This window comes from Palaemon carinicauda, chromosome 2 (assembly GCF_036898095.1).
Source record: "Palaemon carinicauda isolate YSFRI2023 chromosome 2, ASM3689809v2, whole genome shotgun sequence".
Classification (NCBI taxonomy): domain Eukaryota; kingdom Metazoa; phylum Arthropoda; class Malacostraca; order Decapoda; family Palaemonidae; genus Palaemon; species Palaemon carinicauda.
This window is the reverse complement of record NC_090726.1, coordinates 151,632,180-151,776,358: the sequence shown is the minus strand read 5'-3', so window position 1 is coordinate 151,776,358 and position 144,179 is coordinate 151,632,180. Positions and strand designations below refer to the sequence as shown.

The 144,179-nt window shown below is 47.0% G+C and overlaps 1 protein-coding gene across 4 annotated transcripts; it reads right to left on the bottom strand.

Moving 5' to 3' along the window:
- Positions 1 to 34,140: 34,140 nt before the first annotated feature.
- Positions 34,141 to 134,732, bottom strand: LOC137627926 (PXMP2/4 family protein 4-like). 4 transcript variants are annotated; one of them, XM_068359386.1, is made up of 5 exons: positions 134,595 to 134,643; positions 134,080 to 134,223; positions 69,764 to 70,059; positions 62,912 to 63,043; positions 34,141 to 34,376 (listed from the first exon to the last, which is right to left on the bottom strand). In XM_068359386.1, the coding sequence occupies exons 3-5, from the start codon at positions 70,022 to 70,024 to the stop codon at positions 34,143 to 34,145; spliced, it is 627 nt and encodes a 208-aa protein (XP_068215487.1). In that variant the 5' UTR covers positions 70,025 to 70,059; positions 134,080 to 134,223; positions 134,595 to 134,643; the 3' UTR covers positions 34,141 to 34,142. The 4 variants fall into 4 exon arrangements, with proteins under 4 accessions (XP_068215487.1, XP_068215485.1, XP_068215488.1 ...); XM_068359384.1 differs by lacking the exon at positions 134,080 to 134,223 and having other exon boundaries at positions 134,595 to 134,732; XM_068359387.1 differs by lacking the exon at positions 134,080 to 134,223 and having other exon boundaries at positions 134,509 to 134,625.
- Positions 134,733 to 144,179: the final 9,447 nt, after the last annotated feature.

Here is a 144,179-nt window from a genome sequence, read left to right as displayed (position 1 = left end):
TCTGCCGACTGTCCCATGAAATCGGGCGCGTCCACATGAGAGATCTGAAAACTTGCAGTACATTCCATGGGGCTTGAACTCCCTAGAAGTCTAAGCGTAAGTCCTAGTTGAAAACTTGGATCGAGAGCCGAGCGATATCCTTCACAGCGAAGATACGGGAGCTTCCCCAAAGAAGGAAGATAGAAACCAGTTGATATGGATACCATAAAGCACGTGGCTTCTTGGGACCAATCAGGATCACGGTGAACCTCGATGCTGTAACCGACTGTTGAGTAATCGTCGAAACAGCAAAATTGGAGGAAAGGTGTCAGCATCTAAAATGTTCAAAGACATCCTCGAAAGTTGCCGACAGTCTGAGACTGGAAAGAAGAATACTGTAACTTTATTTTTCAATTGAACAGCAAGTAGTAACAATTGTGAAACCTGAAGCGAAAGAAACCTTTATGTCACACTATAATATAAAGCTCACAAATGACCCCTACACCATGTCCCTGTTGACTAAGCGTGTCTGCTCAAATAGTCCTCCTGCTTTGAGGAACTTTGCAAACAGCTTACCATGTTGTTGACTGCTCAAGATTGCTCTTATATATTAAGGGTCTGTGAAACAAGCCCCTTTGTTAACATACGTTACAAGGAGAAGCGTTTTGTTGTTCATAAACACTACTGAATGCTTTACCAAACCTCTTTGGAAAGTTTACAAAATAGCAATACTGCATTTACCGGTAGGCTGAAAAGCATGTGCATTTCTCATGTGAATCAATATGCCCGAGATTGATTGAATACTTAGGATGGTGCCCTCATAAATGTCTTTGGACAGCAGATTCCCAAGAGGTAAGCCATTCTCATGATGAAGTTTGTCCTACAGTTGTCAGGGTTGATCATCCCACATTCCTGTTTCAACAAAAACAGATGGTAAGGGGAATGCTGGATGCTGACTAGTAGTGCTTCAGAAATTACTGGAGTGATCGTTGGGGGCCGCCTGTGCAGAGCTAGTCTCTCCGTTGACAAAAGAAGTCTCGGAATACAATACAGTACATTATCAATGTCGATCTGGAAGATTGTATATGAACAGATCCACTGTCTCTGTTTCTATGATTGCCCGAAGGGAAGACTTTCGCTGACCTCATAACATCGGTATTCCCAGATGTTCCATCCTCTTCTTGGGAGTCTGATGAAACTTTCCCCAATATACCATTATCCGTAGGTCGTAAAAAAAGAAAGGAAGACTACTTGATCCTTTGGCAATTTTTCTAGAGGAGAACCCTCCTTTGCTTGGAAGTCCAAAACAACTTTCTCTAATATACCATGATTCATAGATCATGATTAAAAGAAGCAAGCCTGACCTGAAGTTGAAGTAATTCTCCTGTAGGAGGGTAGAATGAGGCAATTATCGAGATCCATCAGTAGATGAATAATTTTTGACAGTGCTCAAGAAGTGATAACAAGACCGAAGGATAAGGCTTTGAACTCGTATACTACTTCTCTCAAAGATGTAGCAGAGAAAACCTTCTGTAAGACAGAGAGATTGGACCCAAAGGTACAAATCCTTCAAGTCAACAACACATGTGCTTGTAACTACAATAACATTATTAGGAAAAACTTGAGCCGAGATTATAAACAAATGGTGTGCACTGCCATATGAAACATGATACAACCCATCAGTTATAGGAACCATACAAAATTTCATGCCATTAAAATAAGAATAAGTGCTCATTAATGCCCTTCAGCTACATTACAAAGATTATGGAAATTGAGATGTGCTTATTAGCATTTACTTCATCTCTATTAATATAATTAGGGAAAATTACAGATGTGATAGCTGCCTACCTTATAAGCAAACTGATGCACACTGCCATCCGACACACGATACAAGCCATGAGAAATAAGACCCACACGAAATGTCATGACCCTAAAATAAGAATGAATGCTACTTACATCCTTCAGCTACGTTAATGTATTTAGTGAAAACTCGAGATATGCCAGTGGCCGAGCCTATGAGCAAATGATGTGCACTGCCATTCGAGACACAATGCTACTCTGGACCATTAAATACAAGAAATAAGGGGATGCTTAATAGCACTTACTTCAATGAGTGGAAGGATATAGGTTCCAGACTATCAGCTCAGATTTCTACTTTAGTTGGTTTCTGAATTGCGAGGGGTGTGCAATAGAAGATACAAGTTTGAGTCTTCAAGAGAGGAACATAATTCTTTAGCACTAGAAATCATCTGAAACCAAACATACTGGTGCTCTAATACCACTAGTAAAATTTTAGGCTAGGTTTTGATACGGAGCAGGTTAGGTTATAATCTCAGTTAAGGTCCAGCCATACACTTAGTAATTTAATATTGATATTTCAATATCGAATATACAGTATCAGATATACTGTACAATATACGAAACATATCAAGGACTTCTTAAATTGAAAAAAAGGATAAAGTAGTCAAAAAATTAAGAAGTTCATTACTATCAAAACCCTGTAAGCTTATTAAAGGCTGTGGGGTTGATAACCAAGGGTACAAATTAATGGCTAGCGTGGAAATTCCAACCACTGTGTATGATCAACTAGTCTAAATCTTCTTGGATTTTCATGTCTTCTAATTTTATTTATGTACATAGCCAGAACTAATAAAAAATTCTAATTTACAGTAATCCTAACTAGTATATTACACATGAGAATCTGATCAATTCTATATAGATAACAAAATAGGTAAATTCAATAGCCTAGTACGTATATAAATAACTAACCCTGACTAATACCTTACGAGTGATAAGAGATTTGGAACATAGGACCTGGTATTGTACTGGGATTGGTGAAACCAGATTGTCAGAATATTATCTGGATAAAATGCCACTAATCTAATTATCAAATAACTCTGGATATTTAATAAAAAGTGAATTCCATTTTGTACATTTGAAAAAATATACAATAACATGAAATTACTGAACAGAATTCTTTGATGTAACTATATCAATATCTAGGTTAGGTTGATGCAGCTTTGGATGTTTCTCAGAATAATTTGTAATCATCTTGTTAAATTATTCATATCTAAACAAATCCAAATTAAGATCAAGACTATTTATTACTAATATATACTCTGAAAATGAGATAATTGCCGGTGAATTCCTCTTTATTCTTCTAGATCAAAGATTTTCTTTTGTTTGCATTTGCCAAAGTTAAAGAAGTTTACCTAGTCATGAACAAGGTTAGACTATTGATTGTTCTATGGATTGTTTTTAAAGGTAAAAGGTCACCACACTGAATGGAAATTAAATGAGAAACATTTCTTACATTCAAGAAAGACATTTATTGATTTGCCCTATAAAACCATGGGAACTGTGAAAATAAATCTTTCTAGTGAATATCTATAGGTGACTTTGAACGAACATAAGTATCAAAACTTATAGCAAGTAACATGAAGTATATGGATATCAAACCAAAATAACTTTCAATATGTTTTATGCCTCTTAAGGTAAGGAACTCATTTGGAAGAAAATATACTAGCTTTTTGTTAACACATCAAGTGGCCGAGAAAAATACTCACGATAGAAATGACAAATTTGAAAGTAATTTGTATTTTTTATAACAAAGCAAAAAAGAAGCTATTTGCAGGGATATTATTGCCAAAGCTGAAAGACGAGCCTTGAGAATTTCAACGCGGGATAACTATCCCAACCGCTAGTTAGCGGGAGGGGTAGGGGGTAGCCGGCTACTGCACTCGCTCACTTACATGGGATAAGCACCCACTTTGCTTTTGGGCAGGACTGTTTTGGGGGACAGGGTTGGCAGGCCAATTCGTATAATTAGCTCCGGGCTTGTAAAGTTAGGAAAAATACAAATTACTTTCAAATTTACCAATTGTTCCATCACTAAATATAAACCCTATGCTATTTATAGGGATGACTCACCTCTCACAAGGGAGGAAGTCCTCGCCAACTGGCTTTAGCATCTGACCCGGGGTTCTCTCCCTTACAATATAGATCGTAGGTAGTAGGAACCTGCCCTTGCTAAAATAGTCATGCTCTGCTTGATTAGCGGCCTGCGGAAGCTGTGTTTGTGATGTTATGCTCGAGTCATAGGAATCAGAGTACTGAGACTTTGCCCAATAGCCCCCTCACAAGGGGTATTGGGAACCCAACCAGTATTATTATTTCTATACTTAGAATACACAAACAAAATGAATCTTTCCAGCAGAGAGGTGAGGTCAGCTGTGCTGAGTACCGTGGTGCTAATTCCCCAGCGGGGGAGAAGGTGAAAGAAAGAAGGAAGCCAGTCTTTCTGCTCATTCACCCCCTGACTAACCCAGGTGACCTTAGCCCTCAACACTCTGCTACTTGTCCATCAAGGAGCTCGAGGTGTTCTAGTCCACTTATTGTGCAGCCACCACAGGACAAATGGAAAACGTATCCATATCCCTGTGGGTTATGTCTTGCAGGTAGTGGGTGGAGAAGGTTGTCTCGACGCTTCCACATGCCCACTTGTAGTACTTGCGCCACAGAGTAGTAGTTCTTGAATGCCAGGGATGTTACAATGCCCCTGACATCATCAGATCTGGGTTGCTATGGTAGAGGAGGGTCAGGATTAAGTGCAAAGTCAATTATCTTGCGAATCCAAGAAGAGACCATATTTCTTATGACCCTCCTCTTGACAATACGCGTTATCAAACATTGCTGACACACGCGGTCGAGCTGCTGCTGTTCTTTTAAATTAAACTCACAGACTCCTTACAGGACAAAGTACCCATTGGTCTGAATTTTCATTTACACTAAAGAGACTCTCTATTCTGAAGGGGCCAAATCTAGGATCCGGCACTCCCGGATTTCAAGTCTAAGCAATAAACTCGGGGATGAAAAGCGAGTGGGAACACCGTCTTCAGGGTAAGGTGGCGATCTGTTGCCTGATGTAATGGTTCGTAAGGGGGACCCTTCAAAAACTGAAGGATCCAAAATACTTTCGAAAGAGTTCGTATGAGTAGGGAAAGTTCCAACGAGAAGTAAATATCTACTCCTTTCAGTTTAAAGGCGAGACTCAAGACTGAGCAGTAGCCTTTGACTACCAATACAGAGAAAAGCACTTCCTCCCAAAGGTGTACAAGAAACTCTGCTATTGTTGGAATAGAGGCATCGACGGAGTGATACCCTTTCCATGACACCGGCCACAAAAGACAGCCCACTTTTGGTAAACTGACGCTGAAGTGTGTCTGAGGTGTCTAGACATTCTTTCCGCAACTCGTTGCAATAATCCTCTCTGAGAGAGGAGGTGCTGGACAGTCTCCGGGTGTGGAATCGAAGTGAAGCTATGACTTTGTGAAAGATGTTGGCATGTGGCTGTTTGAGTACCTCGTGTTGCGGAGGAAGTTCCTTCGGAAGCTCCGTCGGGAGCTGCAGAAGGTCCAGGAACCACTCTGTTTGATGTCATAGCGGAGCTATTAGAGTCATTGATAAATTCCTGCTTAATCTGACCTAGTTGAGGACTTTTCTCATCAGAAAGAATGGGAGGAATGCGTACACGTCTATTTTCTCCCACCGTTGGTGGAATGCATCTTGTCAAAGAGCTTGGGGGGACCAGGACTGGGGAACAGTAGAGCGGGAGTCTGAAGTTCAGGGCTGTTGCAAACAGGTCCACAGTCAGGGAACCCCAAAAAGTCAGAACTTTGTTGGCTACTAGATGATGCAAAGACCACTCAGAGCCCACTATCTGAGTTGCTCTGCTTAGACTGTCTCCACGCACATTCCTCTTGCCTGAAATGAAGCGAGCAGATAGGAACACCGAGTTGTCTCCTGCCCATCTGAGTATCTCTACTGCTAGATAGCATAGGGGCTGCAAAATGGTACCATCTTCCTTTTTTAGGTAGGCTTCTACCACGGTGCTGTTGCTCATCAATACCACGGAGTGCCCTGCCAGGAACTGGTGGAACTGTTGGAGGATAAGGAAGGCTGCCCTCATCTCTAGGAGATTTATATGTTGATACCTTTCTGATTCAGACCACAGGCCAGAGATGGTGTGATGCAGCATTTGGGTTCCCCACCCTTCTTTTGATGCATCTGAAAAGAGCATCGAGAAAATTGACCCCTTTGCAGAGGTTCTTATCTGCCAACCATCATCTGAGGTATGTCTGTAGCTCTGGTCCTAGGTGACTAGGGAGTCTGGGGAATTGATGGCATGCTTCCATAAGGACTTGAGACGCCACTGGATGGATCTCATCCTGAGGCGTCCGTTGGGTACTAGACGGGACAGAGATGATAGATGGCCAAGTAGAAGTAGCCAGCTTTGAGCTGGGAGTTCTTCTCACCTGAGGAAGAGCTGTGCTACCTTCCTCAGCCTCTGAATTCTTTCATCTGATGGAAAGGTTTTGTGCCATTTGGTGTTTATTATCATGCCAAGGTATACCAGTCTTTGAGAGGGCAGCACTTGAAACTTCTCAAGGTTTCCCATGATTCCCAAATCTTAGCAAAGCCTCAGAAGCTTGTCTCAGTGTTGAAGAAGGGTCAACACCACGTCTGCTAGAATCAGCCAGTCGTCTAGATATCTTAGGAGAAGGATGCCGATTCAGTGAGCCCAAAATGACACTAGGGCAAACACCCTCGTGAAGAACTGAGATGCCGGGGAAAGACCAAACCACAGTACCTTGAACTGGTATTGTTTCTGTTTAAGCATGATTCTTAGATATTTCCTGGAAGACGGATGGACTGGGATCTGGAAGTATGAGTCCTTGAGATCCAGTGTGTACCTGAAGTCCTGCAGTCTTACTGCTTGTCTGACCGTGTCGGCTGTCTCCATCTTGAACAAAGTCTGACTAACAAACCTGTTCAAGGCTGAAAGGTTGATAACTAGTCTCCAGCCTCCAAATGCCTTTTTCACAAGAAAGAGTTGACTGAAGAAGCCTGGACACCTGTCGAAGACTTCTTGGAGAGCACCCTTCTCCAACATGGTCTGGACTTCTATCTAGAGGGCTAGCTCCTTTGAGGATCCCTTTACATAGGAGCATACTAGGACTGGATCCAGAGTCAGTGGAGGAAGAGATTGAATGAACGGGATGTGATACCCTGAAGAAATCCCCTTGACCGTTCAGGGTTCGACCCCGAGCTGCAGCCACCTTAGCCAGCAGCTCTGCAGGCATTCCCCCCACAGGTGGACATGTGGGAGGATTGCCTATCCTAGTGGGATTGGCCTTTGCCAGATCCCGTATTCCTCCTCCCTCCACGGGAGGGCTTTGAACCTCTACGGTTGCCTCAAATGGACTTGTTAGACACGTTATGGCCCTGTTTTCTTGGGCCCATATCCCTATTTGTCTGCGGTCTAGAAGTAGCCTGTTTCTTCTGTGGCGGAGGTTGGTAAAGTCTTGATGTCAAGTCCTTTTGGAGAAAGGAATCATGGTTGGAATTCCTCCACCTCTCCGCCACCCGCTGGACATCTTCCGGGTCAAAATGAGAACTCTCTTCGAAAGAGAAGTTTCTCAACCTAGAAACCTTGGCCTGTGGGAGTTACCGATGGAACTTCTCAATGATCGAATCCCTTCTTTTGAGGATGGTATTCGCCTACAGGTTAACAGCCTGGTGGTAGAGGAACTCGATCATCCTGGTGCTGGACAAGAGGAAGGTTTCCATCGACCTCCTTGTGAACTCACAAGACCAGTCCTGAGAGCTGACCAGGTGTCCCACAGATCCCAACCAGAGGTCCAGCCCCGAAGTTGCCTGCATGGCATACTTCACAACCTTTTCTTAGTTGTTCATCTCTGAAGTCGAGTAAGAGAATGGGAGTCCCGTTGGTTTCTCAAAGGGAATGCCCCTCGAGAGTGCCTCTATTGAGTTGTCAAGGGAAGACCGGAAGAGGCTCATTAAGGATCTCGTAATATTTCTTCTGCTCCACGAACGGCGGCGGGAAGAATTTAGAGGAGGAGCTAATGTTAGGGAGGAAGAGGAGCCTGTGGCTTGAGCCACTGCCTTCTGTCTGGCACTCTTCACTCCTCTGACCAAGGTAAAGCTACACTGCCCCTAAAGGGTTTCTGAGTACCTTGATACTTTTGGAGGTGTAGACCCAAATGGTATTTTTTCTTTGTTTTTATAAAGACTGCAGATTTCTTAGCTCCAAAGTTATCTGCTATTTTACGCAAGTTAGCAAGAAGAGGATCTTTTGGCACTTGTTTGAGAATTGGTAATGTTACTTCACTATGTAAATGTGTTTGTGGTAGCTCAAGTACAACTGATTACTGCCCAATTTCCATAACTCTCATCTTATATAAAGTTTTTGAACACTGTTTGGCGAAACTTCCTAATAGGTTTGCTGTGGGTAATCATCTGCTCCCTAGTTTGCAATTTGGTTTTTGCAAAGGCCTTGGAGCTTGTGATGCCCTTCTTACAATCCCCAATGCTGTACAGAAATCCCTTGATTGTGGTCAGGAAGTTCGTATGATTGGCATTGATTTTAGTGCTGCCTTTGACCGTGTTAATCAGGAGGCAACTGTTTTCAAACTCAAACAATTGGGTTGTTTCTTAGCATTATTATCAAATTTTTAAGTAATAGATCGCAAGAGTTGTTGATGAGCACCATAGTGAGTATAGGAATGTGATATCTGGTGTTCCTTAGGGTCGTGTTCTTGGCCAATTACTTTTCATACTATATACACATGATATGTGGTTTGGCCTAGAAAACAAGCTTGTTGCATATGCAGATGCTACTCTCTTTGCATCAATTCCATTTCCTGAATGTAGATCCGGGGTTGTTGAATCCCTTCATGGAGATCTAGCTAAAACTAATGCATGGTCAAATTATGGGGTATAAAGTTGAATCCTAACAAAACTCAAAGTATGATTGTCAGTAGGTCAAGGACAGTGGCTACTCAACATCTGGATCTCAGCATTGATAGTGTCTTTAACTTTGTATGATTCTTTTAAAATCTTAGGTGAGTCTCTCGACAGCAAATTTACTTTCGAGAAACACATTAGGTCCATCTTCAATTGCACAAAAAATTGGCTTCTTGAGAGTCTTTTAAAACTTGCGGTGATTAATCTATTCTGAAATGTTTAATTCTTTCATTCTATCTTGTTTTGAGTATTATCTCCTGTCTGGTCTTCAGCAGCTGATTCTCCTCTTAATTTGTTGGACAAGAACTTACGGTTTATTAAATTTCTGATCTAGATATTAATCTCTGGCACCGTTGTTCAATTAGTTCATTGTGCATGTTGCATAATTCTGACTATCCTTTACATTCAGATCTTCCTGGACAGTTCCATCCTATTTGTAATACTATGTATGCAGTTAATTCTAATAGTCAGGCCTTCTCCGTTACAGGGCTCAATACTACACAGTTTTCTAGAAGTTTTATCCCAGTTGTGGAATGATCTTCCTAATCGGGTAGTTGAATCAATAGAACTTCAAAAGTTCAAACTTGCAGCAAGTGTTTTAAGTTGAACAGGCTGACATAAGTCTTTTTATAGTTTATATATGAAGTATCTGTTTTAATGTTGTTAATGTTTTTAGAATATTTTATTTTCATTTTTTCATTACTTCTGATATTTATTTATTTCTTTATTTCCTTTCCTCACTGGGCTATTTTTCCCTGTTGGAGCCCTTGGGCTTATAGCATCTTGCTTTTCCAACTAGGGTTGTAGCTTAACTAATAATAATAATAATAATAATAATAATAATAATAATAATAATAACTGTAATAAAACTATAGACCTGGTCCAAGAACGTGTCTTTACCATCCTGAGGGCTCCCGATGGATTGGCAGTCCATTGATGGTTCTGATGCAGGCTAAAACCGGCCAAAAGGCATGCTCCAACTCCATCTGTTCTAGCCGTGAGAGCTTAGGGCTAGCAGCTGTTGGCAAAAGGTTGTCCCTGAGACTGAAATGCTCATACACCTCCGAGCTCACATCCATAGGAGCCCGATGTGGGTTGAAGTCATCAAGGTAAGCTGTTGACAGGGCAACTGTAGTTGACGAATTAGACGAGACTTCCCTCTGCCTCTCTTACTGAGGCGCATAACTTCTTTCCGAGGACTTCGGGATAGTGAAAAGGTCCTTCAGTTCCTTGCACTGAGGCAGGAGTTCCTTCATAACAGAAGGCCTTAAGGTCTTTTCTTTCCTGAGATGACGTTGATCCTCGCAGGAAGGAGGAATTGCGTCAAGGTGTAATGGTGGGCAAGACTTCCTAAGAACTACCTCTATAGGAGTCTATCATGTAGATTGTCCTGTCCTCCCTTGTGGGAGACGGCCTAATCCCTTTCCTTTTCCCTTTGGTTTAGCCGGAGGAACCGGGAACTGCAGAGGACTCTCTTAAATCTCTGAGGTACTTTCCTCCCTATTCTTCTGCCGAGGGGAGAGGGGTTCTCACCTTACGGAAAGGTCCCACCAGAGCAGACTCTTTGGAACTCCTCCTAGGATATGCCAGAGGAGAGGATCTGGGATGGAAAGCAGCCAACAGAGGGATTCTAGGCATATCGCCCAAGGATTAAGAACAGGGAATGGCCCCCCATCACAGCCTCCCGCACTACATTGAATAGTTCACTTAGCCATGGGGGATCTCTACCTCCCGATGAACTGGGAAGGGGAGCCTTTGGACGGACCGGACCCCCCCTGGGTCTAGCAACCTGGTAAGGTTTCTTTGACTCCTTATCTACAGGCAGGATTGGCCTACACGCTGGGGGGGGGGGTTGCCGAGCATTGACACCTCGAAGAAGCAAACTGCTCAGGAACTTCCCTCAGTCCTTCACCCTGAACCTGATCTAAAGGGTACCAATCCCTAGTAGGGATCAGGGCAGTTGGCTGCAGAGACCGCAGCGAGGGCAAATGATGAGGAGGAGAGAGGCAAGGTGGTGAAAGCTCTCTCGTGTCATGTAGATGCTCAAGTGACTCGCGAGACTGATGAACGTCTCGTCTAGAGAGTGGGTTTCCCTGGGCCGGAATACTCTCTCTCATGACCCGAATAGGCAACAGTACCTTGTACATAGACAAGGGGGCGAGAAATAGTTGGGGCCAGCATGACTGGCGAGAAGCAACCAGAAGGGTAGTATTGGGGTAGGTCACATGAAGCTGGTAATTCGCATGACGCTGCTCCATCAGGCGACGCTGCTCCATCAAGCGATGCTGCTCCGTCAAGCGACACTGCTTCATCAAGCGACGATGCTACGTCACGCGACGATGCTACGTCACGCGACGATGCTCCGTCCTGCGACGATGCTCCGTCCTGCGACGCTGTTCCATCCCACGACACTGCTCCGTCACGTTACGCTACTCCATAACGCGAAGCTGCTCCATCACACGATGCTGCTCTATTACGCAACACTGCTCTGTCTCGTGACATTGTTCTGTCACATGATACAGCTGGAAACAAAGTATAACTCTGATGACGAGAGCCCAAGGGATCTTCACAACGAGAGCCCAAAGGCTCTAGGTCGCGTGAGCCCTGAGGTTCAGCGCAACAAGAACTCTAAGGTTCAAAGTTACGAAATCCAGGAGGAAAATCGTAATGTGAGCCCAGAAGCCTTGGATCGTGCCTAAAGGTTCTGTGTCACGAGAACCAGATGGTCCTGGGGCAAGAAAGCCTGAAGGTCCTAGGTCATGAGAGCCTGTAGGTTCAGCATAATGAGAACTCAAAGGTTCAGCGTAATAAGGGTGATGAGAGCCCGAAGGCTCAGCATAACGAGTCACATGAGCCCGAACGCTCAACTTTACGAGGGCCACGAGAGCCCAAAGGGCTCAACGTAACAAGAGTCACAAGAGCCCAAAGGGCTCAACGTAACAAGAGTCACAAAAGCCCAAAGGGCTCAACGTAACAAGAGTCACAAGAGCCCAGAGGGCTCAACGTAACAAGAGTCACAAGAGCCCAGAGGGCTCAATGTAACAAGAGTCACAAGAGCCCAGAGGGCTCAAGGTAACGAGGGTCATGAGAGCCCAATGACTCAATGCAACGCAGCTACTAAAACCCGAAGGCTCAACAAAACGAAGGTCAAGAGAGCTCGAAGGCTCCACACAATGCGAGTCACAAAAGCCCAAAGGCTCTACACGACGAGAACCTTTGAACCAGAAGGTTCTGGGTCACGAGAGCCGGAAGGCTTAGCATGATGAGAACGCGAAGGTCTTGGGTTACGAGAGCCCAAAAACTCAGCGAGACCGTCACGAGAACCTGAAGGAAACTACGTGACTTGAACCCAAAGGTTCAAACAGACGTCTCCTTACCACTGGGGAAGAAGCACACCTGGGGTGACGAAGGGTTAGAGACTCCTCCACTCAACGAACCCCCAAAAGGGGAATGTCTAGCAGGATCCCCCGAGGAGGGAGACTGCTGAGGCCAAAGAAGTACAAAAGCATTCTCTCGCGAATGAGAGGAATGTTCTTCCAAAGAAGAACGTCGCCTAGGGCTATGTTTTTCCCCTACCCTGGGGGAGATGAGTAGGTGTAAATCCCATGCTGGTCACTCAAAAATCTCTCTTGGGAATGAGATAGAGGATCTCCTGAACATGCCTAGGGCTTTGCTCTCCTACCACCCTAGGAGGAGAAGCATTGTCTTCAGTGTTAGCCACAGGAGACCAAAAGTCAGACCTGCGCCCACAGGGGAAGGCTCCACTCCTGAGGAAGTAGGAGTAAGCTTCCACTCATCATCCAACTGAAGGAGCTTGAAGAGAACGTCCTTCGAAGGGGGACTATCAACGCCCAGCGATGGCCAAAAATCAAACAAATCAGACATAGAGCAGGCGCTCCCTGGGGGAAGGGGCGGAACTGAATCGCTAGGGGAAATGGTACCATCCCTCGACCCACAAGGTTGACATGGAGTTACCAGGGCTGCGCTGCTATTCGACCGTTCCCCGGAGAGGACTGCTGGAGGAGCAGCTTCCGGAAGAGATCGGGGGTTAAAGAATAAGTCTGTGATTTCTTCGACTTCAAGGAGGACCCCAAAGGAGAAAAATCTTGCTTGGCCTTCTTCTTTTTCCTACGCCCATACTTCTCCCACTTGGAGGCAAACCACTCCAGACACTCATTACAGGTGATGTCCCGATCACACCGATGGACCTGGCAAGCTAGACACAGGAGGTGGGGTCTGTTTCAAGGGCAGACATGAAGGTACCGCAAGAGTGGCCTTCAAGACCAGGACAGGTACACATGGGACCAGAAGAAATCCACATACACTATGAAAAGAAAAAGAAAAATACTATTAATTCACGTGGCAAGTCTTGGCGGGAGAGCGGGGCAGTAACCCTTCGAGCCAGAAAGCAAAGTGGATGCTCAGCCAAGGTGTGTCAGTGAGCGGGGTAGCTGTCTACCTCCCACCCCTCCCACTAACTAGCGGTTAGGGTATTCAACCCTCATTAAAATTCTCATGGCTCGTCTTTCAGTTTCGCTGAAAATAATACTGTATCCCTATAAATAGTGTGGGGCTTGTATTTCAGTGACGGAACAATTATAAATTGGGCTGAGTTTGCCACCATTCAAAATATGAAACTTAAACTTCCCTAAGTTATAATGAATATACAGTACAGTAATCTTTTACCAATCACACCATAGGTGGACACAATAACCTACTGCTGTACCTTGAAACTATGTGGTCCGAAAGGCAAAAAGGTTGCGGAATTAGTGATGGTAAAACAAGAAGAAAAACCAAACTGCTAGGCAGAATTTAAGCAGTTAGCTTAGTATTCCCAGTCTTCTCTGGATTTACCTGAACTAAATGCAAACAATGCAAAGTATTAACTAAATGTTAATTACTTTGATCAAAATCAAAGCGGTCAACTAACAACTGACATAACTTCAAAATAAGAGGGAATGTGAGTAAACAACATTCCTCCATACACATAAGCCCAACACTACGGCCACATATGTTTATGATATAAACAGCCCTGAAAAATTTGAATCACAAGTGTTTTATTGACTAAAAACTGAACTATTGAAATAAAGGGGTCATTTTTAGAATCCAGTCGACAAGAGATTTGAAGAATAGGAGGGTAATACGTCATATCACACACTAGATAGTGGCCATCAACCACTTGATGGCATGGTGGTTTTCAAAGGGGAAGACATTTTGCAAAGAGAGGCAACAGGAAAATGTCTATTCTGGGGTATGAAAGCATACTAATCCAATATAAATACCATTACACTTGGTATGTCCCACTTGAACGCATAAAGATGCAAACCATATGCAAGTCATAGAAAAGGGATTTTGACGAAGGAAAAATCTATTTCTGGGCTCCGACCTGTGCCGCCCAGTGAAATACTCCTAGAGCACTATTTCTAAGGAATATAACTGCTATATATTACCAGAGAAAAAAAGCATAGGAATGCCAGGTTGAACCCAGCTCGCTCACCTATATAAGGTGTCCGTATAAAATACTGGGGCGTGATAATTCACAACCAGAGGTCTCGCACCATTTAGATATCTCCTCTTCAAAATCCCCGCCACAGCGAGGTGCCGATCAACACTACTACCACTAACCCAACCCACGCCAGTGACGTCACTCCTCATAGCACCCAAGGTTTGGGGCCCATGTTGGGAGGGAAGTCAAGGGAGGGTTCACTGGGCGGCACAGGTCTCTCGCCCAGAAATAGATTTTTCCTTCGTCAAAATCCCTTTTCTGGGCTCCGACCTGTGCCGCCCAGTGAAATAGTACCAGAGAAATGGTCCCAAATCTTGGAACAATACCTGAGGAAGTAAAATAAAATCCAAAATAACAGGTAAGAGGATAGCAAGACATAGTTGATTAAGGTTCACTATGTTCAGGAGGAATCACATTCCCTGCTGCCACTGTAGCAAATATAAGGCTTCCAGAGGTTTTAAGCAGTGGCGTTTAAATACTGTTGGAGACTTCCGGCCTGTATATTTAGTAAGTCCAGTGAAGTTCATAGTAATTAACTGAGGTAGCTACAGCTCATATCATGGACGTGAGGGAGTGATGTGGGAATGATTCTAGGTAGCCCGTTAATGAAATGCAGAATCTTCTGTCTGAGTCCTTTCAGGATGATGGTTCCTCACCTTCTCTAATGGGTAAGGGCCCCGAGGACTGAACGGGAGATATGTTTAAGTAGGCTTCCAGAGTGTTTACTGGACATAAAGATGGGTCCTGCGGAAGTGGGACAATCTTCCAGGGGAACCGTCTGTCCTGGGGGTCCTCATTTTCGCTAAAAATCTTTTGTCAGGGGAAAGGAGTACTTCCCCTGACGAGAGAAATTCAATATGACCTGGATCTCTAGACAAGGCTGAAAGTTCTGATATTCTGGCGCCAGAAGTCAGGTTCATTAAGAACAAGGATTTCCTAACCAATGGAATATAATGGCAAGTCTCGTTAAGAGTGTCTGAAGCCAACTTAAGTACGTCATTCAGAAACCAGGAAACTGAGCTAGGGTGAGTTGATGGTTTCAATCTGGCGCAGGTTCTCGGGATGGATGAGAAGTATGAATCTGTAAGGGCAATATTAAAGCCAATTGTAAAACCTTCAAGGCTGACTTAATTTGTGGTAATAGTACAAGTCGCTAAGTCTGATTCAAATAAAATTCTGAAGAAGGTTACTGTCAGATTCATAGTCATCGTCTCAACCTTTGAGTCCCTTAAAAACTGGCAAGTTTCATAACAGCCGAATCATACTGTCGAAGGGTGGATCCCCTCTTATCTGATTCTAAAAATAACGTATTTGAGGATCAACATCTGCACCTCTTGAGCTGCAAATTTCATAAAGTCCAGAAAGGTAGGGCATTCTGAATTTGAGGAAGCTAACACACAGCGAGTTGTACTGCTTGTGTTAGTATTGGATTGGGGATCTGTCGAGGTGGAGACCCAGTTCCACCAGAAGGGGAAACCCGTTGTGCTTGGGCCAGATGGGGACTACTAGAGCAACTTGGCCTTTGAAAGTCCTGAGCTTGCCTAACACTTTCATCGACAGATTTATTGGTGGGAATAGGTAAATTCTCTCCCAAGTGTTTCAGACTAATGATATTGCGTCTGTGGCGTAAGCCCGAGGATCCGGGCTGGGAGCTACGTAGCACTCTAGTTTGTAGTTGGACTTTGTTGCAAACAGATCTATCTGGAGATCTGGAACCTGAGAAAGAATCCAACTGAAGGACATTGGGTCTAGTGACCACTCCGACTCCAGCGGAGTTGTCCTCGAAAGTGCGTCCGCCACTATCTATCTAGAAGAAACCTGATATGTTGGTTTTTGGCTGGAGCCGGTTGCTTAAGGTCAAAAATACCGCCATGGCCTCTAAAACATTGATATGAAGTTGGCGGAATATTGTCGACCATAGTCCCAGGACTTTCTTGTACTGAGAGTATTCCCCCCCCCCCCCCGCCTGTTAGGGAGGCGTCTGTGTAAATGACGAGCTTGGGGGTGGATATTGTAAGGAAACGGATTTGCCAGATTTTGACCTTTGTCCATGGTTGAAGTCTTTTCTTCAGAATTGGTTGGAGTCGAGCCCTTTGTCTCGATATTACTCGTTTTCCTGGAGCACCATACTCGGCTTATATCTTTCAGTCTGGCCTTCAGTAGTATATCTGTTACTGAGGCAAACTGGAGGGCACCCAGGATTCTCTCTTGATTTCTTCTGGAAGACAATTTGTCTTTGAGAAAACGTATTGTGTTTTGCTATATCGTTCCTCTTGGCTGTTGGGAGACAGAGTGTGGGAGCATAGAACCCATTGAATCCTAACCATTGTGCCTAGTTGAAGCCTAGAAACGGACGAAAATGCCTTGCTTTCGGAACACGATAGCAAACGTCTGCAAGATCCATAGAGGAGGTGACGGCCCCACAGAGAAGCAAGGTCCGCACCTGAGAGATGGTCAGCATGTGAAACTTGTCGCATTAAATGTAAGAATTCAGAAGCGACAGGTCTAGGATTACTCTTCGCTATTCTGAGTCTTTCTTTGGCCCGCTGAACAAGTGATCCTGAAATTACAAACGATTTACTTTCTTTATTGCTTCCTTTTGCAATAAATCGTTTTCATATAAGACTAGTCTTTGGAAATTATACTGAAAGCCCAAATGTTGAACGTTCAACGGTTCCGGAAGATGTAAAGTCCTACCCCTACCTGAGAACTCCCAATGATTTGCTGCGGATTTACCTCCTCGGCCTCGAGAGTAGCTGTTGCGAAAAGTTCCTCTCGAGCTAGCGCCTCTGGGGCGCTGGTAACCCTGGAAAGCACCCTGAGTTTCAAAGGTGGGCCTAAGGGCTGGGGAAGTAGCATAGGAGGTAGTTGCTACTTGGGACTGAGGAACCAGCACGTATTGCTGTTGGGGTTGACCCTTCGAAGTGAAAGGTTGTCGACTTCCTTGTGCCACCGGGATGGTTTGAACCACCTGTTGGGACCGCCGGTTTGGAAGGAATGGAAAGATCTCAGACTCTTTCTACCTCGAGATTGGTTGCTGGCTGGTTCGAACTTGTGCTTGGGGACTAAGCCCATCGAACCTTGAGGCTCTGATTGACCCTAGCAGCTCCAGACTGGGGCTTTAATGAGCTTGTTAGGCTCATGTCTGATAGTGGCCTCAGACAAGACATGCCTACAGCAATGACGTCTGGCCGCAAAGAAGTCGTAGGAATCAGACAGTAAGGTTTGAAGTAATGACTTCGTCAAGACCTTAAAAGGTGGTTCTTCTTCATACATTAAAGAGGTCTTTTCTGCCATTGTAGCCGAGTTGATAGGTCTACTCAGGCGCATACAGGCTTCGAGCTCGAGGCATATCAGGGATTCCAGAAGCCTGGGTAGCCACTTACTGAACTGAATGGGAGCACAGTCAGTGCTTAATTTACCCGATGTGAAGGTCGCCGGGGCGTTAGTCCAGCAATCGTGATCCCCCAGGGACAGGAGGGAGGTCGGATGCGTTTCCTTCAGCTGCGGTAACGGCTTGTCCTCGTTTATTGCCTGCTGAGCAAGGTCCGATATCTTAGTGACACACGGAGTAGGGGTTTACTCCTCCACTAGAAACATCGTGTACGGGCTCTTGTGAGGTGTTAACGTAGTGTTAACACACTCCCACTCGTTTAAGGGCCGGACCCAGGTGGACTGATCCTGCCCCTTTGGGTACATTTTGGTTTCTTTGGGGACTTTGTCAAACCTTACGAGTGTCTCCTCGGTAAGGCATGCGAAACCAGAAAGAGGGAACTGTAGACCCGGCGGGTAGAATTCAAAATCTTCTACAGTCCGGGTGCCAAACCCTTCGATGGTTAACATACCATCTTTGAAGGGAGAGCGCAAGGCCCCCTTCCACGGATTGCTTTCGACGAATTCCGGGAGCTTAGAGGCATCCGGGATGATATATTGTGCTGTTGAGGTAGCCCATAACAAATGAGACCCTGTATGAGGCTATCTGGTTTAGCACTCTCTCTTCCCCCTAATGGGCAATAATTCCATTCAATTGTCAAGTTCACAGAGGCACCAGGAATCTTCCATCCTATAATTCGTGGTGACTCGGTATGTGACACGAGGTTTGAGCCAGTGAGCTACAGAGGTCCGTAAATTATATATATATGTATATATATGGATAAATATCAGCACAACATCGTGTTCAAATAGAAATAAATTTCTACCTCATCCCTGGGATCGGTCGCTGGCCTCTTCAAATGAAAGGTCAGGTTGAAACTAACCATGCCACGAGAGGCCATGCATCAATCTTGAAAGGGCTGCCGGATCGAAGGGAGCCTCCGGGGTCGTAGGTTTCAGGTCGGGCTTCGCTCACGACCCAAGAGAAGTCTTAACTGGTTTGGTGATTTGGAAGACCTGTGAGTCTTTGGTAGGGCTGGCAGGTAGCTTTAACTTTAGGGACAACGGGACGTGGCCCGACATCAGCCACGTGCTTCCTTGAAAACCCTAAAAGGAAGAGACACAGGGTCTCTTTGCCCTGACACTCCAGGCAAACCCGCCAACCCAGATCTAAAGAGTCGCCAAGGTATAAGTCATGGAAGACTGCGAGCTCCGAAAGAGGGTATATCGTTACTAATGAACAAGGTAACTCCGTTGGGAATGTAAAATAAATAGATCGAGAATAAATGTTTAAATCGATCAATCACAAAGGAAATAAAATGAAAATCCCAAAATAATATATCCGAAGTTATAATTATAGATAGTAACGACAGGGGCACCTACAGTGTCCCATAGTAGGGTAGTAACCCAAAAAGATCCGGGTGTTCCGAATTCTTAAAATAGACCGGTATGAAACCGGGACAAAAGGCTATGAACAAAATTTCGGACCGGTATAATAACCGGGGAGAAAACTTTTCATAAATTAACTGACATTGTCAAAATAATTCCATAAAAGGTGAAGATTATCAATGAAATAATATTGTCATAGCGCGAAATATACTATCCCGTCGGTACTGGGGAAGTATAGAATAACATAAAGATACATAAGTATCCCATAGCAGGTCAGTAACCTAAAGAGATCCGGATGCTCCGAATTCTTGAATTAGACCAATATGAAATCGGGACAAAAGACTATGAACAAAATTTCAGATCGGTACAGTAACCGGGGAAAAACTTATCATAAATTAACTGACTTTGTTAAAACAATTCCATAATAAGTTAAGATTATCAATGAAAAAATATTGTCATAGCGAGAAATATACTATCCCGTTGCTACTTGGGAAGTATAGAATAAAATAAAGATACGTGAGTGTCCCATAATAGGTTAGTAACCTAAAAGGATCCGGGTGTTCCGGGTTCTTAAAGTAGACCGATATGAAACCGGGACAAAAGGCTATGAACAACTCTAGGACCGGTTTAGTAACCGGGGAAAAACTTATAAATAAACTGACATTGTTAAAACAATCCCGTAATAAGTTAAGGTTATCAATGAAATAATATTGTCATAGCTTGAAATACCCTATCCCGTCGCTACTTGGGAAGTATAGAATAAAATACAGATACGTGAGTATCCCATAATAGGTTAATAACCTAAAAAGATCCGGGTGTTCCGGATTCTTAAAATAGACCGATATGAAATCGGGACAAAAGGCTATGAACAAAATTTCGAACCGGTATAGTAACCGGGGAAAAAATTATAAAAATTAACAGATATTGTAGAAACAATTCCGTAATAAGTTAAGATTATCAATGAAATAATATTGTCATAGCGAGGAATATACCATCCCGTCATTACCATGGAGGTATAAAATAAAAAGGGATGAAAAAGGATGCAAAAAACAGTGATGAATAAATATAATCAAAACTAGTTCCGGGGCCCCCGGGGCCGGGGAACAGGGTTGGTAAAGTAAACTTAAAGTAACTTAAAGTAAACTTAAAGTAAACTTAAAGTAACTTAAAGTAAACTTAAAGTAACTTAAAGTAAACTCAAAGTAACCTAAGATACATCCTTAAAATACATAAATAGAAAACTCCAGTTATGATCTAAAACTAATGTCTGTAATTGAATAGGGCTCCCGGAGGGAGGATATTAATCAAAACTGTGTCAGTGTCAACAGATCTTGTATTTAAGAGCCCGGAGGCTCCGATGTCTGATGACGGGAGGGTACCACGGGAGAGCGCGGGGGGGAGCCAATGGAACCCCCACTACCCAACCGGAGGTACCGGGACGAAGGTAATGATTCATGTAGAATATAATATAATGATATGGGATATTAATAAGTCCTATGCGGACGATAATAGCAGGAGGTACCGTAGGTGGGGACACTCCTAATATAAGTGCTCATTCTTACAACCATAGCTAAAAGCAAAAGTTACACCAAGGTGCAGTCATACCGACTAATCACGTGTGATAGTCCCCGGTGGTCCCGGCCCTCCCCCTCCCCCGACCGATGGCCAATCGGGGCGACGGAAGGGGAGGAGACGAAACCGCCCGGTATGAATGAATGAGACTAAGTCACATCCCGTGGGTACACCCAGTCCTCAATATGTCGGAACGTTGAGGGAAGACTGAGGAACAAGCATACTTGACCCGTATGTCATAACCAACAACCATCGAGTGAGAGGAAGGGTGTACACTGGAGGAGGGGGGATGGAATAGCCTCCCCAACCTGTGGGGGGGGGGGTATGGTACGGGGGAATCACCAGTGCGTAGTGGTAGACAGGGCTACCAACTGGAGATCCCCTCAACATGACATGAAAATCCCAAAAATATGATCATAACGAAGTAAAGCAATAAATATATCAATGCACAAATACATAAAAATAATTAATGAATTAAAAGCGAAATCACGTAAGTAAGGTTAGGCATGCAGAAATAATATGGCGAGAGAGGGACTCGGGCGAGTGGTAAGGGAGGAGCATGACGCCATCAGCAGATGGAAAGCAGGGGTACCAACCTAGTTACTGAAGCGGTAGATCGAACAGTAAAAACAACAAAAAACGCGAGAGTCCCACTCGAACCAAATGTAAAACTAGGTGGAGCGTAATAAAACTAAAAGGTTTAATAATAATAAGTGAGATGGTCGTCTTCCTAGAACTAGCGAAACAATCTCAAAGGTGACGCAATCCACCAACATGCACGAATCCAGGCATACCAACATAACCTACTCCTTGATGAAACGCTAAAACTGATATCATAGGATAACAAAATTAATGCTAGATGAAAGCATAAAGACGGTGTACTATATAAATGTAAGGAAAAAACTCCTAAAAGTTCGAAATATATGATGTTTTAAGAGAAAATTAATAAAAAAAACATATGAATTAAAATAGTGAAACAGTATATAACTACATGAACAAAACTATATAATTTACTCACTGACTAGAAATCCACATTGAATTACTGGCAATTCTAAGAAATATACAAAACTAAGAGTCATTGATAGCCATAGATGGTAAATTTATACAAAGACACATTTCTAAACAAACTTCATTGCAGTTTCCCTCAGTATGCTTGAAAAATCATGCGCACATGAACTAAACTACAGTACTGGATATTTGAGAAATTATTTTTTCTTCTTCTAGATTCAAGTGTCTCGGAATTATTAGAGTTGTATAAAAATGGTAAAGAAAAAGAAACGAGTTCACTACAAAATAAATTCAGCAAAATCATATTTCCAAAAAGCAGAAATTCTTGATAATTATCCCTTACTTCAATAACAACCACTGAGAAAATGTATCACATCTTTACTTGTATTTTCCCTTAAAGCCCTGGATCTTAGGTGTATGATATCTAGGAACTTTATCGGAGTTTAGAAATCCAAGAAACAACACTCAAAAAGCTTTGAACTTACAGTACATGTAAGCTTTAAAAAGTTATGCCTTATATAGAAAAAAACTGGATAAGCAGCACAAATGCTGACATTTTTTTCCAATTTAGATACTTTCTTATTTAAATTTATATGTATAAGCCTATGATATGAGTTAGAATGCTGCCTTTTGGATTCATTCACTTTATTCACTAGTTTTATGCACTTTCTTCAACAGAAGTTCACAGAACTGCCATTGTTTGTTTTTTTTCTGTTAAGAAAGGACACAATTGTAACTGCTGCTATAGTGTACATGGTTATTTTACGATAATATTGAAACCATAAATTAAGAGAGATAAAAAGCTTGGTTATAAAGAAAGAACAATGCAAATCAATAATACAAATAGGGGAAAATATGAATTGCACAACCTTGAAGCTTAAAAGTTTTTTTTCATAAAGTATTAATCAAATGCCTGAAGGAATGTGAAATGAAAGAGCAAGCACATTAAGTAACAAAAATAACTGTCCCTGGTAAAACCCATCAACAGGACATGAAATGTAAAAAGATTAACCCTTAACCCCTGGGCATTTTTTTTTTTCAAGCACATTTTGCAATATATAGTTCTTAAATTGCTCTAACAGCCTTAATTTTTGTTCTAGAGAGGTCTGTTTGGTATCATTCTTTTGGAAAATGCCTGAAGTTTCTCATAAATTTATCAAAAATATGCAAAAAAAAAATTGAATAGCAGTACGTCCATGGAGGTAAAGGGATGAGTTTTGTAGGACGTACCAGTACGTCCATTGGGGGTAAAAGGGATAAGCACTAACTTGCTAAAAACTTTCAATGTCAATACTGGTCCTTTTTAATTTATTTTTATTGGCTCTTAAATCAGTAGCATAGAGAATCACCTGAGCACTTACCAGTTAATATTCTTTTTTTAACAAGTTCCTTGGCTATAGTAGCCCGAGGAATTATTGTATTAATGAATAACATTGACATTTTTTTGTAAAGTGGGCTTAAACCACAATGAAACAATAAATCTTGTAATTCAAGTTAGGAATTATAAGTTCAATTATATTGATGTTGAAGGATTTGTTAATATAAAAAGAGAGACTTGGAAGGATTTGTTAATATATAGTGAAACTGATATGAACTTCAGTGAATGAAGTTATTGCAAGTTAGGATTAGGAAGATTTGAATAATTCAAGATGGCTTCATATCTAAAAATACTTCACAAAATGTACAGAAAGTAATACCACTTTAGTATCCTAAACTGTAGTAAGCAGAATCTATTTTACACTCGCTTCTCACACGGAAATACACATTTATAAAATATTTTACATTTGCAGTTTACCACTTCAGTCCATATTTATCAGAGCAACTAACTCTTAATTTAATATCTATAAAATCTATCAATAATTATTAATTAAAAGTGAATGCCTTAAATGTCTTGAGCCTACATGAACCGGGGTCACTGTCAACCGTAAAAGGATTGAATAGACAAAAAATAAAACTCTATTCAGATAACTCTTCTTTTTTACCGAAATCATACAAATTCACGTTGTTATATATACAACAATGGGCTGATCATGAACGCCTATTCCTGTAGTACCATCCTCTACTAGATTAGAACAAAGATTCAAAGTTCCCATCCAGCAACGGAAATAAGAAAATCACAGATAAATAAAAAAATCTTTTACACAGACTACTCTGGCTATAAAAAAAACAAATGTTGACTTGATTTAAGTATGAAGCTTAAAGCAGTCAGATATTAGCTGAACAAAATAGAAAAGAGGAAATTTAAATAAACAAATTTTCTATAAATATAAATAAAACCTTCCCAAAGACGAGTGCACTACTCTCATTAACATAAAAAGTAATTCCCGAAGACGATGACCCAATTAATAGCTAAATTAAAACCAAAAAGGAAACAATCAGTTTATTGCAGAGGTGATTCCAATAACCAATATTAAGGTTAATAAATGGTTGATAATGAGTGCTTTTATAAACACCTTATGTTCTACTTCAGTTCTCCATTACTTTAACTCAAAAATTGGCATTCAATGAAGAATATGTTACTGTACTTTAAGTTTGAACACTCATAAAGAAAATTTATTGTTTCCAAAACTTTTGAAAACGTCTGGAGCAGCTAACAGGGGAGTAAACATCGCCATTTCAAGCAATGACAGACTAATATGATAGGTAAGGCCATGTCTTACCTCAAGTTGTCACTAGTCATTAGAAAAGATAAGAAATAATAAAAAAAAAATATGAAACAAGTGTATCTATCTGTCTGTCTGTCTCTAAATCTCAAAATGACTTATTTTCTATTCTCTTTCTACCATAGTCTTTGCATTACTAATTATCCAATCTTTTTCTGGAAAGGTGCAAAGATAACGGAGTTTTAATTTGTACCGACTATATTCTATGACATGTAATACTTGAGAAAGGATGAATTTTGTGTGCTATATCATTTTTTAAAGTTATCAAAATGCATTAATATGTAAATGTATGTGAGTCTACTGTATAAAATTGAAGTATATTATTTCTCTACTAAATAGGCATTTGGGGATTCATAATTATCCATGTTTTTTAATCATCTGGAGGAACTAAGAATGAATGAATATGATTAATAGTGAATTTACTGTATACAACAACTAAAGTTGATAGTCCTGAAGGAAGAGCAAAGAGGTGCAGCATTACAATCAAAATAAAATCCAAAATAAAGAGCAGAGGAAATGGTAACAATAACATCTTTTAACCAATTGCATTTTGAAATAACTGAAACAATCGTTTAGATTTAGTAAATGGAGGGAAAGGTGATTAAAGCAAAGGAAAAACTAGTGCTAGAAAAAGATCAACCTAAATCAACATTGCTTCTAAACCATAGAGTTGATACTAAACCCCATGAATCTGATGAAAATTATTCCATCATGACTGGTTTTATCACTTGCTGGCACATGGAAATCTCACATAATAAAAGGCAGCGAGGTAGCTAATATAGATATAAGGGCAGTCAATAGGCCGAACAAGCGATAAAGAAAGAGGCCGAGTTTCAAGGTGTAAAGGATATACCAACTCTCCTTGAAAGAAATGCTTTAGGGTATATCGCAGGTTGATCAAACTCATGAGCCTACAAGAACATAGCCAGATGCTAACTCCAGGCTTTGGTTACACTCAAGCTACTTGTGGACTGGTCCTTTCGTCATTTTATTGCAGATATGGAAAATCAATACCTAGAAAATTAGACTCTAAATATTAAACTATTTTCAAATACAAACCAATGTTTCATTATGCCTAATCAAGTAGTCAGCTTTTCCATCATACAAAAGAAGGAAAAATCCACACTTAGCCTGGTATTTACTTGGGATGTTACTTCTAATGAACAATGATACATAAGGGATTACCTGTGTCGTCCAGCCTTACGACAAGAATTGAACGTCTTTTTATAATGTATAAGCCGATGGGGAAATACAAAAAATGTACTTTTTATTTAAAAAATAAACTGTTTAACCCAACCAAATTACTTTACATAAGCCTGAGTACCTATTAAACAGAAGGATACTCCAAAATCAATCAACTGTTCCCTAGTCTTTGGTAGTGTCATAGCTTCTGTACCATGGTCTTCCCCTGTCTTGATTTAGAGTTATCATGGTTGAGGGTACAATCAGGCACACTATTCTATCTATTTTCTCTTACTCTTGTTTTATTTAAATGGTCTGTTCGGAAGGCTTACTAGAAGGGCCATGGATACTGAGTGGTTTATCAAGAGGTTGATTTTTCCTTATCTAGTGACTTTCCTCTATCTGTTCCTCTATGCCATTCATTTTCAAAATCATCGTTAGTGTCTTTCCTTCAGTTGAATTGGCTATCCTGGAGGGTACTAAGCCTTGTATGGTGTGTTAGTTCTGCCATGTCAATCAATTCTATGATATTTTGTCTTTAGTCTATGAATTACATTTTCATTTTCTCTGTACAGTATATAGTGATGCTATATTGTTTTTGTCATCATTATTAAGTTTACTTTCAAGTATGAAGCGAGTTCTTTATTGTTTTTAATTTGTATTGTCTGGAGATGAGCAAAATCCAGGACTAGTGCATCCTAGACTTAACCAGTGTCATCTTATGTATTGCAATATTCGTGGATTGCATGGCAATATTAAGAGACCTTACAGTTGCCTCCAGATAGTATGATATTCTATTATGCTCAAAGCTTTGGTTTCTAAAAAGAGGCCTTAGTCTGAGCTGCTTATTCTAGGTTTTAAGAAACCAATAATATTTAAATGGGATACAATTTCTAGGACATGGGGAATGAGAGCATATGCAAGGACATAGTAATCTGCTTTGAATGAGTATGTCATAAGATTCAGGTCATCAAATTTAGTGGCAGGCACAACCCCATTTACAGTATTTGTGTTCCATCTATCTGAACCCCAACTCAGATGATTCTATATTCGATTTTGTCTTATTATCACTATGGCTAAGAAACAAGATAATAATAAACGGCCTCTTTTATGCTCATTAATGATTTTAATATTTACCATAGGGAGTGATTAAATTCTGTATCGCCTACTCCTACTGATCACCAAGGCTTACGAACTTTGGATTTTGCTTCCGAATCAAGCTGTGAGCAAATCATAAGTGAGACTACTCACCAATCCGGTAAGTGCTTGGACCTACTATACAGCGACTCCTCTGGTGTTATACCAAACAAGCTTGGTCCTCCAACTGGGATGTCTCATTATGCCTCACTTTCATTAGTACAGTAATATCTCAGTATTCAAACGTCTCATGCTCGAAAAAATCGGTACTTGACCAAAAAGTTAAAAATGTTATTTTTATTAGTAAAATAAATTTTTGAATATACTTACCCGATAATCATGTAGCTGTCAACTCCGTTGCCCGACAGAATTCTATGGAGGGATACGCCAGCTATCACAATACTAGAAGGGGGTGTACTTACCAGCGCCACCTGTGGCCAGGTACTCAAGTACTTCTTGTTGACACCTCCTCAATTATTCCTCGGTCCACTGGTTCTCTATGGGGAGGAAGGGAGGGTCGATTAAATCATGATTATCGGGTAAGTATATTCAAAAATTTATTTTACTAATAAAAATAACATTTTTCAATATTAAACTTACCCGATAATCATGTAGCTGATTCACACCCAGGGGGTGGGTGAAAACCAGTGTACAAGATTAAAGGATAGCTAAGTATCCCGTATTTCATATAATCAGTTATCCACAATAACAATGAAATAATAAGTACCTGGTAAGGAAGTCGACTTGAACCGTTACTCTGCCTTTAATAAGATCGTCTTCCTTACTGAGCGTTCCTCTTGGGAGGCTGAATCAACTCAAAGGTGCTAAAGTATACAGGGCTGCAACCCATACTAAAGGACCTCATCACAACCTTTAACCTCGGCGCTTCTCAAGAAAGAATTGACCACCCGCCAAATCAACAAGGATGTGGAAGGCTTCTTAGCCGACCGTACAGCCCATAAAAAGTATTCAAGAGAAAGGTTAAAAGGTTATGGGATTATGGGAATGTAGTGGCTGAGCCCTCGCCTACTACTGCATTCGTTGCTACGAATGGTCCCAGGGTGTAGCAGTACTCGTAAAGAGACTGGACATCTTTGAGATAGAATGATGCGAACACTGACTTGCTTCTCCAATAGGTTGCATCCATAACACTCTGCAGAGAATGGCTCTGTTTGAAGGCCACTGAAGTAGCCACAGCTCCCACTTCATGTGTCCTTGCCTCCAGCAAAGCAAGGTCTTCTTCCTTCAGATGAGAATGTGTTTCTCTAATCAGAAGCCTGAATAGTAAGAAACTGAGTTCTTAGAACTTGGAAAAGAAGGTTTCTTGATAGCACACTATAAGGCTTCTGATTGTCCTTGTAAAGGTTAAGACCTTTTTAGATAGTACCTAAGAGCTCTAACTGGGCAAAGTACTCTCTTCAGATCATTCCCCACCAAGTTGGACAGGCTTGGGATCTCGAACGACTTAGGCCAAGGACGTGAAGGAAGCTCGTTTAGCAAAAACCGAGCTGCAAGGAACATGTAGCCGTTTCAGATGTGAAAACAATGATCCTGCTGAAGGCGTGGATCCCACTTACTCTTTTAGCTGTTGTCAAGCACACGAGGAAAAGAGTTTTTAATGTGAGGTCCTAAAAAGAGGCTGATTGGAGAGGTTCAAATCTTGATGACATAAGGAACCTTAGGACCACGTCTAGATTCCAGCCTGGAGTGGACAACCGACGTTCCTTTGAGGTCTCAAAAGACCTAGGGAGGTCCTGTAGATCTTTGTTGGTGGAAAGATCCAAGCCTCTGTGGCGGAAAACCGCTGCCAACATACTTCTGTAACCCTTGATCGTTGGAGCTGAAAGGGATCTTACTTTCCTTAGATATAACAGGAAGTCAGCAATCTGGGTTACAGTGGTACTGGTTGAGGAAACTGCATTGGTCTTGTACCAGCTACGGAAGACTTCCCCTATAGACTGATAGATAATGAGAGTGGATGTTCTCCTTGCTTTGGCAATCGCTCTGGCTGCTTCCTTCGAAAAGCCCCTAGCTCTTGAGAGTCTTTCGAAAGTCTGAAGGCAGTCAGACGAAGAGCGTGGAGGATTGGTGTACCTTCTTTACGTGAGGTAGACTTAGAAGGTTCACTCCTAGAGGAAGAGTCCTGGGAATGTCGACCAGCCATTGCAGTACCTCTAAGAACCATTCTCTCGCGGGCCAGAGCGGAGCCAACCAACGTCAGCCGTGTCCCTTTGTGAGAGGAGAACTTCTGAAGTACCCTGTTGACAATCTTGAACGGCGGGAATGCATACAGGTCGAGATGGAACCAATCCAGCAGAAAAGCATCCACGTGAACTGCTGCTGGGTCTGGAATCGGAGAACAATACAACAGGAGTCTCTAGGTTATCGAGGTAGTGAACAGATCTATGGTTGGCTGACCCCACAGGGCCCAAAGTCTGCTGCAAACATTCTTGAGAAGGGTCCACTCTGTGGGGATGACCTGACCCTTCCGTCTGAGGTGATCTGCCATGACATTCATACCGCCCTGAATGAACCTCGTTACCAGTTAGCTTTCGATCTTTAGACCAGATGAGTAGGTCCCTTGCGATCTAGAACAACTTCCACGAAAGAGTCCCTCCCTGCTTGAAGATGTAAGCCAGGGCTGTGGTGTTGTCAGAGTCCACCTCCACCACTTTGTTAAGCTGGAGGGACTTGAAGTTTATCAAGGCCAGAATAACCGCCAACAACTCCTTGCAATTGATGTGAAGTGTCCTTTGCTCCTGATTCCAAGTTCCCGAGCATTCTTGTCCGCCAAAGTCGCACCCCAGCCCGTGTCTGATGCGTCCGAGAGGAGACGGCGGTCGTGTTTCTGAACAGCCCAAGGTAGACTTCCTTGAGAAGAAAGCTGTTCTTACACCACGCGAGAGAAGACCTCCTCTCTTCGGAAACAGGAACTGAGACCGTCTCTAGCGTCATGTCCTTTATCCAGTGAGCAGCTAGATGATACTGAAGGGGGGGGAGGTGGAGTCTCCCTAACACGATGAACAGGGCCAGCGATGAAAGTGTCCCTGTTAGACTCATCCACTACCTGACTGAGCATCGGTTCCTTCTCAGCATGCTCTGGATGCATTCTAGGGCTTGGAAGATCCTTGGGGCCGACGGAAAAGTCCGAAAAGCTCGACTCTGAAGATCCATACCCAAGGAGACAATGGTCTGGGATGGGACGAGCTGAGACTCCTCAAAATTGACCAGGAGGCCCAGTTCCTTGGTCAGATCCATAGTCCATTTGAAAATCTCCAGACAGCGACGACTTGTGGGAGCTCTTAAAAGCCAGTCGTCTGACGGAGCCGGACACAAGATCATGGTACTGCTGCACAGTCTGTGAACTGTCAATCATGGGCAAGCGAGGAAGTACAGTGACAACCCGAATCTGTATAGACTGTCTGGGTCGTACAGACAAACTCCTTATCGGGTTGCTGAGGTTGCCGCACTGCGTCACAACAAGTCACTTCTGTTGGTTGTTGAACGTCTTCCCCGTGACACATTGACTCCGTAAACAAAAAATCCTCTAACAAGGACTAAGCTTGGACTGCATGTCTTGTAACACAGCTCAAGGTCTATGGGAGCAGGTGTGGTAACAGACGGGATTAGCGACTGAAGTGGAACCATTACCTTCCCTGGAAGCATGTTATGCTTAAATAAAAGTCCATAGGAGGCTATGCAGCTAAAGGCTCCCTCCAAATGACAGAGTCCTCAAGGGAATATCAGAAGGAGGGAGAAAAGAACTTTCTCATCTACAGGGACCATATCCTAGAAAAGCTAAGTTCTCTCAGTGAGGGTTCACTGGTGCAAAAGCAGCAGACTAGAAGGCAACGTTATGAAACTGCTTGACAGTCTAGTGAGTTGGCAACAACCAAAGATGTGTGACTGAGAAGCATGTGGTAAGGTATGCAGAGCATGTTGTATGCAGAGTATGCTGTATGCAGAGCATGCTGTATGTAGAGCATGTTGTATGCAGAGCATGCTGAATGCAGAGCATGCTGTATGCAGAGCATGTTGTATGCAGAGCATGCTGAATGCAGAGCATGCTGTGTGCAGAGCATGTTGTATGCAGAGCATGCTGTATGCAGAGCATGCTGTATGTAGAGCATGTTGTATGCAGAGCATGCTGAATGCAGAGCATGCTGTATGCAGAGCATGTAGTATGCAGAGCATGCTGTGAGCAGAGCATGTAAGGTAAGCAGAGCGTGTGCATGGCGTTTAACATTTCTCAGAAATTCCATGACCAGTGCTAGAGTGCTTTATGCATGCTTGCATGGGGTTTTAATATCAACATAATATATACCTTACATTCATAACTCATGATTCATATTTTTGCCATATTTTGCGATATTGTTAAAAATATATTGCCAGGAATACAAATATATTTTTATAAGTAATACAAATAACCTCCATTATCATAAGGTTTGAAAATGGAGGTAAGGTATGCTGAACAGCAGAGTCAGAACGAGCTGGAACAACAATAGTTGTGGTTTCCTCTTCAAGACTCTGTTGAGGGAACACCTGAGGCTCAGTCTGCAAAGGCTGATCAGCAGAAGGTAGGCTCATGGGTGGAGGAGGCTGACTCCTGGCATGAGTGGCTGAACTCAAGGGTTGCGCTTGCTGAGTGGTTGGCGGATGCGCAGTAGCAAGTTCCTGAGGAACGAGTTGAGGTTCCTGCGGTGTGAGCTGAGAGCGAAAAGGTAGTGGCTGCGCAGAACGCAGTAAAAATCTCGCAAGTTGAGGCTCCTGAGGCGCAAGGCTAAGGTGTTGAGGTGCTTGCCTTGAGGAGGGTTGAGCTCGCTGCAGCGAGAGCTGAGGAGACTGACTCATGGACGGGAGAGGTTGTTGTACCTCAACCGAGTGTTGCATCACTGGTGGAGCAGCAAGTGGAGGCGGAGGAAGAGAGGTATAATCCTCCTGATCCCATTGTAAAAGTTGCCTTAAGGAAGGCGGAGGCTGAACACCACTGGGAACAGCAAACTCAGAACGTGGCTCAACATCGTACGCCTGGCAGGTGGAACTGCGATCAGGCGGAGCGAGCGCAGGCGGAGGGAGTGTAGGCGGAGGCGGAGGCGCAACACTCTCAGCCCGACACTCACGCATCAAGTCCGAAAGCTGTGCTTGCATGGACTGTAGTAGAGTCCACTTGGGGTCGGCAGAAACTACAGTAGGCTGAGGTAAAGCCTTAACAGTCGAGCTCTGTTGTGGCAGAACCTTACTCCTCTTAGGCGGAGTGCATTCAACTGATGACTGAGGAGAGTCAGAGCTAACCCAATGACTGCATCCGGGTTGTTGAACTCTAACTTCGTACGTCTGGCATAGGTCTGGACTTTACGTTTAAGAGGTCTTGAGACCTGAGACCAGCGTTTTCTCCCCTAAATTTCTTCTGCAGACGAGCAAAATAAGGGCTCAATCGTCTGCGGGTGGGAGTGACGGTCTCGGTAAGACACGCCCACAACCACCGAGGATACTTCTGTGCGCCGATCAAGGCCTGCTGAACCCTTCTGCCCTTCGACATTGCTTCTCCCCTGGGCTTGGGAGCTTGCAAGAGGTCCCGGACTGGGAGGACGACTGGCGCGCACAGAAGTACCCTCACGCACAACACTGAACTTTGCGCTAATCACTTATCACTTTGATTTTCTGTTTGCACTTATTTCACTGAACTCGAAACTTTAAGTGGTTTGTACCTGAAACACGCAATTCTATCCTTTCTCAAAAGTTAGTAATTGCGAAAACAGAATTACAATGTAACAGAAAAATCTAATGAAAGATAAATAATTCAGTGGCTGGAAAGAGACTAAACACTAGATCACTCTAGAAACGTTTACTTTCTTCCCCTAAAGAGACTAGGGAGAAGAGCCAAAAACGATAACAACGTTACTCGTACGCCTGGCAGGCTTGAATGAAACGTTTATCCTCTTTCTCCCTCCGTCTCTATCTCTCTCTCTCTCTCTCTCTCTCTCTTGACTTAGAACCTGAGAGAAGAGCCCAATCATATATATCGTTAAAACATATTATTGTTAAAGGAAAAAACTGAAATATTTCCCAAAATGAAAAGTTCCTTTATTAGGATTAAAACCATTAAGTTAAGAAAGAATGAACAAAACGCTAGACACGGTTACTCTTACTGCAATGTGAAACCGTGAAAATTCTTTCTCTATCGTAACGATAGAGTGCAAGTTGAACGTTCTGAACGTCAACAACTGCAGAGACAAAACAAAACGTTAGTTCAACTTTGAAAACAGTACTAGACTATCAAAGAAATTCTTTCAAAGACATTAAAATAGCATAATATGTTAACAGGTAAAACCGAAATGACGGGCTCAATGTTAATTAACTTCGGTACCAAGAAAAGACCGCCTACTATTAGGAAGGTCGAATATAAACAAATATAAAAATTAATTTTAATAAGTTTATAAAAAAAGGAAGTTAATCGCTTTTGTAAAGCAAAATTAAGAAAGAGAGTCTATACTCTCTTAGACACCAACACTTCCGTCTAAGGGAAGGGTCGGCCATTAAAGGTGAAAGAGAGTTCATACTCTCTTCGTCACCATAATTAATCAAATTAATTCCAAAAGCTAACTAAGCTAATATAGAAGTTTCCAGTAAAGCGACAGCCGAAATCAAAGAGAAATACTTCACCAAAGTCGTGAAAATACTCCAAGAACATAAGCGTATCCCAGAACGTCTAGCAGGAAGCACGACAGAGGAATAATTGAGGAGGTGTCAACAAGAAGTACTTGAGTACCTGGCCACAGGTGGCGCTGGTAAGTACACCCCCTTCTAGTATTGTGATAGCTGGCGTATCCCTCCATAGAATTCTGTCGGGCAACGGAGTTGACAGCTACATGATTATCGGGTAAGTTTAATATTGAAAAAAGAAAATTACCATTCAAGAAACAATTTTCAGTTCTCAACCTGTGCGAGTAAAAGCCCACCAAGTCAAATGGCATCAATATCAAGACAGTTGTTGTTTCAGATGCACGTTAACTTATATTGTGCTATATTTTTTGCTTGGCATCCTTTTCTTTATTTATTAGCCCTTAAATATGGGGCCTAAGAAGAATAAAAATTAAAGTAGTCAAGTGAAAAGGAAAACAGTGAGAACAACAATCAAACTGACAAGGAAATTGTTGCTAAACACGAAAATGGAGTGAGTATTTTGGATAAAGAAGTACATTGCTTTGTTAACTCAAAATTGTGGCTAAAAGTTACCACAAAATCCAATGAAAACCCTTACTTCCAGACTTAAGACTGAAATAAGAGTTAGTTGCTCTGGTATACATAAGCTTATACAGTATCTTATAAACATTCATGCACATACATACTTATAAATACATATCTATTTACATATCAAAGATGAACAAACCATTTCTACAAAAAAATGGGTCTTCAAGTCATGATACCAGAAGTCAAACCTTGAAAATGCCACTGCACCTTGATTATCTAACAATGATTAACATGAACAAAATATCCTGAACTTACTTTCAAAATTTATCTTTACTATCAACTACACTGTCTTCTATCTCCTTTTGTCTTACAGAATTCTCCTCCTTCTTTTTACGAAGAAAAGCAGGTAATGTCTCTTGATCAAGATGATGCATGTATGACAAGAATATTGTCCACATAAAAGATGCAACTGAAACCACCACAACTCTGTTCCTCTCAGCTACATAAGCAAAATTCAAAGTTTGGATGACTGGCCAAACACACATACCAACCTGAAAAAATTTGTCATTACTAAGGTAAAAGAATACATAATAAGCAACAATTATGTTCATAAAACATTTATGTAATAAATTACCCAGACTACAAAGCTTCACAACTCACTCAGTAAGTTTAAAAAAACATGACAAATTCGAAGATGATTTGTATTTTTCCTAACCATACAAACCTTAGCTATTTACATTGGGTTTACCTTTTAGCGCAGCTGAAATGACGAGCCAATAGTTTTAACGAGGGTTAATTACCCCCGCGCTAGTTAGCGGGGCGTAGGGAAAGGGTAGCTTGCTACCCCTCCCCCCCCACACACCGGTGACTGGCTTCACTTCACTTAGAGGTAGGACTTGACTTGGGGGTCAGGGATGGCGGGCACATATGTGTAAATAGCTAAGGTTTGTATGGTTAGGAAAAATACAAATTATCTTCGAATTTGTCATTTGTTCCGTAACCAAAATACAAACCACGCTATTTACATTGGGTGACTTACCCCTTAGGAAGGATGGAAAGTCCCCAGCCTTACTGACTTCGGCTTGCCCGGGGGCTCAATCTCTCAGTGAGCAGCACTAGAGAAAAGGAGCCCCTGCACCTCAAAAGTTCCTAGCATCGCTAGGAACGAGTGGCCTACATAAGCAGTGTGTGGAGGAAAGAGTGACTCGTCCTATGAAGTTGACCTTGAGACCTTTAGATAGGAATCTAGGATAGGACGTTCCCAATACCACCTCGTCAGGGTATGGGGGACGCAACAGTATTAAGCTTAATACTAGGAGCACAAAGAAGCATGGGTTACCTGCAGAGGTCGAGGTCAGCTATGCGAGGACCAGGATGCTGCTGCCCCAAGAGAGGGGACAATGAAGAAAGAAGTGGGGGTCAGACATACTCTTTCATTCACGCAGACTAAGACCGGGTAACAACGCCCTCAACCTACTGCTACTTGTCCAAAAAGGAGCCTGAGGTTAGACCAGCTGTTGTGCAGGCACCACAGGGCCGATAGAAAATGTATCGAGGCTCCTGTGGGTCACGTCTTGCAGGTAGTGGGCTGTGAAGGTCGTCTGACGCTTCCAGACCCCAGCTTGAAGTACCTGCGTCACAGAGAAGTTTCTCTTGAAGGCCAGGGATGTAGCAACACCCCTGACATCGTGTGCCCTAGGGCGACGTGACGAAGGAGGGTCTGGATTCAAGGCATGGTAAATAACCCTTTGAATCCAAGCTGAGATGGTGTTCCTGGTGACCCTCCTCTTAGTCCTGCCTGTGCTCACAAACAAAGCTCGCACTTGAGGACGGGCTGCAGCCGTTCTCTTCAAGTAATGCCTCAGACACCTCACTGGACATAGTAGCAGCTGGTCTGGGTCGCTTGTTACAGAACGGAGACTTGAAATCCTGAAAGAGTCGAAGCGAGGATCCGGCACTCCAGGATTCTGAGTCTTGGCAACAAACTCAGGGACGAACCTGAACGTTACCTCCCCCCATCCCCTTGAATGGGCGATGTCATACGAGAGACCATGAAGTTCACTAACCCGCTTGGCCGAAGCCAAAGCGAATAGGAAAGCCGTCTTCCAAGACAGGTGGCGATCAGAGGCCTGGCGTAATGGTTCGAAGGGAGGTCTCTTAAGAGCCCTGAGGACTCGAACCACGTTCCAAGGAGGAGGTCTCACTTCCGACTGGGGGCAAGTAAGCTCATAGCTACGTATGAGTAAAGAGAGTTCTAGCGAAGAAGAAATATCCACACCCTTTAGCCTGAAGGCCAAGCTTAAGGCTGAGCGATAGCCTTTCACTGCCGAGACAGAAAGGCGCATTTCTTCCCGCAGATAAACGAGAAGTCCGCTATTGCTGGAATAGTGGCATCGAGTGGAGAGATACCCCTCCCACGACACCAACCACAAAAGACTCTCCACTTTGCTTGGTAGACTCCCTCAGAGGACCTTCGCAGGTGCCGAGACATTCTCTCCGCAACCTGTTGCAAAAAGCCTCTCTCCGTGAGGAGACGCTGGATAGTCTCCAGGCGTGAAGCCGAGGCGAGGCCACGGCCCTGTGAGGGACGCCGGAGTGGGGTTGTCTGAGAAGCTCGTGTCGTGGAGGAAGTTCCCTCGGGAGCTCCGTCAGGAGTTGCAGAAGGTCCGGGAACCATTCCGCGTGATGCCATAGCGGAGCTACCAGAGTCATCGAACAGTTGACCGATAGTCTGGTCCTGTTGAGCACCCTTCTCATCAGACAGAACGGTGGGAAGGCGTACACGTCGATGTTGTCCCACCGTTGCTGGAAAGCATCTTGCCAGAGTGCCTTGGGGTCCGGGACTGGGGAGCAGTACAGGGGCAGCTTGAAGTTCAACGCTGTCGCCAACAAGTCCACAGTCGGAGAACCCCACAAAGTCAGGACTTTGTTGGCTATCTGAGGATCCAAAGACCACTCGGTACTCACTATCTGCGAGGCCCTGCTCAGACTGTCGGCGAGCACATTCCTCTTGCCAGGAATGAAGCGAGCTGATAGTGTTATCGAGTGGGTTTCGGTCCACCTCAGAATCTCTACTGCAAGATGGGATAGCTGCTGCGAAAAAGTGCCTCCCTGCTTGTTGATATAAGCCACTACCGTGGTGTTGTCGCTCATCACCACCACGGAGTGACCCGCCAGGGACCGTTGGAACTGCTGAAGAGCCAGAAAGACGGCCTTCAATTCTAGCAGGTTGATGTGTAGGCACTTTTTTGATTCTGACCAAAGACCTGAGGCCCTCTGGTTCAGAACGTGCGCCCCCCACCCTTCTTTTGACGCGTCCGAAAACAGAGTCAATTCCGGGGGGAGGACGAGAAGACTCCCTCCCTTCCGCAGGTTCTCGTCGATCAGCCACCACCGCAAGTCCGTCTGTTCCAAAGACCCCATCGGAATCAGAATGTCCGGAGAATCGGATCCTTGATTCCACCGGGACTTGAGCCGCCACTGCAGGGATCTCATCCTGAGGCGGCTGTTTGGAACCAGACGGGACAGGGAGGATAGGTGACCTAAGAGACGCAACCACGACTGGGCGGGGAGCTCTTCTCGCCTGAGGAAGGGTTTCGCCACAACTCCTCAGCCTTGCTATCCGGTCGTCTGATGGAAAGGCTTTGTGGAGATTGGTGTCTATTAGCATGCCTAGATAAACCAGTCGTTGGGACGGCTGCAGAGAGGACTTCTCAAGGTTTACCACGATCCCCAGATCCTGGCAAAGATCCAGAAGCCTGTCTCGGTGCCGAAGAAGGGTCGACTCCGAGTCTGCTAGGACCAGCCAATCGTCCAGATAACGAAGAAGATGAATGCCGTTCCTGTGCGCCCAAGATGAAATCAGGGTGAATACCCTGGTGAACACCTGAGGAGCTGTGGAGAGACCGAAACACAGCACCTTGAACTGGTAGATCTTGTTGTCTAGGCAGAATCTTAGGTACTTCCTGGAAGACGGATGGATTGGGATCTGGAAGTACGCGTCCTTTAGATCCAGTGTGCACATGAAGTCTTGTGGTCTCACCGCAAGTCTGACCGTGCCTGCTGTCTCCATGCTGAACCGGGTTTGCTTGACAAACCCGTTCAGAGCTGAGAGATCGATGACAGGTCTCCAGCCTCCAGACGCCTTCTTTACAAGAAAGAGTCGACTGAAGAAGCCTGGGGAGCCGTCGACGACCTCCTGGAGAGCACCCTTCTCGAGCATGGTCTCGACTTCGGCCCGAAGGGCCAGCCCCTTTGACGACCCCGTGGCATAGGAGCTCAACGACACTGGATTCGCTGTCAAGGGAGGTCGAGATGTTGTGAACGGGACGCGATAGCCTTGGCCGATCACTGAGACCGTCCAAGCATCGGCCCCGTGTTGCTGCCACCTGCGGACGCAACGCTGAAGGCATCCCCCCACAGGTGGACACGCAGGGGGACTGCCACCCCTAGGGCTTGTGGCCGCGGCCGCTACCCCTAGGAGTCTTGCCTCCCCTGGAGGACTTACCGCCCCTCTTGACCTTGGCTGGAAAGGGCTGGGGCTTAGACACCACCTTCTTAACTGCCGGTGCCTGCTTCGGAGCCTTACGAGGCTGCTGCTGCTGTTGCGGCGGAGCTGGAGGCTTATAGGGCCGAGCTGTAAGGGCCCTATGGAGGAGGGAGTCCGTGCTGGATTTCCTCCACCTCTCAGCCGTTCGCTCCATGTCCTGAGGCTCAAACAAGTTCTCCCCAAGAAGGGAAGCATGTCTGAGCCTACACACATCCACGGCGGGGACCTTCGGATGGAATCTCTCGGTCACAGCATCGCGCCGCTTCAACATCGAGTTGGCCCACAGGGTGGTGACCTGGTGCGCCAAAAACTCGATGGAGCGGGTGCCCGAGAGCAAGAAGGTCTCCAGGGCCTTCCTATTGGTCTCCTTAGACAAATCCTCGGAGCGTAATAGGATGCCCAGAGTTCCTAGCCAAAAGTCCAGCCACGAAGTGGCCTGCATGGCACACTTCGCGACCTTTTCATGGCTAAGGATCTCTGCCGCCGAGAACGACACCTGTCGGGTAGAGAGCTTCTCAAGGGGAACTCCCTTCGCCAGCTCCTCCACGGAGTGATGGAGAGGAAGAGCGAGGCTGGACTCACCCAAGATCTCAAAATACCTCCTCTGCTGAAGACGCGGAGGAGGGATGAGCTTGTTCCCGGCAGAGGAACGACTGGAGGAGGCAAGAATCGCGAGTTGAGCGTTGGCCCTAGCTCTGGCACTCTTCAGACCCCGAGACCAGGGCAGAGCCGCACTGGACTTAGGGGCCTTCCGAACGTCAAACACTTCGTCCAAGATAGTGTCCTTGCCTTCACGGGGGGCGATCACGGGGTCCATAAGCCCGTTAAGTTGCCTTATCAGGCTCAGGACCTGCCAGAAGGTATGTTCGGATTCCTGCTGATCTCCTCCCTGCGGGCTGGCAGCTAAGTCTCCTGTCCCCGGAATCTCTTCCTGGGGTGAAGCGTGGACGTTCCCCCGGGGAGCCGTGGGTTCCTGGCGAATCCTCGAAGATGATTTCGGGACGGTCTTGGAGTCCTTGGATTCCCTCCTGGGAGGGATACAGGATTCCAACAAAGAGGTTCGAAGAGCCCCTTCTGCACGAGACGATTCTCCTCCATGAAGCGAAGTCTCCCCCCTTGGTGCCGAGGGGAAGACTAGCGCTTCACTGGACTCACCCGAGGACGGAAAAGCCTCGTCCACGGGAGAAGGAGAAAACACTCGAGCAGGAGAAGGGGGCTTCGCGACAGACCTCTTGGGAACCAACTTCGCCCTGGGGGAACTCACCACGAAGTCCACTCCTCTCTTTCTCTTCAGCGAAGGAGAGGCAGCCATTGGTTTGTCACCCTGATCGGCGAGTGCTGGTTTCATTACCCTCACTAACGCCTGCATCAGAGGACCAAACCAAGTCTGTTGCTCCACGGACACAGAGTCCGAAATCCTTGCTGGAGGGAAAGGGATCGGGCGATCCTTTGGAGTGGACACCACAGTACCTGCCTGAAAAGAAGGGGGGGAAGAAGGATGCACTAACCTCTCCGCAGTTTCTTCCCTGTCCTGCACAACAGTCCTGCGTTTGGATGGAGGCGATCCCGAGCGCTGTCTGGGAACACGCGTTCCTACTGCTACCACTGGCTGCGAAATTCGCCGCGAACGATGGTCGCGCGAAGGTGAACGGTAGCGCGGGTGAGCAGGCGAGCGGTCGCGCGGGCGCACAGGCGAGGGATCGCGCGGGCGCGCAGGCGAGCGGGCGAGTGGGCGCGAGGGTGCACAGGCGAACGAGAGCGTGGCCGAGTCGGCGAACGAACGCGTTGGCGTGATGGTGAGGGAACGCGTTGCCGCGTGGGCGAGGAAGGTTGCTGGCGACGTAGGTCAGGAGACCTGTAGCGCGAGGGAGAGCGATTGCAAGCAGGCGATCGGTGGTGAGCTGGCGAACGCTGACGCGCAGGTAAGCGATGGCGCGTTGTCCCATGGTGACACGTTGGCGAGCGATAGCGCGCAGGACGCGCAGGTGAATGATCGCGCGATGGCGAGCTAGCAGATGGAGAATCATGTTCTTCCAGAATCTCAGGTCGACGACGCGTTGGAGAACGCGTGCGCGCAGGCTGTAAGTCACGCGGGCGGTCCGGAGATCGCAGATGATCAGGTGATCGTTGACGCATAGGAGAACGCTGACGAACAGGCGATACTAGGATTGTCTGTGAACGCTGGCGAGCAGGTGATCGCTGGCGAGCAAGGGGGCGACGCGTGAGATCCTGTGAAGGAGCAGTTGGCGCGGCGGGTTCACGAACAGGAACAGGAAGAGCGTAGGCGCGTGGGCGAACATGTGCTTTAGAAACACGCGCTGGAGAACGCGGACGATGTTGAGTAGACACAAGATGAGGATCGCGAGAGAGCTCAGGAGACTGATGGCGCGCAGGGCGCCCAACAGGGACTGCAGGATGATCAGAGACCACAGGGGAGCACTGGCGAGCAAGAGGGCGATGATCCTCAAAAGAGCGCTGACGAACGGAAGAGCGCTGACGAGCAGGAGAGCGCCTGTGCGCTAACACTGCAGAAGGGCAAGCAGGAGAATGCTGGCGCGATAAGCGCTCTTCAGGAACCACAGGATGGAGGATGTCCTCAGGAGAGCGCTGACGAGGAGGGCAAACATCAGGAGAGCGCCGGCGAACAGGTGAGCGCTGACGAGCAGGAGAGCATTGACGAGCAGGAGAGCGCTGACGAGCAGGAGAGCGCCTGTGCGCTAACACTGCACGTGCAAGGGAAGAATCCCTTTGCCCCGAAGGGACCGTTGCCCGTCGGGTGACGAGGTCCCCAGAAGGTGAAGTTCTAGCAGGAGTAGGAGAACGATCCGCAGAGAAGTCCAAAGGAGCAGGCGCTGTAGGCTGAGTACGACGAGGAGAGTCCCCTTCGGAGGAAGAAGATCCAAAAAGGCGCCTCTTAACCCCCTTATAAGGGGAAGGGAGGCCCTTGCGACGCAGCGGACGGTGAGCCTTATGGCGAAGGCGGCCACAGGGAAGATCATCAGGACCATCAGTCCTCCGAAGGGGAGTCTCAGTCAAGGCACTCCCCTTAGAGGGAAGCTGAACAGCAGAAGAGCCCGTAGGACTCACTTCCCCCTTCGAAGGATGTACGGAAGGGGGAGGAGAGCCGTCAGCACCAACATCCTCAACTGCACCTGCAGAGGATTGCCAAGCCCCGTCGGAGGCCTCTGCCACCACGATGTCGACGATAGACAGAGGGTCTACCTCTGCTACCGCCGGCGACTGCTTAACGGCGGCCCCCAACGAGACAAGGTCAATCAAGGCGACCCTGGAGGGCAAGCCCTTAAGCCCCAGGGAAGCCCACATCTGTAAAAGATCATCATTAGACAACGAATTATCAATAACCTCCCCTGGAGGAGGAGGGGGAACCGCCCCGCTATGGGAGGCGACGCCCACTCCCCCCACCCAAGGTCGGGAAACAGAACTAGGGCCTGCGCTACCACTCGGCCAACTCTCCTTAGGAGCCGGACGAGGGGGAGCTTCGGAGGAGGTTTGGGCGGCGAAAGAAGAGTCCCGAGAACCCTCCTCCTTCAAGGCAACCCCCGAAGGAGAACGGTCTCTCTTGGACTTCTTCTTACGCCGGCGGCCAAACCTTTCCCACTGGGAGGCAGACAACTCCCTACACTCACTACACGTTTTCCTGGTCACACTGTCGGCCCCGACACTGAGGGCAAAGGGTGTGAGGATCCATATCCCAGGCCGACATAAAGGTCCCACAAGGGCGGCCGGCAACACCAGGGCACGTACACATAGCAAAGATAATATAATAGGTAGTCAACTTCAAACACACACACAAGCTGTAGAGAAAAAGCAGAAAAAAGATTAAAGGCTGTCAACGAGGATGACGGACAGACACGTCTGTTCATCGCCGAGCCAAAAGTGAAGTGAAGCAAGTCACCGGTGTGTGTGTGTGTGTATGGGGGGGGGGGGTAGCAAGCTACCCTTCCCCTACCCCCCGCTAACTAGCGCGGGGGTAATTAACCCTCGTTAAAACTATTGGCTCGTCATTTCAGCTGCGCTAAAAGGTAAACCCAATGTAAATAGCGTGGTTTGTATTTCGGTTACGGAACAAATACAATTTCTAATAAGTTTATTATTTTGGTATTTAACTGAAAAATTCAGTACAATACTTATGTTGTATTGGAAGATTGGCTTCTTAACCTAATTAAAACTGTACAGATCTTCCTTAAATCTTCCATTATCTTAAATACTTTACATTACTGTATATACTAACTTGAGAGCCCTAGAAGTTGGCCAGCACCTGACTTCAGTTAGCAAGCTTTGCTAACATACAGTGGTTGGTAACCATGGTAGGACACTATTGGGGGGAGAGGCTGGGAAGGATTTCAGTTAAATTCTGAAATAATTAATTTAATCATCAAAACTATTTTGATTTGGTGACGTCTTACCCAACATTTACCAAGCTGCACCCCACACTAATTTGGCTGGTGGGCTATTGGGAGTATAAATAATAAAACCTACTTTTCATGAGTAATCCATACTGAATGTGCAATGAGTCTGTATCTGAATTAGCCCACTCTTAACCCTGGAGAGGTAAACGTCTAAATCGATAACGTAACAGGTAACCGTGTAGTTCCGGTAACGCATTTTATTTTATGAATTTTTTATACATATAATTCTAGCTATCTACGACTAGCATATACTCAATAAAAAACATGGAAGTGACTTAATGATTTTTTATTAACCGAGACCTGAAAACTTTTGTTGATTTTGAGAAACTACCACTCTCGGGGCCCTGGGAGCCTTTGTCCTTGCTACTTGATAAAAACAGCCTAATGGTAGTTTCTAGGAATCCCTGAGGCATATTCAGTTGAAAAATGAACCTCCTAGGCTGAAAACAGAAAAATCTGGAAAGAAAAGAAAAAGGGGGAAATTTTTAGTAACGAAAAAAAAAGTTACATGTGACAAAAATATTTTTTTCTAATATAAATTATAAATTGAGACTGCTGAAATTTGTATATATAAAATTTGAATAATAGATAAATAAGATGATATATGAAAATCCTGAAATAAAAAAAGTTAACTATTTTTTAAAAAATTTAAAAAAAAAATAACTAGTACTGATAATAAATTTTCCCCTTTCATATCTAAACTATTCCAGTCTATGTGACCTAAATTATCCAAAAATTATTGCTAGAATTGAAGAAAATATTAAGATAAAACAGAAAATAATGAATACTAACCATTCTGCGCTACATTCAGTGCATTTTCAGTTGAAAGATGAACCTCCTAGGCTAAAAACTGAAGAGAAAAAAACACATTACTAATATTGGCTAAATTAAACTATAGATGGTAATCCTACATACAATATACCATTAGCATCATGTTCTCAAATCATCTATCAACGTTCACTATAAGTATCAAAACACTATTCGCAGAAATAAATATATTGTAATCAATATTGTAAAACTTGTGAAAATCAATCACAGTCACTTACCAGGTAAACGTGTAGCGTATACGCTACCAGGAAAAACAAAAATGGCGATTTCCGAAAACCGGCGAGAGAGAGGACAATGGCAGTTGTTCCTTCGGCTGTGTCTCTGGTCTAACTAACAGGTGCTGGGTAAATTTCCACTCAGAAGCCGAACCCAAGTGGCGCGGAAGTGAAAAAGTGGTTTTGCGCATATAGGCGGTAGCGTATACGCTACAAGTTTACCTGTCCAGGGTTAAAGGTTGTAAATAGGCCTTGGTATAATTCAAGTAAGTCTGATAGCCCAAAGCATGAGAAGGAGTCACAAAATCTGTCTGATAGAACCTTCGCTTCTCATTTGATAGATCCTAGCTCCTTATCAGATCCTAGCTCCTTATCAGAGTTGTAAAGTTTTTTATTTCATATTTCATAACACTTTACGCAGCCCAAAATTAAGGGATTTTGACGAAGGAAAAATCTATTTCTGGGGAGAGACCTGTGACGCCCGGCGAAAAGGGTCCTTCTTACACTTTTCTAATATAAATCTTCCAAATATACTAGAGAAAGATAAAACATGGAATGCAGAGGTTACAACCCTCGCGCGAACACCTTGTTGGTGTCGTGTATTTATCAAGGGCGTGTGGAAACCACTATTCACAGGCTGTCTTCCATTTAGATAATCCCTTCATCAAAGGGGAGGGCCGTGACAGGCCCTAGAGAATACAGTTGGGCTACGCCACCGACACCTACTACTCGCGCTCTCCAGGTCATCCTTCTGCAAGAACATATGGCTTGGCAAGGAAAGGGTGGGTCCGTACAAAAATAACTGGGAAGGGTTTCACCGGGCGTCACAGGTCTCTCCCCAGAAATAGATTTTTCCTTCGTCAAAATACCTTTTCTGGGTCGATCTGTGACAGCCGGTGAAAATGTACCAGAGAATGCCTTCCAAGCCCAACAAAGTAATAACATAATGCGGAGCATACAATCACCATGTACGACAATAATATATAATAATGTAAGAAACGTCCAATTACCAACTAGCCAAATGACATAGGGAGCGTAAAGCTAAATAACTAAGACGACAAGGAATCAACTGAGTGTCAAATCGCAAAAGGCATCAAACCTTACATGTCTAAGCATATCTAAACCTTAAAGAAACAGTAACTACAATAACAGTTAAACCATAGGAATTAAACATGGCAAATATCATAGGGCTAACGAACTACCCAGGAGAGTGACGACGTGGTGTGAGTGGCGGGTAGGAGGGAGAAGAGGAGAGATGGAAGAAAGGAAGAAGCCGAGATTAATGGAGAGGGAATAGGCTCCTCGCTGCCATCGTCGGGTATTTAAGGGCCTGTAAAATCTTTAGATAGTGGCGTAAGACAACCATAGGGGATTTCCAACCCGTATATTTTTTGTTTAAAAATCATCAAAGTCCCTGTTCTGGAAGTAATTGATGTAGGTATCTACTGTCCGTATATCATGAGCCTGGGGAAATGATTCCGGATTAGTATGTTTAAAGAAGTAGAGGATTTGTTGCCTGATGCCGTGAATGGACATAGTACCTCCTTGTTCCCCGATAGCCAAGGGGCCAGACGAGCGGGTGGCAGTTCTAGCTAAAAAAGGCCTTGAGAGTAGTGACTGAACACACAGGAAAGATCCTGGGGAAGAAGAATAATCTTCCGAGGGGAGCAACTATTTTGCGGATCCTCATTTCTTAGCTAGGAAATCATTGTCTGGAGAAAGGAGTTCTTCGGCTGTAGGGAGGAAATCTATGTTTTCCGGGTTCGTGAGAGCTGCTAGTTCTGATATTCCATCACCTGAGGCCAAAGCCGTTAGAAATAAAGTCTTCCTAAGAAGAGTGATAAGAGCAGGATTCATTGTCCGTGTCCGGCGCAAGTTTTGAGGACAACGTTCATAGACCAGAGTCCTTTTGTGGCCAAACCGAAGGTCAAAGCCTAGCACATGTTTTTGGAATAGATGAGAAATAGGAATCAGCTAGGTTAATGTTAAACCCAACAAGGAAGATCTTCTTCAAAGCTTTCTTGATGGTGGTTAAAGTGCTAACTGTTAGGCATTTGTCAAATAAGAACCTCAAGAAAGAGATGTCTATATTCGGAGACATATGAGTATGGTCTGAACTCTTAGTGAATCTGCTAGTTGTTAACGGCCGAATCATATTGGCAAATTGTCGCGTCCCTTTTGTCTGATTCGATGTAGAGATCGATTTCCGGTTCAATGTTCGCGTCTCTACAAGCTGCAATCTTCCTGTAGTCCACAAAGTCAGAGTTTCGGCTACCTTTGAGCAATCTGACACAGTGAGTTTGGATTACTTGAGTCAGTTTGGGGAACGGAATCCGGAAAGGACGGAGTTTCAACTCGAGGAGGAGAGGAAACCAACTGTTCTTGGCCAGTGAGGTGGTACCAAAACCACTGCCCCCCGGAAGCAGCGTAGTTTGTGTAAAAGCCACATTAGAAGATTCACTGGGGGAAATAAGTAAACCTTCTTCTAATGGTTCCTGAGTATCCACCGGAATGAAATTATGTCTAGAAACCATTCTGACTCCAGTGGTTCCGTCCTGGCTAATGAGTCTGCTCTCACATTCTGGACTCCCGCAAGGTGAGTTACTGACAGGATCCAGTTCTTTTCTGTTGGCCAGGTGAAGATAGTGACCAGGATCCGATTCAGGTTGGGTGACTTGGATCTTCCCCTGTTGACGCAGTGTACCACGTCTGTTCTGTCTGACACTACTCTGATGTGGCTCGACCTCGGAGGAGAGAGTCTCTTCAGGGTCAAGAACACTGCCATGTCTTCGAGAACATTGATATGGGTCTGTTTCATGGCGGGTGACCAAGACCCCTGAAACATCTGATGTTCGGAGTAATCCCCCCATCCACTTAGAGGCGCGGCTGTATGGAATGTCTCTTGTGGAGGTGGGAATTGTAGAGGAACCGATTTGGAGAGGTTCTTCAGTTCGGACCATGGGCGTAGTCTCATTTTCAAGACAGAGGGGATCTTTGAGACCTTGTCTCTTAAAGGTACTGTAGCTCTCTTTCTCCAAACTCGATTGATGTCTTTGAATTTTTGTTATTGAAGTGAATTGGAGAAGGCTGATGATACTTTCTAAGGTTCTTCTGAACCTCTGTTTGTGTTTGAGAAAATTCTTGTTCTTGGAAGCTATTCCTCTTACCTTTTTGGAAGGGAGAGACAACGTGTGCTTCGAAAGGTGCCACTGAATGTCTAACCATTCTAAGTGGCCTGATGGTTGCAGGCGAGACTTTTGGAGATTGACCCGAAATCACAGGTTGTCGAGAAATCGAAGTACTTCCTTCGTAGCTCTGTTGCCTTCTATGGCCGACCGGGCCCAAATGAGCCAACCGTCCAGACAAGCCATGATCTGTACCTCTTGGTTCCTGAGTTGATCTAACACTGTCTCTCCCAGTTTCGTGAATATCCTGGGATCAATGTTGAGGCTGAAGAGCCTGTCTTGAACGCAAAGGCTTTCCTGCCTAGGCGGAAACCCAGATAAGAAGAGAAGTTTCGAGCAATAGGCACATGATAATAGTCGTCGGTAAGATCGACAGAGGTGGTGACGGCCCCACGGGGAAGTAAGGTCCGTACCTGAGAGATAGTCATCATCCGGAACTTGCCGCAGAGAATGTAAGAGTTTAGCTTTGACAAGTCCCGGTCCACTCTCAATGCCGACAAGCCTTTCTTCGGAATTTTGAACAGGCGGCCTTGGAACTTCGGTGATCGGTCCCGTTTGATTGCTTTCTTCTTGAGTAACTCTGTGGTGTACTCTTTCAGGATGCGAGTGGATTTCTGGGAGAGGGTCACTGGTGGAGGAGGAGGACCTTGTGGCCATTTCCACTTCAAACCTTTAGAGATTATGCTAAGCCGTGGAGCTCACTCTCACACTTGGCTGAGGCCAGAGCTAATAAGAACACTATCTTGAGGGTGAGGTCTTTATCTAGGATATCCTTGAGGGGTTCGAAGGGAGGCCTTGTCAAAACCTTGAGAACCTTGGCTACGTCTCATTGCGGGACCCGAGAGGCGAGGGGGGAACAAGATTGCTCGAAACTTCTGATGAGCATGGAAATCTGGCGAGAGGCCCCCAGGTCGATGTCTCAGAGTTGAAACACCTGCCCCAGGGCTGCTCGGACCCCCTTGATGGCTGGAATGGAGACCCCCAAGTCGTCCCTCAGATGGACCAGGAAGTCTGCAATCTTGTGGACTGATACAGCCAGAGGTCTCAGATTCTTTGTGGCATACCACTTCACAAACGTGGCCCATTTGGCCTGGTACACCAAGCTCGAGGACTTCCGAAGATACCCTGACATCCTCGAAGCTGTCTTCTCCGAGTATCCCTCTTTCCTTAACAGACGCTCGATAACCTCCACGCGTGTAGCTGAAGGCAATGAGGGTTTTCGTGAAACCTTCGGAAGTGGGGCTGGTGCAGGAGATCTTCCCTTATTGGCAGGGGCCATGGAGGAAGGGTGGCCAGGTCCTGTAGATCCGCGAACCACTCTCTCTCCGGCCACCAGGGCGCTACCAAAGTCATCCTTGTAGCCTTCGATAGTCTGAGCCTGTTGAGCACCTGCCTGAGAATTCCGAAGGGGGGAAAGGCATAAGCGTCGAGTCCGTCCCACGAGTGCTGGAAGGCGTCCTCGAACGCTGCTGCCGGGTCTGACACATGAGAACAGAATATGGGGAGCTGCGTGTTGAGCCTCGTGGCAAACAGGTCTATCACTGGTGAGCCCCACAACTGGAGGACCTTCTGGGCCACTTGTGGGTGTAGGGACCACTCCAACCCCACTACTTGCCCTGCTCTGCTGAGGCCATCGGCTAAAATGTTTCTCTTTCCCGGAATGAACCTGGCTGTGAGAATGATGTGTTTCCTCTCGGCCCATTCCAAGATCCGAGACGTGAGATCGCACAGCTCCCTTGACCTCAATCCTCCTTGTTTCTTGGTGTAGGCCATCCCGGTGGCGTTGTCGCACATGAGGGCTATTGTGTTTCCCTGAAGGCGATGGGCGAATATTGCGAGGGCCTTTTGAACTGCCAGGAGCTCGAGCAGGTTTATGTGGAGGAGCTTCTCCTCCGGAAACCACTTTCCCTCTGCTGTCTCTTCGAGCAGATGGGCTCCCCAACACTCCTTTGACGCGTCCGTGAAGAGCAACATCTCCGGAGGAGAGGACGCGAAAGGAACCCCCCGTAGGGTGTTCGCCCTGTCGGACCACCAGAGGAGCATGTTTCTGGTGGCTTGAGTCATCCTGACTAAGCCTGAGGCGGGTCTCCCGGTGACCAGAGGTCCTTTAGATTCCACTGGACCGGCCTCAGCTTGAGCCTCCCCTGAGGAACTAGCTTCTCCAGCGAGACCAGGTGGCCCACGAGTCTCTGCCAATCTTTGGCTCTCACTGGTGCATTTGTTAGGAATGGTTGCATAACATGATTCAGATTGACCAGTCTCTCTTGAGAGGGGAATGCTCCTGCTAACTGGGAGTCCAGGACCATCCCTAGGTACGTCATCCTGGTGGTGGGGTCCAACTGGGACTTCTCTAAATTGATGGTAAACCCCCGTTCTTTGCAGAACTGTCACAGCTTTGCCCCCTGCTCCTTTAAGGCTGCCTCTGAGGCTGAAAACAGCAACCAGTCGTCGAGATACCTGATCAACATGATGCCCTGCTTGTGTGCCCATGCTGATACTACGGTGAACACCTTCGTGAACACCTGAGGGGCCGTTGACAGGCCGAAGCAGAGGGTCCTGAACTGTAGGGACTGGGATCCCCACTTCGCCCTGAGGAACTTCCTGCTGGATGGGTGTAAGGGGATCTGAAAGTAGGCGTCCTTGAGGTCCAGGGACATCATGAAATCCCCTTTTCTCAAGGCTGCCAGTACCGACTTCGGCGTGTCCATCTTGAAGGACGTCTTCTTGATGAACTTGTTCAGGGCCGAGAGGTCGATGACTGGTCTCCAACCTCCCGTAGCTTTCTCCAGCAGGATGAGCCTGCTGTAGAACCCCGGGGACGATTCCTGGACGGGTTGCAGAGCTCCTTTGTTCAACATGGCTGACACCTCCTCCTGCAAGGCTGCTCTCTTCTTGTGATCCTTGGGGGCCAGCCACACCGCCCGATGTTCGGGAATCAGGAAGGGAATCCTGTATCCCTCTCTGAGGACTGCCACGGACCACGGGTCCGCACCGTTGTCCCGCCATGCTTGCCAATAGTGTTTGAGGCATTCCCACACCTGTGGCATGGGAAGGTGTAGGGGGCCTCCCTTCCTATCTCCTTCTGGGGAGACGGTTTGAGCGGCCTCGTCTCGAGCCCGCGTACTTCTGTCTAAAGGAGGCCTGGGTTGGGGTACCACTTCTGCGGGAGGGCCGCGGGGACTGATGCCAGGAAGGGGCGGGGCCTCCTGCCTAGCTGGTGACGTAGGCGGGTAGGCCCCATCCACAGATGGTCTTCTATGGGGAGGACGTCTTGCCGTTGACTGTCTGGGCTCCGCCCGAGTCTTTAAGTTTCCCCACTCTCTCCATAGTTTCTGCTACCGTCTAAAGGGGGAACAGGGTCTCACCCCACACCGTAGCATTTCTCAGGAATCTTGCCTCACGTTAGGGGAGTCTACGGGGGAGCCTGTTCAGTACCGTATCTCTCCTCCTTAATACCCAGTTTGCTGTCTGGGTCAGGGACTGGAATGTAAGGAACTTAATAGCTTTGCCCCCGGAACGTATGAGATCATGTAGTAGAGCTTGGTTTTCTGGCACCGAGAGATCGTGGGAGAGCTGGAAACCTGCTAGGGTGCATGCCCACCAGTCCGGCCAGGAGGCCACATTTATGATGTCCTGCGATGTGTCCTCCATCATAGCGACCTCCGCCTGAGAGAAGACCACTGGGGCAGTAAGGCTCCTGTCATCAGTACTGCCCTGACTCAAGAGTCGTGACGGCTTCTTCCAAAGTCCGAGGCCCTGCAGGCCGTCTGTCTGGCACATAAAATTTCTTCTGGGTCCTCAGTCCAGGCAGGAGCTTGAAGGACCCTTGGGCTCTAAGGGAGTTCTTGTGCCCCGAGACATACCGGTCAATGTGGTCCATGCCCAGGGCCACGTCCGGAGACAGAGGTAGGGTCAAGGATGGCTTCTGCTGTACCGGGTTACCCACCATCCTTCCCAAACACAAAAGCCAGGCCTGCTCCGAGGACGGTTTGGGCTCGTCTAGCCTGTGCTGGTGCCGAATCAGTGATAACACCTTCCTCTAGGAGGACACTTCATCGGGAGAACATTCGCCAGTATCCAATAATCCCTCTACCACTTGATCCTCCGTGTCAGCTGTATCCTCGATCACGGATGGATGCGTGAGGGCGGCCGTAGCCCTGACATCCAGCCGGCTCGATGGAGCGGCTGCCTCCATCACGGATGGACCCGCTGAGATGGAGGTAGCTGTCATGGGTCTACCCCCTCCCGGGGGAATCCGTGGAGAGTGACTGCCCTGTTGTGCCCGCGGCTGCATCTGATGCCTGGATGGAGCCGGTGAGACTTTAGGTGTGGGAACAAAGCTGCCGGGCTGTGCCAGCGGCTTCCTCCGCTGCACGGATGGAGCCGGTGACTTGCCGGGCAAGGGCAAGGAAAAGTTAGTGTGTGCCAACGGCTGCATCCGAAGCGTGGACAGAGCCGAAGAGACACTGGGCAAGGGCACGGAATCGGCTCCAGCGGCTGCCAAGGCAGGCACTGGAGCGACAAGAGCCCTGTTTGACCTGCAAGGGGGAAAAGCCACTTTAGCCCTCTTCTTTCTGGGACACTTCTTCTTCTTGTTCTTCTTCCTCGTAAACTTGGCCCTCTTCCTCGTCGGGCCTGAATTAGAGCTCGACTTCTTCCTCTTAGACTTCTTTCTCTTTTTCTTCCTCTCCTGGTCTCTGGAGTCTTCCGACGATGACGAGCTGGAGGACGAGGAAACGTCCGAGGAAGATGAAGAGGAAGAGGAGCTATCCGAGTCTTCTCCCACCAACCTGGGGGCCTGCAATTGTGCTACTGGGGTGACGGGTGACATGACGTCATGCGGTAGCGTAACCGAAGGCGCTGGGGGCGTGCGTAGTGCCCCACGTGAGGCAAACCAGCCAGAGAACTCTTCGTCCTGCCTCATGGGTGACCTGAAGGGCGTCCTTGGCGCCATCCACATAATGGAATCGGGGTCCGACGAGCCCGTGGCTTTCCTTTCTCTGTCTCGATCGCCCACGGACACCACTGTTCCTGAAAAGCACTGCCATGATGGGGGGGAAGGAGCTGGGGTTCCTGACCTCCCCCACACCGGGTCTTCACTCGAGGCGGGTCCTGCGGGCACCAGAGCCTCGTCTACGGAAAGCACTTCCGTCACAACACCAGACTCCCCACTCGTCTGCGCAGGCACAATGCAAATAGAATCAATGACATCAGACTCATGGGGAACAGCAATGGGCTGTTTCCCCGCAACGGACTTACCTCGTCCCCTACTCTGGGTAGGGGAAGGGGAAGGAGAACCTCTCTCCGAAGGAGCTGATGGAGAAGTCAACGGCGAACAGATACCAGGCTTCCTAGGCAACAGTTTCGACGCCTTCTTCTTCTTTGTTCCGAACAAGGTCCACTGCAGCTCCGGCCAGGACGCACATTCCGGACACGTGGAGGCAGGCGAGCACACACTGCCTCTACACGAGGAGCACAACGTATGCAGATCAACGCTCGCCTTGGAGAGCCATGCCCCGCAAGACTTACCGGCCTTGGGACCGGGACAACGACGTTGGGATTTCATATGGGAATACACAAGCAACACAAGTAACACAAGGAAATGATATGAACGGGAAAGCAAGGGAACACATGTAACACAATGGTGGGTCGGAGGGGATGTGAGAGAGAGCGGCGAGATGTTATCTACGCCGTGACCAGATGCTTACTGGAGACACAGACCTAGTAGCGCACTCTCGCGCGCTGACCCCGGGTCACCTCAGGGCACGTATCCATCCCCCACGGAGGGAACCGACAAGGGAAAACAGAGATAGGGGGAACTGCGCAAAATTCTTGGTCGTTTATGGAAGAGATCCCAGAAACTCCTAAGAAAGTAGTTCGAGGTAAGTACTCCATGTTGGAACAAACATCTATATCATTCCAGATAAGTTCCTAACGCTATGCTACAAATATGACAAATTCGTAGGTAATTTGTATTTTTCCTAACTATACAAACCTTAGCTATTTAATATGGGTAATTACTTTCGGCGTAGCTGAAATGACGAGCCAGTAGAATTTTAACGAGGGTTTACTACCTCACCGCTAGTTAGCGGGGAGGTAGGGAGGTTAGCTTGCAACCCCCCCCCCCCCCCCTCACACACAACCCTGTGCTTGAGCTCGCTTTGCTTAGAGGTAGGACTTCACGGGGGATAGGGCTGGCAGGCAAGTTTGATTAAATAGCTAAGGTTTGTATAGCTAGGAAAAATACAAATTACCTATGAATTTTTCATTTGTTCCATAACCGACATACAAACCACGCTATTTAATATGGAAGGCTCACCCCTTAGGAAGGGTGGCAAGTCCCAGCCAGTACTGGCTTTTGGCTTTTGCCCGGGGACTCATTATCTGAGTGTGTCAGCACTCAACAATAAGAAGTCCCTGCACCTCGCTAGAACCTTGCTGTGTAAGGACTGTGGTCTATGTAAGCTGTGTGTGAAGGAATGAAGTGTGACTCGTCCTAGGAATTTGACCTGTAGTCCTTTAGATGGAAACTTTAGGCTAGGAATCTCCAAATACCACCTCGTTAGGGTAAGGGGACGTGACAGTATTATCTTAATACTAGAAACACAAGGAAACATGGTTTACCTGCAGTGGTTTGAGGTCAGCTGTGCAGAAAACCCAGGATGCTGCTTTCCCCAAGCGAGGGGATGATGAAGAAAAGAATAAGGGCCAGACAAACCTTTTCATTCATGCAGACTAAGACTGGGTAACAATGCCCTCAACCTTCTGCTACTTGTCCATTAAGGAGCCTGAGGTTTTAAACCAGCTGTTGTGCAGCCATCACAGGGCCGATAGAGAACGTATCGAGCCTCCTGTGGGTCACGTCTTGCAGGTAGTGGGCTGTGAAGGTCGTCTGACGCTTCCACACCCCAGCTTGAAGAACCTGCGTTACTGAGAAATTTTTCTTGAAGGCCAGGGACGTAGCTACGCCCCTGACATCATGTGCTCTAGGCTGACGTGACGGAGGAGGGTCTGGATTCAAGGACAGATGGATCACCCTACGAATCCATGCCGAGATGGTGTTCTTGGTGACCCTCCTCTTAGTCCTCCCAGTGCTAACAAACAATGCTTGCACCTGGGGACGGACTGCAGCCGTTCTTTTGAGATATAGCCTCAGACTCCTTACTGGGTACAGTAGGAGATGGTCTGCGTCATCTGTTACAGAACGAAGACTCGAAATCTGGAAGGAGTCGAACCGAGGGTCCGGCACCCCCGGATTTTGAGTCTTAGCAATAAATTCAGGGACGAAATTGAACGTTACCTCCCCCCATCCCCTTGAATGGGCGATGTCATATGAGAGACCATGAAGTTCACTGACTCGCTTGGCCGAAGCCAATGCTAGTAGGAACACCGTCTTCCAAGTTAGGTGGCGATCTGAAGCCTGGCGTAATGGTTCATAGGGAGGTCTCTTAAGAAACCTGAGAACTCGATCCACGTTCCATGGAGGAGGTCTCACTTCTGACTGAGGGCTGGAAAGTTCCAGCGAGGAAGAAATGTCCATTCCTTTGAGCCTGAAGGCTAGACTTAAGGCTAAGCGATAGCCTTTCACCCCCGAGACTGAAAGGCACATTTCTTCCCGCAAATACACGAGGAACTCCGCTATTGCTGGAATAGTGGCATCGAGTGGAGAGATACCCCTTCCACGACACCAACCACAGAAGACTTTCCACTTTGCCTGGTAGACAGATGCGGATGATTTTTGCAGATGTCCAGACATCCTAATCGCAACTTGTTGCGCAAATCCTCTCTCAGCGAGGAGATGCTGGATAGTCTCCAGGCGTGAAGTCGTAGCGAAGCTACGGCTTTGTGGAAGATGTTGGCATGTGGTTATCTGAGTAGATCGTGTCGTGGAGAGAGTCCTCTCGGAAGTTCCGTTAGGAGCTGCAGAAGGTCCGGAAACCATTCCGCGTGATGCCATAGCGGAGCTATGAGGGTCATTGAAAGATTGACCAATATTCTGGTCTTGTTGAGCACCCTCCTCATCAGACAGAACGGGGGAAAGGCGTACACGTCGATGTTGTCCCACTGTTGTTGGAAGGCATCTTGGCAGAGCGCCTTGGGATCCGGGACTGGGGAGCAGTACAGTGGAAGCTTGAAGTTCAGCGCTGTTGCGAACAGATCCACAGTCGGGGAACCCCACAAAGTCAGGAGTTTGTTGGCTACTAGATGATCCAAAGACCACTCGGTACTCACTATCTGAGACGCTCTGCTCAAATTGTCGGCGAGCACATTCCTCTTGCCTGGGATGAAATGTGCTGATAGTGGAATCCAGTGGACTTCGGTCCATCTCAGTATCTTTACTGCAAGATGGGATACCTGCTTCGAAAAGGTACCTCCTTGCTTGTTGATGTAAGCCACTACTGTGGTGTTGTCGCTCATCACCACCACAGAGTGACCCGCCAGGTATTGTTGGAACTGCTGAAGGGCCAAGAAAACGGCCTTCATCTCTAGAATATTTATAAGGAGGCACTTTTCTGATTCTGACCAGAGGCCTGAGGCCGTGTGGTGCAGAACGTGACCCCCCCCCCCTTTCTTTGAGGTGTTCGAAAACAGCATCAAATCCGGGGGAAGGACGAGAAGATCCACTCCTCTTCGTAGGTTCTTGTCTGTCACCCACCACTGGAGGTCCGTCCATTCCGCAGGTCCCATAGGGATCATGACGTCTGGGGAATCGTAACCTTGATTCAACCAGGACTTGAGTCACCACTGGAGGGATCTCATCCTGAGGCGACCGTTGGGAACTAGACGAGCCAAGGATGAGAGGTGACCGAGGAGACGTAACCACGATTGGGCTGGAAGCTCTTCTCGTCTGAGGAACGGGCTTGCGACCCTCATCAGCCTTGTTATCCTGTCATCTGATGGGAAGGCTTTGTGGAGATTGGTGTCTATAATCATGCCTAGGTAAACCAGTCTTTGAGTGGGAAGCAGAGAGGACTTCTCGAGATTTACCATGATCCCCAGACCCTGGCAAAGTCCCAGAAGATTGTCTCGGTGTCGAAGAAGGGATGACTTCGAGTCTGCTAGGATCAGCCAGTCGTCCAGATAACGGAGGAGACGGATGCCGATCCTGTGTGCCCACGACGATATTAGGGTGAACACTCAGGTGAAAACCTGTGGTGCTGTGGAGAGACCGAAACACAGCACCTTGAACTGGTACACCTTGTTGTCTAGGCTGAATCTTAAGTACTTCCTTGAAGACGGATGGACTGGGATCTGGAAGTACGCGTCCTTCAGATCCAGTGTATATATGAAGTCTTGCGGTCTCACTGCAAGTCTGACCGTGTCTGCGGTCTCCATGCTGAACGGAGTTTGCTTGACAAACTTGTTCAGAGCCGAGAGGTCGATGACTGGTCTACAGCCTCCAGACACCTTCTTTACAGGAAAGAGTCGACTGAAGAAGCCTGGAGACCCGTCAAGTACCTCTTGGAGAGCGCCGTTCTTCAACATGGTCTGGACTTCTGCCCGAAGGGCCTGCCCACTTGCTGATCCCATGGCAAGGGAGCTCAATGACACTGGATTCGTCGTCAGGGGAGGTAGAGATGTTGTGAACGGGACGTGATATCCCTGACTGATTACGGAAATCATCCAGGAATCGGCCCCGAGTTGCTGCCACCTGTCTGCGCAACTTTGTAGGCATCCCGCCACTGGTGGACATGCAGGCGGACTGCCAATCATAGCGTTTGCGGCCTCGGCTGCTCCCTCTAGGATTCTTCCCTCCCCTGGAGGACTTCTTGCCAGACAGGAAAGGGCTTAGACACCACTGTCTTTGCTGCCGTTGTCGGTTTCGTGGTCTTGGTAGGACGTGGCTGTTGGGGTGTTGGAGGTTTATAGGGCTTGGATGTCAAAGCCCTATGTAGGAGGGAGTCTTGGTGGGACTTCCTCCACCTCTCAGCAGCATGCTCCACGTCCTTAGGCTCAAACCGGCTCGTTCCCATAACGGAAGAATGTCTGAGCCTGCTGATCTCAGTGCTAGGGACCTTCTGGTGGAACCTTTCAGACACCGCATCCCGACGTTTCAGGATGGTGTTTGCCCACAAGTTCGAGACTTGGTGTGCCTGAAAGTAAAAAGGTCTCCATAGCTTTCCTGGTATGTTCTTTGGATAAATCCTCCAAACATAACAGGATACCTAAGGTCCCTAGCCAGATATCCAGCCACGAAGTGGCCTGCATAGCACACTTCGCAACCTTCTTCTGACTAAGGATCTCAGTCGCCGAGAACGAGACCTGCCGGTTGGAGAGTCTCTCAAGAAGGACTCCCCTGGTAAGCTAAACAAGGCTCCTCTACGATCTCGAAGTACCTCCTCAGCTGTACACGAGGAGGTGGGAGAAGCTTGTTGCCGGCACTGGATCGGCTGGAGGAGGCAAGCTCGGAGAGCTGGACTGCGATCTTGTCCCTGGCACTCTTAACCCCTTGAGACCAGGGTAAAGCTGCACTGGCCTTGGAGGGTTTTTGAGTCCCAAAAACTCGGTCTAAGACCGTGTCTTTGCCCTCCCGAGGAGGAATCTCTGGGTCCGCAAACCCATTGAGAGTCCTCAAGAGTCAGAACCTGCCAAAATGCATATTCTGACTCCTGCAGCTCCCCTCCGGAAGGACTAGCAGCGAAGTCTCCTGTCCCCAAAGGCTCTTCTTGGGGAGACTCGCGGACGTTCTCCGAGTGACTGGCTGGCTCTGGTCCAAGTCTTGATGAGGACTTCGGTACAGTCGTGGAGTCCTTCGACTCCCTCCTGGGAGAGATGCAGGACTCCAACAACGACGGAGGTAGGCTCTTCTCCATCCCTACTCGAGAAGACTTTTCAGTGCGAGGTGGGGTTTCCCTCAATGGTGCGATGGGGGAACGTCTCACCTCGGGTGACTCCCCTGAGGACGGGAAGTCCTCGTCCGAAGGGGAGGGAGAAAAGTCTGGGGAGGGAGGGGGCCTGCCTCGAAGACTTAGGAGGAGACAGCTTCGTCCTCGGAGAAGTCACCGCGTCCGAAACTCCTCTTTTTCTCTTCAGGGGAGTCGATGCAGCCAAGGATTTGTGGCCCAACTCAGAGAAAACAGGCTTGAAACCCTGTGCTACCGCTCTGATTAGAGGCCCAAACCAGGGCTGCTGGCTGACGGCTGCGCTGTCAGACGGATCCCTGGGAGGAGTTTCCATAGGGGGGTTTGCCTGTAAAGAAAAAGAAGATAAAGAAGAAATGTCCCTGGACCTTTCTGGAGCCTTCCCCCCTACCGGTGAGCGCGCTGTTCTGCGCTTGGGGGGGGGGGAAATGCGGCGATGGTGACTTTACCGCGTGTTGTCCTGCAGCCTCGCGCGTGGGAGGGCATTGGTGATCCCTCGCGCGCGGGAGACTGATGGCACGCGCACGGGCGAGTGATGGCGCTTAGGGACGCACGCACGGGCGAGTGATGGCGCTTAGGGGCGCGCGCACGGGCGAGTGATGGCGCTTAGGGGTGCGCGCACGGGCGAGTGATGGCGCTTAGGGGGGCGCGCACGGGCGAGTGATGGCGCTTAGGGGCGCGCGCACGGGCGAGTGATGGCGCTTAGGGGCGCGCGCACGGGCGAGTGATGGCGCTTAGGGGCGCGCGCAGGAGACTTCTTAGAGTGCGCAGGAATCAGATTGCGCGCGCGCAAGATCAAGGTGAAGAGTCCGTGCGGGCGAGAGACCGTGTGCTCTAGATGTTGATGGGGGCGCGCTCGCGCAGGAGAGATATCTCTTGTGCGCGGGCGCGTAGCTTGAACCTGCGTGCGTTGGCGCGCCTCTTCTGGGCGCACATCAGGAGAAGGGCGTGGGCGCGCAACCTCGTGGGCACTTGTAGGTGGCGAGGGAGGGCGCGCAGGTGAAGGTAGACGGTACGTTGGCGAGCGCTGGCGCGTTGGAGAGCTCTGGCGCGTTGGAGCGCGCTGGCGAGTAGGGGAATTTCTAAACTTCCCTACTGTGCCCAGATCTGAAGATCGTGGGCGCGCAGGCGAGCGCTGGCACGTTGGTGAATGCTGGCGCGCAGGAGAACGATGGCGCGCAGAAGGTTGAGGGCGCGCAGTAGCGCGCTGGCGCACAGGTGAGCGCTGGCGCACAGGTGAGCGCTGGCGCACAGGTGAGCGCTGGCGCACAGGTGAGCGCTGCCGCACAGGTGAGCACTGGCGCGCTTTATCAGGAACCTCGGCAGCAGGTGCGCACAGGTGAGCTCTGGCGTGCAGGTGAGCGCTGGCACGCTATATCGGCAACAGTAGGAGAGCGCCTGTGCGCTAACTCCGAAACCTCAGAGGGGTCAGCTGAACGTTGGCGCGCATGTTTTGCATGGCGCGTAAGGGACGTATGAGGTAATTTGCGCGTACGCCCTTGTTGCCCCTAAGGGACCGGTGCCTGTTTTATAAAAACACGTTTAGTTGGCGCCCACAGCGCATCAGCAGCCAGGAACGGCGACGGCAGGTCAGCAGGTCTGACAGGTGGAAGGTCGGCGTGTCCTTTGTAAGGACGACCTTCCACCGAAGGGGATCGCGAACAATACGCAGAGAGGTCCAGAGTTGTAGCAGGAACAGTCGGAGATCGATGACGAGTCTCCTCTGCGGCGGACTGCGGCGATGACGACGAACCGAAGAGGCGCCTCCTCACACCCTTGTGAGGTGAAGGAAGGCCTCTCCGGCGAAGAGGAAGGCAAGCCTTCCGGCGTATGCGCCCTCTGGGGGCCGTTGGGTCAGCAAGCTGACCATCAGCAGTCCTCCGAAGAGGAGTCTGTGAGTGAACTCCCCCAAGGGGGAGAATCACCGGCAGGAGAGACTGTTGGACTTAGTTCCTCCCTCGAAGGTTGAGCAGAGGGAGAAACTAAGCCTTCAGCAGATTCCGCATCGGATAGCTCTGCCACCACAACGTCGACGATAGACAGAGGATCAACCTCTGCCAACGTCGGCGATTGGTTGACAGTGGCACCCAACCGGATGATGTCAAACAAGGCTTCCTTGGAGGGCGAACCTTCGAGCCCCAAGGAAGACCAAAGCTGAAATAACTCAGTTACATTAACATTTAAATTTAAATCCTCCCCCGGGGGAAGAGGTGGAGCTGCCTCACTAGGGGAGGCAATGCCATCTCTCGAACCTCGAGGTAGGGAAACAGAACCATGGTCTACGCTACCACTCGACAATTTCTCGGAAGAAACCGATTGAGTGGGAGCTTCGGAGGAGGTTTGGGCCACGGAAGAAGAGTCCTTGGGTTTTTCTCCATTCAAAGAAATCTTCGAAGGAGAAATATCCCGCCTGGACTTCTTCTTCCGTCGCCGAGAAAACCTCTCCCACTGGGAGGTAGACCACTCCCTACACTCACCACACTTATTAGTTCTATCACACCATTGGCCCCTACAGTAAGGACAAAGGGTGTGAGGGTCCGTCTCGACTGCCGACATAAATGTACCACAAGGGCGGTCGGGTAATCCAGGACATTTGCGCATGATCGCAGAGGCCAACTTCACAAACAAACCTGTAGGAGAAAAAGCAAAAAGACATTAATGGCTGTCAGAGAGGAGAGGGTGAGAGCGGACACGTCCGACTACCACCCGAGCCGAGAGTAAAGTGACCTCAAGCACAGGTGTGTGAGGGGGGGGGGGTTTAGCAGGTTACCCTCCCTGACCCCCCCCCCCGCTAACTAGCGGTGGGGTAGTAAACCCTCGTTAAAATTCTAATGGCTCGTCATTTCAACTACGCCGAAAGTAATATCCCCTATTAAATAGCGTGGTTTGTATATCAGTTACGGAACAAATAAAATATTTTTCTCATACACACAAACCATCAAGCTTTCTTTGACACAAACCATTATTTATTTCAATGTGGGACGAAGGCTGTACAGAAATGGGCAATGCCCTATTGTTAACCTTTTTACCCCCAGGCTATTTGGAACTTTCCAACCCTTAACCCCCAGGGGTTATTTTTTTCCAAGCACATTTTGCAGTATATTTTTTTTTTTTATTGCTCTAACAGCCCTAATTTTTGTCATAGAGAGGTCAGGTTGGTCACATTCTCTTGGAAAATGCCTAAAGTTTCTCAAAAAATTATCAAAAATATGCAAAAAAAAATGTAAATAGCAGTTTTTTGTAAGGACGTACCGGTACGTCCATGGGGGTAAAGGGATGAGTTTTGTGAAACGTACCAGTACGTCCTTTGGGGGTAAAAGGGTTAATATACCGTAGTAAAGCCTCAGGAGGTAAAATGGTTACCTTGTTATTTGACATTTTATCAGATGATATACTTCTTTTTCTAGAGCTGTTGGCAGTACTAGGTTGATTTTAATGCATTAGCAGGGACCTCATCCTTATAAGGGAAAGGTCGTGGTCAGTGTGCTGATCAGGAGCTGCCACAGGCGCAGGAAAACAGGACTGTGGCGGGGTATGGACAGAAGATTCCACAAGAACGAACAGCTCTGCTCTTCTAAGTCGGCATTGCTAGCTGACGAAATAGAAAAAGAACGAACAAAAAACTCCCTCGTATGGACCACCTAACCCACAGATGGGAAAGGTGTCCCCCGAGAGAACAGAAACATACTAAGGACTGCACACTCCCTTTGCCGGTTGAAAAAAAAAAAAAAAATCAGCTGACGAAAAAAACTACCTGAGAGAACCACTAAACCCACCAGTGGGAAAGGGGTTCCCTAAAGGGGAGCGGACAGGCTAAAGACTATTCACTCCCTCCACCAGCTAAAAATAGCCGTTGGCCCATCGTCGCATGAAGGAGTGGGAAGTCAAATGCTGTAAAAAAGAAAAAAAAAAAGTTTTATTACAGTTATTAATTCAACTTAATTACTGAAGAAAAAAAAATTCGAGAAAACCTAACCCGGATAACAGGAATGGTGTTTCTTTGCAGAGGATCTACCGGTCACCCATGTAATGAGGGAGAGCGGCGTCGTCAGCAAGGAGGAGTAAGACTGAAGTCAAGCTCTGGCTAGACCACAAGAGGTTTTTCTCTAAAGAACTCGCAGGTAGAGAGTGACATAAACATCCAAACGGAAAAGGAGTATTCACACGAAGAAGACTCCCCTACAACGGAGGCCGTACCACCTCCGCCGGATCACTCGAGAAAGGCCCCCAGCCTACGGGATGCCCAGCTTCTAAGAGGGAAAGATCATTAGAGAAGGGTCTCCATCCTCAAAAACCTTCCACACTACACTGTCATACAAACAGCAACATTCACTATAATGAAAGAGAGAGCTTAAATATATATGAAAACATTACATGAATGTTTTAACATATAAAAACATAAGTCTATATAAAAATATAAGTACCTGTAAAAAAAAAAAAAGTAAAATATTACATAAATGTTTTCATATGTAAAAACATAAGTCTATATAAGAATATAAGTAAAAAAGAAAAAAAAAAAAGCCAAATGGCCAGTTAAGTTTGGGGCAGAGAGAGAGACATCTTTATCACAACCAAAAACAAAGTGGGTGCTCAGCCCAGGTGTGTGAGTGAGCAGTTTAGCTGGCTACCCCCCACCCCCCAGCTGACTAGCAGTTTGGGTGACTATCCTTTGCTAAAAGTCTTATGGGTCGTCTTCAGCTTCGCTGAAAGTAATATCCCTATAAATAGTGAAGTTTGTATACAGTGACGGAACAACTAACAGACATAAGAGCAGAGCAACAGCACATTTGTACTGGTTGTGGCCAAAGACTAAAGTAGCTATTCTGTGACAGGCATGTGAGGAGGCCTTCCTTCTTGCACCACCCATCATTACCAACTAAAGAACATTGCTAATGATTCAATGGCTATTAATGAACTGCTTAAGAAATCCCTATTTTAAAGGATATATGGTTTGTACAGTTCAGTATATGCATATAAACATGTACAATACTGTAAGTATAAATAAAATTACCCTTACCCTCCAGGTAGGTATAAATTTTTCCTTCCACTCTTGGACACATTCTGACCACACTCTCCCTTCCAATATGGTTATGCCAAGATAAAACTGAGATATGCCAACTGGAGCAAATAATATTTGCTCCAGTCCTGCCTAAGGGGAAACAAAACAAAATAATATTAGTACATGGAAAAATGTTATTTTCATTAGTAAAATAAATTTTTGAATATACTTACCCGGTGATCATATAGCTGTCAGCTCTGCTGCCCGACAGAAAAACCTAAGGACAAAATACGCCAGCGATCGCTATACAGGTGGGGGTGTACATCAACAGCGCCATCTGTCGAGCAGGTACTCAAGTACTCCATGTCAACACAGAACCAATTTTCTCCTCGGCCCACTGGGTCTCTATTGGGGAGGAAGGGAGGGTCCTTTAATCTATGATCACCGGGTAAGTATATTCAAAAATTTATTTTACTAATGAAAATAACATTTTTCAATATTAAACTTAGCCGGTGATCATATAGCTGATTCACACCCAGGGGGTGGGTAGAGACCAGCATTATATGTTAACATTAAGAGCTAAGTATTTTGTATTTCATTTTAGCAGTTATTCAAAATAACAAACATAAAATTAATAAGTACCTGGTAAGGAAGTCGACTTGAACAATTACTCTGCCTCTTTAAGTACGTCTTCCTTACTGAGCCTCGCGATCCTCATAGGATGCTGAGCGACTCCTAGGAGCTGAAGTATGAAGGGTTGCAACCCATACTAAAGGACCTCATCAAAACCTCTAATCTAGGCGCTTCTCAAGAAAAGAATTTGACCACCCGCCAAATCAACCAGGATGCGAAAGGCTTATTAGCCTTCCGGACAACCCAAAAAACAACAATAAAAAACATTTCAAGAGAAAGATTAAAAAGGTTATGGGATTAGGGGAATGTAGTGGTTGAGCCCTCACCCACTACTGCACTCGCTGCTACGAATGGTCCCAGGGTGTAGCAGTTCTCGTAAAGAGACTGGACATCTTTAAGGTAAAATGATGCGAACACTGACTTGCTTCTCCAATAGGTTGCATCCATTACACTCTGCAGAGATCTGTTTTGTTTGAAGGCTACTGAAGTTGCGACAGCTCTAACTTCATGTGTCCTTACCTTCAGCAAAGCATGGTCCTCCTCATTCAGATGGGAATGAGCTTCTCGAATCAAAAGTCTGATATAATAAGAAACTGCATTCTTCGACATAGGTAAAGAAGGTTTCTTAATAGCGCACCATAAAGCTTCTGATTGTCCTCGTAATGGTTTAGTACGTCTCAAATAGTACTTAAGAGCTCTTACAGGGCATAGTACTCTTTCTTGTTCATTTCCAACCAAATTAGAAAGGCTTGGAATATCGAACGATTTGGGCCAAGGACGAGAAGGAAGTTCGTTTTTGGCTAAAAAACCAAGCTGTAAGGAACATGTAGCCGTTTCAGATGTAAATCCAATGTTCCTGCTGAAGGCGTGTATCTCACTGACTCTTTTAGCTGTTGCTAAGCAGACGAGGAAAAGGGTCTTCAAAGTGAGATCTTTAAAAGAGGCTGATTGAAGTGGTTCGAACCTTTCTGACATAAGGAATCTTAGTACCACGTCTAAGTTCCAACCTGGTGTGGCCAACCGACGCTCCTTCGAGGTCTCAAAAGACTTAAGGAGGTCCTGTAGATCTTTGTTGTTGGAAAGATCTAAGCCTCTGTGACGGAAGACTGCTGCCAACATGCTTCTGTAACCCTTGATCGTGGGAGCTGAAAGAGATCTTTCCTTCCTTAGGTATAAAAGGAAGTCAGCTATCTGAGTTACAGAGGTACTGGTTGAGGATACTGATACCGACTTGCACCAGCTTCGGAAGACTTCCCACTTCGACTGGTAGACTTTAAGAGTGGATGTCCTCCTTGCTCTAGCAATCGCTCTGGCTGCCTCCTTCGAAAAGCCTCTAGCTCTCGAGAGTCTTTCGATAGTCTGAAGGCAGTCAGACGAAGAGCGTGGAGGCTTGGGTGTACCTTCTTTACATGCGGCTGACGCAGAAGGTCCACCCTTAGAGGAAGTGTTCTGGGAACGTCTACTAGCCATTGCAGTACCTCGGTGAACCATTCTCTCGCGGGCCAGAGGGGAGCAACCAACGTCAACCTTGTCCCTTCGTGAGAGGCGAACTTCTGCAGTACTCTGTTGACAATCTTGAACGGGGGGAATGCATAAAGGTCTAGATGGGACCAATCCAGAAGAAAGGCATCTATGTGAACTGCTGCTGGGTCCGGAATCGGTGAGCAATAAATTGGGAGCCTCTTGGTCATCGAGGTTGCAAACAGATCTATGGTAGGCTGACCCCACAAGGCCCATAGTCTGTTGCATACATTCTTGTGAAGGGTCCACTCTGTTGGGATGATTTGACCCTTCCGGCTGAGGCGGTCTGCCATGACATTCATGTTGCCTTGAATGAACCTCGTTACTAGCGATATGTTTCGATCTCTTGACCAGGTGAGGAGGTCCCTTGCGATCTCGTACAACGTCATCGAATGAGTCCCTCCTTGCTTGGAGATGTACGCCAAGGCTGTGGTGTTGTCGGAGTTCACCTCCACCACCTTGCCTAGAAGGAGGGACTTGAAGCTTCTCAAGGCCAGATGAACTGCCAGTAGCTCCTTGCAGTTGATGTGCAACGTTCTTTGAACCGCATTCCACGTGCCCGAGCATTCCCGACCGTCCAATGTCGCACCCCAGCCCGTGTCCGATGCGTCCGAGAAGAGAATGTGGTTGGGGGTCTGAACAGCCAGTGGCAGACCCTCCCTGAGGAGAATGTTGTTCTTCCACCAAGTCAGTGAAGACTTCATCTTTTCGGAAATAGGAATCGAGACCGCTTCTAGCGTCTTGTCCTTTCTCCAGTGAACAGCTAGGTGAAATTGAAGGGGTCGGAGGTGGTCTCCCTAACGCGATGAACTGGTCCAGTGATGAAAGCGTCCCTATCAGACTCATCCACTGTCTGACTGAACATCGGTCCTTCTTCAGCATGTTCTGGATGCATTCTTGGGCTTGACTGATTCTAGGGGCCGACGGAAAAGCCCGAAAAGCTTGACTCTGAATCTCCATTCCTAGGTACACTATAGTTTGGGATGAGACGAGTTGGGACTTTTCCATATTGACCAGGAGACCCAATTCCTTGGTCAGATCCAGAGTCCACTTTAGATTCTCCAGACAGCGACGACTTGACGAAGCTCTTAGAAGCCAGTCGTCCAAATAGAGGGAGGCTCTGATGTCTGCTAAATGCAGGAATTTGGCAATATTCCTCATCAATTTCGTAAAAACAAGAGGTGCCGTGCTTAGGCCAAAGCACAGGGCTTGAAACTGGTATACAACCTTCCCGAAAACGAACCTTAGAAAAGGTTGGGAATCTGGGTGGATGGGGACGTGAAAATAAGCGTCCTTTAGGTCTAACGAGACCATCCAGTCTTCCATCCTGACCGATGCTAGAACCGACTTTGTCGTCTCCATGGTGAATGTCTGCTTTGTGACAAAGACATTCAGAGCACTGACGTCTAGCACCGGCCTCCACCCTCCTGTCTTCTTCGCCACTAAGAAGAGACGGTTGTAGAAGCCCGGGGATTGATGGTCCCGGACTTTGACTACCGCTCCCTTTTGTAGTAAGAGAGACACCTCTTGCTGCAAAGCTAGTCTCTTGTCCTCCTCTCTGTACCTGGGAGAGAGGTCGATGGGAGTTGTTGCTAGAGGGGGCTTGCGCAAGAATGGAATCTTGTACCCCTCTCTGAGTAACTTCACAGACTGTGCGTCTGCGCCCCTGTTCTCCCAGGCCTGCCAGTAGTTCTTGAGCCTGGCTCCCACTGCTGTCTGAAGAAGGTGGCAGTCAGACTCTGCCTCTAGAGGACTTGGAACCCTTCTTCTTGCTCCCACATTGACCTTCGGCACGAGCACCTCCTCTGCTGGAGGCTCTGCCACGAAAGGGCGGAATGAACCTTGACGCTGGAGTGTCCATCCTGGGTCTAGGCACGGAGGGCAAAGGGGTGGCTTTGCGTGCGGATGACGCAACCAGGTCATGAGTGTCTTTCTGGATCAAGGAGGCGGCAATCTCCTTGATCAACTCTTCAGGGAAGAGGCACTTCGAGAGAGGAGCAAACATAAGTTCCGACTTTTGACATGGGGTGACTCCAGCTGACAAGAAGGAGCAAAGGTGATCCCGCTTCTTGAGGACCCCGGACACGAAAGAAGCCGCAAGCTCACTAGAACCATCCCGTATGGCTTTGTCCATGCAGGACATAATGAGCATGGAAGTTTCCTTGTCAGAAGGGGAGGTCTTCCTGCTCAACGCTCCCAAACACCAGTCCAAGAAGTTAAAGACTTCGAATGCTCGAAATACTCCTTTCATTAGATGGTCCATATCCGAAGGAGTCCAACAAATCTTGGAGCGTCTCATGGCCAGCCTGCGGGGAGAGTCTACCAGACTTGAGAAATCGCCCTGGGCAGAGGCAGGAACTCCCAAGCCGAGAACTTCTCCCGTGGCATACCAGACGCTAGATCTGGAAGCAAGCTTGGCCGGGGGAAACATGAAGGCTGTCTTCCCAAGCTGCTTTTTGGACTGCAACCAATCTCCCAGTACTCTTAAAGCTCTCTTGGACGAGCGAGCGAGTACGAGCTTCGTAAAGGCAGGTGCGGATGACTGCATGCCTAAAGCGAACTCAGAGGGAGGCGAGCGTGGTGCTGCAGACACAAACTGATCAGGATATAAATCCTTGAACAGCGCAAGCACTTTCCTAAAGTCTAAGGAGGGAGGCGTGGTCTTGGGTTCGTCGATGTCCGTGTGTTGGTCGTCAAGATGTGCAGCTTCGTCATCATCAGAGAGTCCATCGTCTGAATGTTGAGGAGGAAGCGGCAAAGGAGTAGGTAAAAGCTGGGCGGCTGAGTCCGGCAGCACGGGTGCATGCGTGGCTGCACTGGACCCAACATCATGGAAACGTTGGTCAGTCTGTGAACTGGCAACAACCATAGCTGTGTGGGGACACAAGGCGTCTACTCCTGACTGCGGTCGAGTAGCGGAAACCACAGTGGGTTGCGGAGGTTGACGCACAGCGTCAAAACACGGCAACTTAACTCCACCCTCCTGTTGTTGTGGTAACACGCGAACATCAACGGAGGGTTCCGTGCGTCGGTGAACGTCAACGTGCGTCTGGCAGGGTCGACTGCGCATGGGTGGAGGAACTCTCACAGCTGGAGTGCGGGAGCAGGCAGCCTCAGCGTCTACTGGGCGCACAACCGTGGTTGGTTGTAGGCTAACGGGTGCAGCGTCAACCTTCTCCGCACGATACTCCTGCATGAAAGAAGCTAACTGAGTCTGCATAGACTGTAGCAAAGACCACTTAGGGTCTACAGCAGCAGGTGCGGCAACAGACGGTGTTACTGCCTGTTGCGGTACCACTTTGCCTCTCTTAGGAGGTGTGCAGTCGTCGGAAGACTGCAGCGAGTCCGAACTGACCCAGTGGCTACACCTGGGCCGTTGGACTTGCGCGGAAGGGACCTTGCGTTTAAGAGGCTGTGAGACCTTGGTCCATCGTTTCTGGCGTGAAACCTCTTCCGCAGACGAGGAATGAACGGGCTCACTCGTCTTCTTGTGGGTGGGGCGATCTAGGAAAGATACGTCCGAAACCACGGAGGGAACGTCTGTCCGCTGATTAAAGCCTGTCGAACCCTTTGGTCGTACGACATTGCTTCTCCCCTGGGCTTGGGAGCTTGCAAGAGGTCCCGGACTGGGAGGACGACAGGCACGAACAGACGCACCCTCATGCGTAACACTAACACTTTTCACTGCACCAACACTCACTTCACTTCCCACTGCACTTTTACCCTTCAACTCCCTGACGTCAGCCATGAGTTGGTTGCGGTCACTCGCCAATGACTCGACTCTCTCACCCAGAGCCTGGATGGCACGCATCATATCTGCCATCGAAGGTTGATGAGTGCTAGAAGGGGGGTCGGGAGCAACCACTACAGGGGAAGGAATAGGTTGTGGGGCATGGGGAGAGGAAAAATCAACTGAGCGAGACGAACTCCTCCTGACTCTATCTCTCTCTAGCCTACGTGAATATTTCAGGAAATCTTGAAAATCGAATTCCGAAAGCCCAACGCATTCCTCACATCGATCTTCCAATTGACAGGTTTTACCCCGACAATTGGAACAAATGGTGTGTGGATCGATAGAGGCCTTCGGAAGACGCCTTGAACAGTCCCTAGCACTACACTTCCTGTATTTGGGGACTTGAGAAGGGTCAGACATCTTGAATTAGTCAAAGGGGGGATTCAAAATCTATCCAAGTCGTCAACAAATAATCCAAAATTCAATAAAAGAATGCAAGGAAGTATTGAAGATAACCTCTGCACAGCGAAAGCTAATAACCAGAAATGAATACTTCACCAAATAACGTGAAAATCAATCCAGAAAGCAACAGCGTATTTAGTAGGTCTTGCCAGTGGCACGACAGAGAGAAAATTGGTTCTGTGTTGACATGGAGTACTTGAGTACCTGCTCGACAGATGGCGCTGTTGATGTACACCCCCACCTGTATAGCGATCGCTGGCGTATTTTGTCCTTAGGTTTTTCTGTCGGGCAGCAGAGCTGACAGCTATATGATCACCGGCTAAGTTTAATATTGAAAATTGATGAGACCAGGAAATTAGTAACTGTATGAACTTTTAATTCCTAAAAAATTGATTTTGATACTAAACTTGGTTCTTTCTTCATAACACAGTAATACATTTTCTTTATTACACATGCCTAAAATTTCAAATTTCATACCTTAAATCAACTTGAGCTATTTTACCATGTACTAGGAGGCTTACTTTCAAAACGGCATGCCTGAATAACTGTCCTTTGACAAGTTTTCCCGCAATCTTCACCCAAACATAGACTGTTGGTGCTGTAGCAAAGGAGCCAAGAACAAGATAACGCAGTGACTCGAGAGGATCATAATGATCTCTTGTTTTGTCCAATGACTGCTGAACTACATTTGAAGCAGGCCATAACACAGAGTAAGTAATCATTCCACGCAATACAGGATATTTTTCTGTTACTTTTTTTAACATTCTTAGTATGGCTGTCATACTTCAGAAATGCTTATGTACCAATTCTGAGAATTCTGAAAATAAAAAGCAGAATAAAAATTAATCTATAAAGGAAAAAATTCCCTTAAGGAGTCTTAACTTAGAATATGCACATTATTCACAGAACTGGTAATAACCTGTCATTCACAGTACTGTGCAGTACAGTATTAGCCAATTTTTATGTAAATATGTTATTTTCATTAGTAAAATAAATTTTTGAATATACTTACCCGATAATCATGTAGCTGTCAACTCCGTTGCCCGACAGAATTCTACGGGAGGGATACGCCAGCTATCACTATACTAGAAGGGGGTGTACTCACAAGCGTCACCTGTGGCCAGGTACTACAGTACTTGTTGTTGACGCCACCTCACTTTTTCCTCGGTCCACTGGTTCTCTATGGGGAGGAAGGGTGGGTCAATTAAATCATGATTATCGGGTAAGTATATTCAAAAATTTATTTTACTAATGAAAATAACATTTTTCAATATTAAACTTACCCGATAATCATGTAGCTGATTCACACCCAGGGGGGTGGGTGAAAAACCAGTGTACAAGACTAAAGGATAGCTAAGTATCCCGTATTTCATATAATCAGTTATCCACAATAACAATGAAATAATAAGTACCTGGTAAGGAAGTCGACTTGAACCGTTACTCTGCCTTTAATAAGATCGTCTTCGTTACTGAGCGCAGCGTTCCTCTTGGAAGGCTGAATCAACTCAAAGGTGCTAAAGTATACAGGGCTGCAACCCATACTAAAGGACCTCATCACAACCTTTAACCTCGGCGCTTCTCAAGAAAGAATTGACCACCCGCCAAATCAACAAGGATGTGGAAGGCTTCTTAGCCGACCGTACAACCCATAAAAAGTATTCAAGAGAAAGGTTAAAAGGTTATGGGATTATGGGAATGTAGTGGCTGAGCCCTCGCCTACTACTGCATTCGTTGCTACGAATGGTCCCAGGGTGTAGCAGTACTCGTAAAGAGACTGGACATCTTTGAGATAGAATGATGCGAACACTGACTTGCTTCTCCAATAGGTTGCATCCATAACACTCTGCAGAGAAGGGCTCTGTTTGAAGGCCACTGAAGTAGCCACAGCTCCCACTTCATGTGTCCTTACCTTCAGCAAAGCAAGGTCTTCTTCCTTCAGATGAGAATGTGTTTCTCTAATCAGAAGCCTGAATAGTAAGAAACTGAATTCTTAGAACTTGGTAAAGAAGGTTTCCTGATAGCACACTATAAGGCTTCTGATTGTCCTTGTAAAGGTTAAGACCTTTTTAGATAGTACCTAAGAGCTCTAACTGGGCAAAGTACTCTCTCCAGTTCATTCCCCACCAAGTTGGACAGGCTTGGGATCTCGAACGACTTAGGCCAAGGACGTGAAGGAAGCTCGTTTAGCAAAAACCGAGCTGCAAGGAACATGTAGCCGTTTCAGATGTGAAAACAATGATCCTGCTGAAGGCGTGGATCTCACTTACTCTTTTAGCTGTTGTCAAGCACACGAGGAAAAGAGTTTTTAATGTGAGGTCCTAAAAAGAGGCTGATTGGAGAGGTTCAAATCTTGATGACATAAGGAACCTTAGGACCACGTCTAGATTCCAGCCTGGAGTGGACAACCGACGTTCCTTTGAGGTCTCAAAAGACCTAGGGAGGTCCTGTAGATCTTTGTTGGTGGAAAGATCCAAGCCTCTGTGGCGGAAAACCGCTGCCAACATACTTCTGTAACCCTTGATCGTAGGAGCTGAAAGGGATCTTACTTTCCTTAGATATAACAGGAAGTCAGCAATCTGGGTTACAGTGGTACTGGTTGAGGAAACTGCATTGGTCTTGTACCATCTACGGAAGACTTCCCCTTGAGACTGATAGATTCTGAGAGTGGATGTTCTCCTTGCTTTGGCAATCGCTCTGGCTGCCTCCTTCGAAAAGCCCCTAGCTCTTGAGAGTCTTTCGAAAGTCTGAAGGCAGTCAGACGAAGAGCGTGGAGGTTCGGGTGTACCTTCTTTACGTGAGGTAGACGTAGAAGGTTCACTCCTAGAGGAAGAGTCCTGGGAATGTCGACCAGCCATTGCAGTACCTCTAAGAACCATTCTCTCGCGGGCCAGAGCGGAGCCAACCAACGTCAGCCGTGTCCCTTTGCGAGAGGAGAACTTCTGAAGTACCCTGTTGACAATCTTGAACGGCGGGAATGCATACAGGTCGAGATGGAACCAATCCAGCAGAAAAGCATCCACATGAACTGCTGCTGGGTCTGGAATCGGAGAACAATACAATAGGAGTCTCTAGGTTATCGAGGTAGCGAACAGATCTATGGTTGGCTGACCCCACAGGGCCCAAAGTCTGCTGCAAACATTCTTGTGAAGGGTCCACTCTGTGGGGATGACCTGACCCTTCCGGCTGAGGTGATCTGCCATGACATTCATACCGCCCTGAATGAACCTCGTTACCAGCGTGAGCTTTCGATCTTTAGACCAGATGAGGAGGTCCCTTGCGATCTAGAACAACTTCACGAAAGAGTCCCTCCCTGCTTGAAGGTGTAAGCCAGGGCTGTGGTGTTGTCAGAGTCCACCTCCACCACTTTGTTAAGCTGGAGGGACTTGAAGTTTATCAAGGCCAGAAGAACCGCCAACAACTCCTGCAATTGATGTGAAGTGTCCTTTGCTCCTGATTCCATGTTCTCGATCATTCCTGTCCGTCCAAAGTCGCACCCCAGCCCGTGTCTGATGTGTCCGAGAGGAGACGGCGGTCGGGTTTCTGAACAGCCAAAGGTAGACTTCCTTGAGAAGAAAGCTGTTCTTACACCACGCGAGAGAAGACCTCCTCTCTTCGGAAACAGGAACTGAGACCGTCTCTAGCGTCATGTCCTTTATCCAGTGAGCAGCTAGATGATACTGAAGGGGGGGAGGTGGATTCTCCCTAACACGATGAACAGGGCCAGCGATGAAAGTGTCCCTGTTAGACTCATCCACTACCTGACTGAGCATCGGTTCCTTCTCAGCATGCTCTGGATGCATTCTAGGGCTTGGAAGATCCTTGGGGCCGACGGAAAAGCCCGAAAAGCTCGACTCTGAAGATCCATACCCAGGGAGACAATGGTCTGGGATGGGATGAGCTGAGACTCCTCAAAATTGACCAGGAGGCCCAGTTCCTTGGTCAGATCCATAGTCCATCTAAGAATCTCCAGACAGCGACGACTTGTGGGAGCTCTTAAAAGCCAGTCGTCTGACGGAGCCGGACACAAGATCATGGTACTGCTGCACAGTCTGTGAACTGTCAACCATGGGGAAGCGAGGAAGTACAGTGACAACCCGAAGCTGTCTAGACTGTCTGGGTCGTACAGACAACTCCTTATCGGGTTGCTGAGGTTGCCGCACTGCGTCACAACAAGTCACTTCTGCTGGTTGTTGAACGTCTTCCCAGTGACACACTGACTCCGTAAACAAAAAATCCTTTAACAAGGACTAAGCTTGGACTGTATGTCTTGCAACACAGCTCAAGGTCTATGGGAGCAGGTGTGGTAACAGACGGGGTTAGTGACTGAAGTGGAACCATTACCTTCCCTGGAAGCATGTTATGCTTAAATAAAAGTCCATAGGAGGCTACGCAGCTAAAGGCTCCTCTCCAAATGACAGAGTCCTCAAGGGAATATCAGAAGGAGGGAGAAAAGCACTTTCTCATCTACAGGGACCATATCCGAGAAAAGTTAAGTTCTCTCAGAGAGGGTTTCAATGGTGCAAAAGCAGCAGACTAGAAGGCAACATTATGAAACTGCTTGACAGTCTAGTGAGTTGGCAACAACCAAAGATGTATGACTGAGAAGCATGCGGTAAGGTATGCAGAGCATGTTGTATGCAGAGCATGCTGTATGCAGAGCATGCTGTATGTAGAGCATGTTGTATGCAGAGCATGCTGTATGCAGAGCATGTTGTATGCAGAGCATGCTGAATGCAGAGCATGCTGTATGCAGAGCATGTTGTATGCAGAGCATGCTGTATGTAGAGCATGTTGTATGCAGAGCATGCTGAATGCAGAGCATGCTGTATGCAGAGCATGTTGTATGCAGAGCATGCTGTATGCAGAGCATGCTGTATGCAGAGCATGCTGTATGTAGAGCATGCTGTAAGGTAAGCAGAGCGTGTTGCATGGCGTTTAACATTTCTCAGAAATTCCATGACCAGTGCTAGAGTGCTTCATGCATGCTTGCATGGGGTTTTAATATCAACATAATATTTACCTTACATTCATAACTCATGATTCATTTTTGTTTTGAAGATATTTTTGCCATATTTTGCGATATTGTTAAAAATATATTGCAAGGAATACATATATATTTTTATATAAGTAAGACAAATAACCTCCATTATCATAATGTTTGTGTAGGCATACATGTATATGATTACAAATGCAAGTTATGAAAGTAATGAGGTGTTATTATTGTCATTTGTTATTTCTCAAGTTGAGGAGAAAGTGGCAGATGCATGCGTTGAGGTGGCTGACTCATAGCATGAGGTTGCTGCCTCAAGAGTTGCGCTTGCTGTAAGGGTTGCGGATGCGCAGTAGCAGGTTCCTGAGGAACGAGTTAAGGTTCCTGAGGTGTGAGCTGCGAGAGTTGAGATAGCGGCTGCGCAGAACGCAGTTCTTGTCTCGCGAGTTGAGGTTCCTGAGGAGCTAGCCTAAGCTGCAGCGAGTGCTGAGGTGGCTGCCTCATTGATGGAAGAGGTTGTCGTACCTCAAGAGATTGTTGCCTCGCTGGTGGAACCGCAAGCGGAAGCGGAGGAAGTAAGGCATAAGACTCCTGCTCCCATTGCTGAGGTTGCCTTAAGGAAGGTTAAGGTTGCTGCACAACGCTGGTAACTGGCAACTCAGAACGCGGTAAGGTAGCCTGAGGAACCTCAACTTCGTACGCCTGGCAGACTGGACTGCGGTGAGGCGGAGCTCTCGCAGGAGGAGGCGGAGGTTGCTGCACACCGCTGGTAACTGGCAACTCAGAATGCGGTAAGGTAGCCTGAGGAACCTCAACTTCGTACGCCTGGCAGACTGGACTGCGGAGAGGCGGAGCGTTCGCAGGAGGAGGTGTAACCTTCTCAGCCTGAAACTCACGCATTAAGACCCCAAGCTGCGACTGCATGGACTGCAGCAAAGTCGTCTTGGGATCAACAGACGATAAGGTCTGTTGTGGCATCGCCTTACCTCTCTTAGGAGGTGTGCAGTCACCTGAGACTGAGGAGAGTCAGAGCTAACCCAATGACTGCATCCGGGTTGTTGAACTCTAACTTCGTACGTCTGGCATAGGTCTGGACTTTACGTTTAAGAGGTCTTGAGACCTGAGACCAGCGTTTTCTCCCCGAAATTTCTTCTGCAGACGAGCAAAATAAGGGCTCAATCGTCTGCGGGTGGGAGTGACGGTCTCTTAAGACACGCCCGCAACCACCGAGGATACTTCTGTGCGCCGATCAAGGCCTGCCGAACCCTTTTGCCCTTCGACATTGCTTCTCCCCTGGGCTTGGGAGCTTGCAAGAGGTCCCGGACTGGGAGGACGACTGGCACGCACAGAAGTACCCTCACGCACAACACTGACACACTTTGCGCTAATCACTTATCACTTTTGATTTTCTGTTTGCACTTATTTCACTGAACTCGAAACTTTAAGTGGTTTGTACCTGAAACACGCAATTCTATCCTTTCTCAAAAGTTAGTAATTGCGAAAACAGAATTACAATGTAACAGAAAAATCTAATGAAAGATAAATAATTCAGTGGCTGGAAAGAGACTAAACACTAGATCAAATAAACTACGTTTAAAATCTCTCACCGCATAAAGCTTGAGAACAAGAAAAACTCTAGAAACGTTTACCTTCTTCCCCTAAAGAGACTAGGGAGAAGAGCAAAAACGATAACAACGTTACTCGCTTGAACGAAACGTTTATCCTCCTCTTTCTCCCTCCGTCTCTATCTCTCTCTCTCTCTCTCTCTCTCTCTCTCTCTCTCTCTCTTGACTTAGAACCTGAGAGAAGAGCCCAATCATATATATCGTTAAAACATATTATTGTTAAAGGAAAATATTTCCCAAAATGAAAAGTTCCTTTGTAGAATTAAAACCATTAAGTTAAGAAAGAATGAACAAAACGCTAGACACGGTTACTCTTACTGCAACGTGACACCGTGAAAATTCTCTCTCTATCGTAACGATAGAGCGCAAGTTGAACGTTCTGAAACGTCAACAACTGCAGAGACAAAACAAAACGTTAGTTCAACTTTGAAAACAGTACGAGACTATCAAAGAAATTCTTTCAAAAACATTAAAATAGCATAATATGTTAACAGGTAAAACCGAAATGACGGGCTCAATGTTAATTAACTTCGGTACAAGAAAAGACCGCCTACCATTAGGAAAGGTCGAATATATAAAAATTAATTTTAATAATTTTATAATAAAAGGAAGTTAATCGAAGAGGCCTATAAAAGGCGGAGAGATATAAAATAAATCTATAACTTTTGTTAAGCAAAATTAAGAAAGAGAGTCTATACTCTCTTAGACACCAACACTTCCGTCTAAGGGAAGGGTCGGCCATTTAAAAGTGAAAGAGAGTTCATTCTCTCTTCGTCACCATAATTAAATTAATTCCAAAAGCTAACTAAGCTAATATAGAAGTTTCTAGTATAGCGAATAGCTGCAAATTTTAGAGAAATACTTCACCAAACCGTGAACAATACTCCAAAATCATAAGCGTATCCAAGAACGTCTTGCCGGAAGCACGACAGAGGAATAAGTGAGGTGGCGTCAACAACAAGTACTGTAGTACCTGGCCACAGGTGGCGCTTGTGAGTACACCCCCTTCTAGTATAGTGATAGCTGGCGTATCCCTCCCGTAGAATTCTGTCGGGCAACGGAGTTGACAGCTACATGATTATCGGGTAAGTTTAATATTGAAAAATCACAAATTTCAAAAATAATTTGTATTTTTCCTAACTATACAAACTTTGAATCCTTAAATAGGAGTATGCTTTCACGTAGCTGGAACTCGGCTGACAAGATTCATAACAAGATGTTGGTAGTTACTGCTGGGTGTTGGGGAAGCCACAGTGGTGAGAAACTACTACTTCCTACGCCGTTCAAATCTCTCCCAAGGGGAGGCAGGCCACACTCTACAGTCTATGCAGGGAGAACGCTGCTCGCAGCAATGCCCTCTGCACAAAGGACACAGAGAATGCTGGTCGGTCTCCAACGAAGACATGAATGTACCGCAAGTAGCACCCTCATGCCTTCGAAAGATTTGCATGAAGGCAATCAAAGAGAAAACACGCACACCTGAAAAGAAAAAAAAATACAAAAAAGTCCAATGACAGTCTGGGGAGAGAGAGGACACGTCCAATCTCTGCTGAGCCAAAAGAAAAAATGGCGTACCTCACTGTTGTGAGAGTATTTATAGAGGCGGCTGGGTACTTCCTGGCCACCTGCAGCCTACCCGCTTAAGGGGTTAGGAAGGGTTGCCACCTCGTACTTTAAGCCTAATGGCTACCTTCCAGCTTCGCCGAAAGATAATCCAAATAAATAACGTTAGGTTTGTTAGTATAGGAACAACTGTAGTTATTTATTTGGATATTATATCGGCAAAGCTGGAAGGTAGCCCCTAGACTTAAAGTGCGAGGTAGCAACCCTGCCTAACAGCTTGAGCGGGCAGACCGGGGGTGGCTGGGGGTACCCAGACACCTCTATATATACTCTCACAGATGTGAGATGTGAGCTACGTCACTTTTGATTACAGGTAGAACTTCTAGGGGACAAGTGATGGCGGGCTGATCTATATAAATAACTACAGGTTTGTATTAGTTAGTGAAAAATACAAATTATTTGTCATTTGTTCCCATACTAACAAGCCTTCCGTTATTTATTTGGATGACTCACTCTTAGGTGGGTTGAAGTCCTAATTCTGGCATGGACATGGACCCAGTTTTACCTAGTGCAGTAAATGTCTATGGTCTAGGGAAAACTTTAACACCTCGCTAAAATATACAAAGTGAGTATACTGTAATAGTGGCCTGAGCAATTCAATGTAATGAGAGTTTGTCGTCTTTTATGAACACATTCCGAGTTTATACAGGAATAGCAAGACGTTTCCCATTGTTTACCTAGCAGAAAACAATGGGGACGTGATCAATATATAAATTTATGACATACTAGGCTACACAAGGGAAATGGAGTTTTTATGATAAAACAAAGTTTTATGAATACTTACCTGGCAGTTATATATATATATAGCTGAGTCTCCGACTGCGGCAGAATTTAATAGAAAATCGCGGCAACCGCCTTGTGGTGGTTGTGTGGTTAGATGGTTAACAACCCTTACAGGGTGGTACTTGGAATCATTCCCGTTTTCTGTTCCTCAGATTATCTTTGCCCGACCTGTCTCCTGAGGGGAGGTGGGTGGGCTTTAAAATATATATATATAACTGCCAGGTAAGTATTCATAAAACTTTGTTTTATCATAAAAACTCTATTTTTATGAATAGAACTTACCTGGCAGTTATATATATATACTGTAGCTGATTCACACATTTGGAGGAGGGAAACAGACAGAAAAACATAGTTGGGGAAACAACAAAAGAGTTGTAGGAGAACAAACACCTTGATTCCTTACCTGCTAAGGTAGCTGACTTCAAAGGTAACTGCCTCTAGAGTCGCTTTCCCTTAGGAGTGTTCAGCCAGGAGTAGACCTGCTACGCTGCAAACAACTCAATCGAGTCTGTCAAAGGGGTAGGACCAACAACTTGACTAGACTTCAGAAAACTACCTTCCCATATAATAAAAACCTGCAACCTTACTAAAGCTAACCATCTAACCTTGCAGAAATAGATATAAACTATCTATCTGGACTGAGGGAACCGTACCACAAGACGAGGACCTCAGACAACCATAAAAAACACAAACCCATATACAAGTACATAAACTAAGGTTGAGTGGGGGTAGTAACTCCTTTGCCTAATACAGAAGCCGCAGCTACGTATGGGCCCAAGGTATAACACTTGTCATAGTCCACTCTTACCTCTCTGAGGTAATGAGAAGCGAAGACAGAGTTGCTCCTCCAGAACGTTGCGTCCATGATCTGCTTAACTGACCTATTTTTCCGGTATGCCAGCGAAGCAGCAATGGCCCTTACTTCGTGAGCCCGTACTTTTAACAGGGCGAAGTTTTCTTCCTCACAAAAGAGGTGGGCTTCCCTAATAGTTTCCCTCAGGAAAAAGGACAAAGCATTCTTTGACGGGTTTTTGAGGATCCTTCACCGAACACCATAAGGAGTTGGAAGCACCCCTCACGCTCTTAGTGTGGGCCAAATAAGCCTTGAGAGCCCTAACCAGGCAGAGGAGGCTTTCCTGTTCCTGACCCACTAGATTCGTGAGGTTAGGGACTTCAAAAGTCCTGGGCCAGGGTTTCGAAGGGTTCTCATTCTTGGCGAGAAAGTCGAACCTCAAGGCACAAACCGCTCCATTTAGGGTGAAGGCTACACGCTTCTCGATTGCCTGGACCTCGCTGATCCTCCTGGCAGTCGCTAGAGACAAAAGGAAGAGGGTTTTCTTAGTCACATCTCGCAGAGAAGCTTGCGAGATAGGCTCAAACTTCCTGGAGCACAAAAACTTAAGCACCACATCCAGGTTCCAAGAAGGGGGTCTTAAGTGCACCTGCTTCGTTGTCTCAAAAGACCTAATGAGGTCCTGCAAGTCCTTATTCTGAGATAACTCTAAGCCTCTATGCCTAAAGACGGTTGAGAGCATGCTCCTGTATCCTTTAATGGTAGATACAGCCAGCTTAGCATCCTGCCTGAGGTACAAAAGAAAGTCTGCAATCTGGCTTAGAGAGGTAGAGGACGAGGAAACCTTGCGCCTCCTGCACCAAGCTCTAAAGGTCTCCCACTTTGACTGGTAGACTCTTTGTGAAGAGATCCTCCTTGCCCTGGCAATAGCTTTCGCCGCTTGTGCCGAAAAGCCTCGAGATCTAACGAGCTTCTCAACAGTCTGAAGGCAGTCAGATTGAGAGCGAGGGGGTTTTGGTGAAATCTCTCGAAGTGGGGTTGTCTGAGAAGATCTGGACTTGCCGGGAGTCTTCTTGGAAAGTCCATCAGCAACCCTACCACTTCGGTGAACCATTCCCTCGCAGGCCAGAATGGAGCCACTAGGATCATTCGTCCCGAATCGAGGAGAGCGAATTTCCTGACAACCAGATTGATGATCTTGAACGGGGGAAAGGCATACATGTCCAGCCCCGTCCAATCCATCAAGAAGGCGTCCACTGCAACAGCTTCCTCGTCCGGGACTAGGGAGCAGTAGTTGGGGATCCTCTTGTTTAGACCGGAAGCGAAAAGGTCTATTACCGGTCTGCCCCACAACTTCCAGAGGCTCCGACAGACATGCGGGTTGAGAGTCCACTCTGTAGGAAGGACTTGTCCCCTCCTGCAGAGCATGTCTGCCCTGATGTTTCTCTGCCCTTGAACAAACCTTGTCAACCGCTGGGTCTCGTTCTTGTTCGCCCAAAGGAGAAGCTCTCTCGCAGTTGAGAACAGAGAGAGGGAGTGAGTTCCCCCTTGCTTCCTTATGTACGCGAGAGCTGTGGTGTTGTCGGAATTGATCTCCACAGTCTTTCCCGACACCGAGGTTTTGAAGGCCTTGAGCCCTAACAAAATGGCCATCAATTCCTTCCTGTTGATATGCCAACTGACCTGACTCCCTTCCCAAATACCTGAGACCTCTTTGTTCCCCAGTGTTGCTCCCCAGCCTGACTCGGACGCGTCTGAGAATAACACTAGGTCGGGGTTCTTCTTGAACAAGGAGATCCCTTTTCCCAACAGAGCTGGGTCCAGCCACCACATTAAAAGATCCTTGATCTCTGTCGGAATGGGAAAAGAAAAAGTGTCCTCCAGGATCTTTCTCTTCCAAACCTTTGCAAGGAAGTGTTGCAGAGGCCTTAGGTGCAGTCTCCCCAAAGGGACAAACTGCTCCAGGGAGGAGAGAGTTCCCAGCAGACTCATCCACTCCTTCGCTGAGCATTCCTGCTTCCTCAAAAAGTCTTTGACTTTGTCCAGGCACCTGGTCTGCCTCTCCTGGGAGGGAGAAGCCTGAAAAAGAACTGAATTCAGAACTATCCCCAAATAGAGAATAGTCTGATTCGGCTCGGTCTGAGACTTCCCCCAGTTGACGATGAGTCCCAGGTCCTGAGTCATCGTATAAGTCTTCATTAGGTCCTCCAGACATTTCTCTTTCGACTGTGACCGGATCAGCCAATCGTCTAGATAGAAGGAGACCCTTATTCCCTCCTGGTGTAACCAGCCTGCCACATTCGCCATTAGTCTGGTGAAAACTTGGGGAGCTGTGCTGAGACCGAAGCAAAGTGCCCTGAACTGGAAGCACTTGCCCTGGAACACAAACATCAGATATCTCCTCGAAGACGGATGAATGGGGACGTGAAAATAAGCGTCCTGCAGGTCGAGAGAAACCATCCAGTCTCCTGGACGAACTGCAGCCAGCACTGACTGAGTCGTCTCCATGGAGAACTTTGTTTTCTCCACGAAGGCGTTCAGAGAGCTGACATCTAGGACTGGTCTCCATCCACCCGAGTTCTTGGGAACCAGAAACAGGCGATTGTAAAAGCCTGGGGAGGCGAGGTCTTGAACCGGCTCTATTGCTCCCTTGACCAACATCTGGTTGACTAGCTCCAGAAGAGCCTCTCGTTTCCCCGCGTCGGTGTACTGAGCCACTAAGGCTAGGGGAGAGTCTGAGAGAGGTGGTTTCTTTAAAAAGGGGATCTTGTAACCTTCCTTGACGACTGAGAGGGACCAGGTGTCCGCCCCTCTCCTTTTCCAAGACTGCCAAAAACGAGACAGTCTTGCCCCTACTGGTGTCTGGAGGACTTCCATCTCATTTTTTGGACCGGGGCCTAAACGCACCCCTGCTGGTCCTTAGCCCTGACTCTTGTCTTCTCCCCCTAAAATCCGCTCTCGAGGAGATCCTGCCCCGAAAGGGCTGTTGAAACTTCTTCTCCTCCTTCTTCAAAGGAGCAGGAGCAACAGGTAAGGTCTTTCTAGCCGACCGAGACAAAAGGTCCTGAGTACCCTTCTGAGCCAGAGAAAGGGAGATATCTCTGACCAGAGCTTCAGGAAAAAGATGACGTGAAAATGGGGCGTAAAGTAGCTCCGACTTCTGGGCAACAGTCACAGATCTAGAGGTAAAGGAGCACAAAAGGCCCTCTTCTTTAAGACCCCTGCTGAGAAAAGGGAAGCCAATTCATTAGCTCCATCCCTTAGAGCTTTGTCCATGCAGGACATGATATTCGTCAGGTCCTTCGTGTCCTCCAGGAGTTCAGACTTCCTGGCCAGAGTCCCAAGAGACCAGTCCAGGAAGCTGAAAACCTCGAAAACCCTGAAAATTCCCTTGACGAGGTGATCAAGCTCCGACATGGACCACATCACCTTGGCAGAGTTTAAAGCATGCCTTCTTGCCGAGTCCACAAGAGCCGAGAAGTCACCTTGGGAGGAGGCAGGCACTCCTAACCCCAAAGGTTCCCCTGTCTCATACCACATACCGGCCTTGGAAGCAAGCCGAGACGGTGGAAAAGAAAAGGTGGTCTTGACAGCTTGTCTCCGTTCCTTCATCCAATCATCCACTTTAGCGAGAGCTTTCCTGGCCGAAATTGAAAGTTTCATTTTGATGAAGGCCGAAGACTTAGTAGCTTTCTTCCTGGTAAATTGAGACTGAGGAGAACGAGGGGCCGAAGGTTGAAATTCCTCCCCATAAAGTTCCAAAAGAGAGCGAGAAAGAACCTTGTAATCACTAGAAGAGTCGGCAGGTTTTTCTTCCTCTTCCGAAATATCTTTGAGGTCCTGCTCAAGGATAACATCCCGAAGAGTTGGGCTGCCAGCAGTCTGGCAGCGAGAGCTGTTTGAATCCTGGCGCCAAGCGCCGCTAACATCCAGTCGGCGAGAGGCTGTATCGTCACGATGACGAGAAGCGGTATTCGTCACGATGACGAGAAGCGGTATCGTCACGATGACGAGAGGCAGTATCGTCACGATGACGAGAAACGGAAGCGTCCTGAAGATGCAGGCTGCCTTCGCCTTGAAAATGCAGACTGCATTCATCCTGTTTCCTAAGAAACGAGGCAGTAACGTCCTGGCGTTTCGAAAGAGAAACGGAATCGTCACGGCGCCGAGAACGAGAGGCAGTATCGTCCTGGCGCCGGGAGAGGGGGGAAGGAAATTCCTGGCAGCGTGCCGATGAAGAGGGTGTGCATTGTCGTACGGCCGACGAAGTGCGCAGAGGTTTCTTGGGAGAGATACTAAAATCTCTCTTAGAAGATGATCTCTTAACAGGCAAAGAGACGTCCTTACGTCTGACAGACTGAGAAGGGTGGCTGAAAGCTTTAACTAACGATGAAAGTTGTTCCTGCATAACAACCATGAAAGCTTTAGCAACCTCCGCTGGCTCTCGCGGTGCCGAAGACGGCAGTTGTCGTATGGCTTGACTGGGAGCGCTGGCAGAAGAAGTAGGGAGTCTAGCAGGATTAACTGGGCTAAGGACTTTCTGTTTCGCCAATTTAACAGGAACAACATCGAAATCGTCTTCCGAAGGATCAGGATCTCGGCTACTCGAACCGGGAGAGGGAGAGCGAGACTGCACGTCCTGGTTCCACCCTCTCTTCATTGGTCGATTCGTAATGACAATTACGTCTGGGAAATTATCAGGCGAAGACACAAACGTATCCGACACGCCTTTCCTACGGCGGTCAAGAGCAGCCTGGGAGATCGCAACAGGACTGTCTGAGGCGACGACTGACCGAGGATAAGCACCTCTCACCCCCTTTTGGCTTTCGACGTACCTTCTCTCTTGGTCCTGGGAGCTTGGTAGAGGTCTAGACCTAGGGGTATGACAGATTCGATCAGTCGCCACCTCCACTGCACTTTCACAAGCACTAATTTCACCTACACCCTTACCTTTAAAGGCCTCCAACTGAGCTTTAATGGCCTACAATTCAGCAGCTAATTTAGCATACCCAGGGTCATCCGTAGGCACAGATCCTGTAGAAGGGACAGGAGTCACTACATTTGGGGAAGGAATACCTTCCAAAGGGGTTACAAGCAAAGGGTCAATAGATAAATCTAAACTAGGCTCACTAGCAGACTTTGACTTTGATTTAGCTCTTCTAACTCTATCAATCTCAAGTTTGCGCACATAGCGCTTCATAGCTAACCAATTATCATCACTTAAAACCTTGCATTCCTTGCACTTATTATCTAAAGCACATTCAAACCCCCTGCAACCCATACAGATAGTGAGGGTCAACCGAAACTTTCGGCAACCTCACCTTGCAAATATCATTCGCACAAACAAGATAATGAATTTTCTCACTCATGATAATAAAGGAAAAAAGACAAAAAAAAAAAAAAAAAAAACACGATTGCCAAATCCCAACACAGTGTACTTCACCAAAAACGAAGTTCAAAAAGGCGATGAAGGGAATGCGATCCGAAAAAACTCTGAAAGGCGGACCAACGATGTTGTCAATCCGGCCGGCAGAGATAATCTGAGGAACAGAAAACGGGAATGATTCCAAGTACCACCCTGTAAGGGTTGTTAACCATCTAACCACACAACCACCACAAGGCGGTTGCCACGATTTTCGATTAAATTCTGCCGCAGTCGGAGACTCAGCTATATATATATAACTGCCAGGTAAGTTCTATTCATAAAAGTGATAATTACCTGCAGAGGTTGAAGACAGCTTGTAGAAAGACCCATGGTGATGTATCCCAAGAGAGGGGGAAGATGAAGAAAGGAAAAGCCGGACATACTCTCATTCATCCCAGTCTTAACAATGGTAACCAATGCCCTCAACCAACTGCTACTTGTCCATCAAGGAGTCTGAGGTATTTTTAAACCACTTGTTGAGCAGACACCACAAAACCGATAGTTAAAGTATCGAGCCTCCTGTGGGTCACTTCTTTTACAGTAGATAATGGGTTGTGAAGGTATTTTATCTCTTCCACACACCCGCTTGTAGTACTTGCAACATAAAAGTTGCGTTTAAATGCCAAGGACGTACTAATGCCCCTAACATCATAGGCTCTAGGTCGTCGAGCCGGAGGAGGATCAGGAGCCAAGGCTCTTTCAATCACCTGGCAAATCCAGGAGGAGATAGTGTTCTTAGTGATCCTCCTCTTTACCTTACCGGAGATAAAAAACAGAGGTGTTGGTCAGGGCCGTGTTACTGCAGTGCGTTTAAGATAGTATCTTAAACTCCTCACTGGACATAGTAACAACTAATCTGGGTCATTGGTTACAGAACGGAGACTCGCAATCTGAAACAGCACGAATCTAGGGTCCAGTACCCCAGGATTTTGACTCTTAGCAATAAACTCAGGGACGAAGCCGAGTGTCACTTCCCCCCATCCCCTTGAATGGGAGAAATCATATGAGAGGCCATGAAGTTCACAGACTCTCTTTGCCGAGGCTAAAGCGAGCAGGAAAGCCGTCTTCAAAGTTAGGTTTCGGTCAGATGCATGGCGTAATGGTTCGTAGGGAGGTCCTTTTAAGGATCTCAAGACGCGAACCACTTTCCAAGGCGGAGTGCTAATCTCTGACTGAGGGCAAGTGATCTCATAACTTTGTAGGAGTAAAGAAAGCTCCAACGAAGAGGAAATGTCTACTCCATCTTAAAGGCGAGGCTCAAGGCTGAGCGATAGCCTTTCACCGCCGAGACTGAAAGAAGCTTTTCCTCCCGAAGGTATTAAAACTCCGCTATTACTGGTATAGAGGCATCAAGAGAGGAGATATTCCTTCCACGACACCAAACCCAGAAGACACTCGATTTTGCCTGGTACACTGAAGCCGAGGACTCACGGAAGTAGCCGGACATTCTTTCCATAACTTGCGGTGAAAAACCCTTCTGAGAGTAGATGCTGGATAGACTCCAGGCATGAAATTGAAGTGACTGCAAGGTTCAGTGGAAGATGTTCGCATATGGTTGTTTGAGTAGATCTGGTCGTGGAGAAAGCTCTCTCGGTAGATCTACTAGAGGTTGCAGGAGGTCCTGAAACCACTCTGCATGATGCCATAGCGGAGCTACAAGGGTCATCCTTAGATTTTTGGATGCTCTGGTCTTGTTGAGCAGTCTTCTCATTGGACAGAATGAGGGAAAAGCGTACACGTCTATGCTGTCGCACCGTTGTTGAAATGCATACTGCCATAGAGCCTCAGGGTACAGGACTGGAGAACAGTACAGCAAAAGCTTGCTGATCCTAGATGTTGCAAACAGGTTTACAGTCGGGAACCCCAAAAAGTGAGGACTTTGTTGGCTATCTGATGATTCAAAGACCATTCAGAGCCTACTACCTCAGTCGCTCAGCTAAGATTGCCTGTGAGCACATTCCTCTTGCCAGTAACGAAGTGAGCCGATAGGGACACCAAATGTTCTTCTAACCATCTGAGGATCTTTACTGCAAGATGGCGTAGAGGCTGCGAAAAGGTACCGCCTTGTTTGTCTATGTAAGCCACAACCATGGTATTGTCGCTCATCAACACCAAAGAGTGACCTGCTAGCAACTGTTGGAACTGATGAAGGGCTAGGTATGCTGCTCTCATCTCAATGAGATTTATGTGCTGATACCTTTCTGATTCTGACCAAAGGCCGGAGATCATGTGATGCACCAAGTGAGCCCCCTACCCTTCTTTTGATGCATCCTTGAAGAGTATCAAGTCTGTAGTAGGGAGGAGATGATCCTGACCCCTGCGAAGGTTTTCGTTTGCCATCCACCAACTCATGTCCGTCAACTGCTCCTGAGTAATAGGAACTCGAATGTCCGGTGAATCTGAGTGTTGGCCACACAGATTTTCGCTGCCATTGCAGGGATCTTATCCTGAGCCGGCTGTTTGGAACTAGACGGAGGAGAGAGGTTAGGTGACCTAACTGACTCAACCAACGAGAGGCTGGAAGAACTTCCTTTCTGAAGAAGGGTGAAGCTAATTCTCTCAGTCTGTGTACTCTTTTGTCTGATGGGAAGGCTCTGTTGGACGGTATCTATTATTATACTGAGGTACAGTATACCAGTCTTTGTGAAGGTCGCAGTGATGACTTTTCAAGATTTATTAAGACCCCCAGATCCTGACAAAACTCGTGAAGCATATATCGGTGATGAAGAAGGGTAGTCACCGAGTCAGCCACGATTAGCCAGTCATCCACTTATCTGAGGAGACAAATGCCGTTCCAGTGAGCCCAAGATGACACTAGGGCGAACACTCCGGTAAAGACCTGAGAAACTGTCTCGAACCAAAGCATATTTTGTTCTCGTGTATGAACCTTAAATACTTCCTTGTGACGGATGAATTGGGATCTGGAAGTATGCGTCTTTTAGATCCAGTGTGCGCATGAAGTCCCTTGGTCGAACCACCTGAACGACAATGTCTGAACCGAATCTGTTGAACAAACTTGTTCAGAGGGGAGAGATCGATGGACTGGTCGACCGCCACTAGTTGCCTTTTTCACTAGAAAAATTTGACTGTAGAAGCCTGGGGACACATCCGCAACTTCTTGGAGAGCACCCTTCTGCAGCATGGTCTGGATATTTGGCCGTGAAGGCCAGCTACTTTGCGGATCCCTTCGCATAGAAGCTTAGATGCACCAGATCCCGAGTCAGAGGAGGGAGAGATTGATTGAACGGGACGCGATACCCTAGGGAGATTACTTCAACAATCCAAGGATCTGCCCCCTGGAACTGCCACCCCTGCCAGAGGTGCAGCAGGCATCCTCCCACAGGTGGTAGGTGAAGAGGAATGCCATTCCTAGTGGGAGTGTCCACGTCGGCCACTGCCCTTCGCTCCCTTCTTTCTGGCCTTTGGACTGAAAGGGCAGCTTAGACACCTTAGCAGTTCCTGAGGACCTAGAGGTTGAGGGATGAGAAGATGAAGGTGCTTACTGACTGTGAGAAGACCTTGATGTCATAACCCTATGGAGGAGAGAATTGGTCAAGGATTTCTTCCAGCCCTTGCAATCTCCTCTGGAATGAAGAGAGAAGAACCCTCAAGGGTGGAATTCCTCAACCAGAAGACTTCCCCCTTCGGCACCTGCTTATGGAATTTCCCAATACGACCCGACGAGGTTTAAGAAAAAAAAAAATTATTTTTGCCATAATTTTTCGTTCATGTTGGTTGCGCGTGATATCGACCTGCGAGACCTCAGTTCGGTGTGCGCAGCAGTCGGGTGAGGACGCATTTCATCCCAGCTATTTTCCTTATGCTATTTCTGAGATACCCTTGGGTCGAGCTCGACCCATCAATACCTAATTAAGGCAAGTTGTGTAATATCAAAGTTTTTATATAATTATCAAATGTGCAATAGTTTTTAGGCGTGTATGAAAAAGGATTGTTGTAAAGTGTTTGTGAATGTCTTCTACCCAGTATGTTTTTATAAAATAGTTTATAATTTTTCCTGTTTTTGTAATTTTGTACCTTTATGACAACTTAATTATGATCATTATTTGGGGCCGGTTTAGTATGTGGCCTACCTTTTTTATTCTGGTTTAGTATGTGGCCTACCTTTTTTATGCCGTCATGGCCGGCGCAATTTTCCCGGAGCCTTGCGTCCGTTAGGGGGTAGGTCGAAGCGGCAATCAAGCCGCCTTTGTAGGAGCCCGGCCGGCATCGCAATCCACCCGGCAAGCGGGGAGATTGTAGAATACCAGCCAAAGATGTTGTGATGGCTAGGCCATCACTAAAGGACTGAAGGGGAAGATAAAACGGTCTTATATTTTGTGCCGAAAGAAGGTGGCACATCTGCCTCCCACTATCGGTCACAAGCACAGAAACATAGTTTCTATACCGGCGCCGTCTTGGGCGGCAGAGGAATAACGATTCCTCCACCTACGACATTGCCGGATATAAGACATGTCTTCTAGACCACAAGGGAGAAGATGGCGGCAATTGTACTACTACTTTCAGTTGTGGGCTAGGGAAGCCGGGCTTCCTATGCCTGCAACTGTGAACCGGCAGGGGAGTGACTAGTCCCCCGTCAGTAAAGTTGCCGACAACAAGACTGAATACTCTGAGTTACAGTCGTAATTCAAAGCTGGGATACTAACCGGCAAAGAGGGAAGACAGAAACACTAGCCTAGTCAAGCTGGAGTACACTACTCCTATGGCAAGACCAAGATAAGGTTGTCGCCAACACTCAGAGGGAAGGTAGGGTTTACCCATAAATCTCTAATAGAGACGAGCATCAAATTATATAAGTAATTCTAGGAGGTATGCTATCTCCTACTGAATTGATAAAACGATACAAGAGGGTAAATGGGGATAATGTACGAAAGTATACTAAAACGCAATAGGCTAGCCTAACGCGAGTCGGGATCTCGGCTACGCTACGTCACCGAGACCCTATCGTATACGATCGAAACGTTTCACAGAAGAGGAAATATTACGTGCATGATCTTATCTTCACTAGTATAATTTGCCTAAATAGCTATAATTCAATAAAGCTAAATATCGTTAACGTCATACTACTGACTAAAATGATATTTTCAATTTAAAATAAATTTTTGAATATACTTACCCGGTGAATATATAAATAGCTGACGTCTCCGACGGTCGACAGATTCCAAAAACTCGCGAGTGATCGCCGTGAAGGCTGCCGGGTGTGCCCACCAGCGCCGACTATCGGCCAGATACCGCATATACTTCTCAACCAAACCAGTTCTTCTCAGTCCGTAGGGTCTCTAACGGGGAGGAAGGGAGGGCCTTTAATTATATATATTCACCGGGTAAGTATATTCAAAAATTCATTTTAAATTGAAAATATCATTTTTAAATATTAAACTTAGCCGGTGAATGTATAAATAGCTGATTTACACCCATGGTGGTGGGTAGAGACCAGTATTAAAACAATAAAGGTGTATATGCTCAAGAGTTTTTGACAAATATTCAAAAAACAAACTTAAGTATAGGTACCTGATAAGGAAGCTGACTCTGATGAATACTCTGACTCATTAGTCCGCTATCCTTATGAAGCCCAGCGATCCTCTCAGGATGCTGAAAGACTTCTAGGAGCTGTTATAATCAGGGTGAACACCCCTACAACAGGACCTCATCAATACCCTTAATTCTTCGACATAGGCAAAGAGGGCTTTTTAACGGAGCACCATAAGGCCACTGAAAAAACCTCACAGCAGTTTAGTTCTAGATAAATAAAACTAAGAGCTCTAACGGGGCACAGCACTCTTTCAACTTCATTCCCAACAATCTCAGATAGACTGGGAAGTTCAAACGATTTAGGCCATGGACGAGACGGAAGTCCATTTTTGGCCAAAAAACCAAGCTGAAGAGAGCATACTGCTTTATTAGCGGAAAAGCCGATATTCTTGCTAAAAGCACGTATCTCACTAACCCTTTTCGCAGAAGCCAAGCTCACCAAGAAAAGTGTCTTGAGGGTAAGATCCTTCAGGGAGGCCGAACTTAACGGTTCAAACCTGTCTGACATAAGGAACTGCAGGACCACGTCCAAGTTCCAAGTAGGAGTAGAAATGCGACGCTCCTTGGAAGTCTCGAAAGACTTAAGAAGGTCTTGAAGATCTTTGTTATTAGATAGATCCAAATTTCTATGCCTGAAAACAGAAGCTAACATGCTTCTGTAGCCTTTAATGGTAGATGCAGAAAGGGAGAGACCATTTCTCAGATAAAGCAGAAAATCTGCAATCTGCGCTACAGAGGTACTGGAAGAGGAAATAGAGGAGGACTTGCACCAGTCTCTAAATACCTCCCATTTAGACAGATAAGTCCTGATGGTAGAGGATCTTCTAGCCCTCGCGATCGCTCTAGCTGCCTCCTTCGAAAACCCCCGAGCTCTAGAGCGTCTTTCGATAGGCTGAAGGCAGGTAGACGAAGCGCGGGGAGGCTTTGATGAAATCTCTTTACGTGAGGCTGACGCAGGAGATCCATCCGCAACGGTAGACTTCTTGGAATGTCTACTAGCCATAGAAGTACCTCTGTGAACCACTCAATCGCGGGCCAGAGGGGAGCAACCAACGTCAACCTGGTCCCTTCGTGAGAGGCGAACTGCTGAAGAACCTTGTCTAGGATCTAGAATGGTGGGAAGGCAAAGATGTCTAGGCGAGACCAGTCCAGCAGGAAAGTGTCTATGTGGGCTGCCTCTGGATCTGGAACTGGAGAGCAGTAAGTCGAGAGCCTCTTTGTCAGTGAAGTCGCAAAAAGATCTATGGTGGGTTGACCCCATGTCATCCATAGCTTCTCGCACACAGTCTTGTGCAACGTCCACTCCATGGAGATGACTTGTCCTCTTCTGCTGAGGCAGTCCGCTAAGACATTCATTTCTCCTTGCACAAATCTTGTCAAAAGAGAGATGTTACTTGCCTTAAATGGAGTTCCTTCTGATCCGTGGACCAAAGACCCGAGCATTCCAGACTGTCCAGTGGCGCTCCCTAACCCAAATCCGATGCATCTGAATACAACACATGGTTTGGGTTCTTGATCGCAAGAGAAAAACCTTCTCGAAGTCTAATGTTGCTGTCCCACCAAGTCAGACATGTCTAGACTGAGTTGGAGATTGGGATAGAGATACTCTCTAAGCCCTTCTCCTTGTTCCAATGGTTTAGGTGAAATTGGAGAGGGCAAAGGTTGAGTCTCCCCAGAGAGATAAACTACTCCAGCGATGAAAGAGTTCCCACGAGGCTCGTTCAAACTCTTACAGAGCAACTGTTTTTCGCTTGCAAGTGACGGACTTTTAACAGAGCTTGTTCCATTCTTGTGGGAGACGAAAACACCCGAAAAATTCGACACTATCTCCAACCCCAAATAAAGAATAGTCTGGGATGGAGTACTGTAAGTTACGACTTCTCTACGTTCACTATGAGACCTAGCTCCTTGGTTAGGTCTAATGTCCATTAGAGGCTCTCCAGACTGCGATTTAATGACGACGCCCTGATTAGCCAGTCGTCAAAATAAAGGGAGGCTCTGAATCCTCAAAAAAAGTAGAAAGCTTGCTACATTTTGCAAGAGCCTTGTAAAAACAAGAGGAGCAGGAATGAGGCCGAAGCACAGTGCTCGAAATTGGTACACTACTTTCCCGTCCACAAACCTCAGATGTTGTTGAAAGTTTGGATGAATCGGGATGTGGAAGTATGCATCCTGAAGGTCGAGAGAGACCATCCAGTCGCCTTCACTTACTGCTGCCAAGACAGATTTGGTAGTCTTCATCGTGAACTTTGTCTTGACAATGAACACATTGAGCGCACTTACATCTTAAGTACTCCTGCAGTGAACGTGGCTGCCAGTTCATTGGAGCCATCCCTTATAGCCTTGTTCATGCATGACATAATTGTACAGCAATACATTGACAGCTGGAGAGACCTTCTTACTTAAGGCTCCCAGGAACCAATCCAACAAATAAATACTTCAAACGCTCGAAAAAACTCCTAACAGGAGATGGTCTAGCTCTGAAGCAGACCATAAAATCTTGGAGCGTCTCATGGCTAGACGACGAGGAGAGTCCACTAGGCTTAAGAAGTCTCCCTGGGCAGAGGCAGGTACTCCCAAGCCGAGAACTTCTCCTGTGTCACACCAGACGCTCGAGCGAGAAGCTAATTAAGAAGGAGGAAAAGCAAAAGCAGACTTTCCTAAACTTCTCCTGGATTCCAACCAGTCTCCCAGTAAGAGCATGGCTCTCTTGGAAGAACAAGAGAGAACTGATTTCGTAAATGTAGGCGTCGAAGAAAGTCATGCCAAGAGTAAACTCAGACGACGGAGCAGCCGTTACAAAACGAGTAGGACAAAATTTCCCTAAAGAAATTCATAATTATAAAACAAGGGATTGTTGGACCACCGTAGGTTACTCCTCTTCTGAATGACTCCCCAAAGGTACATTAGTTGAAAGGGGGTCATCAACTTCTTCAGAAGGCACATCATCTGATAAATCTAAAGTCTTGCGAGAAGGAGATTTATATTCAGAATGACGTGAAGGAAAAGCCTGACAGGCTACATCAACTTGTATATGAACAGAAGTTAAAGTTGGAGGGTCGATGTCACGTTGTGACTGCAGAGAATGTTATTCTACTACACGTCGTGACAGAAGTGACTGACGTTCAAACGTCACGTAGTAACAGCGGGGACTGCTGTTCGATGCTATATCGTGACTACGGTGACTGACCCTCGACGTCACGTCATGTCTACGGTGTCTACCGCTCAACGTCACGTCGTGTCTGCGGTGTCTGCAGCTCAACGTCACGCTGTGACTGCGGTGGCTGACGTTCAAAGCGATCAAAGTTACATCGAGATTTATGCTCCGCATCTCGTTTAACAGCAAAGCTGACACTAGGGATAACGTCAGCGTGACGTAACAAAGCTCGTTTAGAAGGTTGAAGACCTGAATCACGTATCCCAGAACCGTGACGTACAAAAAGCAAAGGATCCTTTTGCACAGGAACAGGATCGTAAGCTTCTATTAAAGAAGAAAGCTTTAACAGCATATCTTGCAAAACCCTTAACTTCGGATCAACCTGTGACTGCTGTGGCTGACGTTCAAACGTCACGTAGTAACAGCGGTGACTGCTGATCGATGCTATATCGTGACTACGGTGACTGACACTCGACGTCACGTCGTGTCTACGGTGTCTACCGCTCAACGTCACGTCGAGTCTGCGGTGACTGCAGCTCAATGTCAGGCTGCGCACTCTGAATAGATCGTGACGTCGGAAACGTCTGTACATGAACGTCATCGCTATGAACGGGACTCTCATGATGACTACAGCTAGGACGTTGAACTTGTTCTGAAGGAACTAATTAACGTTCCAACCGTCTCGAAACCTTACGCCCAGGTTTTTAAAGAGACGAATCATCGGAAGACGAGGAGAACTTCGTCTCTCCTGTCTTATGGCAAGGACGTGCTTGACGAGCAACGTCTGATACCTTTGAGGGAACGTCTGTTCGTTGGTTTACACCTCTCACTCCCTTAGGTCCTACGACATTCCTTCTCCCTGGTGCAGGGGAGCCTGAAAGAGGTCTCGGACTAGGCAAGCGACAAGCACGAACAAACGAACCCTCCGCAACACTGAACATGTTTTTCGCACTTTCTTCACTGATATCGCATTTTTTAATAATTTCACATTAGACATGAATAAAGCTGATTTCTACCTGAAGCACGCAATTCTCCCTTAAATCAAAAGGTTAGAATTGCGAAATATGTCGTATAATGTAAGCACATTAGTACAAAATGAAACACATGCAAAAATTAATAAACATACAGTGAACCCTCGCTACTTCGCGGTTCGACCATCGCGGATTCACCACTTCGCGGATTTTTTCCATAACCCATATATATACAGTAATATATATATATATATGTATGCATGTATTTATGTATATATGTAGGTATGTATATGTGTATACATATAAATATATATATATATATATATATATATATATATATATATATATATACACACACATATATATATATATACATATATATATATATATATATATATATATATATATATATATATATATATATATATATATATATATATATATATATATATCTAAAGTAGGAAGATGTGATGTAGTTCTAAGGGAAAAGTATGGGAAATATGTCTGGGTAATAAGCAAAGCTCTACCTCCAGTTTGTTTCTACATTATGATCAGAGATAAATGTAAACAAAACATTGGTTGCCATTTTTTATCGTGCTTTTTAGCATGTTTAGGAAATGCATGATATAAAATCACCTTTAATATTTGTGCCTGTTTTAGTTTAGGGTACTGTAGTACATGCATTAAGTGTTCTGTACATTAAAGGGTAGTTTGTTAACAGTACTACGTACAAGGGAAGGTTTTAAAAGTCTGAATATACATGTTGAATAAATAGGTAAATATGGTGTCACTACTTCGCGGATTTTCACCTATCGCGGCCGCGACTGGAACCTATCTACCGCGATAAACGAGGGTTCACTGTATACATATATATCGAATAAAACGGAAATATATAAAGTTAAAAAGATCAGTGACTGGGGAGGAGACTAAAACTAGTTCACTAAGGACTACGTTTTCAATCTCTCACCGTACAGTGCCTTGGGATGAGAATAAAAACTAAAACGATTTATCCTCTCTCCCCGTACAGAGACTTGGGACGAGAGTAAAAATCTGAATCGAGAACAACGTTACTCGCTCCCAAACTCCTTGTACAGAGACTTGGGACGAGAATAAAGATCGGATCGTTCTCTCTCTCTCTCTCTTGTCACTCACAAGAGAATGGCTCACTCACTCTTCGTCAATAACAGATTATTTGACTAAAGGAAAAAACTAAAAGGACTAAGAAATTGAAAATTAACATGTTCCTTTAAATTAGTATCTAAAAAACTTCAGTTTGTAAGAAGAATGAACAAAACGTCAAAATCGATTTACTCTTTCTGCAAAGTGAAACCGTGATACTCTCTTTCTCTATCGTAACGATAGAGCGCAAACTGCGTAGCATAAATAAACCAAACGTAAGTTCATCTTTGAAAAACAGCACGAAGACTATTCAAAGAATAAATTTCTTAAAATATTTTCTAAAAATATTCATCTCATCAATCTAAACAAAAATAAAAGTTGAATGGGCTCAACGTTGTTTAACTCCGTTTTCCAAGTCAGGACCGCCTACAAAGAATAGGCAAAGGTCGCTTATAAACAAAAACATAAAATTTATCTCGGTGTTTAGTATAAATGGAAAGCTAATCGAAGAGGCCTAATAAAGGCGGGTGAGATATAAAATATATAGAGGTAAATCTATAAATATCAACAATAATTTATAAAGTGATAAAATAATTACTAAAAGCCTTTAACACACTTCCGTACACTGAGGGAAGGGTCGGCCATCTTTTCTCTATGGAAAAACCAGAGCGAGATTAAAAAAAAAGCAAGGGCAAAACCTTTTCCTCTCCTTTCAAAAGCATTTCTTTTGAAGATCGTATTGAATAATCCAACACGGCGAAAGCAATAAAACCAAAACCAAGTACTTCACCAATCGGTAGAAACTTAAGGTTAAGCGCGAGCGGAACCAATGTTGTCTGGACCACCGACAGAGAAGAACTGGTTTGGTTGAGAAGTATATGCGGTATCTGGCCGATAGTCGGCGCTGGTGGGCACACCCGGCAGCCTTCATGGCGATCGCTCACGAGTTTTTGGAATCTGTCAACCGTCGGAGACGTCAGCTATTTATATATTCACCGACTAAGTTTAATATTTAAAATAATCCAATAGTAGCAACAAGAACACTGAGAGCAAGCGGGAGATACACCGTGCTTAATTCGCTACTAATAAAGGAATGGGTTGCCATGCGTGGCCCTGTAGTAGTACGGGAAGGGGATCCAACAGGTAACCTTGACGGCTCCCCTTCATTTTCGCCACTCTTCCCCCTCAGAGTGAAAACTCTATTCAGGGTGAAGATTGCCATGTGTCGTATCAAGAAATACGTCCCCTGATATTATGCGATATCCTTAAGAAAAATTTTAAGGATACTCGCGACAGGAGTTAGAATTCTGGAGACCTATGGTCAATTGTCTGGGAGTATCACTGTAGCCAAATATCCCTTAGAAAGCTGCCAATAGGAAGCTTCCATCAGGACGATATGGCCATCTCACCCAAAAATAGATTTTTCGCTTTGCTTCAAAATCCGTTCTATAGTCAGTGTTGACAGTTTCCCTGCAGGGGGAAGGAAGCCCTAAGTTAGTTCTAAACTTAGCAGATATGACAAATAACGGTAGCGTCATATATTTATGTGGTTCGGGTGACCATATAGAAGCTGATTCAAGGTAAAGGCACTTATACAAACCCACAGATACAAATTCGTAGATAATTTATATTTTTCCTAACTATACAAACCTTAGCTATTTAATAGGGGTATTACTTTCGGCGTAGCTGAAATGACGAGCCATTAAAATTTAACGCAGGTTTACTACCCACACTGCTAGTTAGCCTGGGTAGGGGAGGGTAGCTTGCTACCCCCGCCTCACACACACCTGTGCTTGAGCTCACTTTGCTTGGAGGTAGGACTTCAAGGGGGATAGGGCTGGCGGGCAAGTTTGATTAAATAGCTAAGGTTTGTATAGTTAGGAAAAATACAAATTATCTATGAATTTGTCATTTGTTCCTTAACTGACATACAAACCACGCTATTTAATAGGAATGACTCACCCATTAGAAAGGGCGGACGTCCCAGCCAGTACTGGCTTTTTGGCTTTGCCCGGGGGCTCTTTATTTGAGTGTGTCAGCACCTGCACCTCGCTAGAACCTTGCTACGCAAGGACTGCGGCCTACGCAAGCTGTGTGTGAAGGTATAATGAAGTGTGACTAATCCTAGGAAGTTGACCTGAAATTCCTTAGATGGAAACTTAAGACAAAGACTCTCCCAATACCACCTCGTCAGGGTATGGGGACGTGACAGTATTAACTTAATACTAGGAACACAAGGGAACATGGTTTACCTGCAATGGTTTGAGGTCAGCTATGCAGAGAACCCAGGATGCTGCTTTCCCCAAGAGAGGGGATGATGAAGAAAAGAATAAGGGCCAGTCAAACCTTTTCATTCATGCAGACTAAAACTGGGTAACAATGCCCTCAACCTTCTGTTACTTGTCCAATAAGGAGCTTGAGGTTTTAAACCTGCTGTAGTGCAGCCACCACAGGGCCGATAGAGAACGTATCGAGGCTCCTGTGGGTCACGTCTTGCAGGTAGTGGGCTGTGAAGGTTGTCTGCCGCTTCCACACCCCAGCTTGAAGGACCTGCGTCACTGAAAAATTCTTTTTGAAGGCCAGGGACGTAGCTATGCCCCTGACATCATGTGCTCTAGGGTGACGTGACAGAGGAGGGTCTGGATTCAGGGACAAATGAATCATCCTACGAATTCCTCCCTGTGCTAACGAATAAAGCTGGCACACGAGGACGGACTGCAGCCGTTCTTTTAAGATATAGCCTCAAGCTCCTTACTGGGCATAGTAGGAGATGGTCTGGGTCATCTGTTAAAGAAAGGAGACTAAAAACCCGGAAGGAGTCGAACTGAGGGTCCGATACTCCCGGATTCTGAGTCTTAACAATAAACTCAGGGACGAATCTGAATATTACCTCCCCCCATCCCCTTGAATGGGCGATGTCATACGAGAGACCATGAAGTTCGCTAACACGCTTGGCCGAAGCCAAAGCTAGTAGGAACACCGTCTTCCAAGTTAGGTGGTGATCTGAAGCCTGGTGTATTGGTTCATAGGGAGATCTCTTAAGAGACCTGAAAACTCGAACCACGTTCCATGGAGGAGGTCTCACTTCCGACTGAGGGCAGGTAAGTTCATAACTTCGTATGAGTAGGGAAAGTTTCAGCGAAGAAGAAATGTCCATTCCTTTTAGCCTGAAGGCTAGACTTAAGCCTTTCACTGCCGAGACTGAAAGGCGCATTTCTTGAACAATTAAGAAATGTAGCATCTGCGGGTGATATCTCTTGGCAAACACTGAAATTTTTTTCGCATTACATAGGACTAAATGAACTTGAAGTTGATGATTTATTCAGCGAAGAGAATATTTTTATTTATACATGCCACGCCTTAAGACACACATCATCCCGTATTCGTATGCAGAGTCCAATAGAGGATTTTGATCGGAGCTATACGTTTGTTTATGAAAATATTAAAAATGAACTATATAAAATTATTAGCGATCAGTTTCAATTAAATTTTACAAAAACTATGGAGGAAGCGTGGATCAAGGCATATCTAAACGCACACACCGAAATAGTAGAACCAATGAGGAAGATCTCCGCTATTGTTATTATAGTGGCATCGAGTGGAGAGATACTCCTTCCACGACACCAACCACAGAAGACTTTCCACTTTGCCTGGTAGACAGCTGCAGATGACTTTCGCAGATGTCCGGACATCCTGACCGCAACTTGCTGCGAAAATCCTCTCTCAGCGAGGAGATGCTGGATAGTCTCCAGGCGTGAAGTCGTGGCGAAGCTACGGCTTTGTGGAAGATGTTGGCATGTGGTTGTCTGAGTAGATTGTGTCGTGGAGGGAGCTCTCTCGGTAAATCTGTTAGGAGTTGCAGAAGGTCCGGAAACCATTCCGAGTGATGCCATAGCGGAGCCATGAGAGTCATCGAAAGATTGACTGATGTACTGGTCTTGTTGAGCACCCTCCTCATCAGACAGAACGGGGGAAAGGCGTACACGTCGATGTTGTCCCACCATTGTTGGAAGGCATCTTGCCAGAGCGCCTTGGGATCCGGGACTGGGGAGCAGTACAGCGGAAACTTGAAGTTCAGCGCTGTTGCGAACAGATCAACAGTCGGGGAACCCCACAAAATCAGGACACTGTTGGCTACTAGATGATCCAAAGACCACTCGGTACTCACTATCTGAGACGCTCTGCTCAGATTGTCGGCGAGCACATTCCTCTTGCCTGGAATGAAGCGAGTCGATAGTGGAATCGAGTGGACTTCGGTCCATCTCGGTATCTCTAATGCAAGATGGGATAACTGCTTCGAAAAGGTACCTCCTAGTTTGTTGATGTAAGCCACTACTGTGGTGTTGTTGCTCATCACCACCACAGAGTGACCCGCCAGGTATTGTTGGAACTGTTGAAGGGCCAAAAAGACGGCCTTCATCTCTAGAAGATTTATATGGAGGCACTTTTCTGATTCTGACCACAGGCCTGAGGTCGTGTGGTGCAGTACATGGGCCCCCACCCTTTCTTTGAGGTGTCCGAAAACAGCATCAAATCCGGGGGGAGGACGAGAAGATCCACTCCTCTTTGTAGGTTCTCGTCTGTCACCCACCACTGGAGGTCCGTCCGTTCTGCAGGTTCCATGGGGATCATGACGTCTAGGGAATCGTAACCTTGATTCCACCGGGACTTGAACCGCCACTGGAGGGATCTCATCCTGAGGCGACCGTTGGGAACTAGACGAGCCAAAGAAGAAAGGTGACCGAGGAGACGTAAACACAATTGGGCTGGAAGTTCTTCTCGTCTGAGAAAAGGGCTTACGACCTTCCTCAGCCTTGCTATCCTGTCGTCTGATGGGAAGGCTTTATGGAGAATGGTGTCTATGATCATGCCTAGGTATACCAGTCTTTGGGTGGGAAGCAGAGAGGACTTCTCGAGATTTACCATGATCCCCATATCCTGGCAAAGTCCCAGAAGCTTGTCCCGGTGATGAAGAAGGGATGACACCGAGTCTGCTAGGATCAGCCAGTCGTCCAGATAACGGAGGAGACTGATGCCGATCCTGTGTGCCCACGAAGATATTAGGGTGAACACTCTGATGAAAACCTGTGGTGCTGTGGAGAGACCGAAACAGCACCTTGAACTGGTACACCTTGTTGTCTAGGTTGAATCTTAAGTACTTGCTTGAAGACGGATGGACTGGGATCTGGAAGTACGCGTCCTTTAGATCCAGTGTACACATGAAGTCTTGAGGTCTCACTGCTAGTCTGACCGTGTCTGCGGTCTCCATGCTGAACGGAGTTTGTTTGACAAACTTGTTCAGAGCCGAGAGGTTGATGACTGGTCTACAGCCTCCAGACGCCTTCTTTACAAGAAAGAGTCGAGTGAAAAAGCCTGGGGACCCGTCGAGGACCTCTTGGAGAGCGCCCTTCTTCAACAGGGTCTGGACTTCTGCCCGAAGGGCTTCCCCCTTGCTGATTCCATGGCAAGGGAGCTCAACGACACTGGATTCGTCATCAGGGGAGGTAGAGATGTTGTGAACGGGACGCGATATCTCTGACTGATTACGGAAATCGTCCAGGAATCGGCCCCGAGTTGCTGTCACCTGTCTGCGCCACTTTGTAGGGGGACTGACAATACTAGCGTTTGCGGCCTCGGCTGCTCCCTCTAGGATTTTTACCTCCCCTGGAGGACCTTTTGCCTTTCCTGTCCATGACAGGAAAGGGCTTAGACACCACTGTCTTCGCTGCTACTGTCGGTTTTGTGGTCTTGGTAGGACAGGACTGCTGGGGTGCTGGAGGTTTATAGGGCTTGGATGTCAAACCCCTATGCAGGAGGGAGTCTTGGTGGGACTTCCTCCACCTCTCAGCAGCCTGTTCCACATCCTTAGGCTCAAACAAGTTCGTTCCTTCTAAGGAAGAATGCCTAAGCCTATTTATCTCAGTGCTAGGGACCTTCTGATGGAACCTCTCAGACACCGCATCCCGACATTTCAGGATGGTATTCGCCCACAAGTTCGAGACTTGGTGGGCCAGAAACTCGATGGTGCGAGTGCCTAAGAGGAAGAACGTCTCCATAGCTTTCCAGTTACGTTCTTTGGAGAAGTCCTCAGAGCGTATCAGGATACCTAAGGTCCCTAACCAGATATCCAGCCACGAAGTGGCTTGCATAGCACACTTCGCAACCTTCTCCTGGTTAAGGATCTCAATTGCCGAGAACGAGACCTGCCGGTTGGAGAGACTCTCAAGAGGGACTCCCCTGGTAAGCTCTTCCAAAGAATGGTGGAGAGGAGGAGCTAAACAAGGCTCCTCCAAGATCTCGAAGTACCTCCTCTGCTGTACGCGAGGAGGTGGGAGAAGCTTGTTGCCGGCACTGGAACGGTTGGAGGAGGCCAACTCAGAGAGCTGGACAGCGATCTTGTCCCTGGTACTTTTAACCCCCTGAGACCAGGGCAGAGCAGCACTGGCCTTAGAATAGAAGGTTTTTGAGTGCCAAATACGCGGTCCAAGACCGTGTCTTTTCCCTCTCGAGGGGGCATCTCTGGGTCGGCAAACCCATTGAGAGCCCTCATAAGAGTCAGGACCTGCCAAAATGCATGCTCTGACTCTTGTAGTTCTCCTCCAGATGTCAGACTTGCAGCGAAGTCTCCTGTCCCCAAAGGCTCTTCTTGGGGAGATTCGTGGACGTTCTCCGAGAGACTAGCTGGCTCCGTTCTAAGCCTTGACGAGGATTTTGGCACCGTCTTTGAGTCCTTTGACTCCTTCCTGGGAAGGATGTAGGACTCTAACATGGACGGAGGCAAGTTCTTCTCCGCCTCTACCCGGGAAGACTTTTCAACGCGAGGTGGGGTTTCCCTCATTGGTGCGATGGGGGAATGTCCCACCTCACGTGACTCCCCAGAGGATGGGAAATCCTCGTCCGACAGGGTAGGAGAAAAAGTCTGGGGGGGCGAAGGAGCTTGCCTCGAAGGCTTACGAGGAGACAACTTAGCTCTTGGAGAAGTCACCGCGTCTGAAACTCCTCTTTTTCTCTTCAGAGGGGTAGAGACAGCCAAGGATCTGTGCCCCAACTCAGCGGGAACAGGCTTGAAAGCCTGTGTAACTGCTCTGATTAGCGCACCGAACCATGGTTGTGGACTGACAGACGCGGTCAGACATTCCCTCTGGAGGGACAGGGATCGACGGATCCCTGGGAGGAGTTTCCATAGGGGGGTTCGCCTGAAAAGAAGAAACAGGGTTCCTGGACCTTCCTGCATGCTTCCCTTCCGCCGCAGGGCGCGCTGTTCTGCGCTTGCGGGGAGGGGAATGTGACGATGGCGACCTTGCCGTGCGCTGTCCAGCAGCCTAGTGCGCGGGAGGGTATTGACGGTCGCGCGGGGGCGCGTAATGGTGCTCGCGCAATAGAGAATACCCGGGGTCGCGCGCGGGAGACTGATGGCGCGGGCGATTGCGAGGGCGCGCAGGAGAGTGATGGCGCGTAGGAGCGCGCGCGGGAGACTCTGGGCTCGCAGGAGCTTGAGCAGGAGACTGATTGCGAGCGCACGCGGGTGAATGTTCGCGCGCGCATGATCAGGTCGTTGGACACGCGGGTGTGCAAGCAAGAGTTCACGCGCCTCAGAAGATGTCGCAGGGCGCGCTCGCCGGAGAAATACCCCTGGCGCGCAGTTGAAGCCTGTGTGCATGGGCGCGCATCTTGCAGTCTCGCCCGCGTATCCTCGCCCAGATCCGAAGATCGTGGGCGCGCAGGAGAGACGGCTGTGCGTGGGTGTTGGCGCGTGGGAGAGCGCTGGCGAGCGCTGATAAAAGGGAGAGCGCTGGCGCGTGGGAGAGCGCTGGCGCGTGGGAGAGCGCTGGCGCGTGGGAGAGCGCTGGCGCGTGGGAGAGCGCTGGCGCGTTGGCGAGCGCTGATAAAAGGGAGCGCGCTGGCGCGTAGGAGGTTTTTGGCGCGCAGGAGGTTGATGGCGCGCAGTGGTGTGCTGATGCGCAGGCGAGCGCTGGCACTCTACCCCAGGCAAAGCCTGGCGCGCAGGAGAACGTTGGCGCGCATGTCCATCATGGCGCGTAGGGGAAGTATGTGCACGATGGCGCTTACGCCCTTGATGCCCTGAAACAGGGTTCGGTGCCTGACGAGCATGGTAGTCAGGTTTCGTGGGCGCGTCAAGCGCATCAGCTGCCAGGAACGCCGACGGCAGGTCAACAGGTCTGTCGGGTGGAAGGTCGACGTGTCCTTTGAAAGGACGACCTTCCACCGAAGGGGATCGCGAACGATCTGCTGAGAGGTCCAGGACCATAGCAGGAACAGTCAGTGAACATTGACGAGGCTCCTCTGCGGCAGACTGCAACGACGACGATGAACCAAAGAGGCGCCTGCTCACCGCTTTAAAAGGTGAAGGAAGGCCTCTCTGGCGAAGGGGAAGGCGAGCCTTGCGACGGATGCGCCCTCTGGGGGCCGTTGGATCAGCAAGCTGACCTTCTGCAGTCCTCCGAAGAGGAGTCTCTGTAAGTGAACTCCCCCGAGGGGAAGAAACACCGGCAGGAGAGACTTTTGGACTTAGTTTGTCCCTCATTGGTTGAGCAGGAACGGGAGAAACTAAGCCTTCAGCTACTGCGGGATGTGAAGAGGCAGAGGTATTAGGAGATACCGCATTGAATACCTCTGACACCACAACGTCGACAATTGACAGAGGATCAACCTCTGCCAAAGTCGGCGATTGCTTGACAGCGGCACCCAATCGGATGATGTCAAGGAGAGCTTCCTTGGAGGGCGAACCTTCGAGCCCCAAGGAAGACCAAAGCTGAAATAAATCGGTTAATGACACATCCTCCCCCGGGGGGGAGAGGTGGAGCTGCCTTGCTAGGGGAGGCAACGCCATCTCTCGAACCCCGAGTTTGGAAAACAGAACCACGGTCTACGCTACCACTCTACTGTCTCTCGAAAGAGACCGATCGAGTGGGAGCTTCGGAGAAGGTTTGGGCAACGGAAGACGAGTCCTTAGGTTTTTCTCCTTTCAAAGAAACCTTCGTAGGAGAAATATCCCACCTGGACTTCTTCTTACGTCGCCGAGAAAACCTCTCCCACTGGGAGGTAGACCACTCCCTACACTCACCACACTTATTATCACTATCACACCGTTGGCCTCTACAGTAAGGGCAAAGGGTGTGAGGGTCTGTCTCGACCGCCGGCATGAATGTTCCGCAGGGGCGGTCGGGTAATCCAGGACAGGTGCGCATAATCGCAGAGGCCAACTTCACACACAAACCTGTCAAAGAAAAAGCAAAAAAGCATTAATGGCTGCCAAGAGAGAGGCGAGGATGAGAGAGGACACGTCCGTCTACCATCCGAGCCGAGAGCAAAGTGAGCTCAAGCACAGGCGTGTGTGTGTGTGTGGGGGGGGGGGTAGCAAGCTACCCTCCCCTACCCCCGCTAACTAGCGGTGTGGGTAGTAAACCCTCGTTAAATTTTAATGGCTCGTCATTTCAGCTACGCCGAAAGTAATACCCCTATTAAATAGCGTGGTTTGAATGTCAGTTACGGAACAAATAGTACTTTCAAGTAATTCTCTGATAAACTTCCATCAGGACGACATGGCTGAGCCCAAAAAACGGATTTTGAGCAAAGCGAAAAAATCTATTTTTGGGTGAGATAACCATGTCGTCCTGATTGACCCGCCCTACTTTCTAGAAAAGGAGTTTACATATGTAACAAATCCCCACCCGAAACTACTCTATCTATAGCCATCCATGCTTAATTGCAACAAGGAATGAGTTACTCCGTGTTGCTCCATAGTAGTACGGGAAAGATGATCCACCGGGTAACCTTGATGACGGCTCCCCTTCGGTTTCGCCACTCTTCCCCCTCAGAGTGGAAACTCTATTTGGGGTGAAGACTGCCATGTGTCGTATCAAGAAATACGTCCCCTGATATTATGCGATATCCTTAAGAATTTTCTTAAGGATACTCGCGCCAGGAGTTAAAATTCTGGAGACATATGGTCAATTCTCTGGGAGTATCACTGTAGCTTAATATCCCTTAGAAAGCTGCCTAAAGGAACCTTCCATCAGGACGACATGGCTATCACACCCAAAAATGACAAATTCGAAGATAATTTGTATTTTTCCTAACCATACAAACCTTAGCTATTTACAAAGGGTTTACTTTTAGCGCAGCTGAAATGACGAGCCAATAGTTTTTAACGAGGGTTAATTACCCCCGCGCTAGTTAGCGGGGGGTGGGGAAGGGTAGCTTGCTACCCCTCCCCCCTCCACACACCGGTGACTTGCTTCACTTCACTTAGAGGTAGGACTTGACTTGGGGGTCAGGGATGGCGGGCACATATGTGTAAATAGCTAAGGTTTGTATGGTTAGGAAAAATACAAATTATCTTCGAATTTGTCATTTGTTCCGTAACCGAAATACAAACCACGCTATTTACAAAGGGTGACTTACCCCTTAGGAAGGGTGGAAAGTCCCCAGCCTTACTGACTTCGGCTTGCCCGGGGGCTCGATCCCTTAGTGAGCAGCACTAGAGAGAGGGAGCCCCTGTACCTCACAGGTTCCTAGCATCGCTAGGAACGAGTGGCCTACATAAGTAGTGTGAGGAGGAGAGTGTGACTCGTCCTATGAAGTTGACCTTGAGACCTTCAGATAGGAATTCTAGGATAGGACGTTCCCCATACCACCTCGTCAGGGTATGGGAGACGCAACAGTATTAAGCTTAATACTAGGAGCACAAAGAAGCATGGGTTACCTGCAGAGGTCGAGGTCAGCTATGCGAGGACCAGGATGCTGCTTCCCCAAGAGAGGGGAGAATGAAGAAAGAAGTAAGGGTCAGACATACTCTTTCATTCACACAGACTAAGACCGGGTAACAACGCCCTCAACCTACTGCTACTTGTCCAAAAAGGAGCCTGAGGTTAGACCAGCTGTTGTGCAGCCACCACAGGGCCGATAGAGAACGTATCGAGGCTCCTGTGGGTCACGTCTTGCAGGTAGTGGGCTGTGAAGGTCGTTTGACGCTTCCAGACCCCCGCTTGAAGTACCTGCGTCACAGAGAAGTTTCTCTTGAAGGCCAGGGATGTAGCAATACCCCTGACATCGTGGGCCCGAGGGCGACGTGACGGAGGAGGGTCAGGATTCAGGGCATGGTGGATAACCCTTCGAATCCAAGCAGAGATGGAGTTCCTTGTGACCCTCCTCTTTGTCCTGCCTGTTCTCACAAACAAAGCTCGCACATGAGGACGGACTGCAGCCGTTCTCTTCAAGTAGTACCTCAGACACCTCACTGGGCATAGTAGCAGCTGGTCTGGGTCGTTTGTTACAGAACGGAGACTCGCGATCCTGAAAGAGTCGAACCGAGGATCCGGCACTCCAGGATTCTGAGTCTTGGCCACAAACTCAGGGACGAACCTGAACGTTACCTCCCCCCATCCCTTTGAATGGGCGATGTCGTACGAGAGACCATGAAGTTCACTAACTCGCTTGGCCGAGGCCAAGGCGAGTAGGAAAGCCGTCTTCCAAGACAGGTGGCGATCGGAGGCCTGGCGTAATGGCTCGAAGGGAGGTCTCTTGAGAGACCTGAGAACTCGAACCACGTTCCAAGGAGGGGGTCTCACTTCCGACTGGGGGCAGGTAAGCTCATAGCTACGTATGAGTAAAGAGAGTTCTAGCGATGAAGAAATATCCACGCCCTTCAATCTGAAGGCCAAGCTTAAGGCTGAGCGATAGCCTTTCACTGCCGAGACAGAAAGGCGCATTTCTTCTCGCAGATACACAAGGAAGTCCGCTATTGCTGGAATAGTGGCATCGAGTGGAGAGATACCCCTTCCACGACACCTACCACAAAAGACTCTCCACTTCGCTTGGTAGACTCCCTCAGAGGACCTTCGCAGGTGCCGAGACATTCTCTCCGCAACCTGTTGCGAAAAGCCTCTCTCCGCGAGGAGACGCTGGATAGTCTCCAGGCGTGAAGCCGAAGCGAGGCTACGGCCCTGTGAGGGACACCGGAGTGGGGTTGTCTGAGAAGCTCGTGTCGTGGAGGAAGCTCCCTTGGGAGTTCCGTCAGGAGTTGCAGAAGGTCCGGAAACCATTCCGCGTGATGCCATAGCGGAGCTACTAGAGTCATGGAACAGTTGACCGATAGTCTGGTCCTGTTGAGCACCCTTCTCATCAGACAGAATGGTGGGAAGGCGTACACGTCGATGTTGTCCCACCGTTGCTGGAAAGCATCTTGCCAGAGTGCCTTGGGGTCCGGGACTGGTGAGCAGTACAGGGGCAGCTTGAAGTTCAAGGCTGTCGCGAACAAGTCCACCGTCGGGGAACCCCACAAAGTCAGGACTTTGTTGGCTATCTGAGAATCCAAAGACCACTCGGTACTCACTATCTGCGAAGCCCTGCTCAGACTGTCGGCGAGCACATTCCTCTTGCCAGGAATGAAGCGAGCTGATAGTGTTATCGAGTGGGTTTCGGTCCACCTCAGAGTCTCTACTGCAAGATGGGATAGCTGTTGCGAAAAAGTGCCTCCCTGCTTGTTGATATAAGCCACTACCGTGGTGTTGTCGCTCATCACCACCACGGAGTGACCCGCCAGGAACCGTTGGAACTGTTGAAGGGCCAGAAAGACGGCCTTCAATTCTAGCAGGTTGATGTGTAGGCACTTTTCTGATTCTGACCAAAGGCCTGAGGCCCTCTGGTTCAGAACGTGCGCCCCCCACCCTTATTTTGACGCGTCCGAAAACAGAGTCAATTCCGGGGGAAGGACGAGAAGACTCACTCCCTTTTGCAGGTTCTCGTCGGCCAGCCACCACCGCAAGTCCGTCTGTTCCAGAGACCCCATTGGGATCAGAGTGTCTGGGGAATCGGATCCTTGATTCCACCGGGACTTGAGCCGCCATTGAAGGGATCTCATCCTGAGGCGGCTGTTTGGAACCAGACGGGCCAGGGAGGATAGGTGGCCCAAGAGACGCAACCACGATTGGGCGGGGAGTTCTTTTCGCCTGAGGAAAGGTTCCGCCACCCTCCTCAGCCTTGCTATCCGGTCGTCTGATGGAAAGGCTTTGTGGAGATTGGTGTCTATTAGCATGCCTAGATAAACCAGTCGTTGGGACGGCTGCAGAGAGGACTTCTCGAGGTTTACCACGATCCCCAGATCCTGGCAAAGATCTAGAAGCCTGTCTCGGTGTCGAAGAAGGGTCGACTCCGAGTCTGCTAGGATCAGCCAATCGTCTAGGTAACGAAGGAGACGAATGCCGTTCCTGTGCGCCCAAGTCGAAATCAGGGTGAACACTCTGGTGAACACCTGAGGAGCTGTGGAGAGACCGAAACACAGCACCTTGAACTGGTAGATCTTGTTGTCTAGGCAGAATCTCAGGTACTTCCTGGAAGACGGATGGATTGGGATCTGGAAGTACGCATCCTTTAGATCCAGTGTACACATGAAGTCTTGTGGTCTCACCGCAAGTCTGACCGTGTCTGCTGTCTCCATGCTGAACCGGGTTTGTTTGACAAACCTGTTCAGAGCCGAGAGATCGATGACGGGTCTCCAGCCTCCAGTAGCCTTCTTTACAAGAAAGAGTCGACTGAAGAAGCCTGGAGAGCCGTCCACGACCTCCTGGAGAGCACCCTTCTCGAACATGGTCTCGACTTCGGCCTGAAGGGCCAGCCCCTTTGCCGATCCCATGGCATAGGAGCTCAACGACACTGGATTCGCTGTCAGGGGAGGTTGAGATGACGTGAACGGGACGCGATAACCTTGGCCGATCACTGAGATCGTCCAAGCATCGGCCCCGAGATGTTGCCACCTGCGGACGCAACGCTGAAGGCATCCCCCCACAGGTGGACACGCAGGGGGACTGCCACCCCTAGGGCTTGCGGCCGCAGCCGCCACCCCTAGAAGTCTTGCCTCCCCTGGAGGACTTACCGCCCCTCTTGACCTTGGCTGGAAAGGGCTGGGGCTTAGACACCACTTTCTTAGCTGCCGGTGCCTGTTTGGGAGCCTTACGAGGCTGTTGCTGCTGTTGTGGCGGGGCTGGAGGCTTATAGGGCCGAGTTGTAAGGGCCCTGTGGAGGAGGGAGTCCGTGCTGGATTTCCTCCACCTCTCAGCCGTTCGCTCCAAGTCTTGAGGCTCAAACAGGCTCTCCCCCAGGAGGGAGGCATGTCGGAGCCTACACACATCTACGGCGGGGACCTTCGGATGGAATCTCTCGGACACAGCATCGCGACGCTTCAACACCGAGTTGGCCCACAGGGTGGTAACCTGGTGCGCCAAGAACTCGATGGAGTGGGTGCCTGAGAGCAAGGTCTCTAGGGCCTTCCTATTGGTCTCCTTGGACAAGTCCTCAGATCGCAATAGGATGCCCAGAGATCCTAACCAGAAGTCCAGCCACGAAGTGGCCTGCATGGCACACTTAGCGACCTTCTCGTGGTTAAGGATCTCTGCCGCCGAGAACGACACCTGCCGGGCAGAGAGTTTCTCCAAGGGAACTCCCTTCGCCAGCTCCTCCACAGAGTGATGGAGAGGAAGAGCGAGGTTGTGCTCACCCAGGATCTCGAAATACCTCCTCTGCTGAAGGCGAGGAGGAGGGATGAGTTTGTTCCCGGCAGTGGAACGACTGGAGGAGGCAAGAAGTGCGAGCTGAGCATTGGCCCTAGCTCTGGCACTCTTCAGCCCCCGAGACCAGGGCAGAGCTGCACTGGTCTTAGGGGCCTTCCGAACGTCAAACACTTCATCCAGAATCGTGTCTTTGCCTTCACGGGGGGGGATGACTGGATCCGTAAGACTGTTAAGTTGCCTTATCAGGCAACGGACCTGCCAGAAGGCATGTTCGGACTCTTGCTGTTCTCCTCCCTGCGGGCTGGCAGCTAAGTCTCCTGCCCCAGGAATCTCTTCCTGGGGTGATACGTGGACATTCCCCTGGGTAGTCGTGGGTTCCTGTCGAATCCTTGCAGAGGATTTAGGGATGGTCTTGGAATCCTTGGGTTCCCTCCTAGGAGGGATACAGGATCCTAACAACGAGGTTCGAGGGGCCCCTTCCTCACGAGACGATTCTCCTGCCTGAAGCGAAGTCTCCCCCCCTGGTGCCGAGGGGAAGACTACCGGCCCACTGGACTCACCTGAGGACGGAAAGGCCTCATCCACGGGAGAAGGAGAGAGTACTCGTGCAGGAGAGGGGACCCTCGAGACCGACCTCTTGGGAACCAACTTCGCCCTGGGGGAAGTCACCACGAAGTCCACTCCTCTCTTTCTCTTCAGCGTAGGAAAGACAGCCGCTGGTTTGTTACCCTGGCCGGCGAGTGCTGGTTTCATAACCCTCACTAACGCCCGTGCCAGCGGACCAAACCAAGTCTGCTGCTCAAAGGACACAGAGTCCGAAATCCTCGCTAAGGTGAAAGGGATCGGGCGATCCTTTGGAGTGGACACGACGGTACCTGCCTGAAAAGAAGGTGGGGAAGAATGCTGTAATGACCTGTCCTCGTCCTGCAATACCAACCTGTGCTTGGATGGAGGTGATCCCGAGTGCCGTCTAGGAGCACGCATCCCTGCTGCTACCACCGGCTGTGGAATTCGCTGCGAACTATGGTCGCGTGAGGGTGAACGGTCGCGCAAAGGCGAATGGTTGCGCGGGTGATCGCGCGGGCGCACAGGCGAGCGGTCGCGCAGGCGAGCGGTCATGCGGGCGCGCAGGCGAGCGGTCATGCGGGCGCGCAGGCGAGCGGTCGCGCAGGCGAGCGGTCGCGCAGGCGAGCGGTCGCGCAGGCGAGCGATCGCGCGGGCGCGCAGGCGAGTGGGCGTGAGGGTGGGCAGGTAAATGAACACGTGTCCGAGGCGACGAACGCAAGCGATGGCGCGACGGCGAGGGATCGTGCTGCCGCGTAGGTGAAGAAGATCGCTGGCGATAATGACCACGTGATGGTAAGCGATGGCGAGCAGCATGTGTAGGTGAATGATCGCGCGCAAGAGGGCGGTCGTTCAGGGTTGCGCGATGAGGAGCAGCATGCGTAAGCGGCCGATCGTGCAGGGTTGTGCGATGGCGAGCAGCATGCGCAGGTGAATGATCGCGTGAAAGGGTGCGATGGTGATCAGCATCCGCAGGAGGGCGATTGTTCAGGGTTGTGCGATGAGGAGCAGCATGCGTAAGCGGGCGATCGTGCAGGGTTGTGCGATGGCGAGCAGCATGCGCAGGTGAATGATCGCGTGTAGGTGATCGCTGGCGAACTGGTGATCGCTGGCGAGCTGGTGATCGCTGGCGAGCTGGTGATCGCTGGCGAGCTGGTGATCGCTGGCGAGCTGGTGATCGCTGGCGAGCAGAAGGTCGACGCGTGTCCTGTGAGAGGATAGGTTCACGAGCAGGAACGGGAAGATCGCTGGCGCGTTGGCGAACATGTGTTTCTGACACACGCGCAGCACGATGTTGCGTAGCCACAGGACCAGGTGGATGGTGAGCAGGGAGTTCAGCAGGAACTAAAGGGTGGTCAGAGACCGCAGGGCGATGCTCCTCAAATGAGCGCTGACGCTCGGAAGAGAGCTGACGAGCAGGAAAGCGCTGGCGAGGGGGGCGAACCTCAGGAGAGAGCCGACGAGCAGGTGAGCGTCGGCGAGCAGGAGATCGTCGACGAGCAGGAGATCGCTGGCGAGCAGGAGATCGCTGGCGAGCAGGAGATCGCTGGCGAGCAGGAGAGCGCTTGTGCGCTGGCCCTGCTCGCGTAAGGGAAGAATCCCTTAGCCCCGAAGGGACCGTTGCCCGTCGGGTGACGAGTTCTCCAGAAGGCGAAGATCCGGCAGGAGATGGTGAGCGGTCTGCAGAGAGGTTCAAGGAGGGCGGAGCAGTCGGTTGAGGCTGACGAGGAGAGTCCCCCCCCGGAGGACGAAGACCCAAAAAGGCGCCTCTTAGTCCCCCTGTAAGGGGAAGGGAGGCCCTTGTGGCGTAGAGGGCGGTGAGCCTTACGGCGGAGGCGGCCTCGGGGGAGATCGTCGGGACCATCGGTCCTCCGAAGGGGAGTCTCCTTCAAAACACTTCCCTCAGAAGGAAGCTGGGCAGCAGTCGAGACCGAAGGACTCACTTCCCCCTTCGAAGGATGCACGGAAGGAGGAGGAGAGCCTAGAGCACCATCACCAGCAACAGCACCTGCGTCGGAAGGCCCAGCCACGTCGGAGGCCTCTGTCACCACGACGTCGACAATAGACAGAGGGTCTACCTCCGCTACCACCGGCGACAGTTTAACAGCGGCCCCCAACGAGACAAGGTCAATAAGAGCGACCCTGGAGGGCAAGCCCTTAAGCCCCAGGGACGACCAAATCTGTAACAGATCATCACTGGATAAAGCATTATTATCAATAACCTCCCCCGGAGGAGGAGGGGGAACCGCCTCGCTATGGGAGGCGACGCCCTCTCCCCCCACCGAAGGTAGGGAAACAGAACAAGGGCCTGCGCTCCCACTCGGACGACTCTCCTTAGGAGGCGGACGAGGGGGAGCTTCGGAGGAGGTTTGGGCGGCGGAAGAAGAGTCCCGAGAACCTTCCTCCTTCAAGGCTAACCCTGGAGGAGAACGGTCTCTCTTGGACTTCTTCTTACGCCGACGGCCAAACCTCTCCCACTGGGAGGCAGACCACTCCCTGCACTCACGGCACATGTTATCCTGGTCGCACCGTCGGCCCCGACATTGAGGGCAGAGGGTGTGAGGATCCGTAATCACGTCCGACATGAAAGTCCCACAAGGACGGACGGCAACTCCAGGGCATGTCCGCATATTAAATAAAAGAAAATAACTGAAGGTCAACTTCCAACCAATCACACAAGCTGAAAAGAAAAAGAAGAAAATTAAAGGCTGTCACGAAGGCGATGAACAGACACGTCTGATCACCGCCGAGCCAAAAGTGAAGTGAAGCAAGTCACCGGTGTGTGGAGGGGGGAGGGGTAGCAAGCTACCCTTCCCCACCCCCCGCTAACTAGCGCGGGGGTAATTAACCCTCGTTAAAAACTATTGGCTCGTCATTTCAGCTGCGCTAAAAGTAAACCCTTTGTAAATAGCGTGGTTTGTATTTCGGTTACGGAACAAATAGATTTTTCGCTTTGCTTCAAAATCCGTTTAGTATGTGGCCTACCTGGCTTGTTAGGTTAGGTAAGGTAAGGTAAAGTAAGGTTAGGTTAGGTTAGGCTACATACTAAAACAGATAGAATTTCGTAGGCCATATTCAAAAGGTAGGCCACATACTAAACCGGCACCCATTATTTTATCTCTTTTAATTGCAAAATTATCTATAAACTTCATTCTAGCTACCATAATATCTTTATGCAAATCTTCAAACAATTATATTATATAAGTAAATAACTCTCTAATATTGACATATTCTCCATTTCAGGTAGCAGATTTGGCCTTACACAGTAGTGTGGTTCACAGCCAATATGTGAGCATATCTGACAGGTAAGCTGGCACAGCTCTATGTATTCCTCTTTTTTATAAAAATTCCTGATATTTTCATGCATAGATACCATGCTCAGCAATGGATATAAGGATTTTTCTTGAAAAATTTTATAACAGAACTCAGTAAACAAAAAAAAAAAAAAAGAAAAAAAAAATTATAATAGAACTCAGTAAACAAAAAAGAAAAAAAAATGGCCTCTTTATATAACACTAAATAATATTCAAGTGCATACTCTTTAACATATTTTTGTTGTACGATAATACAATATCCTGCAAAAATTTCAGCCACTAACTACTGTATGTCATTTACCTACCCAAAATAAATGTTGAAAAGAGGATAGATTTTTTTAGCCAAAAAAACATACTTTTTTTTCTCATTTCAGGAAATGTTCCCTTGTGGTTCCTCCCGCCCCTCGATCTCAGCAATTGGTACTCAATTATTGTAGAATAAGTGCTTAGAATAGTTTTAGTTTATTTCCATATTTAGATTTTAGGTGAATATTTTTGTAATGTAATTTTTTTTTTGTATACTTAAATTTTTAATTTATTTGTAATATTTATTTTGGACTTTGCTTTTATTTTTTTTATTTTTTTTGAAGATTAGAATATTCTTTGAATTTTTTTTTTATATTTAAAGTTTGTGAATTGGCTTGAAAAATGATATTTTCATAATAAAATAAATTTTTGAACATACTTACCTGCTGGTTATATAAGAATGGCTATAGTCCCTGGACACTCCGGCAGAAATTCAAAACTCGTGGCAATCGCAGATATGCCAGGTGTACACTAGCGCCCCCACGGTAGATAAGCCGAACTATTCCAACCAATTCAGACCTTCCATGCCCTTTGGTCTCTAGAGGGGAGGAGGGTGGGATTATAACTTATATAACCAGCAGGTAAGTATGTTCAAAAATATATTTTATTATGAAAATATAATTTTTAAACATAAAACTTACCCGCTGGTTATATAAGAATGGCTGATTGACACCCTTGGTGGTGGGTCAGAGACAGCAACATGATTGGAAATTCACTTAAGAGTTAAATATAACAAACTTAAGAGGTTCGTACCTAATAAGGAAGCTGACTTCAATGGTTCTCTGCCTCATTCTGTCTGCTATCCTTACGAGATCCAGCTATCCACCCAGGGGGCTGAAGATCTCTAGGTGCTGTCAAACGGTGCAATAACCTATGACTTGACAGGACCTCAACTAATACCCTTGTTCCGGGCGCTCTCAAGGAACAAAATGACCACCTGACTAATTCAAAGATTGCGGAAGATTGTCGACCAATCTTCACGTACAATCATAAAAACATATATAAAAGTTCCAAGAGGAGAACAGTAGTACTAGGGATTGGGGGAAACGTAGTGGTGGATCTTTCACCTATTACTGCACTCGTTGCTACGAATGATCCCAAAGTGTAGCAGTCCTCATAAAGAGTCTGGATACGGTATAAGTAATGCGAGGTAAATACAGGTTTACTCCTTCAAAAGGCTGTATGCACGATGCTTTGCAGAGAACAGTTTTGCTTAAAAGTTACAGAAGTTGCCACAGCTCTGACTTCATGAGTCTTTACTCTTTCAACAGCTTAAGGTCTGCCTCACCACAGTGTGAGTGAGCCTTTGCAATTAAAGTCTATAAGAAATGATAGGGCGTTTCAGACATAGATAGCGCAGGCTTCTTGACTACGCACCAAAGAGCCTCTAAATAGTCTCTTAACTGCTTTAGTCCTGTCCTGATAAAACTTCATCGCTTTAACCGGACAAAAAACTCTCTTTAACTCTTCACAAACCATATCCAAGAGAGTAGTGATCTCGAAAGATTTAGGCTATGGATGAGAAGGACGTTTGTTTATGACCAAGAATCCAAGTTGCAAGGAGCATATGGCTTATCTGTTTCTGAAGCCCATGTTCTTGCTAAAAGAGTGAACTTCACTGACTCTCAGCTGTTGCCAGACTTACTAAGAAAAAGTCTTCAAAGTCAGATCTTAAAAGAGAAGCCGAGTGTAAGGGCTCGAATATGTCACTACCTCGGAATTTCAAAACCACCTCTAAATTCCAGGCTGCGAATCTCGCTGACGCTTCTTAGTCATCTCAAACGATCTGAGAAGATCTAGGTCTTTATTTGATAGATCCAATTTCCTGCTTCTGAAGACAGCTGCCAGCATACTCCTGTACCCCTTGATGGTCGAGGAGGAAAAAATGTGCTTTTTTCTACGGTCTAAGAAGAAATCAGCCATTGTGTTTTAGAGTCACTAAATGAAGAGACTGAATTAGCTCTACACCATTCCCTAAAACCTACTATTTGGGCTGCAAAACCTTGAGGGAAAAGTCCTATGTACAAGCGATAGCCTTAGCTGACTCCTTCGAACAACCCTCTAGATCTTAGGGGTTTTCCGAAAGACTGAAGGCAGCCAGACTTAAAGCTTGGTGGTTTAAAATAAGACGTTCGTGATCCTGACGCGGGAAAACGGTCCAATGGCATGCGTCCAGCATACATCCAGCATGGGCCCAGCATGAGTCCAGTATGGTTCCAGCATGCTGCATATGCTCAACATGCCGTGAGGGAGAGTCAAGATCTATACCGCCTCCCGAAATGCGTCCAGATCGGTTGCAAGGAACCAATATCGAAGCTAGGCTTGTTGAAAAGTAGCATCAACAAAGTGAACCTCATGCTGTGAGGTTAAGACCTGATCGCGTGTAACCAGCGAGTGTTCAACATACTTTAAGCCAATGGCTTGACGCGAGGGAGCGTTAGCTGCGCGGCCAGAGAGTCGCGAAGGAGAGACAACAATCTGTCTATACTGCTGTGAGAAAAAGACTTGACTGTATGCGTCTAGCATGCGACCAGATTGCCGCATGCGTTTGCATTGCCGTAAGGTGTCAGCGTGCTGTATGCGTTCACCTTGCTGTGAGGTTACAGCGCGCTGTCTGCGTCCCGCCTGTTGCAAATCTACAGCGTGCCGCGAGGAGGCGACAGTATCGCGTCTGGTCAGTGGCGCAAAGAAGCAACTGTTTGTCTATCATGAACCGGGGAAAAAACCTGACTGACCTTATCCAGCATATGTCCAGGCTGACATATGCATCTAGGTTGCAGTGGGATTTCAGATTGATCAGTTTGCCGAGACCTGTCCGTGTGTAGCATGCGTCCACATAAGCGGTAGTCGCGTGTCCCGTAGACAACTTGTTGAAAGGATCAACTTTGACTGTTAGAGTCTAGCATACAACCAGATTGGTGTCTACGTCTGCGTGAGGGAGAGACCAGACTGGCGTCTGCGTCTGCCGTGAGGGAGAGACCAGACTGCCATATGCGTCCGCCCTAACGCTTGCCGTAACGCGAGCTGATCGCTGCGAGGAAGCGTTGCATATTGGAGAACTACGCTGTCTGATACTATCGGAAGACCATTCTCTTGGTCTATAGCTGTCCTTAGATTCTTTTAGGTGAAATTTTTCCGCCCGAGAATCGTAAATGCCAAAAAGAGATGAAATTGACCTCTTTAGCTCAGACATAACATACACTTGCGGGACACCATGTGCGCTGACCCAAGCGTGAACAATCGCAGTAAGAGATCATCAACCATAGTCCCGTGACCGACATGGGAAAGTCCTTACGACATTTCCAGCGCGCCTTGTGCGCGACCTGAACGTACCTAATGCTGCGAGATATCGTCAACAGTAGTCGGATGGCCCCCAGAGGAAAGTACTAGACATTCCCCCAATCTGGGGGAGGAGAAGAAGCGTGAACAGAAGTAAACTGAGCACCTTTTCCCCCGATGAACTACGTGTCTTACGTGATTTTTGGTGCTGACACGTCGCCTTCTTCCGAAAAGAAAACCTCCGGCGAACATCAGTTACTGCAGGATAGGTTATTAGGAGACATACGACTCATGAAAGGTCTTGAACGTATTGGTTGGTGTCAACCAAGTCTAGGTTTTGCGTCCTTCGACAAAGACGAATGCTTTCTTCCCAGAAAGTTTGTAAGATTCCAGAGGAAGAGTTAGGTTTGTATGCGACTTGTCTGACTTCCGCCTCTCTCGTGGAAGAAAACACGCTCGATTGCTTCCAGCTTAAGCATCGCGACATGCCTGCTGCAAGGGTAAGTCCTGTTCGCGTGCGTTCATGACGAGTAACTTCCTAGTCTAGCAGAAAGGGAAAACGTAAAACGCCATCCTCGTCAGGGAACTGCGTCCTATTACGCAGAAAAATGTCACAAGATCTGTGATGCCATAGCGATTATGAACTGATCGCTTCAAGACATTCAAATTTCGCTCTGCTTAAGAGATTACGTCACATAGTTGTGACGTCATAGTTCGTCAATCGAAGGCGAAGAAAACACCTTTATTTCGTCATTCCAAAGCCGCAAGCGAACGTCTTGGATTGTATCGACAGGATCGCTCGGTGGAACACGTTTAGCACACAAGGTCCGCGATATACCTTAGCCTTCCGACATTTCTTCTCCCAGGGGTTGGGAAATAAGGAAGAGGTGTCGGGCTAGGAGTAAGACGGACACGAACGAACACATCCTCCAGTGCACTGTGCTATGTTTACGTGCCACTGAAAATTTGCGTTTTTAACTATATTACATTAAATCATAAAAAATCTGCCCGTAGTGGGAGATATACTCTTACGCTCTATTCTCATAAAGGCCTTAATGCACTTCCTGCTGTTGTAGCTGCAGGCGCTGCTGCACCAACCTCTACAGTTAGGTTCGTTATGCTGCACTGAGGACGCGTTATTGCACTGACCTATCAGCACTGTCTCTTTGCACTGTTACTCTTCTGAGAACGATTTAATGTTAATTTATTTATTTTCCTATTTCCTCACTGAGCCATCTTTCCCTATTGGAGCCCTTTGGCTTAAAGCATCTTGCTTTCTCAACTAGGGTTGTAGTCTGGCTAGTAATAATAATAAAATAAAGAGACACCTTCGACGCGCCTAGCAAAAAACTCTGAAGTCGGAACGAAGAGCAGCAGGTACAAAATAAAAGGGAAACTCTTCAGAAAAAACTCATGAGTTTCTGAAAGTTACTCACTTCCTCCTACAAGTCTCTATCCTAGGTAGAGAAGTCTTGATTCCTAGGAGTCAACTCGTTAGGATTCTGAATTCTGATCTGAATGCTTAGAGGTTTTATTCTAGCTCTCCCAACCAAGAATTAGCCTAGCAGGCCTTGGTCCAAGAACATAACATCTTTCTAGTTAAGATTTATTTCTTAATATAGCGCCTGGCGCAACAATGTTCCAACGCTAGACGTTCATGGTCATGTAGACAACAAAGTCTCTTGTCATGGGTAGCGTAGTGTCTGACTGAAGCTTACGCTGCCGCTCGGCCCCGCTACAGCGTCTGACTGACGCTGCCGCTCCGCCCCGCTACCGCGTCTGACTGATGCTGCGGTCTATCATGCCGCTTTGTGGCATGCTCTGCTGCCTGGCGATCGTCGGCGTGCCTAGACAGACTGACACTCGGCGCTATGAGCGGTCGGTTGACGTTGAGAAGCAGGTACTCAAAGCGATGCATCCACCTTCTCCCACCGTTGAACATTGCGGCTGGTAGGCCGAGTCATCACCGGAATAGGCAGGTCGCCTGTGCGACAACGCGTCAAAACCGGAATCGTGACACCCAACCGCACTGCCAACGGCAGGCTGATAAGACTGCATAAACGAAGACAGTTGCTGTTTCAGGTCTAATAGCAAAGACCAATTAGGATCAATCTTATGCGACACGTGTGCAGCATTTTCAAACACGAACCCGCCTTCTTCGTCGTTTCCATAGCGCTCCCCACTTTCGGGAGACGAACACCCTTCTGGTGGAAGCGGCGGCACCACCTCCGCGCTGCATGAATCGTAACACACAAAGAATGATTCTAATTTTGTTTTCAGCTTCACGCCTGATGCGCGTCATCGCTTAATGTTAGAAAACACTTTTACCTCACTTTACCTATAGCGAGGGTGAGCATTCTGGGGATCGACAGAAAACGCTCAAGGGGACTTCTGTTCGGGTCTTACAGGACGGTAAACGCCAGGCTACGCCTCTCAATTCCTTTCGCCGCTCGACTTAAGTTCTCCCCTGGGTCCGAGAGCTTGAAAGAGGTCTAAGGCTAGGATAACGACAGGTCCGAACAGAAGCACCCTCAACTGAATTGAATAAAATTCACTGCACTAATTTAGCACTAAAAATTTGCATTTTATTCTTTGGTAGAAATTATATTTTCTTAATTGTTTAAAAACCAAAGTATACACGCTCTCAAACAAAATGACCCCCGTAGAGAGAGACTTACTATTCTGTCAATGGTTTGAATGGGAATGCAAAAGTCACTGAATCCCATATATATGCAACAAAATATTAAATATAAAATATTAACATATTACCTTAATAGATATAAGAAAAGAATATATCTATAAATCAAAACCAACCCTTGTATTAAGGGGTTCCAATAAAGGGCGAATTATTACCCGTAACAATTGGAACATCTACAATTATTATACAAACAATATGTTATTTTTATTCATAAAATAAATTTTTGAATATACTTACCCGATAATCATGTAGCTGTCAACTCCGTTGCCCGACAGAATTCTATGGAGGGATACGCCAGCTATCACAATACTAGAAGGGGGTGTATTTACCAGCGCCACCTGTGGCCAGGTACTCAAGTACTTCTTGTTGACACCTCCTCAATTATTCCTCGGTCCACTGGTTCTCTATGGGGAGGAAGGGAGGGTCGATTAAATCATGATTATCGGGTAAGTATATTCAAAAATTTATTTTATGAATAAAAATAACATTTTTCAATATTAAACTTACCCGATAATCATGTAGCTGATTCACACCCAGGGGGGTGGGTGAAAAACCAGTGTACAAGACTAAAGGATAGCTAAGTATCCCGTATTTCATATAATCAGTTATCCACAATAACAATGAAATAATAAGTACCTGGTAAGGAAGTCGACTTGAACCGTTACTCTGCCTTTAATAAGATCGTCTTCCTTACTGAGCGCAGCGTTCCTCTTGGGAGGCTGAATCAACTCAAAGGTGCTAAAGTATACAGGGCTGCAACCCATACTAAAGGACCTCATCACAACCTTTAACCTCGGCGCTTCTCAAGAAAGAATTGACCACCCGCCAAATCAACAAGGATGTGGAAGGCTTCTTAGCCGACCGTACAACCCATAAAAAGTATTCAAGAGAAAGGTTAAAAAGTTATGGGATTATGGGAATGTAGTGGCTGAGCCCTCGCCTACTACTGCATTCGTTGCTACGAATGGTCCCAGGGTGTAGCAGTACTCGTAAAGAGACTGGACATCTTTGAGATAGAATGATGCGAACACTGACTTGCTTCTCCAATAGGTTGCATCCATAACACTCTGCAGAGAACGGTTCTGTTTGAAGGCCACTGAAGTAGCCACAGCTCTCACTTCATGTGTCCTTACCTTCAGCAAAGCAAGGTCTTCTTCCTTCAGATGAGAATTTGCTTCTCTAATCAGAAGCCTGATGTAGTAAGAAACTGCGTTCTTAGACATTGGTAGAGAAGGCTTCTTGATAGCACACCATAAGGCTTCTGATTGTCCTCGTAATGGTTTTGACCTTCTTAGATAGTACTTAAGAGCTCTAACTGGGCAAAGTACTCTCTCCAGTTCGTTCCCCACCATGTTGGACAGGCTTGGGATCTCGAACGACTTAGGCCAAGGACGGGAAGGAAGCTCGTTTTTAGCCAAAAAACCGAGCTGCAAGGAACATGTAGCCGTTTCAGATGTGAAACCTATGTTCCTGCTGAAGGCGTGGATCTCACTTACTCTTTTACCTGTTGCTAAGCACACGAGGAAAAGAGTTTTTAATGTGAGGTCCTTAAAAGAGGCTGATTGGAGCGGTTCAAATCCTGATGACATTAGGAACCTTAGGACCACGTCTAGATTCCAGCCTGGAGTGGACAACCGACGTTCCTTTGAGGTCTCAAAAGACCTAAGGAGGTCCTGTAGATCTTTGTTGGAGGAAAGATCCAAGCCTCTGTGGCGGAAAACCGCTGCCAACATACTTCTGTAACCCTTGATCGTAGGAGCTGATAGGGATCTTACGTTCCTTAGATGTAACAGGAAGTCAGCAATCTGGGTTACAGTGGTACTGGTTGAGGAAACTGCATTGGCCTTGCACCAGCTTCGGAAGACTTCCCATTTAGACTGATAGACTCTGAGAGTGGATGTCGTCCTTGCTCTGGCAATCGCTCTGGCTGCCTCCTTCGAAAAGCCTCTAGCTCTTGAGAGTCTTTCGATAGTCTGAAGGCAGTCAGACGAAGAGCGTGGAGGTTTGGGTGTACCTTCTTTACGTGAGGTTGACGCAGAAGGTCCACTCTTAGAGAAAGAGTCCTGGGAACGTCGACCAGCCATTGCAGTACCTCGGTGAACCATTCTCTCGCGGGCCAGAGGGGAGCAACCAACGTCAGCCGTGTCCCTTTGTGAGAGGCGAACTTCTGAAGTACCCTGTTGACAATCTTGAACGGCGGGAATGCATACAGGTCGAGATGGGACCAATCCAGCAGAAAGGCATCCACGCGAACTGCTGCTGGGTCTGGAATCGGAGAACAATACAAGAGGAGCCTCTTGGTCATCGAGGTAGCGAATAGATCTATGGTTGGCTGACCCCACAGGGCCCAAAGTCTGCTGCAAACATTCTTGTGAAGGGTCCACTCTGTGGGGAAGACCTGACCCTTCCGGCTGAGGCGATCTGCCATGACATTCATATCGCCCTGAATGAGCCTCGTTACCAGCGTGAGCTTTCGATCTTTTGACCAAATGAGGAGGTCCCTTGCGATCTCGAACAACTTCCTCGAATGAGTCCCTCCCTGCTTGGAGATGTAAGCCAAGGCTGTGGTGTTGTCGGAGTTCACCTCCACCACCTTGTTTAGCTGGAGGGACTTGAAGTTTATCAAGGCCAGATGAACTGCCAACAACTCCTTGCAATAGATGTGAAGTGTCCTTTGCTCCTGATTCCATGTTCCCGAGCATTCCTGTCCGTCCAGTGTCGCACCCCAGCCCGTGTCCGATGCGTCCGAGAAGAGACGGTGGTCGGGGGTCTGAACAGCCAATGGTAGACCTTCCTTGAGAAGAATGCTGTTCTTCCACCACGTTAGAGTAGACCTCATCTCTTCGGAAACAGGAACTGAGACCGTCTCTAGCGTCATGTCCTTTATCCAGTGAGCAGCTAGATGATACTGAAGGGGGCGGAGGTGGAGTCTCCCTAACTCGATGAACAGGGCCAGCGATGAAAGTGTCCCTGTTAGACTCATCCACTGCCTGACTAAGCATCGGTTCCTTCTCAGCATGCTCTGGATGCATTCTAGGGCTTGGAAGATCCTTGGGGCCGACGGACAAGTCCGAAAAGCTCGACTCTGAAGATCCATACCCAAGGAGACAATGGTCTGGGATGGAACGAGCTGAGACTCCTCAAAATTGACCAGGAGGCCCAGTTCCTTGGTCAGATCCATAGTCCATTTGAAAATCTCCAGACAGCGACGACTTGTGGGAGCTCTTAAAAGCCAGTCGTCTGACGGAGCCGGACACAAGATCCTGATACTGCTGCACAGTCTGTAAACTGTCAATCATGGGCAAGCGAGGAAGTACAGTGACAACCCGAATCTGTCTAGACTGTCTGGGTCGTACAGACAACTCCTTAACGGGTTGCTGAGGTTGCCGCACTGCGTCACAACAAGTCACTTCTGTTGGTTGTTGAACGTCTTCCCCGTGACACATTGACTCCGTAAACAAAAAATCCTCTAACAAGGACTAAGCTTGGACTGCATGTCATGCAACACAGCTCAAGGTCTATGGGAGCAGGTGTGGTAACAGACGGGATTAGCGACTGAAGTGGAACCATTACCTTCCCTGTAAGCATGTTATGCTTAAATAAAAGTCCATAAGAGGTTATGCAGCTAAAGGCTCCCTCCAAATGACAGAGTCCTCAAGGGAATATCAGAAGGAGGGAGAAAAGAACTTTCTCATCTACAGGGACCTTATCCTAGAAAAGCTAAGTTCTCTGAGTGAGGGTTCACTGGTGCAAAAGCAGCAGACTAGAAGGCAACGTTATGAAACTGCTTGACAGTCTAGTGAGTTGGCAACAACCCAAGATGTGTTGAGAAGCATGCGGTAAGGTATGCAGAGCATGATGTATGCAGAGTATGCTGTATGCAGAGCATGCTGTATGTAGAGCATGTTGTATGCAGAGCATGCTGAATGCAGAGCATGCTGTATGCAGAGCATGTTGTATGCAGAGCATGCTGAATGCAGAGCATGCTGTATGCTGAGCATGTAGTAAGCAGAGCCTGCTGTAAGCAGAGCCTGCTGTAAGCAGAGCCTGCTGTAAGGAAAGCAGAGCGTGTGCATGGCGTTTAACATTTCTCAGAAATTCCATGACCAGTGCTAGAGTGCTTTATGCATGCTTGCATGGGGTTTAAACCATGGTATGAAAATGGAGGTAAGGTATGCTGAACAGCAGAGTCAGAACGAGCTGGAACAACAATAGTTGTGGTTTCCTCTTCAAGACTCCGTTGAGGGAACACCTGAGGCTCAGTCTGCAAAGGCTGAATAAAAGACAAGCAGAAGGAAGGCGCATGGGTGGAGGAGGCTGACTCCTAGCATGAGTGGTTGAACCCAAGGGTTGCGCTTGCTGAGCGGTTGGCGGAAGCGGAGTAGCAAGTTCCAGTTCCTGTGGTGTGAGCGGAGCGCGATGAGGAAGAGGCTGCGCAGAACAAGGTAAATGTCTCGCAAGCTGAGGCTCCTGAGGCGCAAGGCTAAGGTGTTGTGGTGCTTGCCTTGTGGAGGGTTGAGCTCGCTGCAGCGAGAGCTGAGGAGACTGACTCATGGACGGGAGAGGTTGTTGTACCTCAACCGAGTGTTGCATCATTGGTGGAGCAGCAAGTGGAGGCGGAGGAAGAGAGGTATAATCCTCCTGATCCCATTGTAAAGGTTGCCTTAAGGAAGGCGGAGGCTGAACACCACAGGGAACAGCAAACTCAGCACGTGGCTCAACATCGTACGCCTGGCAGGTGGTACTGCGATCAGGCGGAGCGAGCGTAGGCGGAGGGAGTGTAGGCGGAGGCGGAGGAGTAACACTCTCAGCCCGACACTCACGCATTAAGTCCGAAAGCTGTGCTTGCATGGACTGTAGTAGAGTCCACAACATCGTACGCCTGGCAGGTGGTACTGCGATCAGGCGGAGCGAGTGTAGGTGGAGGGAGTGTAGGCGGAGGCGGAGGAGCAACACTCTCAGCCCGACACTCACGCATCAAGTCCGAAAGCTGTGCTTGCATGGACTGTAGTAGAGTCCACAACATCGTACGCCTGGCAGATGGTACTGCGATCAGGCGGAGCGAGTGTAGGTGGAGGGAGTGTAGGCGGAGGCGGAGGAGCAACACTCTCAGCCCGACACTCACGCATCAAGTCCGAAAGCTGTGCTTGCATGGACTGTAGTAGAGTTCACAACATCGTACGTCTGGCAGGTGGTACTGCGATCAGGCGGAGCGATCATAGGCGGGGGGGGAGTGTAGGCGGAGGCGGAGGCGCAACACTCTCAGCCCGACACTCACGCATCAAGACCGAAAGTTGTGACTGTATGGACTGCAGTAGAGTCAACTTGGGGTCGGCAGACACTAAGGTCTGCCGAGGTAAAGCCTTAACAGCAGAGATCTGTTGCGGCAGAACCTTACTCCTCTTAGGCGGAGTGTAAACAACTGATGACTGAGGAGAGTCAGAGCTAACCCAATGACTGCATTCGGGTTGTGAACTTTAACTTCGTACGTCTGGCATAGGTCTGGACTTAACGTTTAAGAGGTCTTGAGACCTGAGACCAGCGTTACTCTGCCTTTATTTTCTCCCCTAATCTCTTCTGCAGACGAGCAAAATAAGGGCTCAATCGTCTGTGGGTGAGAGTGACGGTCTCGGTAAGACACGCCCACAACCACCGAGGATACTTCTGTGCGCCGATCAAGGCCTGCTGAACCCTTATGCCCTTCGACATTGCTTCTCCCCTGGGCTTGGGAGCTTGCAAGAGGTCCCGGACTGGGAGGACGACTGGCGCGCACAAAAGTACCCTCACGCACTAATCACTTATCACTTTGATTTCTGTTTGCACTTATTTCACTGAACTCGAAACTTTAAGTGGTTTGTACCTGAAATACGCAATTCTATCCTTTCTCAAAGTTAGTAATTGCGAAAACAGAATTACAATGTAACAGAAAAATCTAATGAAAGATAATTCAGTGGCTGGAAAGAGACTAAACACTAGATCACTCTAGAAACGTTAAGTTTCTTCCCCTAAAGAGACTAGGGAGAAGAGCAAAAACGATAACGACGTTACTCGTACGCCTGGCAGGCTTGAATGAAACGTTTATCCTCTTTCTCCCTCCGTCTCTATCTCTCTCTCTCTCTCTCTCTCTTGACTTAGAACCTGAGAGAAGAGCCCAATCATATATATCGTTAAAACATATTATTGTTAAAGGAAAAAAACTGAAAAGTTCCTTTATTAGGATCAAAACCATTAAGTTAAGAAAGAATGAACAAAACGCTAGACACGGTTACTCTTACTGCAACGTGAAACCGTGAACATTCTTTCTCTATCGTAACGATAGAGTGCAAGTTGAACGTTCTGAACGTCAACAACTGCAGAGACAAAACAAAACGTTAGTTCAACTTTGAAAACAGTACGAGACTATCAAAGAAATTCTTTCAAACTCTGTGGCGGAAATAGCATAATATGTTAACAGGTAAAACCGAAATGACGGGCTCAAAGTTTATTAACTTCGGTAAAAGACCGCCTACTATTAGGAAGGTCGAATATAAACAAATATAAAAATTAATTTTAATGAGTTTATAATAAAAGGAAGTTAATCGAAGAGGCCTATAAGAGGCGGAGAGATTAAAATAAATCTATAACTTTTGTTAAGCAAAATTAAGAAAGAGAGTCTATACTCTCTTAGACACCAACACTTCCGTCTAAGGGAAGGGTCGGCCATTGAAAGGTGAACGAGAGTTCATACTCTCTCGTCACCATAATTAATCAAATTAATTCCAAAAGCTAACTAAGCTAAAATAGAAGTTTCCAGTAAAGCGACAGCCGAAATCAAAGAGAAATACTTCACCAAAGTCGTGAAAATACTCCAAGAACATAAGCGTATCCCAGAACGTCTTGCCGGAAGCACGACAGAGGAATAATTGAGGAGGTGTCAACAAGAAGTACTTGAGTACCTGGCCACAGGTGGCGCTGGTAAATACACCCCCTTCTAGTATTGTGATAGCTGGCGTATCCCTCCATAGAATTCTGTCGGGCAACGGAGTTGACAGCTACATGATTATCGGGTAAGTTTAATATTGAAAATTTAGTATTCCAAAAACCAACAAGTAAACAACGATACACAGAATCGTGAGCTACATCGATTGTCAAGAATACTACGTCGTATATACATTAACTGAACCGTAACTTCCTTTAATCTTTGACTAAAGAAAAATACTAAAAGGACCAATTAATTGCAAAATAACATGTTCCTTTTATCTAGTACAACTTAAGTACTTGAGTTTGTAAGAAGAATGTAGTATTTATAAAAATCGATACAAAGAGATATCGTAATATCGTAACGATAGACTGAAAACTGCGTAGCATAAATAATCTGAACGCTAGTTACTCTTTGAAAACAGATCGAAGATTATCCAAAGAAAACCTATTAAAAGGACAAAAATTTTCTTAAAATAACAAAATCCTTTAAATTATAACTTAATTTATAACTTAATACTTCGTAAGAAAGTACAGTATTCACTTATCATTCTTTGTAAAAGGCAAGTCAGACTTTTAGCTTACGTCATACGGCCGTGATGTAATCAAAGGGGGAGATGTTTACATGTTGCCATTATGCTTTTGTTAGCTTTAAAATAAGTTGAAAAATTTCTAATCCTACCTTTTAAGTTATAAACACGTGATCACAAATAAAACAAACAAATAAGCGAATGCCAGAACCCGAAAATAGGAGTACATCACCAAAATACTGCTAAAATCCAGGGTAATCACGAGTGAATTCCAATTGCTGTTGCTCGCGAGAGCGGCAGAGGAGGTCTGAATTGGCTGGAATAGTTTGGCCTATCTACCGTGGGGGTGCTAGTGTATACCTGGCATATCTGCAATTGCCACGAGTTTTGAATTTCTGCCGGAGCATCCAGGGACTATAGCCATTCTTATATAACCAGCGAGTAAGTTTTATGTTTGAAACGAATTCTTTATGAATTTTTTTTAAGGCTCGGGTCGAGGTCGACCCATCGAAACCTATCCAAGGGGGTGAAATAACGATACCTATCCAGGTTATTAATGACAGGACTTTGAAATTCATAACACTTAATAAGGTCACTTAGGAAATCTCCAATCTGCATAGGATTTTTGCCTCTGACCTTCAGTTTTGCGACGCCAGGGAGATTTATCCTGGAAATTAGTGTTTTTTAAATTTTATCTCCACCCTTCATAATTATTACTAAGATCTGATATTACTACCCTATTTAGACCTGATATAGGCCTCCAATAATATGAAGGTTTTTTTAAAGTAAATATTTTGCCAGATATGACAAATTCGTAGATAATTTGTATTTTTCCTAACTATACAAACCTTAGCTATTTATTAGGGGTTATACTTTCGGCGGAGCTAAAATGACGAGCCATTAAAATTTAGCGAGGGTTAACTACCCACACCGCTAGTTAGCGAGGGTGGGGGGAGGTAGCTTGCTACCACTCCCGTTCACACACCTGTGATTTAGTCACTTTACTTAGAGGTAGGACTTCAAGGGGGATAGGGATGGCGGGCAAGTTTGTATAAATAGCTAAGGTTTGTATAGTTAGGAAAAATACAAATTATCTACGAATTTGTCATTTGTTCCGTAACTGGAATACATACCACGCTATTTATTAGGGGTGACTCACACATTAGGAAGAGTGGACGTCCCTGCCAATCTGGCTTTTGGCTTTGCCCGGGGGCTCCTTATCTGAGTATGTTAGTACTCAAAAATAAGGAGTCCCTGCCCTCGCTAAACCTTGCTACGCAAGGTCCGCGGCCTACGCAAGCTGTGTGTTGAGACGTGCAGAAGTGTGACTGTCTAGGTAAAGTTATTCCGAGTCTATGTAGGAAAAACCTGATGTAACCAAGACTTCTCAATACCACCTCGCCAGAGTATGGGGACGCAACAGTATTAGCTTAATACTAGGTACACAAGGGAGCATGGTTTACCTGCAGTGGTTTGAGGTCAGCTTATGCAGAGAACCCAGGATGCTGCTTTCCCCACAAGAGGGTAGGATGAAGAAAAGAATAAGAGACAGTCAAATCTTTTCATTCACGTAGACTAAAAGCGGGTAACAGTGCCCTCAACCTTCTGCTACTTATCCAATAAGGAGCTTGAGGTATACAACCAGCTCTTGTGTAGACACCACCGGACCGATAGAGATTGTATCGAGTTCCTGTGGGTCACGTCTTGCAGGAGAAAGGTTGTGAAAGTCACCTGGAACATTCACATCCTTTCTTGTAAAACCTGCGTCACAGAGTAATCTGCTAAGAAGGACCAGGGGCATAGATATGCCCGACACTGTGAGTCGTCATGTCGAGATGATGTTTTGGTGATCCTTCTCTAGTCTCTCCCAGTGCTGATGACAAGAGAAGGGACCCGGATGGGCTGTTGCCATTTTCTTTAGGTAAAGTTTCATACCTTACCCTGGGTACAGCAACGGATGATCTGGATCGTCCGTTACCGAGTGGAGACTTGTGTAGGGTCCGTCACCTCTGGAAACTGTCTGGCGACATACTCAGGTACGAAACTGAACATTGTCTTTTGCCCTTCTCAATAATGGGCGATGTCGAAAGAGAGACCATGAAGTTCTCTGACTCATATGGTTGCTGTCTGAGTGTGTAGGAACATTGTGTTCTTAAACAGGAGAAAATTTGTTGCCTGGTGAAGTGGAACATAAGGAGGTCCCTTTAGGGATCGCAGAATTTGCACCAAGTTCCGACAGGAAGGTCTCAATTCCGACAGGGGGAAGGCAAGTTGTAAGTCCGTATGAGTTAGGAAAAGTCTATCGATGAGAGGGTGTCCCTTTCTTTCAGTTTGTAGGTGAAGGATCAAGGTTGAGTGATCATCTTTACCTGTCGAAACTGAATAGGGGGTCTTTTCCTCTTGTATATACTTGAGCATTCCGCTATTGCTGGAATCGAGGTATCGAGTGGAGAGAGACACTTTCACATGACACCAATCCCACAAGATGTTATACTGCCTGGTAGACTGATGCTGAGGAATTTCTTAGATATCTAGACAACCTTTTTGCAAAGAAGTATTGGGTAGTCTCCAGGCATACAATCATAGCAAAGCTATAGCTTGTGGTAGGTGTCGAAGTGGGTTGTCTGTGATGTGGAGAGGGTTCTCTTGGAGAGACTATCAGGAGCTGCAAAAGGTTTGGAAACCGTTCAGCATAATGCCATAACGGAGCTAGGAGAGTCCTTGAGAGGTTGACCGATGTTCTAGCCTTGTTGAGTGCCCTTCTCCAGATAAAAACAGGGATAAGACATAAACGTCATTGTTATACCCACCGTTGTTACTAGAGAGCCTTGGGGTCTAGGGCTGGGGAGCAATGGCAGCCTGAGATTCAGGAGCGTTGCGAACAGACCCCTAGTTGGAGGACCTCGTAAAGTCTGGACTTTGTTGGCTAAAAGGCGATCCAAAGTCCATTCGGTATACCTTATCTGAGATGCTGTGCACAGACTGTCGGCGAGCATGTTCTTCTAGTCTGGAATGAAGCGGGCTGATAGTGGTACCGAACGGACTTTGACCCATCTTAGTGTTTATACTGTTAGATGGGAAGAGGCTACGCGCAAGTTCCTTCTTGCTTGTCGATGTGAGTCTCTATGTAGTGTGTGGTGTGATGCCCATCACATCACTGAGTGGTCTGTTAGGAACCGATGAGGCTGCTGAAGGACCAGAAAGTTGGCCTTCATCTCTTAAGAGATTTAAGTGAAGGTACTTTCGGACTCTGTCCAGAGGGCTGAGGTCGTGTGGTGCAGCACTATGGTCCCTCCTCTTTCTTTTTTCGACTCAAGTGTTTTGGAATGGGAGTCGTTCTGGTTTTGAGAAGGTTTTGTGGAGATTGGTGTCTAGAATCATTCCCAGATACACCATCTTCTGGGAGGGAAGTAGGGAAGACTTCTGTAGGTTTACCCTGATCACTGGATCTTTGTAAAAAGACTTCAGAAGTTCCAGTGTTAATGCAAGGTTGCCACCGAGTATGCTAAGGTCAATCAGTCGTCCCGAGACAGAGGAGACAGAAGCTGATCCTGTGAGACCAGGATGGGTGTGGTGGAAAGACCGAAGCACAATGCCTTGAACTGGTGTTTCTTGTTTGTCTAGGCTGAATCTTCCAACCTTCCTAGATGGATGGTTTGGATCTGGGCGTAAGTGTCCTTTAGGTCCAGTGTGCAAATGAAGACCTGAGGTCTTAGCCCTTATTCGAACTCCAACATGGTGGGGACATCGACCCAAAGGGACAGCTCTTTGCGGATCCTTTTGCATGGAAGAGTGTCGACGCTGGAGTCTTGACTCGTGTCGTAGAGGATTAGGCGCGATACCCAGTGTAAGAATTTTTCTCTGAGAGAGAATTCCTCTAACTAACAGAAGGAAGGCAATGCTTAGCCTTACCATGTGCCCTGATGGGATTGATGCTATTCCTTAGAACAGAATCAATCTGGCGAATGTTAATCAATGGTTAACCGTTGGGTATCGTGGTTACTATGCAGTTGGAGAGTGCTCGCAAGTAATTCCGTGTCGACAAGCCGTTGATGAGGGTTGTCGAACGTTTGCCGATCACTTTAGTGTGATGGCGAACGGCCAGTAGCGAGAAGTATGTTGTATACCTTCTGATCTAGGAAACTACAGGAAGAGGTTGACTAGTAAGTTTGAGTCACGAACTGCTGGCGAATTGCCGATGACCGATGAATCGGTAGTCTGTGAGCCGATGGTGAGTTAGAGATCAGCAAGCTGATTATGGTCCTCCCTGGTTGGTCAGAGATGAGCAAGCTGAAGATGCTCTGGTCAGAGATCAGCGAGCTGATTTCAATGATCGAAGAAAGATGAGCAGCCCATCGGTGATCTAGTGATCAGCAAGCTGATGACTGGTTATTGACTAGCAATCGGTGATTGGAAACGCTAGCAATTGGAGATCGTTAGTCATTGGAGGGACTAGAGGTCAAAGATCAGCATTGAGCTAGCAATTGGTGATCTGGTGATCGGCACCCTAGCGATCAGTAAACTGTGAACTAGCCATCAGCAAAGTGATCTAGAGATCAGTCTGTTGATGCTTTCCTGTTTGCTGACTATGGCCTGTCAAGGAAAAAGAAACTTCAGAAGAGACAGGGACCAAGGATTCCCCATTTCGATTCCCATTGTAGGATGGAATCTTCGTGATCTTGAATCCTTCTGTGAAGCGTAGTCGATCTTTGAGAGGCCACATTCCCTTCGCTCAGAAATCCATGTTTCCCGTAGGAAAAAGGAAAAGGTGAAGAAAATAGTTGAATGAAGAGGGTCCAGGCAATGACGATTCCCCTGCGGCGGCCGAGTTGACGGTTATATGCCGACGGGAAGACCAATGGACCAGAGAGGGAGAGGTCGTTCCCCACGAAGTGGAACTGTGCTGGCCTTGCTAATCTACGCAAGTGTCGTTGTTGTATATGTATCACACACAGTACAAACACTGAAAAGGAAACTTATCACATTTCTATACACATATATATACATAAACATTAAGAATGTTTTCATATGTATACAAGTATAAGAAAAAGTAAGTTAAAAGATAAAAATTAATGGCAGTCCAGAATAGGCGAGGAGGGAGAGAGGAAACAACCGCTCTCAATCCGAGCCAAAAGTAAAGTGAACGAGAGTGGTAGCAAGCTACTCCTACTATCCCCACTAACTAGCGTTGTGGGTAGTTAACCCTCGCTAAATTTTAATGGCTTGTCATTTCAGCTCCGCCAAAAGTATAACCCCTAATAAATAGCGTGGTTTGTATTCCAGTTACGGAACAAAGGATTTTTCACGCAAGAATGAGGAAAACACTTTTGAAAGCAATCACGGGCCCGTTTTCTCGAACCCTATTCTCTATCGAATGTAAATTGATCTTTGCTCAGCTGTGGCTCGCTTCGCTCACAATTGTTATTACATCACCTCCGTATGTTCTGGCAAGCGGTACACATTGCGTTACGCATGTTCGCCGCGTGGGCGAGTATTTTGCCGTATCCTTAGTTTAAACTATACCATGTTCTACGAGTGTATTGGTTAATGAACTAACAATAATTATTCACATACCGTACTGATCTTTGCTCAGCCGTGGCTCGCTTTGCTCACAATTAATTATTACATTACCACCGTATGTCCTGGCAAGTGGTACTTATTGTGTTACGCATGTTCACCATATGAGCGAATATTTAGCCGTATTCTTAGTTTACACTGAGCCTTAAATCTATAACGGCTTACCTTAAAAGTTGGAGTCAGAGTCAGAATACCCAAAATCAGGAGTGAAAACTGGTGCTATTCTTCGATATTTGTTAAAAATAGTCTAAAACCTTCGTGTGGGGTAAATTCACAACTTGTACAAAGGGTCGCCATAACTGAACTAAAGACCGGGTCAAGCGCCAAGCAGTCACCAGAGGCCAAGGCAAGCAAGGCTTTTCAGGCTCAAGCCATGTCGTCCTGATGGAAGGTTCCTTTAGGCAGCTTTCTAAGGGATAATTAGCTACAGCCAAGGCAAGCAAGGCTTTGTAATTTGCAAATGAGTGGGCTAACACAGAGATGCATGAATAACATTTTTCATCAAGGATCAATCAAATGATATGATTCTAATGTACCTAGATTCTCATTGGCCAAATCGTAATACAGATCAAACAATACGAGAGAGAGAAAAGACAATTCTTTTTCTCACACACGCACAGTAAGGTCAAGGATAACCACATCATCAAGTCAAAATCCTGCCAAAATCTAATAACCAATAATAATAATACATTAAGAGAAACTAAAGTGTTTCCATTGGAGCAACGAGATCAGTAGGTGGCGCTACTGTGCTTTTGGAGGATAATTATTAGTGCGCACAAAGGGTGGAGCTTAATAGAATAGGAACGAACAAATTAAATAACAGAAGCTACTCTGCGCCACTGGGAACATAAACAAGGGAGTTAAAAAAAAATCTTCAATGACTGCAAGTTAATTTTTTTTCACTTAATACGTACTTCCTAGGATATTTTTTTTTTTCAGGTGTTTTACCCGACAAATATATTGACCAAAGCACTGGGTGGGATTCTAATGAAATAGACTAAACCAACCACCCTAACCTTACCTACAAACCGTGTCCTTGTACACTTACCTAACGGGCCTGCGACACTGCTGTATTCTTAGTCAGCCATCATTATCAACACAGGTGGTCGCTATCATACATACACCCCCTTAAATCTAACCATCGCCCAAGCTCAATTACAGTCAAGGGGGTAGTGTAAAGCATGAAGGTGGCCTAGGTTGGGTTAGGAAGAACATATTATGTCCATAGTCATAGTTAAAACGATGGTTCAATGACAAGACTCCATCTTGAAAATTTCATGATAAAACTACCCATAAATGTTGGCTGACAGATGATATCGACATAGTATCTTATGGTAAGCGATGGTCTGCTATGAATAATGACGGTTACCATAGGGTAATAGTCTAGTGCGATCAACATTAGTGTTACAATATTGGTACCTGAATTCATTCATATCTAGATAGAAAAGGAACTTAAGAATGGTTTCACATAGTTTACTTTAATTGCAAATGTAGACGCAACATAGGATACGGCAGATGATAGAGGTATTGTTCATACAAAGTAAGGCTGCAATCGAAACTTACGAGTAACGACAGAGCCTGAACGGGACGATCTAAGTCAAGTCACTGTGACTCTACTGATGATGACGAAATCCAATGTTTACATCTGGATTCTGGTCTTACGTCACCGTTAAAGACCCAACCTTCAGTATATAGTCTTTGGACCCAATCGGACGATTGGGTGATTGCATAATATACTGACATGAAACGTTAGCAACTTCTGCAATAACCTGAAGGTAATGGGCAACCATTTGTGGAGAATTATACGTTTGAACCTTTGTTAGCCATTGAATAAATTTATATTATAGATTATTTTAAATATTCTATTATCACCTTTTTATTATAGGCAGTGGTAGTTGTTTATAATGTCACTGAGGCAATTTTAGCTCAAATTTTAGAATGTTTACGATTGAACACAGTAAATGTCATATCTTTTCATTGGTTAATCGGGAAGAAATAAACTGACGAATCCACTGTCCCTATGTGGTTAAACTTCCACTTGACATCATTACAGACATAACAACTATTTTAGGGGCTGCCCATGGCAAGAGCCCGTGTCTTACACAAAGGTAAGGCAATCTTACAGACAGACAGATAAGAACTATAAGGAACGAGTTAACATAGTTAAGTGATGGTGTGAGGGTTCGAAATGACAGGCCATAGACGAGTGATGCTTTATTTCTTGCTTGCTTGTTAGATTGCCCAGCCTTTTGCTGGACATGGGCTCTTGCATTAGCAGCCCGTAGGTCCTTTATTTCCGACACAGGCAAAGCACATTGCCCTGTGCGGACGGCAGTGTAGCAAGGTGACTGACCGACCGCGAACAGATGAAAAATAAGGAGCATTTGTGTTTTCTACAGTTAACATTACAATAAATATGAAAGCCCACGCTTGATATATCATAATTAAATTTATAGAGAAATAAAGGGTAGATGATTCAGCGCCGGACAGAATAAATAATATGTGGGCCTACAGAAAAATATATACGAAGATGATAATATTGCTGCAAGCGTTGTAGAACGTTGTCCTTACAACTACTGCCCCCCCCCCCAGACAATTATTTAAACGTTAACATTTTAATGATTGTATGGAAGAGACAACAGGGGTTGCAGGCGTCCTCTTCGTCGGGAATAGCGCTGGAAGGCCATTATATCTGCCTTGTGCATCAGGCGGTTCAAGGATGCCGCCCCGGTTTGAAACCCAGGGGGTTCAACTGCTAGTTGCAGTCTCCTTGGACCGCGTCTGGACGGGCTTCTTTTTGTCTTCTGTTTTATTCTGCGGAGGCACTCGTGGGCGCCACCCTTGCTGCTCAGTTACATTTTCCTCGTCTTCTGTGTGAGCAGGCTTTAATCTGTCCACGGTCAACCAGTCTTCAGCTCCATGGACCATGATCTTGAATGCCTTATTTGTCCTCTCCAGCACAAGATACGGCCCCTTGTACGGATGTGATCGTTGGGGGGCTGTGACCGTCTTGTCTGACAAAGATGTAAGGGCAGGTGTCCAGCGAGGCTGGCCTGAAAAGTTTCGTCCTGTCTGAGTAAGTTTTGTGGCATGGCGGAAATTTTCCTGCCCTTTCACACAGCCGGGTGAGGTTAACGTCTTCTGTGTCTGGATTGGAAGGGAAAAACTCTCCAGGGACCACGAGCGTCTCCCCCATAGACTTTTTCTGCTGAAGATGCATCGCTGTTTGCTTTCGGAACCGTTCGAAGGCCGAGGAGGACACAGGGGAGTTGCTTGACCCAATGCTCGTCCTTGCATCAGGCCAATAGGGATGCCTTCAGGGACCGATGGCTCCTTTCGGCCATGCCGTTGGCTGCGAGGTTGTAGGCAGTCGTGCTGTGCAGGTTGGTCCCCATCAGGTGGGCGAGGGATGAAGGCGGGCCCCCTGTCGGTTGTCATGTTGTCTGGGACTCCGAAACGGCTGACTCAGCTTGAGAAAAGGGCATGGGCACAGGTGTCCGTTGATGCTTTGGTCATGGGTGTCGCTTCTGGCCACCTCGTTGATTGATCAATGATTGTGAGGATGTATCTGGCATTGCCTGAGGGTTGCAATGTCCCCACGATGTCGACGTGGATGCGTCCGAAATGTTGCTTGGGTTGTGAGAAACTGCCGACTCCTGACTCGGTGTGGCGGCCAACCTTGCTGATCTGACACACCATGCATGCAAGCAACCACTCGCGTGAGTCCTTTCTCATTCCCGGCCACACAAAGTTGTCGGTCATCATCTTGGTGGTGGTTCTTGATGAGGGGTGGGAGATGCCATGTATGACGTTGAATACCAGCCTTCGCCTCGATGGTGGAATAATAGGTTGAGGACGATCTGTGCTGGTACACAGAGCAGAGTAGAACTGTTGGGATGTAACTTGACGTCTTCCCACCGAAGGGAGGTTGAGGAAGACCTCACGCCTACTGTGGTGGAGTCATCCGTCTGCTCCCAGGTGATGTCCTCATAGTCCACCCCGATGTGTTTGGAGTTGGGGCAGATCCTCGACAGGGCGTCGGCCACAGGGTTCTTTTTTCTTGGACAGTAGCTGATGGTACAGCCGAACTCGGAGATGGCCGCCAGATGTCGTTGCTGTCGGGCAGACCATGCTTCCCCAGGCATGGTGAAAGCATGAACCAGAGGCTGGTGGTCCGTCTGAATTGCGAATGAGATTCCCTCCAGCAGGTGCTTGAAATACATTGACCTGTGCAGACAGCAGTAGGGGCAAGGTGACTGACCGACTGCGAACAGGTGAAAAATGCCGGGCATGTGTTTTTTACAGTTAACATTACAATAAATATGAAAGCCCATGCTTGACATATAGTAATGAAATGTACATAGAAATGAAGGGTAGATAATTCTGCGCCGAACTGAATAAATATGTACAGAAAAATATATACAAAGATGATAATATTGTTGCAAGCGTTGTAGGACGTTGTCTTTACAACTACTGGCTCCCCCCCCCCCAAGACAACTATTAAAACGGAAACATTTTAATGATTATATTAAAGAGATAAATAATAAACATATGTGATTTTAGTCTCTGTATCAGTACAGGGGTTGCAGGCATCCTCTTCGTCGGGACTAGAGCTGGAGGGCCATTATCTCTGCCTTGTGCATCAGGCGGTTCCAGGATGCCGCCCCAGTGTTGAAACCCAGGAGGTTCAACTGCTAGTTGCAGTCTCCTTGAACTGCATCTGGGCGGGCTTCTTTTTGTAGTCTGTTTTATTCTGCGGAGGCACTCGTGGGTGCCACCCTTGCTGCTCGGGTACGTTGTCCTCGTCTTCTGTGTGAGCAGGCTTTAATCAGTCCACGGTCAACCAGTCTTCTGCTCCATGGACCATGATCTTGAATGCCTTATTTGTCCTCTCCAGCACAAGATACGGCCCCTTGTACGAATGTGATTGTTGGGGGGCTGTGACCGTCTTGTCTGACAAAGATGTAAGGGCAGGTGTCCAGCGAGGCTGGCCTGAAAAGTTTCGTCCTGTCTGAGTAAGTTTTGTGGCATGGCGGAAATTTTCCTGCCCTTTCACGCAGCCGGGTGAGGTTAACGTCTTCTGTGTCTGGATTGTAAGGGAAAAACTCTCCAGGGACCACGAGCGTCTCCCCCATAGACTTTTTCTGCTGAAGATGCATCGCTGTTTGCTTTCAGAACCGTTCGAAGGCCGAGGAGGACACAGGGGAGTTGCTTGACCCAATGCTCGTCCTTGCATCAGGCCAATAGGGATGCCTTCAGGGACCGATGGCTCCTTTCGGCCATGCCGTTGGCTGCGGGGTTGTAGGCAGTCGTGCTGTGCAGGTTGGTCCCCATCAGGTGGGCGAGGGATGAAGGCGGGCCCCCTGTCAGTTGTCATGTTGTCTGGGACTCCGAAACGGCTGACTCAGCTTGAGAAAAGGGCATGGGCACAGGTGTCCGTTGATGCTTTGGTCATGGGTGTCGCTTCTGGCCACCTCGTTGATTGATCAATGATTGTGAGGATGTATCTGGCATTGCCTGAGGGTTGCAATGTCCCCACGATGTCGACGTGGATGCGTCCGAAATGTTGCTTGGGTTGTGAGAAACTGCCGACTCCTGACTCGGTGTGGCGGCCAACCTTGCTGATCTGACACGCTGTGCATGCAAGCAACCACTCGCGTGAGTCCTTTCTCATTCCCGGCCACACAAAGTTGTCGGTCATCATCTTGGTGGTGGTTCTTGATGAGGGGTGGGAGATGCCATGTATGACGTTGAATACCAGCCTTCGCCTCGATGGTGGAATAATAGGTTAAGGACGACCTGTGCTGGTACACAGAGCAGAGTAGAACTGTTGGGATGTAACTTGACGTCTTCCCACCGAAGGGAGGTTGAGGAAGACCTCACGCCTACTGTGGTGGAGTCATCCGTCTGCTCCCAGGTGATGTCCTCATAGTCCACCCCGATGTGGATGGAGTTGAGGCAGATCCTCGACAGGGCGTCGGCCACAGGGTTCTTTTTTCTTGGACAGTAGCTGATGGTACAGCCGAACTCGGAGATGGCCGCCAGATGTCGTTGCTGTCGGGCAGACCATGCTTCCCCAGGCATGGTGAAAGCATGAACCAGAGGCTGGTGGTCCGTCTGAATTGCGAATGAGATTCCCTCCAGCAGGTGCTTGAAATACATTGACCTGTGCAGACAGCAGTAGGGGCAATGTGACGGACCGACTGCGAACAGGTGAAAAATGCCGGGCATGTATTTTTTACAGTTAACATTACAATAAATATGAAAGCCCATGCTTGACATATAGTAATGAAATGTACATAGAAATGAAGGGTAGATAATTCTGCGCCGAACTGAATAAATATGTACATAAAAATATATACAAAGATGATAATATTGTTGCAAGCGTTGTAGGACGTTGTCTTTACAACTACTGGCTCCCCCCCAAGACAACTATTAAAACGGAAACATTTTAATGATTGTATTAAAGAGATAAATAATAAACATATGTGATTTTAGTCTCTGTATCAATACAGGTGTTGCAGGCATCCTCTTCGTCGGGACTAGAGCTGGAGGGCCATTATCTCTGCCTTGTGCATCAGGCGGTTCCAGGATGCCGCCCCAGTGTTGAAACCCAGGAGGTTCAACTGCTAGTTGCAGTCTCCTTGAACTGCATCTGGGCGGGCTTCTTTTTGTAGTCTGTTTTATTCTGCGGAGGCACTCGTGGGTGCCACCCTTGCTGCTCGGGTACGTTGTCCTCGTCTTCTGTGTGAGCAGGCTTTAATCAGTCCACGGTCAACCAGTCTTCTGCTCCATGGACCATGATCTTGAATGCCTTATTTGTCCTCTCCAGCACAAGATACGGCCCCTTGTACGAATGTGATTGTTGGGGGGCTGTGACCGTCTTGTCTGACAAAGATGTAAGGGCAGGTGTCCAGCGAGGCTGGCCTGAAAAGTTTCGTCCTGTCTGAGTAAGTTTTGTGGCATGGCAGGAATTTTCCTTCCCTTTCACGCAGCCGGTTGAGGCTAACGTCTTCTGTGTCTGGATTGGAAGGGAAAAACTCTCCAGGGACCACGAGCGTCTCCCGCATAGACTTTTTCTGTTGAAGATGCATCGCTGTTTGCTTTCGGAACCGTTCGAAGGCCGAGGAGGACACAGGGGAGTTGCTTGACCCAATGCTCGTCCTTGCATCAGGCCAATAGGGATGCCTTCAGGGACCGATGGCTCCTTTCGGCCATGCCGTTGGCTGCGTGATTGTAGGCAGTCGTGCTGTGCAGGTTGGTCCCCATCAGGTGGGCGAGGGATGAAGGCGGGCCCCCTGTCGGTTGTCATGTTGTCTAGGACTCCAAAACGGCTGACCCAGCTTGAGAAACTCAAACTCGCCCACTTTGATCCTGCCATGGAAGCTTCTAGAACAAATTTCTGATGCAATCTGGACCTCATGTCAAGTCATAACAAAAAGGCGGCACATGTCCACGGCCTAGCCACAGGTGTCCGTTGATGCTTTAGTCATGGGTGTCGCTTTTGGCCACCTAATTGATCGATCAATGTTTGTGAGGAGGTATCTGGTGTTGCCTGAGGGTTGCAATGGCCCCACGATGTCGACGTGGATGTGTCCGAAACGTCGCTTGGGTTGTGAGAAACTGCCGACTCCTGACTCGGTGTGGCGGCCAACCTTGCTGATCTGACACGCTGTGCATGCAAGCGACCACTCTCGTGAGTCCTTTCTTATTCCCGGCCACACAAAGTTGTCGGTCATCATCTTGGTGGTGGTTCTTGATGAGGGGTGGGAGAGGCCATGTATGACATCGAATACCAGCCTTCGCCTCGATGGTGGCATAAAAGGTCGAGGACTACCTGTGCTGGTATGCAGAGCAGATTGGAACTGTTGGGATGTAACTTGACGTCTTCCCACCGAAGGGAGGTTGAGGAAGACCTCGCTCCTACTGTGGTGGAGTCATCTGTCTGCTCCCAGGTGATGTCCTCATAGTCCACCCCGATGTGGATGGTGTTGAGGCAGATCCTCGACAGGGCGTCGGCCACTGGGTTCTTTTTTTCTGGGACATAGCTGATGGTACAGCTGAACTCGTAGATGGCCGCCAGATGTCGTTGCTGTCGCGCGGACCATGCTTCCCCAGGCAGGGTGAAAGCGTGGACCAGAGGCTGGTGGTCCGTCTGAATTGTGAATGAGGTTCCCTCCAGCAGGTGCTTGAAGTATGTTGACCTGTGCGGACGGCAGTGTAGCAAGGTGACTGACCGACAGCGAACAGGTGAAAAATGCCGGGCATGTGTTTTTTACAGTTAACATTACAATAAGTATGAAAGCCCACGTTTGACATATAATAATGAAACGTATATAGAAATGAAGGGTAGATGATTCTGCGCCCAACTGAATAAATAATATGTACAGAAAAATATACATAAAGATGATAATATTGCTGCAAGCATTGTAGGATGTCCTTACAATGGTTTATTCCTCAGCCTAAGACCTTGCTGGATATAAGACATGTCTTCTAGACCACAAGGGAGAAGGTGGTGGCAACTGTACTACCACTTTCGGTTGTGGACTAGGGAAGCCGGGCTTCCTATGCCTGCAACTATGAACCGGCAGGGGAATGACTAGTCCCCCATCAGTAGAGTTTCCGACAACAAGACTGAATACTCTGAGTTACTGTCGTAATTCAAAGCCGGGATACTCACCGGCAAAGAAGGAGGACAGAAAACACTATCCCAGTCAAGCCGCAGTACACTACTCTATGGCAAGACCAAGATAGGGTTGTCACCTAATGGCGGCACTCAGAGGGAAGGAAGGGTTTATCCTTAAATCTTTTAAAAGAGACGAGTATCGAATAATATTAGTAATTCTAGGAAATATGCTATCTCCGACTGAATTGATAAAACGATACAAGAGGATAAACGGGGATAACGTTACTAAAGTATACTAAAATGCATTAGGCTAGCCTAACTCGATTCTGGATCTCGGCTACGCTAGGTCACCGAGACCCTATCGTATACGATCGAAACGTTTCACAGAAGAGGAAATATTACGCGCATGATCTGATCTTCACTAGTATAATTTGCCTAAATAGCTATAATTCATTAAAGCTAAATACCGGGAACGTCGTACTACTAACTAAATAAAGCATTATGGCGTACGACAGCGTCCAAAATGGCCGCCTCCAGAGATGGCTGTGCTCCACTAAACACATCTAAATTATGCTAATTTAACTGTGAGAAGGGAGCTAAAAATTATACACAGGAAAGATTAAATAATCAACTTTCCAGAGGATGAAGATGCTGGAGAATACAAGGTAAAAATCCTGGAATAGTAACAAAACCGAGAGCAAGAGGGAGATATTATTATTATTATTATTATTATTATTATTATTAATTGCTAAGCTATAACCCTAGTTGGAAAAGCAGAATGCCATAAGCCCAGGGGCTCCAATAGGGAAAATAGCCCAGTGAGGAAATGAAATAAGGAAAAATAGAATATCTTAAGAAGAGTAACAGCATTAAAATAAATATCTCCTATATAAACTATAAAAACTTCAACAAAACAAGTGGGGATAAAAAAGGATAGAATAGTGTGCCCGAGTGTACCCTCAAGCAAGAGAACTCTAACCCAAGACAGTGGAAGACCATGGTACACTGGCTATGGCACTACTCAAGAATAGAGAACAATGGTTTGATATTGGAGTGTCCTTCTCCGCTGCTTACCATAGCTAAAGAGTCTCTTCTACCCTTACCAAGAGGAAAGTAGCCACTGAACAATTACAGTGCAGTAGTTAACCCCTTGAAAGAAGATGAATTGTTTGGTAATCTCAGGTGTATGAGGATAGAGAAGAATATGTAGAGAATAGGCCAGACTATTCGGTTTATGTGTGTGTGTGTGTAGGCAAAGGGAAAAAGAAATGTAACTAGAGAGAAGGATCCAATGTAGTACTGTCTAGCCAGTCAAAAAACCCCATAACTCTCTAGCGGTAGTACCTCAACGGGTGGCTGGTGCCTTGGCCAACCTATTACCGTGCTTAATTGGCTACTATTAAAGAAATGAGTTACTCCGTGTTGCTCCGTAGTAGTACGGGAAAGCGGATCCTCCGGGTAACCTTGATGACGGCTCCCCTTCATTTTCGCCACTCTTCCCCCTCAGAGCAAAAACTATTCGGGGTGAAGATTGCCATGCATCGTATCAAGAAATTCGTTCCCTGATATTATGCGATATCCTTAAGAATTTTCTTAAGGATACTCACACCAGGAGTTAGAATTCTGGAGACCTATGGTCAATTCTCTGGGAGTATCACTGTAGCTAAATATCCCTTAGAAGCTGCCTAAAGGAACCTTCCATCAGGACGACATGGCTGAGCCCAAAAATCTATTAATATTTCTGTCGGTTTGCTTGTTTTCACAAAGGAAACCCATTTCTTCCATGACGATTCATATTGTCTCTTAGTCGAACTTGACTTCTACTCTTCGATGAAGTCAACTTTATCCTTTGAGATTTCAAACTTTTTCTTCGCTGCTAGGGCGTGAAAATCATGAGATGTAGGTTGTTGATTCTCGAGGATGAAGCATAGACAGTTGACTTCTGGACCAGTTGGGATAATACTGGATCTGGCAGAGGAAACAGCTTCAGTTTCAATTCTAGAAACAGAGGGAACCAATTGCTTTTGGGCCACTTGGGGGCCACTACTGCTGCTGTCCCTTTCAAAGATCTTAGCTTGTCGAGGACTCTTAGCAAGAGATTGGTTGGTGGGAACAGGTAAATGTGATTCCACCTGTTCCTGTCGAGGGATATGGCATCCATCACTTCTGCTTGAGGGTCCATATAAAGGGCTACGTAATGAGAGAGTTTCTTGTTATCGCTCGTTGCGAAGAGGTCGAGCTGCAGTTCCGGGACTTTTTCCGAGATGAAGGAGAATGAGTCTGTGTCTAGGGACCATTCTGTCTCTTTGGGCTTTCGCCTGGATAAAGCATCCGCCGTCACATTGCGGAACCCTTGTAGGTGAACTGCTGATAGGTGCCATCCCTTCTTCCTTGCCAGGTAGAAGATGGCTAATATCACATGGTTGATGTGAGGCGATCTCGAGCCTTGTCGATTTAGACATTTTACTATCACTTCGTTGTCCAGGACCAATCTGATGTGGATTGCTCTATGAGAGGGTAGT

What these genes read in the sequence shown, in the direction of transcription:
- LOC137627926 (XM_068359384.1), bottom strand. Translation starts at nt 70,024, where the DNA reads ATGACAGCCATACTAAGAATGTTAAAAAAAGTAACAGAAAAATATCCT. An exon ending in TCAGGCATGCCGTTTTGAAA is followed by an intron (nt 63,044 to 69,763) that starts GTAAGCCTCCTA and finishes GTTTCCCCTTAG; the next exon opens with GCAGGACTGGAGCAAATATT. An exon ending in AATTTATACCTACCTGGAGG is followed by an intron (nt 34,377 to 62,911) that starts GTAAGGGTAATT and finishes AAATTTTTTCAG; the next exon opens with GTTGGTATGTGTGTTTGGCC.